The sequence below is a fragment of the Thalia democratica genome, chromosome 2 (assembly GCF_965202585.1).
Source record: "Thalia democratica chromosome 2, ktThaDemo2.hap1.1, whole genome shotgun sequence".
Taxonomy (NCBI): domain Eukaryota; kingdom Metazoa; phylum Chordata; class Thaliacea; order Salpida; family Salpidae; genus Thalia; species Thalia democratica.
Genome location: NC_139166.1, coordinates 18,264,739 through 18,408,917, shown reverse-complemented (window position 1 = coordinate 18,408,917; position 144,179 = coordinate 18,264,739). Strand labels below are relative to the sequence as shown.

The following is a 144,179-nucleotide window of genomic DNA, read 5'->3' as shown; positions in this document are numbered from 1 at the left end:
CAAATATTATGACTACTTTTTAACTTAATTTGTTTTAAAGCACAAAAACTATTATCTTAGTTTACTAAAAATATTTACATACATATATATGATAAAGTGCTTTAAATACATTTAACTTTGTTGTAGCGTTTAAGTATGTAATATTTGCTTTTAGCTTTATCTTCGATAAAATCTTATGGTCAATTGAATGGTCATTTGTTGTCATTAACTTATTTTTATTTATGTCAGATTACTTACAAGAATCTAAATATGTCTAAAAACTTAACAGCACCAAATAATTTGAAATATATAGATATAGCACTAAAGTTTCAAGTTTTAAAGTTACACAAAATTAAGTTACATAAACGTGTTATAATTATTACGTAATAATGCTCACTTAAACCTTTATTAATGCAAAATAACTTCTGTTATTACAGTCCTAAATGGTTGATTGGTTGAGTATCTGGCCTTCATCTAAACGGCTCGGGTTCGTTCCCCGATATTGAAAATTTTATTTATATAAAACATTAGAAATTGGTTTTTTAACTGCATAAAACATTTCATTTATAAACTACAAATATTTATTCACACTTTATATAATTTTGTGTACTTAAAATTTATGAAATTAGATAAATTAGCATACCAAAATACTTAATTAAACGTTAAATTTATTCAAATTTCATTTATAAAAAGTTACTAAAAAATTTTTAACAAATACTACACGTATACAATATAAAATAAACTTAATTATATAAGTCAAAAAAACAAGGATTAACAAAAATAAAATAAAGTGTTTTAAGTACTGTTTGATAGTTAAATTGTTAAAAGTTGTTAGAAAATAGATTATAAATTTATAAACCTATAACATATACAAAAGACGGATTGTTTTTATTTTAGTAGTAAAATCTGCATTAAAACTAATTTAATTGATTTTTAAAATGATATCTATACAGTGTTGTAAAATCAAATAGTTCAAATAAAAATTTAATATTGAATTCTAATTGAACTCTAACTTAAATAATAGAATTATTTTTGAGTACGATCTACAATTTTAAAAAATCGCTTTGCGGTGAAACATTGTAATTGCTCATCTTTAAAACAGTTGAGTAATAATTATGAAAATTTCATATTATACAATTTTTAAATAAAAATTTAACGATATTTTTACTAATATTTTGTCGATTTTTGCAGAGTTTGTCATTTTAATACTTTTTATTGCAGCATCACAGTTTGAAAATCTGTTTTACGGTTAAACTGAGTAATTTAAAATTTTGTAATAAAATATATTTAAAAACCTGAAAACTTAAATTTGTCTTGAGTTTTTTACCGTCTTAAATCTATTTTGACCAAATATTTATTAATTGGAACTATATACTTACTGTATATTATCTTTTTATGAATTTCCTTAAATTGTTTTTGTTTTTTATTAAGTTCTAAAGTTAAGCTTATAAGTATTCAAGTAAATGAAAAATACGTATAGGTTGTTTGAAATATATAATATAACACTAATTACAACTTCCACAATCGTACGTTTTTGTATTTAGGTTGCAAAAATTTTTTTTTTACTTGTGATGAAAGTAACAAAATAATTTAATCTACCTAAATATAATAAAAAGTATTAAACATAAAAGGATGTTTTCAAACTATTATTAAGAGTTTGTACTGAAAAATAACTTTAATAAAGACCAAAAATGTGTAGTTTGGGCTATCTTCAGTATATCTTAAGTTTCAAACAAGTTTTAAAACATGTGCTACTTACAAGTATAAGCAAGTTTGAAATTGATAAATTATTTACTTAAACTTGAGAACATTACTAAAAACGTGAACACAAGTAAGTTTAAAATTTTAATTGTTATAAGTTTAAGTTGGTTATATAAGACACTTAAAATGTAAAAAAGTTACTTTTTAAGTTAAAGAGTATTACAAAGTTTCCACTTTAAGCGTATAGTAATCAAACGTTAATTTTAACTAGGAAAGCGTATTATTTGAAATTGAATTTATACGTAAATCCTATTTTGAAAATAAAGTCACTCATGAAGATAAAGTATATTTTGATAAAATAGACTTGTGTTAGGTTAGCACCAAACATATATAAACTAAAACTTACTTGCAACTTGATTTTGTTATACAAATTACTATAATCCTATATAAATTAAATTTATTTAAACATCGTATATATGTTAAAAAGGTTTTATTAAATTGTTATATAAAACTTTTTATTGGCTCTCCAATTTTTTTTTGAAATTTAAACAACTTTTGTTTTATTTTTAAATGCAAAGCAAATCATTTAATTTTTCGAATATTAAAAAACTAAGCATTAATGTTTTAATTAAAGTTTTGAAAAAAAAACAAATTAACCAGTGATTAGTATTTATTTATCAAAAAATATTTTTTTATGCTTGTATAGTTCGCCAAAAAATAAAACAGTTTTATCAATTTAAATCAGCTTGTTATAATTAATAAAAGCTACATATAATGTAGTATAGTAATTGAATATTCAGCCTCATAACAACAACTCGGTTATGGGAGTGGTTAAGGCGTTAGTTTCCACGTGGGTTCGAACCTAACATCCAGTATTTATAATTAGTAATTTTTAAAATTGTGTTTTTTCCATGACTATAAGTTTTGTACTAAAAAAAGATTTGGCTTAAAAGCCTTATACATATTACTTATCTAATTAACTGTTTCAGAATTACTTTATAAGTTCATAGTTTAAAAATCTAATAGTTTTTATGTTTAGTTTAGAAAGTTTTTAAGTTTTTTCCTATTTTACGCATCATAACGTGTTTTGTATTTTTAACTTGCTATAAGGACGTTTCTAAAACTAAACTATAAAATTTAAGCTCGTTTTCTTATGACTGTCACTTATAGTTATAGTAGTGATTTTAATTAACATAAAAATAATTGAAAACACCATATACGTATGGATATTTAAATATGGTTGAATACGTATGAAAATAAAAAAAAAATGTTATAATCATAGATAAATAAATAATTTCAGTTATTTTACAAATAGTTAAGCGTAGTTATACATTATTAAATTTAATGTAGTTTAAATAACAGAAAAAGTTTAAAAATAAATAGAGTATAAATAAATTACTTTTGCTAATTAAATTTACGGTTGTCTACATTTGGTAAGAAATAGTTTTTTTACATTTTGCCCTAACTATTTGTTATTTAACCTACAACGGGCCGACAGGCTACAAAGTTTTGCCTATATAAACGCGATAATTAGATACAGTGCTTATTCACTTATCTGGACACGTTGAGAGAAGATTTTTCTGTAAACATGTCCGGATAACCGAAATTCCGGGTACGTACAAAAAACCAAAACCAAAATTAAAATAATAATATAACTGTTGCATACAATGCAATGCATATTAAAAGTGTTATGGTAAAAGCAAATACATAGTAATTGTGAATAATATATAATAAAATTTTAAATAATAAAAGCTAAACTTTAGGTTATTTAATTTTTCCAAAGGTAGAAAAACATCAGACTTACTAACCCTCTGCAGCTATATACGCTTTTTGAGGGTCAAACAAGTAAAATTCATCATTTTTAATTCCACCTACCCTAACTATTAATTTTAAAAAAGGTTAATTTTTGTTTAAGAGAAAATATAAATTAAGTTTATCTTTAAAAAAAAAAAAAAGTAAATCTATCTCTTTAATTGAAAAAAAATAAATTAACAAAGAAAAAAACAGACAGAAAGAAAGGGAGAAACTTTGACTTTAACGGAAACATATCACTCCTAACAAACTAGTTTTTATTGGAAGTTTTACTAAAATAAGAAATAATAGACATTTGTTTCATAGTTTTTCCACGTTTTTCAGCAGAAAACTCATGGAATATAAAATATTGTGAAACTTTATAAACGATTTTTGTGTTTACTACTTAAATTTTTTTTTACTTTTTTCTGACCGTAACTGTCCGGATAAGTGAGCGTCCGTATAAGTGAATAAGCACTGTACTAAGCAAGCTAAATAACTTCAATTCAACATTTTTAATTTTAGTAATGTTTCACTTGTTTGAACTAAATCAAACGAGATCATCTGTCGAATAAAATCTGTATTTTTTTTTATATCAACATGTAAGAAGTAGAAGACATTAGGCTAAACTTTGATTAAAACTTTCCTTTATGTGTAAAAATAAAAGAAACAAAATAAAACTTACAGCATCGAGTTATAAACTTCGGAAAATCACAATATTTCCTGGATAGTTTATGTTAAGTTGAGAAGAATGTAAACTACTTGATAGTATAACAGTTCAAAAACTTAAACAAAAAAATGTAATTATAGATAGCATGCTTATAAAATTTATGAACAACACAAAAAAAACAATTCTTGTAACTAAAAAACTAGACTTAATTATTGCTTCAACTGTTTACAATTCAACTATTGTATTGTGACGTAGTTATAACTTAGGCATATAAAATCTTATAGCTCTGTTAATTTGAAATGTTGAATTTAAATACCTTCTTTGTTTAATATTTGCTTGTACAAGTTAAAATAGTGCCGAACGGGTCAAAATTGCCCCCAGTACTTCCTACGTATTGATTTATTTCTGATTTTGTGGTAACCAAAGCTTCATAAACTACGTTTTATGGGACGCATTTGTTTTTGAGTGGGCATAGGTTTTTATTTTCTGCAATTTCAAAATGATTTTTCTGTACTAGTACTTTCAGTTTTTTCTACATTATTTAAAGTCTTTTTAATAAGTCGTTGAAATAAAATCTTTATAAAACTCATGCAACAATACGACAACTTGCAATTATAAATTAAAATTAACTTTAAAGGTATTTGAATTTAAAAGTTTAACGAGTGCTTACTTGCAGTATGTCTGAGATGTTCCTATTAAGAATAATTGTTTGAAGCATAGTTTAGCAGAACTTAGTTTTAAAACATTTTTTTTTTGTTTTAGATTTGTTTGAACTCAAAATAAGCCAAATTTGTGAACATTGAAAACTTAATTGTATATTTCAAAGTTAAAACACTTTATCAACTGAAAAATTTAAATAAAAAAATGTTCAAAAATAATTTTAAAATCCTTTAGAAAAAAAACATAAAGTTAAGAAAGAAATAAAAAGTTTGTTTTTACGTAATGAAAACAAATAAGATAAATTATAACAACAAAATTGAGATAAATATATTAAAAACATTAATACCTGGCTAAAATATGCTAGTTGTAATGAATTAATTTAATATTTACTTTATTTATGATCAATGAAGTATTATACTCGACTACGGTTTATGCTAAAATTTTTTTGAATAAAATTTATTTACAGCCGGTGGTAAGCCGAAACTTAAAGAACAATAATTTAAATAAATATCAGTTAATTGTATTAAATTTTAGTAGATGTTATTCTGATGTTATTGTAAAAACGTAGTACTGTAAGTATATAAAATGTTACTGATTTTAATTGTTTTAAATAACCACAAAACGCACGTATATTAAGAAAAAATTGAAGAAATTACGTTTTGTTATCGCAAACTTTGAAAAGTGTTTATTACGTTTTTTTCTTTAAGTATTTCTTTATATTAAAAATATTGTTAGTGAAATACATACCGATATAAAGCATAAAATTAACTTTATATGCTCGAGTTGTAACTTCCTTTCACAAGCGTCGATGGTGTAACGGTTAGCATCAGTGCTTTCTAGTCACTCCATGACAAATTCCGGTTAATTTACCATTAACCAATAAAACTTTGGAAAAATATTTTTTTTTATTCTCTAAAATCTTACAACATTTAGACTACAACAACTGTAAATATTAATAGTTTTTTATTTTAGTTTAATGATTTTTTGAATTGTTTAGTTTTTTGTTAGAAATAAAGTTAAAGATATTAGAATACTCAAAAACTTAAAGTTTAGTTTTAAATAGAATACATTCAGAATTTATTAAACCTTTGAATAAACAACACTTTGGTTACGTACTTTACGTACAACTTTAAAACATTAAATTACCTTAAAGCCGATTGTTTTAATAAACACTAAGCAGTTTATTTGTTTAAACCGGTAGTTTTTATAAATTATATTATATATTTAAAAGAAAAAACCAAAAGTTGTAGAAAAAAATTTTTGTAGGTCGTCGTGACTTTAAAAACTGTATCTAAAAAATTTTTGAAATGTTTTTTAGACGCAAGTTTGTATATAAGTTAAGTGAAAAATCATCTTACTTTAAAATAATAAAAGTAATAATGTAAAATTCTGTACATGTTTTATCAATTAAAAACGTGACTTTTATAATTAAATAATTTACATATACTACAGCTATTCCAGAATAAAATAAAACGCTGCGAGCAGGATTTGAACCTGCGCGGGCATGCCCATTGGATTTCGAGTCCAACGCCTTAACCACTCGGCCATCGCAGCTCACATTTGTAGTATACTTTTATAGTTTATATACTTAAATAGTTATCAATACAAAACAAATCATATTAAGAAGCCAAGTAAATAGTTTTTTAAATATATATAGTTTATGGTTACAAAAAACTAAGCTTTTCAAAAATTTGTTATTTAAATGTTATTTAGTTATGTTTTAGTTTTGTTATCTAGTTCTTATATCCTACAACAAATAAAATTGTTACAATATTAATTTACTCGTAAATATATTCAACAAAATATATTCTTCGTAAGTAGAAGAAAAATGATTAATTTTTAAAATAAACAATGCATAGGCAAATATAACTATTTTATTAAAATAAAGATGTTAAATTAAACAATTTCCTAAAAATTTGTACAAATAGGAGCCTGACAGGGGACATAATCATATTTTAAAATATTAGACAGTTTCGCAGTTTTATAATATAATTACTAAGCTACTCGTTATATAAAATATAGTTTAATTTTATGAATGCTTACAAAAAATTATTATTGACACTACTGCGTAAATGTCCATTAAAGCCTTAGTGAAATGATATTTAATTTATGCTTTAAAAAATTCTATCATATTAGATAAAATAATTTTGTTGGTTGGAAAAGTACAATGTTATTTTTCTGTGATAAAGATAGTAATTGAAAATATCCTACTTAAAGTTTATACTTTCAATTTTTTTTTTTTTTTCATGAGCTCAATTTACCTAAGTAATCAGTAATTGCTGAAGTTTTTTAAATTAGATTCCTTGTTGAGTTTATATTTTATAGAATATTTATTTATTTGAGCAGCACTTTTTTAAAACTCTTCTAAATACTTCTGAAGTTTTTCATGGATATGACTTATGAGCAGGCTTGAGCTGTTTATATTTTATCAAGTTTAAAGTTGACTGTTTAAATTAAACAACTTTATCATAATCTAAATTTTTTTTTTCTTAAGTAACCTGTTTTTACTTTTCAGTTTAATTTAATGTTTAAATTTATCTATTCAGCAAAATATTTGCAGCTTTGAGTATATGTAACATATTATATTTGTTAGATATAGAAATACAACAAATACTTATAAATGTTTATATATATTTTTTATCCTTAATACTGTTTAAATGCACTTTAAAAACTCTAAATAAAACATTACGTCGATGCTTAACAGAAATAACATTTTGATCAACTTCTGCATATTTGCAAATTTTAAGTAAACTTAAGATTTTATTATTAACTTCAATAAAAGTGAAAGTAAAACTTAATAACTTGTGAAAATAAGTATAACAATTGTTTATAAAACATTCTTATTTAAACTTCATACAACTAGAAAAACTTATTTTATTAAAAGTAATAGAGAAACATAGTAATTAAAACATTAAAACACAACAAAAAATGATAAGGATTTAATGTGTTTTCCTCAAAGACGTAGTCGCGCAGTGTTGATGATGACGTAACGATCAAAACTTTCAGCTTTAAAAACTGAAAATTTGCTAGTGTTGATGTGTGGCCGGTTAGCTCAGTTGGTTAGAGCGTCGTGCTAATAACGCGAATGTCGCGGGTTCGATCCCCGTACTGGCCACATTACATCCTCGTTAGTATAGTGGTGAGTATTCCCGCCTGTCACGCGGGCGACCGGGGTTCGATTCCCCGACGGGGAGCATTTTTATTTTGCTAAGTTTAGTTAACATTAATCATGACGTAACTGTCATAGATTTTGTGTAAGTAAATAAATTAACACTAATATAAGCTAAATAGACGTTTATAAAACGAACAAATTTAATAAAAACTGTTTTGAACTTCAACCAATGTAATTTTTCTTATTAACTATTCTAGAATAAAATTGTTATAGTTTACTCAGCAGTGGTTAAAAAGTTTGTTTATAACTTGACAAAGGTTTTTATGATAATTAGTTTGAATTGTTGTAACAAATAAACCCATTTGTTTTTATAAATACGTAAATAAACTTAACTTTTATAAACTCAGAAAGCTAAATATTATTTCTATAAAATAAATCAAGTTTATTTTCTTATTAAATTAATAGTTACGTGTTAAAAGCATATAGTAAACTTTGTTATTTTTTAAAACTGTAGCAAAGATATACATGTATAAAAATAAGATGTATGAAATAACTTAACTATAAGTAATTTTATTATTTACAGCTTTAGAAAATATAAATATCATTCCTATGTAATTAAATTTATCTCAATTAGTCTATGTTTGCTTTGCATATATATTAAATGCTTCAATTATTAGGTCACGAATAGTCAATTTGAAATTATAAACCGTGCCGTGCCAATATCCACAAGCGTCTCCGTAGCGCAATGGATAGCGCGCTGGACTTCTAATCCAGAGGTTCCGGGTTCGGGTCCCGGCGGAGATGTGTTACGGTAGCATGGCCGAGCGGTCTAAGGCGCTGGATTAAGGCTCCAGTCTCTTCGGAGGCGTGGGTTCGAATCCCACTGCTGCCATCTCTTTTGTTAACTTTTATCCAATGTTTTACAGCAAATCTGGTTTAATCGTCATGATGTTATATGCTTAGACATAAATAAACTTTAAAGAAATGTATATCTAATATTTTCGTTGTTTAATACTTAGTTAAACCGAAAATTATGATTATTTAAAACACAACTACTAGGACGATAAGCTGATTTTAGCTTGTTAAAGAAAGACCTTACCTAGTAAAATTAGAAAACAGATTAAAAAACGAATCGGGGAACACATTCTTATATAGAAATAAAATTTTCTTAAACATAAAACGAGCATAACAAATTTACTATTTTGTTCATTAATCAAAAACTAAGTATATTACTAATTAAAAAAAGTTAAGTAAAATATAACTAAATATTATTCTACGAAAATATTAAATAAACATTTCTTAAAAATTTATTTTTGATGTATTTTTTATGCTATGTAGGAACTTTATGTTTGAATAGAAAATTAGAAAATGGTTTTTGAACGGTGTAACTTATTTCGTTTATAAACTACACAATTCTCTGAACACTTTTAAATAACTGATCGTACTTAAAATACATGAAATTAAATACAATAACAATTTAGAAAGCTGGATTAAACATTAGCTTTAAACACGTTTAAATCTAAAAATGTTCTTGAAAAAGTCTATTTACGTTTAATATATATACAACATAAAACAAACTTTATTAATTAGTAAGTAAGCATTAACAGAAAAAAAAGAAACAGTGTTTAAAGTAGTGTTCGATAGTTTAGTTGTTTAAGTCATTAGAAAAATAAGTTATAAATAAATAAACCTGAAACCTATACAAAAGAGTGAGTAATGTTTTTTTTAGTTTTATAAACTACTTTAAATTTAATAATTTTAAAAATAATATTTATTAGTTGTTGTAAAATCAAAAAATTCAAAAAAGTATTTTGATATAGTGTTTAAAAAACCGAAACATAAGAAAGAACCTTTTTTTTTGTTAAATATTAATTTTTAGTGTAAGGTAAAATGTTTAAAGTGTTTTAGTAAGAACTTATCTTAATGGTTTAGAAGTGTTGTAAAAAGATTATACAATTACAAAAGTCGCGTTCAATCATTTGTTAATATTTTTGCTTTAGGCAACGCTGATAAACTGTTTATAATATGCTTTGTTTCATTACATATGTACGGAAATATAGCTCAGTGGTAGAGCAATTGACTGCAGATCGATAGGCGCTTTGGTTCATATCCGAGTTTCCCCTTTTTTGTTAACATAGTTAAATAATATAAAAATTAAACAGTTTTCTTGATTTCGACCAATAATGCTTGATGTTTAGTAATTTTGTTTGATATTTATAAAGTTTCTTAAACCATAACAATTTTGCTTGGTGTTTATTAATTATGATTGATGATGATCAATTTTGCTTAATGCTGAATAGTTTTGCTTGGTGCTCAATGCTTTTGCTTGATTCTTTATAATTTTGGTTGATAATTAACTATTTATGACGTAAGAAATTTTTGCTAGACGTTAAAAAATAGGGTTGGTGTGTCAAAAAAGCGTCACTTTTTAAAGGTTTTTTTTTTTGCACAATGTGTCACTTTAGCACGAATGAAAACTTTTGCAAGGCGTAACTTTTGCATGACGTTTCACTTTTGCTCGTCGTCACTTTGCACGTATACCTTACAGTGACCTTAACCTCTTGCAAGAGTGATGCATTGTGCGAAAATGACGCTTTGTGCAAAATGACTCTCGTGCAAAAGTGACACTATGTCTAATATATATATTAAAACAAACGTTTATATACTGCTTCGATTAACTACCAGGTTTCGGTGAGCATGAGTTGACCTTTTCAAATAACAACAAGACAGTAAATAATATTTAGACAATAGCTGTAAATTTGATCCGAACATATTGATGCGTAAAAACATAAACAAAAGAATTTTGATACTAAGTGTTCAAATTTAATGAAAAATGCACAGTTGGGTAAGTTTAATATAAGTATTAATTACTGAAAATGAAAGTTTTTTTAATTTAATGTAATAAAAAATTTTAAATAGAAAAAGTTTAAGGGAAAAGAAAAAAAAAAAACTTTATTACTGAAGATGGATACAACTTAACACTTATAGCTGTAGTATTACTTGTCGAATGTAATTGAATTTGTTCTAATTATGACCTTATAACAAGTAGTAGCTTCTACTTGTTTCAAAAGCTAGAACGAGAAAATAACTTCAAATATTTTAGCACTCAGAAGATAAAAACAAATCAATTAAGTAAGGTAGGAAGGGTAGTATAACAAGTAGTAGTTTACTACTTGTTTCGAGAAGTACAATGAAGGAGTCAAAGATAAGTTAAGTGGAAATTACATCAAAAGAGTCAAAGTTTTAAGTGGAAAATTACAGAAAGACTTGTGCGTGACGTAGTAAATAGAGAAGAGAGTAAAAAAATAAATAAGTTTTTCTTAGTGTGTTAAAAGGATGTTTGGGTTGTTGTGCGGGTGTTGTTGACGGATCGGGTAAAGGGAATAGAAGCACTGCAAAGGATAGTAGAATTGCTTGAGTTTTGTAAATCGTAACCAGCGTACAGCCACTAAGCTTAAGAAAACCTCGAGTCAGTTGTGGTAGAACTTCATCACGTTACTTTATCACATTGTCGTGTTTTGTTTTTAAATGTATATAAAATCACCATTCACTTAAAGTTGTTTTCTAGAAACTAGATTATAAGTAAGCTCAATACATTAAAGTTATTGATCGTTCCATTAGAACGTTTTTATAATATTATATATATATATAATTCAACTAAGATTTCATGTCGTCCAAACGCTTATCGATGGACGACATAAAACGCATGACGCGGTCACAAACTAAGGCGAAAAGCCAAAATAAGCAATTACCTAACCTAACTACGACCGAGCCATCGGTCAGTGGTTATAACCTGTTGTAGTTTTATATACTGAAAACGCGTTACAGCACTGAAAAAAGTGAAGTTATTATCTCACGCGCTCATTATAAAATTATATACGCTATTATGAGAACATCACCGACCGGCCGCGTGGCCCAATGGATAAGTTCGAGTCCCATCGTGGTCAATTTATTTTAGTTTGTAAACACATAAATACTTTGAGAGTTTGTCTTAATAGTTAAATTTTAAAACGCAAACATTTTGTAATAAATAATAAAGCAAATTTTTACATGAACATTTGTAGTTTACAGCATGTAACTAAAAGACAAAATTTATTGTCTGATAAAGCAAATAAAGCGAATTAGTAACACTTTAAAGCTCACCTTGCAGGGATAAATAGCATGTAAATCTACAAAACCTAAAAACAGAAATTTTTCTTTTATTTTTAAGACGTTTTATGTTTATCACTACTTGTTAAGAAGACTTGAGAATGTTTTTTTTTGAACAATAATGTTCAACTTGAAAATATAAAAAAATTACAGTAGTTTGTATTAAGTTTAATTTGTAAAAGAAACCCTTTTAAAACTGCAGAAATTAATTCGTCGTAATTATGCAGTATTAGACAATTAAAGGTAAGCACATATTGAAATATAGTTATCTTCAACAATAAGGCATAACTTAAATTATAATTTAAAAAGTAGATGTTTTTGTAAACCAATGGACTACTTAAGTATCAAAAACGTTCATATATTGAAGTAACTTTTATGAGTTTTATGTCGAAAATGTATTTACAAGTTTTGGACTTTGAGCTGTTTGTAAGACCATTATGACATCAAATCATCGTTACAAACTACAAGACCTAATTATTTCAACTTTGTACTGTTAACTTTGTTGTAAACAAATTTGAAAGATCAAGAGTCTTAAAAGTACTCGATCCCCATCATAATTAATCATATTAGCGTATATAAAGTTATAATGAGCGCGTGAGATAATAACTTCACTTTTTTCAGTGCTGTAACGCGTTTTCAGTATATAAAACTACAACAGGTCATAATTAGAACAAATTTAATTACATTCGACAAGTAATACTACAGCTATAAGTGTTAAGTTGTATCCACCTTCAGTAATAAAGTTTTTTTTTTCCTTTCCCTTAAACTTTTTCTATTTTAAATTTTTTTATTACATTAAATTAAAAAAACTTTCATTTTCAGTAATTAATACTTATATTAAATTTACCCAACTATGCATTTTTCATTAAATTTGAACACTTAGTATCAAAATTCTTTTGTTTATGTTTTTACGCATCAATATGTTCGGATCAAATTTACAGCCATTGTCTAAATATTGTTTACTGTCTTGTTGTTATTCGAGAAGGTCAACTCATGCTCACCGAAACCTGGTAGTTAAACGAAGCAGTATATAAAAGTTTGTTTTATTATATGTATATATAAGACATAGTGTCGCTTTTGCACGAGAGTCATTTTGCACAAAGCGTCATTTCGCACATTGCATCACTCTTGCAAGAGGTTAAGGTCAGTGTAATTAGTAATATACTTAGTTTTTGATTAATGAACAAAATAGTAAATTTGTTATGCTCGTTTTATGTTTAAGAAAATTTTATTTCTATATAAGAATGTGTTCCCCGATTCGTTTTTTAATCTGTTTTCTAATTTTACTAGGTAAGGTCTTTCTTTAACAAGCTAAAATCAGCTTATCGTCCTAGTAGTTGTGTTTTAAATAATCATAATTTTCGGTTTAACTAAGTATTAAACAACGAAAATATTAGATATACATTTCTTTAAAGTTTATTTATGTCTAAGCATATAACATCATGACGATTAAACCAAATTTACTGTAAAACATTGGATAAAAGTTAACAAAAGAGATGGCAGCAGTGGGATTCGAACCCACGCCTCCGAAGAGACTGGAGCCTTAATCCAGCGCCTTAGACCGCTCGGCCATGCTACCTTAACACATCTCCGCCGGGACCCGAACCCGGAACCTCTGGATTAGAAGTCCAGCGCGCTATCCATTGCGCTACGGAGACGCTTGTGGATATTGGCACGGCACGGTTTATAATTTCAAATTGACTATTCGTGACCTAATAATTGAAGCATTTAATATATATGCAAAGCAAATATAGACTAATTGAGATAAATTTAATTACATAGGAATGATATTTATATTTTCTAAAGCTGTAAATAATAAAATTACTTATAGTTAAGTTATTTCATACATCTTATTTTTATACATGTATATCTTTGCTACAGTTTTAAAAAATAACAAAGTTTACTATATGCTTTTAACACGTAACTATTAATTTAATAAGAAAATAAACTTGATTTATTTTATAGAAATAATATTTAGCTTTCTGAGTTTATAAAAGTTAAGTTTATTTACGTATTTATAAAAACAAATGGGTTTATTTGTTACAACAATTCAAACTAATTATCATAAAAACCTTTGTCAAGTTATAAACAAACTTTTTAACCACTGCTGAGTAAACTATAACAATTTTATTCTAGAATAGTTAATAAGAAAAATTACATTGGTTGAAGTTCAAAACAGTTTTTATTAAATTTGTTCGTTTTATAAACGTCTATTTAGCTTATATTAGTGTTAATTTATTTACTTACACAAAATCTATGACAGTTACGTCATGATTAATGTTAACTAAACTTAGCAAAATAAAAATGCTCCCCGTCGGGGAATCGAACCCCGGTCGCCCGCGTGACAGGCGGGAATACTCACCACTATACTAACGAGGATGTAATGTGGCCAGTACGGGGATCGAACCCGCGACATTCGCGTTATTAGCACGACGCACTAACCAACTGACCAACTACTTGCAAATTTTTAGTTTATAAAGCTGGAAGTTTCGATTGTTACGTCGTGATCAACACTGCGCGACTACGTCTCTGAGGAAAACACATTAATTCCTTAACATTTTTTGTTTTGTTGTTTTAATTACTTGTTTCTCTATTACTTCGAACAAATAAAGTTTTTATAGTTGCATGAAGTTTAAATAACAATGTTTTATGAACAATTGGTATGCTTATTTTTACAAGTTATTAAGCTTTACATTTACTTTTATTGAATTAACAGAAATAAAATCTCAAGTTTACTTAAAATTTGCAAATATGCGGAAGTTGATTGAAATGTTATGTCTATTAAGCATAAACGTCATGTTTTTTTAGAGTTTTTGAAGTGCATTTAAGCAGCATTAAGAATAAAAAAACATATAAACATTTATAAATATTAGTTGTATTTATATATCTAGCAAATATAATAAGTTATAAATATTTAAAGCTGCAAATATTTCATATTAGCTACCCTATTTGCTGAATAGATAAATTTAAACCTTAAATTATACTGAAAAGTAAAAACAGGTTACTTGAGGAAAAAAAAAATTAAGGTTATCAAAACAGTCAACTTTAATCTTGACAAATATAAACAGCATAAGTCTGCTCATCAGTCATATCCATGAGAAACTTCAGAAGTATTTTGAGGAGTTTTAAATAAGTGGTGCTTAAAAAAATATTTTATATAATATAAACTCAACAAGAAATATAATTTTAAAAACTACAGCAATTTACTAATTACTGAGTTTGAATTTAATTCAAGAAAAAAAAAGTTTTTGAAAGTATAAACTTTAAATAAGTTAGTTTTAATTACTATCTTTATCACAGAAAAATAACATTGTACTTTTCAAACCCACACAATTATTTAATATAATACGATAGAGTTTCTTAAAGCATAAATTTAAAAGCATTTCACTTAGGCTTTGATAGGCATTTAAGCAGTAACGTCAAAAATAAATTTTTGTAAGCATTCTTAAATTCCAAATATATTTCTAATATTACAACGGTAGTACAAAAAAATTAAATTTGTTCATTTTCTGCATCAGTTATCTGATTTTGGTGACAGATATAACAATTCATAAGTTTGAGTTTTTCAACAGGTTTTACTAACACAAAAAATTGTCTATGATTATCTTTTTTTGATAGCTAAATATTATCTTAATATAAAACCCTAACTCTGTGCATTAGTGTGCAAGTTTTAGAATAAGCCTTTACTCCAATTTAAACATGCTAAAATCTTTGCATGCAATGTAAAAAATAAGTGATTCAAAAAATGCTTTTCTATACCAACTGTTTAACAAAGTAATCAAAGTACAAAAAACTACTTTTAAAGTAAGTATAAAGTCACACTACTGTGCAACTCAGTGTAACACAATATAAAATGGTTAATAGTATGTTCTGAAATGAGAAAATAAAAGTTCTCTACTATAACTGACCTTTAATTGAACTGAATTTTTTTAATTTATTTAGATTAACTTTAAAACTTTACAAGTTTAAAAACAGCTAACATCTAAATTAAAAAAATCTCTCTAAGAAGGAAACCAATATAAATTATAAGTTATGTTTTGTTTTGAAAAAATTTATAGATGCATTTACTTTACCTTTTACTTATACTTAAAGTAAGTTTTATATACAACTTAAAAAACTGCATAAAATATTAATCAACAGATCTATAACCCAATTTTGTAATCAGTGTATAAAATCAGTTTAAGAAAAACTATGTGAAAAGAAAACTAACTTAGAAATAAAATAGTTAAGCTAGTAAATTGGTTTCCAAAAAATTTCCAAAACAACTGAATTAATATTAGATTTTTAAATCAGTTATAAAGATTTTTTACTCATACACCAAATTGAACTTTTTTTTTAATGTTTTGTTATTTTTCTATATTTAAGAATAAAAACATTAGATGAACTTTTAGGCCTTTTGGTAGTATAATACAATTTAAGGTTGTATAATATTTTAATATTTTTGTAAGTGTTTTGTCAGTTATGTACTAGCCATAAAAGAGCAGTTTTATCGCTATATAACATATTTTCACGCAGATTCTTTTTATTTTAAACAAAAACAGTGTTAAGTCAGATAACCTAATACAATGGTAGTATAAAGAAATTAATAATTGTAACTGTAACACTTCTGCTTTGTCACGGTGCGTCACTTCGACACGGAGGGTCACTTTGGCACGGCGACAAAATGACACGGTGCGTCACTTTGGCACAGCGACAAAATGACACGGTGCGTACTCTAGCACGGTGCGTCACTTTGGCACAGAGGGTCACTTTTGCACTGCGACAAAACGACACGGTGCGTCACTTTGGCACGGAGGGTCACTTTGGCACAGCGACAAAATGACACGGTGCGTCACTTAGGCACGGTGCGTCACTTTGGCATAGCGACAAAATGACACAATACGTCACTTCGACATAGCGACAAAATGACTCCGTGCGTGACTATAGCATGGATTAACAAACTTATAAGCAAAACTAAACTTCTTCAGTAATATAACTTTTAAATGTAAAATTTTGATAAAAATTAGTTAACCAAAAAATTTATTATATTTTTTCCAAACTATAGTAGCTTGATACATTTGAAACTATATATGATACATTACTTTAAATTTAAGTCATAGTATAAAAACAAAAACATTCTTAAGTTTTAATTTTTACGTTTCACGACTTTTCACATTTATGTAATGAATAAAATTTAGTATTTTTTTTAAACGTTTAACTAATTATTATTAGGAATTGTTATGAAAAATAACTAAGATTTAATTTAATACAGAGTTATTTCGTAGTAAGAATGTGTCATGCGTGTTTTAATCCATTTTTTTAAAATACAGATGCGTTTGTAGTAACTAGCCATTTATATTAAATATGTATATACATTTATATTCAACAAAAGTTAATAAGTTAGGATGTATACTTAAAACTCTGTATTGAAAATTTATAATAAACTTGTCTAAAAGCAAATAATTAAAATAAACGGTCCTGGAGCCTAAATTTATGAAAAAAGTTAAAAACAGTATTATGAACAGTTGAGAAAAAATTAAGAGTCTGATGCAACCATTCATGCGCATTTATATATTTATCACTTTAAAAAATAATCACTAGAGGTTATACATACAACATTGCTACTGCAGCCTTCTTATTAAAGCTGCAGCCATTCTATTAAAGTTAATAATATAAGTCTTTTTTATTTTTACAAAACTTTTTAGTCTAAAATATAAAAAGTTAAACTTAGAGTATGACAGATAAAATAGTATTTTATTGCATATTAGGAATTAAATAGCATTTATATTTAATACAAAATCAGTAAGTAAATTTCATAATAATACAGTAAAAGCAGATTTTAATTTGCTAGTTAACCTTTTCTGCTACTTTATATTCTTGAGTTTTATTACAAAGTTTTAAAAAACTCGGTTTTGTCTTAACTCGGTTATGAAAACAATATTTAATTTTCTATTTTTAATCTTGCGAATAAAAAACGGAGTATTTTGTAAAAATGAATACATTTTCTAGGATTTCTAAAAAAAATTTTCTAAAATCTTAAAACAATATTGTTTATTAATTAGGAGTTAATTTCTTTCTGATGGAAAAAAAAAAATTTTTGATATAAAATAGACAACATTTTGAAAGTATGGGGCAATTGGAAGTAATTGGTGAAAGCGATGCTCTATTTACCTAATTATCATGGGCAACCCGTGGTGTCCAATATCTGTATTGAGACATTAGAGACCACGAGTTGCCTGAGCTTTAGGAATATTCTAATAGGAATCAGACGCCTAATCCGTTAAAATACGGAGCGAGAAAATAATTTAAATAATTACTAATCAACTTTTTAACGAGTTTAAAATCTTGACAATGTCAATTGCAATAATGTTTTATTTTGCGAAGTTTTACTTATATAAAAGTGAGAAACATTGTATTTTGTTAAAGCAAGTCTACAATTGTATTACAAGTGTGTATTAGTGGTTTATTGAGTTTTATTTAAAGAGATGCTTGATGTAGGGAATATTTTGCTAAAAAACTAATTTATTTGCGGTTATTTGTACTTATACTTTTATCTATGCATTTTTGGTGCTTAGGTGCACAATTTTATTTGCGAAAGAGCATTATGTTTATACTTGTAAGTGCACAATATATGTTGCAACTAACATAAGTCGCATAGAGGCGCAAAATTTCGATATTTTAAGTCAAGTGCATAATGATTTTTTGAAGATGTTGCTACTAACGTAGGTCGTCAGGGAATGCAGTATTTTAGTTCAAAATTGCAACCTATTAAGTCGCCAAAAGAGCGCAAGTATTATTTTTTTTAAGCATAAAAACGTAAAATAAAAACCGCATTAGAATTTAGAATTACAACAGCAGAAAAGTTGTTTTCGCTAACGTCTGAGTTTTAGTTTATAAAACAAACTTTCCTCTGTATTTACATCTACTGGTTTATTGAATTGATGTGCTGAATTATTGATCCAAAATGTAGATTGTATTTTTTAAATCAGAATATTGCTGAAGTTTAAAAAACATGTTTATATGAGTTTTTATCTTTCTAGTCGTAAAATGGCAAGTCATTTTCTAATTTTTATTACTCGTTTCAAGTTCTAGTACTAAACTGTATTTAAGTTTTTCCATTCGAAAGAAATCAAAAATAAATTCCCTTTAATTTTGGCAGTCGTATTTTGTTAAAAAAGTTGCTGCTTTTGCATTTTTGTGAACGTTGTTTGATACAAACAACTATTTTTCGTTTATTAAGCACATCTAACACCTTGCTACTGCTTAAAAATGAGCATGTTGTTTATAAGTACGACGATGGACAATAGAAGGTATAAACATTACGTGTTTCACTTTATTTTATGAAGTCACAATCAAAAAATCCTACGGTCTTTGTTTTTAAAGTTAATCAATGTGATTGTTGCTATTTCTACAAAACCGGTTAGAAGACAGAAAACCGAAAAATTTCCTAGAAAAATAAGATCGTTGTCCATACCAATGAAGATTGAAGTTTCACAACAAATCGTTCTCTCCCTTATTAACCACCGTGTTATTTTGTCGCTGTGTCGAAGTGAGCCTCCGAAGATGTTTTTTTTTTTTACAAAAACTAAACTTTTTAAACTAACCTGTAAGTATAATTAAAAAAGTAATCCCAAATCCTTAAATCAATAGTTTTACATGCCTTATTTTATAAATTCGTGTATAATTGTAGTTAAAGCTATATTTTTTATTCCCTTTAATTAAGTGTAAAACAAACTTAAACAAGTCGTGTTTTATCTAAAAATTTAATAGTATTTGTAGCTATAGATTCACAAAAAATATAATATTAACGTGCGATCCTATGGTGTAATGGTTAGTTATCAGAACTCTGAATTCTGTGATCCGAGTTTAAGTCTCGGTAGAACATAATTTCGCAATGAAACTTTATTTTGTTTTGGTACTTAAAATAATGTTTTTTTTTTCACTATATTATTGATTTCCGTGTGAAATATTTTTATTTGAACTTACTTAATGATTTCTTTGAATTAAACATTTAAATAAAACTGGAAAGTATTTTCTGCTAAAAGTGTTATTTTTCTTTTTTGAACAGCAGAAATAGTTTCACACTTGAACAGATAAATAACCTATTGTACAATTTTTAAATAATTTATAATAAGTAAATTCTACCAGAACTAAACTTAACTTATATAAATTAAAATATAAAGATAATTAGTAATAGTACTATTAATAAAAAGTAATAGCAGTAGTATTACTACAATTCCTAATTCAAAGATTACTAACAATTTTGTATTACCATTGATTTGTTACAGCCTAAATACTAAATAAAAAATTTGAAATGTATTTTGTATTTTGCAACATTAGTTTCAATAACTACGTCACAGAGTTTGAATTACTACGTCACAATGTATAACGATTTTAAGTATAAACGCTATAATTTCCATGTCGACGTGAGCCTGGCTAGCTCTGTCGGTAGAGCTTGGACTTTTAATCCAACGGTCTGGGGTTCAAGTCCCCTGTCAGGCTCCTTTATGAACTATTTTTTAGAAAATGATTTAATTTTATCATCTCAATTTAAAAAAAATAGTATGTTTGCCTATGCATTGTTTATTTTTTTAATTAATCATTTTTCATCTACTTACGAAGAATATATTTTGTTGAATATAATTACGAGTAAATTAGTATTGATATAAATTTATTAGTAGTTATTGTTGGATATAAGAACTAAATAACAAAACTATAACATAACTAAATAACATTTAAATAGCAAATTTTTGAAAAGTTTAGTCTTTTGTAACTATAAACTATATATACTTAATAAAACTTATTTACTTAGTTTCTTAATATGATTTGTTTTGTATTGGCAACTACTTAACTATATAAACTAGAAAAGTATAATTCCAACGGGAGCTGCGATGGCCGAATGTTTAAGGTGTTGGACTCGAAATCTAATGAGCATTGCCCGCGCAGATTTAAATCCTGCTCGCAGCGAATTATTTTGTTCTGGAATTGCTGTAGTATATAATTTATATAAATACAGAAGTCACCTTTTTAATTAATAGAAGATGTAGAGATTTTTTTCATTTTTCATTTTAGTATTTTAAAGTGGGATGACTTTTCACTTAACTTATGTACAAACTTCAGTCTAAAAAAAATTCAGAAATCTTTTAAATAAAGTTTTAAAAGTCTAAACGACCTACAAAAAATTATTTCTACAAAATTTGACTTTTTCTCTTAAATATCTTCTTTGTAAAAACTACTTAGTGTTTATTAAAAAAATCGGCTTTAAAATTATTTAATGTGTTAAAGGTATACAAAAACTGCGTAACCAAAGTGTTGTTTATTCAAGATTAAGAAATACTTAATTTTTTCTTGTTTTCGTGGTTATTATCATTTACCTCAGGGTTTCCCAAACTTATTTACTAAATCGCCCCCTTTTCAGAAATTTGAAAAAAAAAACGCCCCCACGATTTTACAAAGTAGTTTTTCTCTTGAGCACAAAATTTTAAGCCAAAAAAGTTGTGTTTGAAATCTAATTCAGTCCGGTACTTCTTATGCACGCACTTTTGGGCTATGTTTAGAGTAGTTTACACGGCTTTAGAAAATCGTCTACAGTTATTTTCTTATAAGCCCAGTAAAGTATATAAAAATACTTAATTATTAAAAATCCTTTAGTAACTTGTAACCAACCCTTTTTAAATATGAATTGTTTCAAAACTAATAAAACTTTTAGGTTAGTAGTGGACAACTTTTGTAGTCAGCAATTCATATTTACTAAAAAGTCTTTTCTAGTTTCAACTCGTTAAAAAATAAGATTGCGGGCTGCATAATTAAAAAAAATAACTTATAAGAAAATAAAAAAACTGGAGGGAAATTGTAATAAAATGTTTAGTATTATTGTGATCTAAGAAATACTATTGTGAACTGATACCCAAGTTGAAAGCGTATTTCAAAATATTAAGTATCAAAAAACTAATTTTATTTATTTTTCAGAAAGTAGTTTTCAAGTTAATTAGCGGGTCGAAATTTGACTGAATCCGAACCGTACGTTACCCATCTAAAATCTTTACTTAAACCTGGCATTGTAATAATCTCTCATATAACGAATTTTGGACATTTAGTAGTTAATACTAAGTAACTTATTTAAGCCGCACAAAATACTTAATTTTCTTTTATAAATAGGCATATTCTAAAATTACTATACCAGAGATTAAAAAACTATAAAAGAATGAACAGTTTATTTTACACATAATGAAATAAATATTAAAACATAATTTCTGATCTAGTTTGAGGAAGTTTGACCGACTGATTGATTATCTCACATGAAAAGTAGTTTCATCAACAGCTTCAGTTAATGCAGTAAAATTATAAATTTCAATACGAAGATATATTATAATATAAGTAAGTTAGCTGTAAAGTTAAAATTTTAATTTTAAACATTTTAAAATATATGTTGCGTAGTAGAATACCATGAAATAGTATTTGACTTGGAATAACCTTAAGGAAACTAAACCTTAATTCTAACAAAATTTTTTATCTTAATTTAAACTCAAAAAAAATCAAATGTTTTACAGTTAATTCTGTGAACAGATAGTAATCAATTTAAAAAAAAACTGTTAATTAGGTTAAAATTTTATTTTGTAACTGTAGCAGTCTTTTTGATGGCTTATTTAATTGTGTTTATTTTTTTTCTAGCTATTAGCCTATAATAACTTATCAGAGAAAAATAGTAAAAACTAAAAGCTAGTGTTAAAATCTTAAAATAAACAACACATTCTAATTGCTAAGATACTTTGAATTAAGATGAAATAAAAAACAGTTGTATTAATAGTTTGAAAATCCTCAATATATAAATTTCTTAACAATAATAAATCAAGTTAGAAAATAAAAATGAGTTTAAAAATCTTTTTGATGAAATATTTTAAGTCATCTCAAATAAAGACCTTAAATCTATACTCTTTTGAAACCAAAAAAATCTTTTTTGACATAAAAATTTTAATGGTTATCAAGATTTTTTTATTTATTGAATAAACAGATTAAACAAGATTAAATAAATATTTTTCAAACAAATATTTTAATCACTATGCTTTAAAAACTTTTAGTATAATGTAAAACGACAAATATAAACTACAAAATTAACCAGGTCAAAAAAAAACTATTAACATTTTTAAAACATAAACCATCTAATAGTTTCAGTAGACTTCCGCTTAAGTTCGCACTTTGAAAAAAATCAAAAAGTTTAAACTCAAAAATGCATTATCATTTATTTTTACAAAATGACAAATTTCAATATGTTATATGCAATAATGTTATGAATAAACATGAAGTCCACTAAAACATAAAACAAACATTCCTTTAAAAAATAGATCTATTTGAGCTATAAAATATTTTTTTTTGTTTTATTGATACTTAGTTAGTAATAGACTTTTTTTATTTTAAACTTAAGAAAATATAAATTTGCACTTTTTTTAGGTAAAAAGTGCGAACTCAAGAGAAAGTCTACCGTAATTAATATTTATTAGGCATTATGCAAACCTGTTATAGAATAAATAACTTAAAAGAATTTTTAATATAAAATGACTACTTAAATACAATACAAACCAGGTTAAACAAGAAGTATTTTAAAAGATCAAATAAATAAAAAAACTTTCATAAAATAATGTCTGCTACTGAATTCAAATATAATGCGAAGGATGAAGTTCATGAATTCTTGCAAGTTTTTCTAATCTGATTCTAAATCAGTAAAATAAAGCTTTAAGTCACCTCCTTTACAAATATCTAGATTAGATCTTTTGCTCAAAATGTTAATAACTGAACTGAAAGTTTTTTTAATACCATAGCTAGAAGGAAAAGCTATAAAGAAAAATCTAAATTTCTCTTAAATTATTGGAAGCTTTTGTCTTAGTTTTTGTTGAGTCTAAAAGCTTTCAGATCGTTCTTTGGAAAAATTTACTTTAAGTTCAAGGTCAGTTTGTAAGTCTGAGAACGTTTCCTGTAAGTCGTTTACTTCAAAAAGATCTGCCTCAAAGGGATTCATATTTTTATCTATTTGATAGCTTTATTGTGACAAATCGAAATTTTACTTTTTAATAATTCAAAATTGTTAAACATTCCAGATTTTTCCAGGTTTTTTTGCCTAAATTGTCAAACTCCAGGTTTTTCCAGGTTTCTAGGTAAATTGGCAACCCTGTATAGTTTTATTTATTAGTCTAACTTAGTAAATTTTCAAAAAACAATTGGAAATATCATGAGGTGATACTTAATAATAGACACCATAGATTTTTATAGACCATTTATGATCACAAATAACATATATGTCAGGTTATAAAATGTCGAGATGGATTCTGATCGTCTATGATTTATGTAATTTTTAAGTAAAAAAATATATGAATGAAAATATGTAATTTACTTGAAAGTAGGAATCATAAGCAATTGGTTTTTTTTCTATATTTTGCATAAAAAAAATAAACTTTTTTGTTTAAGTTTTACCTCAATCAAATATTTGTAAGCTAGCTAAAACTAGTAAAAAAGCAAGATAAAAAGTAAAAATTTTTTAATTGCCCAAAATTTTAAAATTGCCCCCTTTTCGCCCCCTTACTAGTTATCGCCCACCCTTTCGCCCCCTTACTAATTATCGCCCCCCGACTTACTAAAATCGCCCCCAGGGGGGCGATATCGCCCACTTTGGGAAACCCTGATTTACCTTCTTTATATTTTTTTCAAGTGCCAAAGTGCACAATTTTAAACAAAAAATGCAGTCTATCTAAGACGCCAACACACGAAAAAGTCGTCAACCGAGCGCAATAAATGCACATTGCAATTGTTTTTTTATAAAAGTATAGGGAGGAACTTTTTAAACCACGAAAACATTTAGCAGCAAAAAATGAGCCCGATGAATAGGATTCTTGTTGACTTTTATTCTCAACATCTACAAAAAGCTTTTAACTAATGTTTCGCATTTTGCTCAAAGTAAGCTACAAATGTTTATATCGTGGATATACTGAATCTGTAGCCATTGTTATATTTGCCTTTGTGTAACAAAATGAAAATCTATCTTATGAAAAAGATTATTTTAAACAACTGCAGACAGCAAAAAACTTTCTTATAAGTTATGAGCAAGTAATTCTTTAAATTTATGTTGCGAATAAGTTGCTATGTGTAATGATACCGCAAACTTTCGATTTAAAAAACTAAGTTTAGTCGAAAAGAAAGTGATATTTCTTAAAATTTTTAGCAAATACTCTATACTAGAGGTTAAGAATAAATGAATAGTCTAAGGAAGCAGCTAATGTACTAGCAAATCATTTAAGGACTTTTTATTGCTTCGAAAAAAAAAGCATTTTAATTAGGAAAGTAGAAAAATATTTGTTGAAAAACTGTTCAATTTGTTTTCACATTAAAATAACTCGTAACTGTTAAAGTTTTTAAAACTAGCTACTAAACGTCAGTGTGTTATTGTGAAGATTGAAATAAAAAGTTTATTTTGTTAAAAAAAAGCTACTTAAGTAGTCTTTAAACAAATGTATGTTTTAGCAAATAAACATTTACAGCTGATTTTTCACTGAAACTTAATGTACTTGTGTAAAGGTAGTTAAGTTTTGCACATTTCTTATGACGTTATTTTCATTCACTTAAAAGTAACACTTAATTTCGTTTTGGCTATTTTAAGATGATTTTAAAATATTATCTTAGAAATTAAAATAATTTTTATCGATGCAGATATTTGATAAATACTTTTAAAATGTTTATAGGAGTAACTCTCATAGTTAATTCTAACAATTGTTTTAAAAACTAAATTGTTATTTATTTACGAAATGTGATTGTTATTTCCTTAAAGCTTTTTCAAGCCATTTGTTTTGAAATTGTGTAGCGAAAAGGAGTAATTGATTATTTTAAACATATTTCAAAACATCTCCTTCCTCTATTTGTTTACGAATTTAAATTATTTCTTTCATTTGGGGTTTATTTAAAAATTTGATAGTTTTGTGATAATATTATTACAATTTAATTGTTTCCAAAACATTACACTTATTAAAAGTTACTTTACGAAACAAAGTTTCTTTCTTAATATTATTAGTAAAACACTTGTTTTGATTATTGAAAACTTTTAAAAGTTAAAGCATTTAAAATGTCTTTTAATCTTGAGTGACTAAATATAACATTTATTTTAAAAATACAAAATTAAATCGTCTTAAAATATCAATGGACAACTACAACGAACAATCTAGTTCATGTCAGCCTATTATGACGTCACAGCCGTAAGTTTGATGAAGATCATCAAGTTCGATGTAATTAGATGAATCGATTCGTCACCAACTTAAACTTTTACTAAAGGTCATCGTCTGACTTAGCGGATGTTCGGACTCATTCAGTCGGCGACAACTACCTTCCTATTTGTAACAAACACAAAAGTTGTATGGACATTAGACGTTAGTTTTTCGACAAGATGATGGGAAAAGAAGTGGACTTCAGTAGACTGACTTTATAAAAATTTGAACTAACACAAACATATTAAGTGTTTTAGTTGTTGTAAAAAGTTTTAAAATATAATTCACTTATAACTTTGCATGTGCACTTATGTTATGTATATAAGTATTTTTTCAAGTCTTTTGATACTTTCTATAAAGTTTTTATTGTTTTAAATAGCAATATAAAAATAACTTAACTGGTGAAATGATTTTTTTAGTTTTTTTAGGAGGGGGAAAGAACCTAATATGAACTAAATTTCATAAATTATGTTTTAATTTTAAAATCTAAGAAACAAATTTTAACTTAAAAAAAAAACAGGTTAAGGGAGTGTAGCAGTAATGCTTGCTTTACTGCTTTCTTAATTGTATAAGAGAAGAGATTGCAAAAAAAAAGAATAATTTCTCAATGCTTAAATATGATAAATTTGAATAAACGTTGCTTTTGGTAGAATGGTGAGCCAGCCAAAGCCACCTGTTAACTCTTATTTAAGCTGAGTATTATTTAATCGACTGTTATGTTATGTATTCTTTATAGTGTGTGTTTACTTTGTTTATATTGTAATGTGTAATAAATTGTAAAACTTATTGAACAGTACTTAGGTAAATATCACAAAGAAGTCCTATTTAGAATGTATTAGCAAGGTTAGCTTTTTATGGTAATACTTAGTTTATATGATGAGCCTTCAGGTCCTCTATCACTATACAGTTGTTGTAGTTTAAATGTTCTAAGATTTTAGAGAATAGAAAATAGTTTTTGTATTTTTCCAAAGTTTTATTGGTAAATGGTGAATCAACCGGAAGTTGTTATGGAGTGACTAGAAAGCACTGATACTAACCGTTACACCATCGACGCTTGTGAAAGTAAGTTACAACTCGAGCATATGAAATTAATTTCATGGATTTTATCGGTATGTATTTTATTAACAATGATTTAATATAAACAAATACTTAAAGAAAGAAACGTAATAAACACTTTTTAAACTTTGCAACTATAAAACGTAATTTCTTCAACTTTTTCTTAATATACGTGTGTTTTGTGGTTATTTAAAACAATTAAAATCAGTAACATTTTATATACTTACTGACTACAGTACTACGTTTTTACAAAAACAACAGAATAAAATTTATTAAAATTTTATAGAAATAATTGATATTCATTTGAAAAATTGTACTTTAAGTTTTTGTTTACCACTGGCTGTCAATATATTTTATTCAAAAAACTTTAAACATAAACCTTAGTCGAGTATAATACTTTAATGATCAAAAATAAAGTACAAAATTCAAAGTATTTCATTACAACTAGCATTTATTAGTCAGGTATTAATGTTTTTTACTATATTTCGCTCAATTTCGTTGTAATAATTTATCGTATTTGTTTTCATTACGTGAGAAAAAGCTTTTTTTTTCTTAATTTTATGTTCTGTTTTGTTAAAAGGATTTAAAAATGTTTTTTCATGTTTTTTTTTTAAATAATTTCTCAGTTGATAAAGTGTTTAAACTTTGAAATATTTAATTAAGCTTTCAGTGCTGATAAACTTGGCTTATACTGAGTTCAAACAAATCAAAAATTCAAAAATATGTTTCAAGACTAAGTTCTGATAAACTATGCTTCAAACAATTATTTTTAATAGGAACATCACAGACATACTGCGAGTAAGAACGCGTTAATATTTTTAATTCAATCACCTTTAAAGTTAGTTTTTATTTATTATTGCAAGTTGTCGTATTGTTGCATGAGTAATGATGAGAAGATGAATATAGCGAATGCTGACGGGAGAACTTCTTTAAATAAAGGAAACGAGTTAATACGTTCATGTTTTCATTTTAAAATGCTTTATTTCTAACCTTAAGAAAATTTGATAAATACATCACTATTTTCTATTTAGTGTAGCGTTAAAGTTTGCACGAGCGTACAAAATTGCACGAGGGCACAAAATTGCACGAAGATATTTTTGCACGAAGACACTTTTGCACGAGAGGATAAAATTGCACGTAATAAACTTGCAAAAAGACACTTTTGAACGAAGGGTCACTTTTGCAAGAAGAAATTTTTGCACGGGTTGAATTTTTTTTTTTTTGTATTAAAATGATTTTTTTTTTATTATTATTTTATTTTACTTAATTTATTTTGTTTTATTATTTTTTTATTTTTATAACAACTTTTATTAGTAGTTTTTTTATTTTAATTTTTGCTATTACTTATACATTTATGTATAAGTACTTATATACTTACAAATATATAATTTATAGTATATTATATTTATAATTTATAATATAATATATATTTTAAATTATATACTTATACATATAAAATAAGTATTACTTTATGCATTAAATTTTTTTTTTTGGTATTATGTTAATTTATCTTATAGTTTTCTTTTGCTTTATTTAACTCTCGTGCAAAAATGACCCTACGTCCAAAACTGACCCTTGGTGCGAAAGTATCTTCGTGCAGTTTTGTGCCCTCGTGCAATTTTGTCTTCGTGTAATTTTGACCTGTTCCCCACTATTTCAACTTGTACAAGCAAATATTAAAACCAAAAAAAGTAACTAATTTCAAAATTTCTAATTAATAGAGCTTTAAGATTTTATATGCCTAAGTTATAATTACGTCACAATACAATAATTGAATTTTAAACACTAAAAGCAGTAATTAACCTAGTGTTTTAGTTACAAGAGTTGTTTTTTCTTGTTGTTCACGAATCTTATAAGCATGCTAATTGTAAGTATATTTTTTGTTTATGTTATAAAATTATATTATTATTAAGTAGCTTACATTTTTCTAACCTTAACATAAACTAACCTGGCGATATAATAATTTTCCGAAGTTGATAGCTTTAAGCTATAAGATTTATTTTGTTTTTGTTTTCTTACACATAAACGCAAGTTTTAAATAAAGTATAGCCTAATGTCTTCTTACATGTTGATATAAAAAAAATTACAGTTTTTTTCGAGTGATGATCTCGTTTGATTTAGTTCAAACAGGTGAAACATTACTAAATTTAAATTTTGAGTTGAAGTTATTTTTCAAAAAAAAATATAAGGAAACAATTTATTCGGTTGAATTTTACAATTAGATTATTTCCAAGCCAACGAATTACCTCTAATGCAGTTGTGATAAGAAGTCCACGCCGGGACACGAACCCGTAATCTTCTGATTAGGAGTCAGACGCCTTATCCATTAGGCCACGCAGTCGGTTACGTGGTATCCAACTATCGCGTTCATATAAGTAAAACTTTGTAGCCTGTCGGCCCAATGTAGGTTAAATAACAAATAATTAGAGCAAGATGTAATAAAACTATTTATCAACAAATGTAGAAAACCGTAGATTCAATTAGCAAAAAATATTTTATTTATACTCTATTTATTTTTGAAACTTATCTATTGTTTAAACTACATTTAGTTTAATTATGTATTACTACGCTTAGTTTTTTGTAAAATCACTCAAGTTATTCCATGCATTATAAACTAAATATACTATAAAAGTTATCTATGATTAATAAAGTTTTTTTTCTTTAAACTTTCATACGTATTCAACCCTCTAAATATGGTGTTTAAGTTTTTAAAATGTTAATTAAAATCACTACTATAACTTAAGGTAACAGTCAAAAGAAAACGAGCTTAAACTTTTTTAGTTTACTTTTAGAAACGACTTTATAGTAAGTTAATAGCATAAAACACGTTATGATGCGTAAAATAGGATAAAAACTTAAAAACTTTCTCAACTAAACATAAAAACTACAAGCTTCTAAAACTATGAACTTATAAAGTAAATTGTAAACACTTAAGGTAAATAAATAAAATTTATAAGGCTTTTAAGCCAAATCTTTTTTTAGTTCAAAACTTACAGTTATAAAAAGAAAAATAATAATACTACACGTAAAAAGTACTGGATGTGGGGTTCGAACCCACGCGGACAATCGTCCATTGGAACTTAAGTCCAACGCCTTAACCACTCGGCCAACCCAGTAGTCGAAGGTAAACTGAGTATTTAAATTATATACTACATTAAACGTAGCTTTTTTGAATTATAACAAGTAGATTTAAATTCAATTAGAATTCAAATAGAGTTCTGTAGATTATCTTGAAGTTTTTGATTTTACAAAACTGAATAAATACACTTTTTAAATATAGTAATTTTAATTCAGTTTATAATACTTAAATAAAAACAATCACTCTTTTGTGTATGTTTTAGGTTTATTGATTTATAACTTATTTTTTAATGAATTTAACAACTAAACTATCGAACACTACTTAAAACACTTTTTTTTTTTTCGTTGATCCTTACTTACTGTTTTATCTAATTAAGATTATATTATGTTGAATACATGTCCACCGGAAGTCGAAACCGAAACTAGTGCTTGGAAGGCACCAAAGCTAACCGTTACACCATCGATGCTTGTATTGAAATGGAGAAATTACTGTATACAATCTCAAATGAAAATGCAGCTAGCTCTGTACTGCAATCAAATGCTAGCATATGTGCGTTCAAGCGTTAATTTTTTTGCCGTTAGCTCGACAAAATGATCTATAATAATGCGTTGCAAATTTTCAACGCGTTTTCGCTCGCTAGCAGAATTATACACAGTTTATCTGCTAGTTTAAGCGGTAAACTCTCACGTGGTTTAACGCTTATGGCTATAAACTTGATGTTTATTTGTAAAAAATGTTTATTTCAAGTCGTGCATTTTATTTTGTAATTGCTTTTAATTTTATTTGTATGTATCCATACGTGTGACCAAAGAATATTAAGTTTATGATTTTATTAAAATTAATATTTTTAAATCTAAGTATGTTTTGATTAAATGATGACTGAGAAAATAAATTGAGGTGTTTATAAATGATAAAACTAACTGTAGAAATAAACTGCTAAAGATATTATAAAATTTTCTAGCTAATGAAAATTTGTTATTTAAATTTATAAACTGATTTAAGTCGTGGATAAGTAATAAATTAACATATCACTATACTACAACTAAACAAAGTATGACAATAAATAAATAACTAAAACTCAATAGTCACTTTAAGCTTGTAAGCTTGTCCTAAAAGTTAAACTAAAAAGTTTTACTGATTGTAATATAAATAAAGTTTTAAGTTTTATAAACTAAGTCTTCTTTTGATTAAAATTAATACTAGTTTGAGTACTACTTAATGTTTACAACAACTTTCAATTAATTAAATACTTCTGTTTTGTCACATAGTTGTACATTTATGTTTTGCTAGCTAGTAAAAAGTTGAAATATTTTGTCAAAGCTCATAAGTATATATTTTACACTAATACCAAAATTCTAAGTTAATTAAACAGAGAACGTTTATTCTAACAAAGTTTGCACTCTTAAAAATACTACATGATTGAAAATTTAAAACCTTTCAAATTATTTAAACATTTTTTTCATTTCCTAGTTGTCAGCATAATAGTAAAACTTCTATATTTTTTGAAACAATATTGTTAAAAACGAAAAAATGTATATTTATAGCTAAGTGAGATTCAAATGTTAAAACATATAAATCTAGTTTTAACTATTTCTAAGGGTAGACCTTCAGCTAATTTAATTTAAATTAAAACCAATCTTGTAGCAATTACTTCTATATATCAATATAAGTTTCATTTAGGCTAATAATTTGCTAAGTATATTTAAAGTCAAATTTTTAACTTAAACAACACAATTGTATTGTACAGCATTTTTTACTTTGTACTATTGAATATGTTCATAAGCTTTCAAAGATCATCAGACCATATGCTTTCGGTAAACTGAAAACGGATTCGTCCTTATTAGGACTCATCAGTCAGTCACAACCGAAAAACCTATAGCCTTCTATCTACAAACGGTTTATCATGTTTTCACATGAAGCAACCATTTGATGGCATTGATCAGTAACTTCAGCATTGTTTTTTGCTGTACAACGTTCAATACATTGTCCACTAGGCAAGACATCTGGTACGCTCGTATCAATCAACAAAAACTGATGATCAGATGGAATGACTGAAGTCTGATGATCAACTCTTTTGTTAAACTTGAGCTTTTCTCACGGCACACGATAGTCCAGGCTTCTGCACTGCAGACTTTCGCCGATATTTTCGTCGTTTGAAGCTTTCAAAGAGAGTCAATTCAAGGTATAACAAGTTTACATACGCAATATTACACCTATTGCCAAGTGTTTCAGTAGTGTAGTGGTCATCACGTTCGCCTCACACGCGAAATGTCCCCGGTTCGAGCCCGGGCTGAATTATTTTTACTTTCATTGTACAAAAAGATTTCATTTTTGTCAAACTTTTTTATTAAGTGTTTCGCTTATATTGCATGCAATTAATAAGTATATTTTTGTTTGTAAGCTGGAAGTTTAGTAAAATTTTCTATCTTTTTAGTTCTGGTTTTATTTGTTTTGAACTTTTTAAGTGATTTATTTATTGATTATTGTGAATTTAATTTTATCTAATTTTAGATCTTCTAGTTTTATTTAATAAGTGAACAGCTAATATTTTTGATACAAAAGGTATGTCAACTTTTATAGTTGAAAAACATAGTTAAAATAAAACATTGCATTTCTTTACATCGATGACAAAACAAATATTAATATCGAACAAGCAAGTTTTTGTTTTATTACTTATACTTATTTTTTGTTTATAGCTTCAGATAAACTATTTGCAGAGAAAAAGAAAAAAATCTACTAATATCAAAGATACCTTATGTTTTAAAATAAGTAGTCTAAAAATTGTGAAAAAAACTTTTATTGTTAGGTTCGTAGAAGTCAATGTTTATAAACGAGAATATTAATTTGAAAAGTACAACTTTACTTAAGAAAACAATTTAGTAGATATACATAAGTTTTTTTTTATAAACTTTGTGTTGTACTTAATTTTACACTACTTTTCGTTATTAAACTGACGGACGTTTCTCTGTTTAAAAAAAATTAAGACAGTTCTGCGGGTTTATCAAAGTTTTCCAAGTAACTTTGAAAACTGTTACTTGGAAGCTTTAGATAAATCCGTAAAAACTTTTTAACTTCATTAACACGGAGAAACGTGCGTCAGTTGAATAAAAAAAGTAGTGAGCAAATTGTTGTTTTTCTGCGAAATTATTTCGTTAGCAAGTGTATTTGAGTTGTTTTAATAAATAGTTAAGTTTAATAAACTTGTCATAACAGCAATTCTAAAGCATTTTACGTAATCACTAAGTGTTTCATGTAGCTTTAGGTATTTAATTTTATATTTATCTTGGTTCTCTCACTATACATATTTTTATTTAAATAAAATTGGTTTTATAAATAAGTTACGACTCATGAAAGTCTAATAAAAAACTGTTACAAAAGATATTCGGTATTTAAAAATTTCAACATGAAAAAATGTACAGATAATTTTAAAAGCAATCTATATTTATTAAAGATAGATTATAGCATTCTTATATGTAATTTATAAATTATAATTAACTAATTTAAGAAATAAATGATATTATGACTTTTATATAAAACACTGAGTCGTAATACTGTTTGGAATTTTTGTTTTTAAAACATTTATTAAGCTTTATTTATCTAATTAGTACGACACTGTCAAATTTTTACTAGTTTGTTGTTTAAATTAGACCATAAAAACTTAAAATTTTTGCTATTTTCTTGTATTGTAATACAAAAACCTATAACTTGCTTGATTAAACCATAAAGCGTTGTCTTTTATTTACTTATATTTTTACTACGTTAATTTAGTAGCGTACCATTAATTTATATTTAGTGCCTTACTTAAACTAAAGTTTAAATAATTAATAAAACAATGAAAAAATAAAAACCTTTCATTACATAAGTTACAAAGCAACTTTTAGTTTTAAATATTACTACATGAGCTTGTTTTATATTTATAACTGTTGCTTAATTTGTACATATTCTAAACTAACAATAAAAATTTTTTGCTTAAAAACATTTTACTTTATACATTTTGTAAACGCTGTAATCACTTTAGAACTTCAAATATCTTAATATTTACTACATATAAATTAAAAAAAAAATAGTTACTGAAGTTTAATGTTAACGTGAAGTTAAGTTTATTTTTATGTAATCAACGATGTATATTCAACTTTAAGTTTCCATTTTCTTTACTACTAAACAATTTTAGCTGTACTAGTTTAGTAAGGTTTAATTACAGTTTTAACCTAAATATTTATAGTTATTTTTTGCTTCTACATTCTTGCATTTCGTAATTTGTATAAAACTTAAAACAAAACTGTTCAAATTGTTATGATTTTACAAAAGGGTTTCACTCTAATCAAATAATACTTGAAATATAAATAACTAAGAGCTTATCATTATTGTTTAATATTGTTTTTATTTTCGAAAACTGTTTTGAGAAATTGAATTGATTTACAACATTCACAGATGATAAAAGACTTTAGTTGCACTGTTATTTAAATTTAGTTGAGAAATTTCTGTTATAAGACTTTTATTAATAACGTGTTATAAAATTAGTTTAAAAAATATAGATAAGTAAAACAAGACTTAAGCTGATAACTATTTAATGTTCTTACTAAAGTAAGAAGTAATACGCAATAGTAAAAATAAGTAGAAGTTTACACTACTAACCAATACAATTTATACTATCAAAAATTTATACTATACTGGGATTTGAATCCAGGACTTCCCTCACTCTGAAAAATTACAACTACAGATTAACGGGCCACTTGGTAAATGAGACTGTATTGCATTTATAATCTTGCCAACCAGTGGCGTAGCGAAGTATTTTGGTCAGGGAGTTCGCAATTGTTTTCTCAAAAAAAAACCTAAATTAAAACTTTTGTAATAAGCTATAAATAGATCTTTTTATAAGTAAAAAAGTTGAAAAAAAAGTCAATAAGTAAAATAATTTCGAAGTAACTGTTGTAAAAATTACTTATACATTACAAAATTATACAATTAAAAAAAAGTATAAATTTCATTACAATTACTTATACTTGCACAAATGTAAACTTATTAAATAAAAATTGTTTTTACTACTAACAGTAAACTTTATATCTTTAAAAATGATTATATTCAATAAAACGAAAGTATCTGTTTTATTTACGAAAAACATATCAATCTCTTTAATATACAATAAAACAGTGATAAGAACACCTCATTGCACATAATTTAAATAAAAGTACACAGAAGTTAAAATAGATCAACTTTATAACTGTTATTACAGTTTATTACAACTTTGTAAAATAGTTAAAGATATGTTTTTTAAATTTAATTCATCTGATTGTGTTGTTTAAAATAATTATCACAAACAAAGTTTATTTCTCATAGGCCGACACGCTTTTTCTTGTATGTTAACAAAAATAAAGATCAGAAAACTAGCAGTAGTCTTAAACTTTATTGTAGCATAAAAAAAAACTGGTAAAACTGTTTAATTTTCCTTTAAGCGTGTCCTATTTTTGTAAATTTTTTGTAGAAAAATAAGCTGCCATAAGGTTATACTACAGCGGTGCACTAACTAGTTGCGTACTTTTTGAGTCTAAAATCTTATGAAGTTAATGAGGTTATAGAATTTTTCCTTATGGAGTTTTTCATCAACATCGATGCGCATTTTCGTTTGCGCACCGAATCAGTATATTTGGTAATTTCTTTAACTTGTTTTTATGGGTATTCAAAATTTCGCTTAACTTTTCGAATACTGGATAAACATAGTTGAAAAAGGCAAATTAAGCAGAAATAAAAAACAATGAAGGATAAAGATATTACATTCTTTTTTTTTACTTCTTTTCGTTTTTTGGGTGGCATGCATGCGCCAGTGTCCCTCCCCACGCTACGCCCCTGTTACCAACTATAAGTTAGAACACTGCACTTCAAGATACCTTAAACTATTCTTATTATATTTTTTACAAGTAAGATAATCGCTTCACAGTCTTTAAAATACTTAAGAAGTATTAAAAATAAATGTAATTTTGCACTTATCTGAAAATATTAATTTAAGCAGTTTTTAAAAGCTTACTAAAAAGCTTTAAAATAGATAATTTATTTAAAATAACTATAAACACTATTACATTTTATACCACTTTAGTTTTGTAACTTAGGTAAGAAAATAATACATATATCAAATATAAGCATAACCTAATTAAAAAGGTTTTATTATTTATCAACATTTAAAAAACAACAAAATTTTCAAAAATACTACACGTTGACTTCTTTAACCTACAGGTGATTTTAGTAAACAAGTTTACATGATTGTGTATTAACAACTTACATACTTAACTTAACTTTCATGTGTTTAAAGTGTTACAGCTTGAAAGCTTTACTTGAAGTCTGAAAAACATTTGTTATTTATATTAAATAAAAATTATTTTATACTTAAAATAGCATTTATTTATCAATTTAGTATACTAGTTTCATCATGAATTTAAATAATATACCATTTTATGAAACGTAAATTGTTTTAGTATTAATTTATTTTTATAAGATTACTCGAAAATCATTAAACTTTTGTGTTACTACTAGACTAGAAAATGTGTGTAATAAGCTTTAATAAAATTTTAACTGAACAATTTATAACAGAACAAAAATATGTGGAGGTATAAAAAAATTTGTAAATATTTTTGTTTTTGTAACTGACAACAAAAACAAAGTAATTCAAACAAGTAACTTATTTACTAGTTTAAATTAGACTGTTATTGTTGCTAGACTACACAGAAACTACTTTAAAACATAATTTAGAGATAATAAAAAAATTGCAGTACGTGTTGTTGCTTATTTAAGTAAAGCTAAGTACTTTTATAAAATAATTAATTAAGGTTAACTATTAAGTTTCTTAATTTTAATCACAACTAGTTTTCGATACTTATACTATGTTTGAATAAGTAACCATATAGCATCTGAAAAATTTAACTGTTAACATAATGTTAATATTACAACCATTAATTTAAACAAATTTAAATTCAAACAAACAGATTAAAACAAATAAGCTTAAGATTTGAAAAGAAAGTTTTTTTTCTGTTTTAGTTAAAAATATTTGGCTTACGCTGAGTTATATTTTGAGCGAACGTTCAAATTTTATAATTACATCAAAAGAGCCTTAAGTTCTAAGGTATAAATATAAATTGAATTTTAAAGTATTATTTTACTTTTCTTAAAAAAGTAAGAAACTCAAAAATCGTATGTTGTACATAGAATATATCAGTATTATATAAAACATGAACCGAACCGTAAAATTGTTAACCGGTAATACACAATAAAAGAAATCAATGAGAGTTTGAATTTGAATTTATCAAATATCTAGCTGTAACAAGACTTTACTACAAGTTCCCGGCTAGCTCAGTCGGTAGAGCGTTGGACTCCCAAACCAACGGTCGTGGGTTCAAGCCCCACGATGGGCGTGGTTTCTTTTTATTTTTTGGTGTATGAACTATCTTTTGACAATAACATTGTTTTATTACAGCTGATTTGTGTTTTTTATCTATTTTTTTTAATATCAAACAGAATCTAAAACAACATATTGTTTAAGCAGGGTCAACAGAACAATATTTATGAATGTATAGTAAAAAGAAAATAGGTACAATTTATGACCCGTTTTTTAACGATATTTTCTAGTAAATATAACTACTAGTTAACTTTAAATAGTAGTACATAATTAAGTAGGTGAGCTTGACTTTTGATTTTTGACTTGACTACTAAACCATGAAAAAAATATAGTTATGTAAAAATTAAAAACAAGAGTATTAGTACATTCCAACAAATAACTAGCTACTCGAATTTTTTTTTCAATATCTTGTATCTAGTCATGAAAATAATTACTGAATTACTTGCTTACTACTTGATTCAAAATTTATAATTTCAAAATAAGGTACAGTTAAAAATTGTATATTTACATCAGTAGTCATTCTACAATTTTTATTAAAGTTTTATAAAGCTTGCTAAAATTGGTTTGAAATTATTCATTTCTACTTAAAACATTTACATCATTCCATTCTTACATGCAAAATATTTCACTACTGTACCAAAAATACAAAAGTGCGTCGAACCCGGAACTAGTGCTTGGAAGGCACCAATGCTAACCGTTACACCATCGAAGCTTGTCTTAAGTCGAAAAATTACTGTATATAAACCCAAATGTCAAGGCAAGTAAATCTGTAGCGCACTCGAATGCTAGCATATGTTCGTTCAAGCGTTAATTTTTTTGCCCTTAGCTCGACAGAATGTGCTATAATATTTCGCTGCAAATTTTAAACGTGTTTTTGTTCGATAGCTTTGACGCTCGTTGAAAATAATCACGTGGTTTAGTAAACTGCAAACTTATAGAGAAATTTTGCTTGTCGGTCGTTGAATTTTAATTTACGTTGTTCGTTTGCTGTTGTTTAAAACTAATTAGTGAATTTCTTGACGTCATATTTAAGTTTTAGCTACTATGGTTTTTAAAAAAATTGTTTATAATATAGAACTAACGATGAATGGTGTTAATAGTCTAATCAAAAATTAAGTATTTTCCTACAGCTTTCTTTAGGTGAAAAAGAATACCTTAATAGCTTACGCTATCAAGAATAATTATTATATACTACATTTCAGATGAATCATAAACAAATACTTGTTGAACTTTTTTTTTCAAATATAAATACCAAATTCTCATTAGCTACAAAAATTACTAATTTCATTAAGTTATGTTAATTTTAAAGCTATGGCTAAAAATTTTCTTAATTTAGTAAAGTATAAATAAAATTCTCATTCTCATAGCCACTATTTAATTTATAATCTAATAAAATAGCTTTGTATGAATTAAATGTTAATTAAAGATTAATCGTACTTATGAAAGGATTCTATCAACTATTTTTTATTATACAATTTCAACTACCATAACCTTACGATTTTTAATGGGATCAGAAGATTAAACTAGGCTAAATATTTTTATCCAAGTATAGTCTTGAGCAATTTGTAGAATAGTTTACTGAACGACAAAAATAAAATACCAAAAGTGTTTGGTCCTAGGACCTGGTGCACGAAAAAACGTTTCTGTTATCGAGTCGTACACTACAAATAGAATACAATTAAGGACCTTTCCAAATAAATACATTTAATAAGAAAGAAATAGTTCCCTGGTTTTATTGGTCATCATCGTGCTTACACAAACGTAAAAAAAGGATATACCTATTAATGTTTCATTCACAAATGTTACCTACTGCTTATGGTATGTTTGTATGCAAACATTTTAATTGTCTAAATTGACACGTCTAAAAACATTATTAATTTTTAGTTTTGTTTTTTTAACAACCGGCTTCTAAAATGTTTGACAAAGTTAGATATCAAAGTGACAACTTGGTTTTAACAAAATTTAAGTAAATTTTGATATTTTTACAAAATTTCTCAACTTTTTTCTACTAAGCTTAAGTAGTTGCAACTGTAAACTTGTTTCAGTTTTCAACCAAATAATGTCTGTTATTATTTAAATAAACGAAAATAAAGTGGTAAATTAGTTTTATAAATAAATAAGCTAGTTTTAAAAATTTAACTAATTTAACTAATTTAAAATTTTCTAGTTTGTACATGAATTGTTTTACTGCAATAAAGATAAAATAACATTTTTAAAATAAATATTCTATTTAAAAATGGTTATAATTTAAAAATGAACAAAAACTAAATATTTAGCCGCTAATAAAATAGTTAAAAAAATGTAAATACTAAAATACACTAATATTCAAGTCGCATAAGATCAAAGCTAAATGAACACTTGATTGTTTATATCATCACAACAGTTGCTACTTTTGATAAGCAAATGCAGATACGCTGCATTTGATAACCACTTGGTTTATATACTATAAATTTTGAAGTCCAACAAGCATTGTTGGTTCAGTGGTAGAATTCTCGCCTGCCACGCGGGAGGCCCGGGTTCGATTCCCGGACAATGCATTTTTGCTTATTTGAATGAATATTGTCTCAATTAGTTTGTTTTATTTTTTCTTATCACATCCGAGAGACTGAATTATTTAAAAAAGATTTTTTTTAAATTTCTTTTCAACAAAAAAAAGGAAAATTTTATAATTTACTTTTTTAAATTTTTTAACGAGTTTCCCCTAAAAACTTAAATTTTTTTATTTTGGTTCTTTATTTAAGATAACGAGTTGTTTTATACAACAATAATAACCAGCTTAACAGTTTTGTTTATTTTTCATTACTTACTGCTTAACTTTTCAAACTATAAACCAGAGAACAAGTTATAATTGTATGCTTTTTGAGCTCGTACTTTAAACACAGCCAAAAAAGTGCAAATTTGTCTAAATTATTGTCCTTCGTACTAAAGCTAAATCTAAATTACTAGTTATTTATTATATAAACCAGAGTCTCTGTAGTCTATTAAGTTTTTAAATGACTTTTTATTTGGTTTAGAAATTGTTGAAAGTCATGATTTTAGTTTTTCTTCCTGATCTTATTATATCACCTCTAATTGTAAACTATGCCATAAATACTTTTCTATGATAACTTTATATAAACTAAAATGTGATCCAAGTTTAAGTGTTTTTGAATCTAAATAAATCACAGTTTCACTGTTTTTTATTTTCTTTCAACAACTAAAACTTAGTCCGGCTTTTTTGAAATAATTTTTATTAATGTTTCAACTATGTTGCACATGATTAATAAAATCATGTTTTGTTTAATGCATTTGAATAACTTGCTTGGTGTGTTTATTAACTTTGTACTAATTCGTATTAGTTTTTATATATTTTAACTAAAAATGTTTAAAACTAAACTTCTTGACACTTATTTAAAGGAACAAGTTTTTCTTAAGAATAAGTTACACTTTCTACACAAACTTTTTACTTAATCAAAAAGTTCGAACTTAAGCGGCAGAATTTTTACATTTAAAATTAAGTATCAAGGTTATTTGTTATTCTTAGCATTGCCTTTTTGTTTTTGTAATCATAAAACAATGATAGATCAATCGGCTTTTGTTGGTTACCATTAATATATAAATGGTGCAAGTTTCAATATTAACGACAGAACTAACTTAAAAGTATAACAATTATTTCAATAAAGTCTTCAAGATATTTGTTTTTTGAAAATAAAAGATGACAACAATTAAATGAATTATTTTTATAATACTGCCTTTAAATACTTCATTAATAATTTTTAACAGTAATGTAAGTTTTATCACTAAAAATTTATTTCGTTAAAGAAAAAACTAATATAAAATAAGGAGTTTGCCTGTTTTGAAAAAAAAAAAAAAACTACTATTTATTATTGTGTTTAAATATTTGATGTTTTGTATATTTATCTAGAAATTTAGTTGTTAACAAACTATTTAAATTATAACATGTTTTTTTAGTAAAATACTTCTTTATAAAATGATATTTCAAGAAATAGTTAAATTTGTTGATTTTAAAAATAAAAATGTCAAATAAAACATTATTTATATTAATCACGAAATACATAAAGTCCTTCGAGCCGGAGTCGAACCAGCGACCTATGGATTTCTAACAGCTGGCTACAGTCCACCACTCTACCAACTGAGTTATCGAAGGCGCTGAAGTAATGCACAAATTTGTGTTTATAAACGTTAGTGTTTGAAGCACTTGTGTGCTTAACAATTGATTTTGTTTATTTAGTACATCAACACGGCATATTTTAACATAAGTATGCTTTTAAAGTTGAAAATTTTTTGATTGCTTTTATCAACTCACTAGTATGGCCTTATGCGCTTCTACTGTTAAGTTAATATATGCGTACCAATTGAAGTCTTTAAAGCTTAAAAATTTCTAAATACCAATTTACAAACAATATTTTGGAAGTAGACTTTTATAATAGTTTTCAATGCGTACCAACTGAGCTACCGAAGGTTGTTATAGTAACCATGATTGTTTTTTCTACATACTTAAGTAATAAATGCATACCTTTACAATTTTTTTTAAAGAAGCTTGTAAACACCGAGAATAATATTAGATTAAATTAGCTTGTTTACATGTGGTTTAAATTGTAATTGTAACCTATCATAGTTCTTAAATCTAAGTTTTCGCACAATTTTATTTGTAAACAGATATATATGTTTTATATGCTTTTATATCTAAACAAAAATTAAATAAAAATTTTAAAATTGTAAAATAAATATTTTAGATACATTCTAAACTTATGTAAAACAAGTATTACTTTTAATTTAGATTAAAAATATCAAATTTAATAAAAGCTACCATAAAATGTAGGAAAAAGTGTTTACAATAAAATTGAAATTGTTTACACTTTTGAAATTTTTTTATAAAAAATGAACTAATAAATGTTTATAAGTTAATAAATAAATGTTGCAGTGTTAAAATTTACATAAATTACAATCAACAAGTCATATTTTTAAACGGTTTAAAAAAAAGTTAAATTTAAATAAAACAGTAACTGATTTTATAAACGAAAAGTAAAGTAAGACTTATTTTCGTAATAAACAAATACAAACAAAACTATATAAATGTATTAAAGTATTAGTAAATAAATTTACACTAAACCTTCAAAGTATAATACGACTTTTTGGAATTAATTTCGAAGAAAAATACGGAGATGGGTTTGAACCCACGCGTGCAGATCACAAACTGTTATGACGTAAATATAGAGTAGTTTTTTTTTTAAGAATTCCACACAATGAAAACTAGAAATTTTAAAATACAATTTAAATTATAAACATACCCTAAAGAGTTAGTATGTCACAAACTGCATATGTCACAACAGTTTTGTGACGTAATAATGGAAACGTTAATTAATGCATTATAAACGCTACGAATCGCTTGTAATCACATGGGGGTCTGGCTCAGATTGTAGAGCGCTCGCTTAGCATGCGAGAGGTACCAGAACTATGCCCGGCTCCTACACATTTTAATAATAGTTACAATATATACTTTTATCTTATTTGATTTTTTTTAACAATTTAGCTAAAATAAATGAGAGCACAACACTCTTTATTATTTTACTTGTTTATTTTTTTTGTTTAATATGTAAAAAATACTAATCATTAGTAATAAAACAAGACCTTACTTTTAATACACAGCTTATTGCAGATCTTATTAGAAAAAAATCAGCTCATTGTTTTAATTATACATAATTTTTAAGAACTTATATTTGTCTGAACAAGTTTAATAAAGTTTTTAATAACTTATGATTACTTAATTCATTTTTAATTTTGCAAAGTCAAACATGATTTAGTTAATAAAAAATGATTTAGTAAAATTAAATATGATTTAAGATATTCAAAGTGTAATAAAAACCGAAAGGTTTTTTCGTACACTAGGTCCTTTGATTAAATATTTTTGAGTGCTTTTTTTGCCGTTCCATAAAATATATAGTAAAATCAAACATGACTTAATTTATTCCAGCATGATTTAGTAAAACTAAACGGATTTAATTGAGTCATACATGATTCAGTAAATTTATACATGACTTAGTTTAAAAAAATTCTGATTTAGTTGATTAAAAAATATTTTAGTTAGGTCAAGCATGATTTAGTAAATCAAACAAGATTAAGTAAAGTATAAGTCATACAAAGGTTAGTGAAATCAAACATGATTTCGTAAAATAAAACTTGATTTAGTAAAATTTAACCTGATTTAGTTAAGTCAAATTTGATTTGATAAATTCAAACATGATTTAATAAAATTTAACCTGATTTAGTAAAGTCAAAAACTTTAGTAAAGTGAAAAATTATTTTTTAAAGTCTGACACGATTAAGTAAAGTCATACATTATTTAGTTTAAAACATTTGTTAGATTCTGATTTAGATAATTGAAATATTTTCTAGTATAGTTAAACACAGTTTAGTAAAGTCGAACAAAATTTGTTCCTTTTCTACTTATGTTTTTATAATAAACAAGTTGTCTGAAAATAATTTAGTTTATGTAAAGCAAATACTTTTCATGGGTGAATTGAAATAGCGAAAATGTTGATGTAATTCAGTATTTGAATTTGTATGATGTATATAAACGTTACAAAATGTTTGTCCACAAGCCTCGATAGCTCAGTCGGGAGAGCGTCAGACTGAAGATCTGAAGGTCCCTGGTTCAATCCCGGGTCGAGGCATGCCTTTTACCTACTTTAAATGTACTTATCTTTTGTTCATGTTAAAATCACTTTACTTTATATAGCAGGGTTTCCCAAAGTGGGCGATATCGCCCCCCTGGGGGCGATTTTGGTAAGTCGTGGGGCGATAAATAGTAAAGGGGCGAAAAGGTGGGCGAAAACTAGTAAGGGGGCGAAAAGAGGGCAATTTTAAATTTTTTTTTGGCAGATATTTAGTTTTTACTCTTTAGCTTGTTTTTTTACTTATTTTAGCCTGCTATCAAATATTTGACCCTGAGGTAAAACTTAAACAAAATAAGTTCACTTCGTTTACGTGAAATTTAGAGAAAAATCAAAAAGTTTAGGACTCCTCCTTTCAAGTAATTCACATATTTTTATTCATATCTTTTCTCATTTAACAATTACATAGGTCATAGACGAATGGAAATCTTCTCACCATTTCATAACCTGACATATATGTCATTTGTGATCATAACTGCTTTGTAAAAATCTATGTTATCGATTATAAACTATCACCCTGTGATATTTCCAATTGTTTCTTGAAAAGTAACTTAGTTAGACAAAAAAAAAACTATATTAAAGTCAATTTTTACCAAAAAAAAAAGTACTTTCTTAAATTTGACTTAAATAAAGTCTATTACTAACTTATTATTAATAAAACAACAATATTTATAATATTTTATAGCTTATACAGATCTATTGTTTTAAATGAATAAATATTTTATGTTTTAGTTGTTTTTATGTTTATTCATAACATTATTGCATTATAATATATTGAAATCTTCCACTTCTATAAAAAATTATCATGTTTTCTTGAGTTCGCACTTTTTGGTTTTGTTCAAAGTGTGAACTCAAGCGGAAGTCTACTGTATAAATTAAGTGGTTTATGATTTTAAAGTTAGTACTAGTTTTGTTTTGACCTGGTTAAATTTGTAGTTTATATTTGTCGTTTTACATCACACAAAAAAATTAAATAAAATAGTGATTTAAACATTTATTTGAAAGATTTTTATTTGATAGATTTTTGTTATTACTTGTTGAATCTGCATAAATAAATAAAAAATGATAACCATTAAAGTTTTTATTTCAAAAAAGATTATTTTGGCTTTAAAAGAGTATAGATGTAAGGTCTCTATTTGAAATGACTTCAAGTTTTAACTTAAAAGATTTTAGAGTTAGTTTTACTTTCTAAGCTGAGTTATTATTCTAAAAAAATGTATATTTTAATGAAATTGAAACAATTATTACAACTATTTTTGTTTTATCTTAGTTAATAATATTTTGAAAGTTAAAATGTGTTGTTCATTTTAACAGTTTAATCCTAGCTTTGAATTAGACTTTAAATTTTTTACTATTTTCCTCTGTTAAATTATTAGAGGCTGATAGCTAGATTAAAAATTCATTTCTGAACTGAATTAAATAAGCCATCAAAAACTGCTACAGTTACAAAACAAATTTTTACCTAAAAAAAAGTTTTTTAATTGATTATTTTCTATTCACAGAAATAACTGTAAAACCTTTAGTTCGTTTATTAGTCAGTTTTCTTTAGTAAGAAAATAAAATTGTTAGAGTTAAGGTTTAATTTTGTAAAGGTTATTTCAAATAAAACACTAATAATGGTATTCTACTATAAAACATATACAGGGTTGCCACTTTACCTGGAAACCTGGAAAAACCTGGAATTTGATAATTTAGGCAAAAATAACCTGGAAAAACCTGAAATTTTTAATAATTTTAACGTTTTCAGTACTAAAATTTCAATCTGACACAAAAAATCTATCATATAAATAAGCTTTTTTTGTCATCATCAAAAAAATTTTTTATCAAAAAACACATCTAAAGTAACTTTAAAGCATATTTTAAATATTTTTGTACTATTTAACACAGTTTTTTTTATATAAATTAACATAAACCTAAAAATAGACCCAAAAATGTTTACTTTTAAAAACCTGGAAGAAATTTGGAAAACCTGGAAAAGATTTGGAAAAAACGAGTGGCAACCCTGCATATAGTTAAAAAAGATTAAAATTAAATTTAAACTTTACAACGAACTTGTTTATAATATTTCTTAGTATTAAAAAAAATAATTTTACTGTATTAACAGAAGCTATTAATGAAACCAGTTTTCATGTGAGACAATCGACCAGTCGGTCAATCTTCCTCAAACTAGATCAGCAATGATGTTTTGATATTTATTCCATAATGTGTCAGATAAACTATTTATTCTTTTGTAGTTTTTTCAATCTCTGGTATAGAAATTTTTAAATATGGTTATTTATAAAATAGTTTAAGTATATTGTGCGGCTTAAAAAAGTAAATGACTTCTAATTTTCCGAAATTTGTTATATGAGAGATTATTATAATGTCAGGTTTCAGTTAAGATTTTAGATGGGTAACTTACGGTCCAGATACAATCAAATTTCGGCCCGCTTAATAACTTGAAAACTACTTGTTCAACACAAATAAATTTAGTTTTTTGATATCTAATATTTTGAAAAACGCTTTCATATTGGTTTTTAGTTTACAGTAGTACTTCCTAGATCACAATAGTACTAATCATTTTATTACTATTTTGCTAGAGTTTTTTTAATTTTCTTGTATGTTAATTTTTAAATTACGCAGCCCGCAAGTACATTTTTAGCAATTCAAAACTAGAAAGGACTTTTTAGGAAATATGACTTGCTGACTACAAAAGTTGTCTACAATTAACCTAAGGATTCATTAGTTTCAAAACAATACATATTTAAAGAGAATTGATTACAAAATACATAGGCTTTTTATTAGTTAAGTATTTTAATACACTTTACTGGGCTAATTTAAAAAAAGATGTAAATTATTTTCTCAACCCCTGAAACTACTTTTACCACAGCCAAAAAGTGCATGCATAAGAAGTACCAGACTAAATTACATTTCGAACACAACTTTTTTGGCTAAAAAGTGCGTAGTCGAGAAAATAATTACTTTATTTTATAAAATACTGGGGGGGCGATTTTTTTTCAATTTCTCAAAAGGGGGCAATTTCGTTATTTAGTTTGGGAAACCCTGTTATATAGTGATTTATTTAACATAGTTGTTTTGTTTCTTAACGTATATATTTTTTCAATTACTTTTACTAATTAAAGATAAATTAAATGCTAAATATAAGGAGTTGTAAACTTTTTAATACTATATATCTTATTTAAGTTAGAGTCCAGAACACCTTAGTAACAACTATCTTAAAAACTAAGTATGTATAAGTATCAGAGTGATTAGTTATTATGTACTGCTAAATATATATAATACAAGTAAAAACTGTGCTAACAAAGTTTATTCTAAGAAAAGCAATCAAATAAACTCACTAAAGAAGCAACTGAACAACATAAGAGTAACAAGAAAACAATAATACTCTCTGGCGCTAATGTGTGTGGCAAGAATATAGGCAAAAAATAACAAAAATAACTTTTTATAGCATAAGTTACTTAAGTAAGTTTTAGTTATTTGTAAATTACATTTGTTTATTTTATCAAGTTAAGTTTTACTAAGTTCGAAATATGTTCACCATTAACTGTAAGTTTTAAGAGACTGAAATAAAATTTAAAAGTTGTTGAGTTAGAATTTAAAATGTTTAAGCGACTTTAAAAGTAGAAAAAGCTTAAATGTTATAAAAAAAATTCTAAATGTAGTTTGAACAGATAAAAAAAAAGCTTTATGATAATCTTTTCGAATAATCACTCAGTTTATAAACAGAAAGGTTGTAATTATTTTACTAAAAGTAAGAGGGACTTAACATTTATTTTCTTGAAAAGTATAAAGTAAAGTGTATAAGTGTTTATACAAATAAACTGCAATGCGCTTTAGTAAGACTTTAAAACATATATGTATACATATATTGTTAGGAATGATTTTTTTAATTTTTTTAAACGAAAAATTTTGTCAAAACTTTTTATAAGTTTATGTTTTAATAATTTACAAAACTAAACTAAGTTAAGTTAACAACATATAATAAATAACTTACTGTTTATAAAAAAGAACATTTTGATTGTTATGAGTACTTAAAAATTTTTAAAACTTAACATACAAATAGTTTGAAATATAAAGATATAGCACAAAAGTTTCAAGTAATAAAGCTCACAGAAGTTTAAGTTACATAAACGTGCTTTAATTGACATGTCATAACGCTTACGTATACATATATAAATGCAAAATATTTTTGTTCCCCGTAGTCCTACATGGTCTAGTGGTTAGGATTCCTGGCTTTCACCCAGGCGGCCCGGGTTCGATTCCCGGTGTAGGAACCTTTTATTTGAATAGAAAATTAGAAGTTAGTTTTTAAGCTGTGTAACAAATTTCGTTTATAAACTACACAAATCTATGAACACCTTTATGTAACTTTTTGTACTTAAAATACATGAAATTAAATAAATTAAGAAATTAATAAGTTGGATTAAACGTTAGCTTTAATCACATTTTAAATAAAAAAGGTTCTTTAAAAAAAATCTATTTAAGTTTTACATATATACATCATAAAATAAACTTAATTAAACTAATTAGTAAGTAAGCATTCTTGAAAAAAATATATAGTGCTAAAGAAGTGTTATGTTCGATACTTTAGATGTTTAAGTTCTTATAAAGTTAAATTATAATTCAATAAACCTAAAACGTATACAAAAGAGTGATTGTTTTTATTTAGTATTGTAAACTACATTAACGTTACTACCTTTAAAATGTTATTCATTCATTGTTGTAAAATAAAAAAATTCGAAATATTATTTCAAATATAGTGTTTAAATAACTGAAACTAAATAAAAGTTAACTTTTTTTTGTTAAATATTGATTTTTTAGTGAAAGGAAAAAGTTTTAAAGTGTTTTAGTAAGAGTTTGTCGTAAAGGTTTAAAAACTATTGCAAAAGGATTATTCAGCTACAAAAAAATAAGTCGAATTCAATCAGTTGTTAACAGTTTTGCTTTAGGCAACGCTGACAAACTGTTTATAATTTGTTCTGTATTTATATGGATGCGAGGGGATATAGCTCAGTGGTAGAGCAATCGACTGCAGATCGATAGGCCCTTGGTTCAAATCGGAGTGTCCCCTCCCCCTCAAATAAAACAAAATAGATTTTTTGATGTCGAATAATTAAGCTTGATGACTAATAGTTTTGCTTCATTCTTAATATTTTTTATGATGTTGAATAATTTTGCTTGATGCTTAATAGTTTTGGTTGATAATTCACAATTTATGCTTTACGCAAGAAAACTTTGCTTGATGTTGAACAGTTAGGCGGTGTGTTATACGACTATAAATTAGTAATATATTAATCAACAGCCGTACAACATTTGCACTAGGCTTACAGAATAGCCTCTAGACTGTAATATTAAGATCTTTTAAAGTGTTTGTATTTTAACATATTAAATATTTTTTTTTCGATTAACTATTCATTTCTTCTAGTGTTTAAACTTTTATGTTATGCTTTTAATACTCCGAGTATGTTATAGTATGCACTCCGAAGTTATCTAAAACTTTTAAAGATAATTAAGTTATTACAAAAATAAAATAAAATACCTTTCTGATTGCTTAACTAGTCAAAAAAAAAAATACGTAAACAAGGTTTTGATTTATTTTCAAAAAATAAGTGTTAAAAAATAAAACTGAAACCAATTGCTTTAGTGTATGCAACTTTAGTAATATTGTAATAGTAGTGCTACAATGGTTAACTCAAAGGTTACAAAAAGTGTTGTAATATCAGTAATTTATATTAACTTACAAGAATAATTTAAAAAGTATTTTCTACTGTTGCAACTTTAGGTTCAATAACTACGTCAGAAAGTTTGAATAGTTACGTCACAAAGAAGAAAAAGGAGGTACAGGGACAGAAAAACGTACTTTTACACACTGGATCGCGACGAAATTTAAAGAAATCATTACCTCACGTCAGAAAAAGTGTTATGACTTACAAAAACCCGCAGATATCAAAAATGTGGCGTGACGTTTGGAATAAAAAGGAAGAATCTCTCAGTATTTGTTTTGTTAAGTCTATTGAAAATATAAGTGAGAACACAAAACCGTTGCCACCACTGAATTGCGGTGATCATGTCGTGATACTTAATCAAACAGGTAACTTTCCTAGCAAGTAGGGGAATAGTGGAGTGGTGGTGGAAGTGAAGGACTGCCATCAGTGTGTTGTCAAGGTTGATGGATCAGGTCGCTTAACTGTTCAAAATCGTAAGTTTCTAAGAAGATTTACCCCTCCTGTTTGCAAATCTCTAAGTAATATCCCTTATCTGCGAAAAGCAAACATACCAATGTAAAAGTTTGTCTTTTCTGTTAGGTTGAGAAAAAGATTTCAATAAAAGTTTTAATATTCTGTGTTTTTATAGAAAAAAGATTCTTTTTGAATAAGCATTGTGTAATTTCCCTCTGTACTAATGGTTTTCTTCAAAATTGATGTTGAACTGGAATTGCTCGGATTTGCTTTAATCTATAATTTCTTGACTTATATTTTCTACAGAAAAGCAAACAGACCGCCAAAGTTTACTGCGAACAACAATGTGTCCGGGATGAGTGTGTGAAATTATCGGATCATTTGCAGCGTTTCCTTGTAAGACTTTACGATGCTTTTCAAGAGTTTCGTGACACCGATGATGCTAATATTCATTTATTGTAAAGTTGGAATGTTCACTGTAAATTAATGTTTTATGGTCTAATGAATGAGTTTCAGTCCAATGGTGACTACCTAAAGTTTGTAGTTGACTTTGCAGCAGACTAGTCTAACAGCCATCTATTCAAAGTGATCTTGGATGAGGACGTAGAGATTGACTTTCAAAAATTCGAGCTGTTAATTGGTATCGAGTATTTGGAAATTAAGTGTAGCAGTATCTCGTCAGTGTTTAATGCTATCAGTAATGCACCTTCTACTTTGTTTAAAGTCGAAAATATGATAAACATGTTTATCAGCAAATTAAGTGAAGTTTCAAGATGGTTAGATGAATGACGTGTGGTTTCGTTCTTAAAAGATAAAAAGTTCAAATCGGTGAAGCAATTAAGTTTTTGAATGCTTGTATTCAGCAACTGAGTTAAGAAAAGTAAAGATTAAGCTTCAAATTTTTTGTTAAAGTTTGTTTGTTTAAGTTGTAGTTTGTTTTAACAAATCATTTACTAGTGAACTAAGTTAATCGTAAATTTTGAAATGATTTTTGTCTTTCTGAGCTTGATTTTGTTGAATTTTAGACCTGAAAAATGTTTTTAAGTTGTAACAAATTGTTTTAAAATTTTTTTTGTTTCACTAGGTAAATTTATCGTTTTATCTCCTTAGTAGATAAAATCTGGGGGGAGATGTAGAAGTATTTACCTAGTTTTAGTTATGTTTTATATTACAGACTTTATCATTCGTTTAACTAGTTTGTGAATAAACTCAACAAAGAAAGATATATTTATTTAGTAAGTAGAAGAAAATGATCAATTTCTATAACAAACAATGCATAGGAAAACATAAATAGCTTATAAAAATTGCAATTGTAAACTTAATTTATTTTCTAAAAAAATATTTATCAACTAGTCTGACAGAAATTTGAACCCTTGACCGTTGGATAAAATGTCCTAAGCTTTACCGACTGAGTCGATATTGAAATTGTAGTGTTTATAAATAAAACCGTCATACATTGTGACGTAACTATTCAAACTTTCTGACGTAGTTATTGAACCTAAAGTTGCAACAGTAGAAAATACTTTTTAAATTATTCTTGTAAGTTAATATAAATTACTGATATTACAACACTTTTTGTAACCTTTGAGTTAACCATTGTAGCACTACTATTACAATATTACTAAAGTTGCATACACTAAAGCAATTGGTTTCAGTTTTATTTTTTAACACTTATTTTTTGAAAATAAATCAAAACCTTGTTTACGTATTTTTTTTTTTGACTAGTTAAGCAATCAGAAAGGTATTTTATTTTATTTTTGTAATAACTTAATTATCTTTAAAAGTTTTAGATAACTTCGGGGTACATACTATAACATACTCGGAGTATTAAAAGCATAACATAAAAGTTTAAACACTAGAAGAAATGAATAGTTAATCGAAAAAAAAATATTTAATATGTTAAAATACAAACACTTTAAAACAGAGTATAGCGAAAGGTGTTTACATGACTTTATGTACCAATTAATTGCTAATAACAAAACTTTTTTCATTTAAACGGTTTATTGAGCAATGCTTTCAAAATTTAACTAATTTCCTTGTCAAAACAAAATAAATACTCACAAAAACTAATTAATCAAACACAATACGAGTAAACTAAAGAAGCAATCAATATAAAACTAATCAAATTAATCATAAAAACTAAAATAGATAATTAGAACAAAAATGGACTATTTAAAAATGTTAATTGTAATTCTAGATCCTTTATCAGGACCTAGATGTTGATTAAGTTTAGGTTTAAGTTTTTTAATCATAATAGCCTCTACTGCAAGTAAAATATTTCTATTTTTACAAAATTTAATTACCTCAAAACAATTAAAAATATCATTATGATTCTGACAGATTCTACATTGTTCTATATGTGAAAAAACTGCGCTATTTGTAGGTTTTGTATGTTCTTTAATTCTGACGAACAGTTGTCGCTCCGTTTCTCCAATATATTTCTTTAATTCTGACGAACAGTTGTCGCTCCGTTTCTCCAATATATATTGGAGAAACGGAGCGACAACTGTTCGTCAGAATTAAAGAACATACAAAACCTACAAATAGCGCAGTTTTTTCACATATAGAACAATGTAGAATCTGTCAGAATCATAATGATATTTTTAATTGTTTTGAGGTAATTAAATTTTGTAAAAATAGAAATATTTTACTTGCAGTAGAGGCTATTATGATTAAAAAACTTAAACCTAAACTTAATCAACATCTAGGTCCTGATAAAGGATCTAGAATTACAATTAACATTTTTAAATAGTCCATTTTTGTTCTAATTATCTATTTTAGTTTTTATGATTAATTTGATTAGTTTTATATTGATTGCTTCTTTAGTTTACTCGTATTGTGTTTGATTAATTAGTTTTTGTGAGTATTTATTTTGTTTTGACAAGGAAATTAGTTAAATTTTGAAAGCATTGCTCAATAAACCGTTTAAATGAAAAAAGTTTTGTTATTAGCAATTAATTGGTACATAAACACTTTAAAAGATCTTAATATTACAGTCTAGAGCAGGATTTCCCAAAGTGGGCGATATCGCCCCCCTGGGGGCGATTTTAGTAATTTGGGGGGCGATAATTAGTAAGGGGGCGAAAGGGTGGGCGATAACTAGTAAGGGGGCGAAAAGGGGGCGATTTTAAAATTTTGGGCTGTCATGAGATTTTTACTTTTTTTCTTGCTATTTTACTAATATTAGCTTGCTATTAATTATTTGACCCTGAGGTAAAACTTAAACGAAAAAGTTTATTTTATTAATGTAAAAAATAGAAAAAAATCAAGTGCTTATGACTTCTACTTTCAAGTAAATACTATATTTTCATTCATATATTTCCTTGTTTAACAATTACATATATCATAGATGATTGAAGTCCCTCTCACTATTTTATAACCTGATATATATGTTATTTGGGATCTTAAATGGTTTGTAAAACCTATGTTATTTTTTATTAACTATCACTTCATGATATTTCCAGTTGTTTTTTGAAAAGTCATCAAGTTAGACTAAGAAGTAAAACTATACAGGGTTGTTAATTTACCCAGAAACCTGGAAAAACCGCAACTTTTATAATTAAGTTCACAAGTTTTCATTATAAGGTAGAAAATATTAAAGAAATTAATTTCAAACTTAGGCTATTTCAACATAATAAAAAATGTTCCCAGACCGGGAATCGAATCCGGGACGCGTGGGTGAAAGCCAAGAATCCTAACCACTAGACCACCTGGGAGGACGTCTACAAACAACTTTTCACGTTTATAATCCTATGTTTTTTGCATGCAGAGTTTTTTAAGTGAATTGTTTTATACGATACTTTGAACTGAAAAAAGTAAGCTTTAATTAAAACATTTTAGCAAAGATTATTTTTATTTAAATGGCTTCTAAAGAACTTTTGTTTAATATAATTAAACTTTTCTCAAATACATCAAGATAAAGTTTTTGAAGTTCTAACCACTTTCACTGTCTAATACATATTTAATGTGTAAAAGTTTTTATTTCATTATTACTCTATTATGCTCAATAACTGAAATACTGTATTTGTGTTTTGAATTGTCTTAAACTATGTGTATTACTTAATTTTTCTGAAACATTTAAACTTGCTTTTCAAATAATGTTTGTTTGCATAGTAACGTTTTATTTTATTTAGCTAGAGTAAAACATATATTACTAATCTACTTTAAAAAATCACTCTCTTCAACTAGAAAACTATTTAAATTAAAACATGATCTACCTTTATACAATTCGAAAAAATATAACATATTACTGTTGATTACATTTAAACTTTAGTGCATATATTAGTAATCAAAACTACTAAATCATGTATGTGGTAAACCTTTATGCTCTTTGTTATTATTTTAAGCTAACTTATGTATGTTATTTATGAACAAGCGTTTTAAAGATACAAAATTTTTTTCTATAACAAAATATGTTAAAGCAAATTTTATATAAGGAGTTAAAGTGAAGCAGAGTTTTAATCTAAAACTATTTTTTAAGACAAGAGCTTTTTATTACTTGTAAAACTATAATAAATTGAAATCTTTTGAATAAGTCTCATAACTATGTAAATAGATATTATTATTATAATTTTTTCTTATGTTGACCAAATTTATTATATATATATTCGTATAAACTAATAATAATAAAATTTTATATTGAAGTAACAAAAAATGGTGTAACCAGGATTCGAACCTGGGTTGTCACGGCCACAACGTGAAGTACTAACCACTATACGATTACAGCGAGAAGGTAGCAGAGGATGGTTTCGATCCATCGACCTCTGGGTTATGGGCCCAGCACGCTTCCGTTGCGCCACTCTGCTGTTTGTAACTGCTGCATATAGCGTATGTATACTTGAAGATTTGCTCTAAGTTTAATGCTTACTTATATACTTTTGTTGATGCAATTAAACTTACTTAAAAATTACTCATTTGCCTTGCTATTTAAACTTTAATTTAAACTTATGTTGTAAAACTGTTTGAGCTTAAATTTTTTGTTTGTTATAAAGCTTTTCAAGCTTTATATTTATTATTTTTATGGTAAAATTTAAAATAACTTAAATTGCAACATATTATGACCAAAAGCTATTTTAGTTTTATATATTTATCAGTTTCCTAAACTAAAGTTGATTTTTAACTATCTAATATCATACATCTATATTTTATTTTATATTTATTCTTGTTTTTTACTCTTTGAAAGCAGCCAAAATATATTTCAGCTTACGTTATACAAAAAAAATTTAATCTTAAATAAAACTTTAACTTTTTTTAATGAAACTGAGAGGTTTTTCTAATTTTAAACAGCAGTAAACATCATAAAAATTAATGTTGTTACTAAATGATAAATAAGCTTTTAACTTTGCTAATCAACTGAACTAATTCAAGTGTTGTAAACTTTTTGTTAGTTTTAATTCATACAAATAAATGTTTTCATGTATATGTTATAATAAGTACTGATTGCAAAGTACTATTAAGGGTTAAAAAACTTATAATTATGTGCTTAAAAAAGGATAATTACAACTTTTATACCATAATTGAGTTTAAACTTTTAGCTTAATCTTACTGTATTAGCCTAATACACATTTAAACTTGTAATTTCAGTAAACTAAATTAACTTTTTTCTAAGTTTTGAAAACAACATTAGCGTTTTGTCAGTTAATTTACTTGATTACTAAAATAAATTGCAAATATCTATAACTGTAGTAACTAAGTTACAACTTTAAACATTAAACACTAAAGCTTATTTCTAGTTTGTATATTTTAAAACATCTTTTCAATGTTAGAAATTTTTTGATTAATAAGTTAAAACTATCTAAATCTAAACCATAAGAAACTATATTGAAAAAGTTTTAGGCCTAAAACAAGATCTTTATAAAATGGAGTAAAATAATAATACTAAAGTTTTATGTTTGAAATTTTAAGAAGTTGTATACACTAATTAAAAAAGATAAAGTAGTTATCATTTGAAATAGTCCATTAAAAACAACGGCAAAAGTGCGTCGACCGGGAGTCGAACCCGGAACTAGTGCTTGGAAGGCACCAATGCTAACCGTTACACCATCGACGCTTGTAGAAATTGTTGAATAAAAAAATTATAAACGCAAGCGTAACTATTAGTAAACTGAACATGCAAAAGTATTGTTTTGTATTTATCTTTTGAATTGGTCTATTTAAACAGTGTTTTAAAACTTAGCTAATTTGTTGCCTTTTTATTTACCTAATTTTCATAACAACTATAAGATTTTTTTTTAAGCAGTTAAGGTTACTACATACTGAAATGTAAACCAGCTACATAAGATAAAAACTTAAACAGCTGAAATGTTTTTTATATAGAAATTTTTATAAATTAAACTTTAACACAATAAGCGTACATTTAACTTAGTTTAATAAATTTCAAAACTAACTTTTTTTAATTTTAAAATACAATTTACAAATTTAAGCTTTAGCATTTATATTTAATACAAAATCAGTAAATAAATTTCATAATAATACAGTAAAAGCAGATTTTAATTTGCTAGTTAACCTTTTCTGTTACTTTATATTCTTGAGTTTTATTACAAAGTTTTAAAAAAATTGGTTTTGTCTTAATTCTGTTATGAAAATAATATTTAATTTTCTATTTTTAATCTTGCGAATAAAAACGGAGTTTTTTGTAAAAATAAATACATTTTCTAGGATTTCTAAAATATTTTTTCTAAAATCTTAAAATAATATTGTTTATTAATTAGGAGTTAATTTCTTTCTGATGAAAAAATAAATATTTTGATATAAAATAGACAACATTTTGAAAGTATGGGGCAATTGGAAGTAATTGGTGAAAGCGACGCTCTAAATACCTAATTATCATGGGCAACCCGTAGTCTCCAATATCTGTATTGAGACATTAGAGACCACGAGTTGCCTGAGCTTTAGGAATATTCTAATAGGAATCAGACGCCTAATCCGGTAAAAAACGGAGCGAGAAAATAATTTAAATAATTACTAATCAACTTTTTAACGAGTTTAAAGTCTTGACAATGCTAATTGCAATAATGTTTTATTTTGCGAAGTTTTACTTATATAAAAGTGAGAAACATTGTATTTTGTTAAAGCAAGTCTACAATTGTATTACAAGTGTGTATTAGTGGTTTATTGAGTTTTATTTAAAGAGATGCTTGATGTAGGGAATGTTTTGCTAAAAAACTAATTTATTTGCGGTTATTTGTACTTATACTTTTATCTATGCATTTTTAGTGCTTAGGTGCACAATTTTATTTGCGAAAGAGCATTATGTTTATACTTGTAAGTGCACAATATATGTTGCAACTAACATAAGTCGCATAGAGGCGCAAAATTTCGATCTTTTAAGTCAAGTGCATAATGATTTTTTGAAGATGTTGCTTCTAACGTAGGTCGTCAGGGAATGCAGTATTTTAGTTCAAAATTGCAACCTATTAAGTCGCCAAAAGAGCGCAAGTATTTTTTTTTTAAGCATAAAAATGTAAAATAAAAACCGCATTAGAATTCAGAATTACAACAGCAGAAAAGTTGTTTTCGCTAACGTCTGAGTTTTAGTTTATAAAACAAACTTTCCTCTGTATTTACATCTACTAGTTTATTGAATTGATGTGCTGAATTATTGATCTAAAATGTAGATTGTGTTTTTTAAATCAGAATATTGCTGAAGTTTAAAACACATGTTTATATGAGTTTTTATATTTCTAGTCGTAAAATAGCAAGTCATTTTCTAATTTTTATTACTCGTTTCAAGTTCTAGTACTAAACTGTATTTAAGTTTTTCCATTCCAAAGAAATCAAAAATAAATATCCTTTAATTTTGGCAGTCGTATTTTGTTAAAAAAGTTGCTGTTTTTGCATCGTTGTGAACGTTGTTTGATATAAACAACTATTTTTTGTTTATTAAGCACATCTAACACCTTGCTACTGCTTAAAAATGAGTATGTTGTTTATAAGTACGACGATGGACAATAGAAGGTATAAACATTACGTGTGTCACTTTATTTTATGAAGTCACAATCAAAAAATCCTACGGTCTTTGTTTTTAAAGTTAATCAATGTAATTGTTGCTATTTCTACAAAACCGGTTAGAAGACAGGAAACCGAAAAATTTCCTAGAAAAATAAGATCGTTGGCCATACCAATGAAGGTTCACAACAAATCGTTCTCTCCCTTATTAACCACCGTGTTATTTTGTCGCTGTGCTAAAGTGGCCCTCCGTGTCAAAGTGACGCACCGTGTCATTTTGTCGCTGTGCCAAAGTGACGCACCGTGTCGTTTTGTCGCCGTGCCAAAGTGACGCACCGTGCCAAGGTGACGCACTGTGTCATTTTGTCGCTGTGCCAAAGTGACGCACCGTGTCATTTTGTCGCTGTGTCATTCTGACCCGCTCCCTAACTATACTAGCCTTAAACAAGTTTATAAGTAACCAAAACTAACTAGTAAAATTTAGTTTAGTTTTTATGTCAACAAAAAAAATATCATTTTCATATTTAAATTGATTTTTTTTTATTACTATTTTGTAATTTTTTTTATTTTAAACGGTTCAAACTAAATAGAAAAAACAGAATTAATTTTTTTAATATAAACTTATCTATACTTGGTTTTTTATTTTATTCTAAAAATTTCAAAAAGTAATAAAGCTTCATATTATATATATTTTACAATTATGTTTTTTTTTTCTTTACAAAAACTAAACTTTTTAAACTAACGTGTAAGTATAATTAAAAAAGTAATCCCAAATCGTTAAATCAATTGTTTTACATGCCTTATTTTATAAATTACATGTATAATTGTAGTTAAAGCTATACTTTTTATTCCCTTTAATTAAGTGTAAAACAAACTTAAACAAGTCGTGTCTTATCTAAAAGTTTGATAGTGTTTGTAGCTATAAATTCACAAAAAATATATAATATTAACGTGCGATCCTATGGTGTAATGGTTAGTTATCAGATCTCTGAATTCTGTGATCCGAGTTCAAGTCTCGGTAGAACATAATTTTGCAATGAAACTTTATTTTGTTTTGGTACTTAAAATAATGTTTTTTTTTCACTATATTATTGATTTCCGTGTTAAATATTTTTATTTGAACTTATTTAATGATTTCTTTAATTTAAACATTTAAATAAAACTGGAAAGTATTTTCTGCTAAAAGTGTTATTTTTCTTTTTTGAACAGCAGAAATAGTTTCACACTTGAACAGATAAATAACCTATTATACAATTTTTAAAAAAATTATAATAAGTGAATTCTACTAGAACTAAACTTAACTTATATAAATTAAAATATAAAGATAATTAGTAATAGTATTATTAATAAAAAGTAATAGCAGTAGTATTACTACAATTCCTAATTCAAAGATTACTAACAATTTTGTATTACCATTAATTTGTTACAGCCTAAATACTAAATAAAAAATTTGAAATGTATTTTCTATTTTGCAACATTAGTTTCAATAACTACGTCACAGAGTTTGAATTACTACGTCACAATTTATAACGATTTTAATTATAAACGCTATAATTTCCATGTCGACGTGAGCCTGGCTAGCTCAGTCGGTAGAGCGTTGGACTTTTAATCCAACGGTCAGGGGTTCAAGTCCCCTGTCAGGCTCCTTTATGAATTATTTTTTAGAAAATGATTTGATTTTATCATCTCAATTTAAAAAAAATAGTTATGTTTGCCTATGCATTGTTTATTTTTTAAATTAATCATTTTTCATCTACTTACAAAGAATATATTTTGTTGAATATAATTACGAGTAAATTAGTATTGATATAAATTTATTAGTAGTTATTGTTGGATATAAGAACTAAATAACAAAACTATAACATAACTAAATAACATTTAAATAGCAAATTTTTGAAAAGTTTAGTCTTTTGTAACTATAAACTATATATACTTAAAAAAACTTATTTACTTAGTTTCTTAATATGATTTGTTTTGTATTGACAACTACTAAACTATATAAACAAGAAAAGTATATTTCCAACGGGAGCTGCGATGGCCGAGTGGTTAAGGCGTTGGACTCGAAATCTAATGGGCATTGCCCGCTCAGATTTAAACCCTGCTCGCAGCGAATTATTTTGTTCTTGAATTGCTGTAGTATATAATTTATACAAATACAGAAGTCACCTTTTTAATTAATAGAAGATGTACAGATTTTTTTCATTAATCATTTTAGTATTTTAAAGTGGGATGACTTTTCACTTAACTTATATACAAACTTGAGTCTAAAAAGATTTCAGAAATTTTTTAAATAAAGTTTTAAAAGTCACGACGACCTCCAAAAAATTATTTCTACAAAATTTGACTTTTTCTCTTAAATATCTTCTTTGTAAAAACTACTTAGTGTTTATTAAAAAAATCGGCTTTAAAATTATTTAATATGTTAAACGTATACAAAAACTGCGTAACCAAAGTGTTGTTTATTCAAGATTAAGAAATACTTGATTTTTTCTTGTTTTCGTGGTTATTATCATTTACCTTCTTTATATTTTTTCAAGTGCCAAAGTGCACAATTTTAAACAAAAAATGCAGTTTATCTAAGACCCCAACACACGAAAAAGTCGTCAACCGAGCGCAATAAATGCACATTGCAATTGTTTTTTATAAAAGTATAGGGAGGAACTTTTTAAACCACGAAAACATTTAGCAGCAAAAAATGAGCCCGATGAATAGGATTCTTGTAGACTTTTATTCTCAACATATACAAAAAGCTTCTAACTAATGTTTCGCATTTTGCTCAAAGTAAGCTACAAATGTTTATATCGTGGATATACTGAATCTGTAGCCATTCTAATATTTACCTTTGTGTAACAAAATGAAAATCTATCATATGAAAAAGATTATTTTAAACAACTACAGACAGCAAAAACCTTTCTTATAAGTTATGAGCAAGTAATTCTTTAAATTTATGTTGCGAATAAGTTGCTATGTGTAATGATACCGCAAACTTTCGATTTAAAAAACTAAGTTTAGTCGAAAAGAAAGTGATATTTCTTAAAATTTTTAGCAAATACTCTATACTAGAGGTTAAGAATAAATGAATAATCTAAGGAAGCAGCTAATGTACTAGCAAATCATTTAAGGACTTTTTATTGCTTCGAAAAAAAAGCATTTTAATCAGGAAAGTAGAAAAATATTTGTTGAAAAACTGTTCAATTTGTTTTCACATTAAAATAACTCGTAGTTGATAAAGTTTTTAAAACTAGCTACTAAACGTCAGTGTGTTATTGTGAAGATTGAAATAAAAAGTTTATTTTGTTAAAAAAAAGCTTCTTAAGTAGTCTTTAAACAAATGTATGTTTTAGCAAATAAACATTTACAGCTGATTTTTCACTGAAACTTAATGTACTTGTGAAAAGGGAGTTAAGTTTTGCACATTTCTATGACGTTATTTTCATTCACTTAAAAGTAACACTTAATTTCGTTTTGGCTGTCTTAAGATGATTTTAAAATATTATCTTAGAAATTAAAATAATTTTTATCTATGCAGATATTTGATAAATACTTTTAAAATGTTTATAGGAGTAACTCTCATAGTTAATTTTAACAACTGTTTTAAAAACAAAATTGTTATTTATTTACGAAATCTGATTGTTATTTCCTTAAAGCTATTTCAAGCCATTTGTTTTGTAATTGTGTAGCGAAAAGGAGTAATTGATTATTTTAAACATATTTCAAAACATCTCCTTCCTCTATTTGTTTACGAATTTAAATTATTTCTTTCATTTGGGGTTTATTTAAAAACTTAATAGTTTTGTGATAATATTACTACAGTTTAATTGTTTCCAAAACATTACACTTATTAAAAGTTACTTTACGAAAACAAAGTTTCTTTCTTAATATTATTAGTAAAACACTTGTTTTAATTATTGAAAACTTTTAAAAGTTAAAGCATTTAAATAGTCTTTTAATCTTGAGTGACTAAATATAACATTTATTTTAAAAAATATAAAACTAAATACATCTTAAAATATCAATGGACAACTACAACGAACAATCTAGTTCATGTCAGCCTATTATGACGTCACAGCCGTAAGTTTGATGAAGATCATCAAGTTCGATGTAATTAGATGAATTGATTCATCACCAACTTCAACTTTTACTAAAGGTCTTCGTCTGACTTAGCGGATGTTCGGACTCATTCAGTCGGCGACAACTACCTTCCTACTTGTACCAAACACAAAAGTTGTATGGACATTAGACGTTAGTTTTTCGACAAGATGATAGGAAAAGAAGTGGACTTCAGTAGACTGACTTTATAAAAATTTGAACTAACACAAACATATTAAGTGTTTTAGTTGTTGTAAAAAGTTTTAATATATAATTCACTTATAACTTTGCATGTGCACTTATGTTATGTATATAAGTATTTTTTCAAGTCTTTTGATACTTTCTATAAAGTTTTTATTGTTTTTAATAGCAATATAAAAATAACTTAACCAGTGAAATGATTTTTTTAGTTTTTTTAAGAGGGGGAAGAACCTAATATGAACTAAATTTCATAAATTATGTTTTAATTTTAAAATCTAAGAAACATATTTTAACTTAAAAAAAAAACAGGTTAAGGGATTGTAGCAGTAATGCATGCTTCACTGCTTTCTTAATTGTATAAGAGAAGAGATTGCAAAAAAAAAGATTAATTTCTCGGTATACTAACATTTCCAACCCGCGCTCAATTCCCACCCACACGACTCCAACCCGATCAAATCTCGCCCGAATCAAATCACACTCGAATCAATTCCAACCCGATCAATTCCAACCCGAATCAAATCCCACCCGATCAATTCCCACCCGAATCAAATCCCACCCGATCAATTCCCACCCGATCAATTTCCACCCGGATCAATTACCACCCAAATCAAATCCCACCCGACCATTTCCCACCCGAATCAAATCCCACCCGACCATTTCCCACCCGATCAAATCCCACCCGAATCAAATCCAACCCGATTAATTCCCACCCGATCAAATCTAACCCAAAAAATTTTCGTTTTTTTTAATGTTGAATTTCAGTTGTATTAAAAATGTAAAACTTTGTAAAAAAAATATTTGATTATTAATGCCATGATCAAGTATCGATTTTTTATAAGAGGCATTTAAGCCCACAACTTCAACTTATTAGTATCTGTATAAGTTTTTGTTCGTTCAGAAATTCTTTTGTTTACAAAGTTTATTGATAATTTGTCTGGTAATTATTATATATTTAATTTTTCATCCCTCCATTTTCAATAATGTTGATATTTTAGTTATTTTAAAAATGTAGAACTCAACGTTAAAAAAAAGTTCTAAGTTCTTTAGTGGGATTGATTTAGTTGAATCAATTTATATATAAGGCATTTAAGCCAATAACTTAAATATTGTAGTATCTGTGTCAGCTTTCGTTTTTGTTCGTAATTAAACTCTTTTATTTCTGAAATTGGTTAATAAAATTTGTAGTTATAAATCTTTGGTTAATTATCATACTACATTCTTAATGAAGATAAATTTACAAAAGATAGGCCAATTTTCCTTGCCGGCCGTAATTACTTAAAAAAATCTAGTCATAAACGAACAAAAGTAGTTTAGGTCTAGAGTTTAATATAATAAGCATTAAAATAATTTTAAAATTTCAAAGTTCTTATTAAAAAAAACTATGTTGTACAGTACTATATTATTTTGTTGTTTTAAGTAGTTACAAAAACTAAAATATAATTAAGTGTCAATGTCAATTGTTTCAACTCGTACAAAAAAAAACTAATTGGACATAAATTAGTTAGCATGACAGAAAATGGTACCGATACTAAAAACTTAATTATTATTCAAACCTGATCTAGATTAAACTTTAGTAACAATGATAGCATTTTACAAGTAACAGACCAACTTTTTGTTGCTTGCAAGTCGTAATTATTTAATTATCGTAGTTATCAACAAACAAAAATGACATTAAACTAAAAACATGATAAAATAAGCAACAGTAAAAATTTTAGCTTAAATAAAAAAATCGTTTTTACCTTACTAATTTCATATTTCAAACGATATTAAAAATACAAAAAATAAAATTTTAATGTGAGTTCCAAACGTATTAAAATTTTTAATTCATACAAGAATAAATATAATCGGGTTTGATAATATAGTGGGAATTGACCGGGTAGGACTTATGTGGATGGGAATTGATTCGGGTGGGAATTGATTCGTTTGGGAAATGATCGGTTGGGAATTGATTTGGGTAGGAATTGATCGGGTGGGATTTGATTTGGGTGGGATTTGATTGGGTGGGATTTGATACGAGTGGGATTTGATTCGGGTGGGAATTGTGTGGGTGGGAAATGATCGGGTGGGATTTGTTTCGGATGGGATTTGATTTGGGTTCGATTTGATCGGGTGGGATTTGATTCGGGTGGGAAATGATCGGGTTGGATTTGACTCGGGTGGGATTTGATTCAAGTTGGATTTGATCGGGTGGGATTTGATTCAGATTGGAGTTGTGCGGGTGGGAAATGACCGGGTGGGATTTGATTTAGGTTGGAATTATGCGCGGGTTTGGAACTGAACGGTTCCCAATTTCTCAATGCTTAAATATGATAACTTTGAATAAACGTTGCTTTTGGTAGAATGGTGAGCCAAAGCCACCTGTTAACTCTTATTTAAGCTGAGTATTATTTAATCGACTATTATGTTATGTATTCTTTGTAGTGTGTGTTTAATTTGTTTATATTGTAATGTGTAATAAATTGTAAAACTTATTGAACAGTACTTAGGTAAATATCACAAAGAGGTCCTATTTAGAATGTATTAGCAAGGTTGGCTTTTTATGGTAATACTTAGTTTATATAATGAGCCTTCAGGTCCTCTATTACTATACAGTTGTTGTAGTCTAAATGTTCTAAGATTTTAGAGAATAGAAAACAGTTTTTGTATTTATCCAAAGTTTTATTGGTAAATGGTGAATCAACCGGAAGTTGTTATGGAGTGACTAGAAAGCACTGATACTAACCGTTACACCATCGACGCTTGTGAAGGTAATTTACAACTCGAGCATATAAAATTAATTTCATGGATTATATCGGTATGTATTTTATTAACAATGATTTAATATCAACAAATACTTAAAGAAAGAAACGTAATAAACACTTTTCAAACTTTGCAACTATAAAACGTAATTTCTTCAAGTTTTTCTTAATATACGTGTGCTTTGTGGTTATTTAAAACAATTAAAATCAGTAACATTTTATATACTTACAGTACTACGTTTTTACAAAAACAACAGAATAAAGTTTATTAAAATTTTATAGAAGTAATTGATATTCATTTGAAAAATTGTTCATTAAGTTTTAGTTTACCACTGGCTGTTAATAAATTTTAATCAAAAAACTTTAAACATAAACCTTAGTCGAGTATAATACTTTACTGATCATAAATAAAGTACAAAATTTAAAGTATTTCATTACAACTAGCATTTATTAGTCAGGTATTAATGTTTTATACTATATTTCGCTCAATTTTGTTGTAATAATTTATCTTATTTGTTTTCATTACGTGAGAACAAACTTTTTTTTTTTCTTAATTTTATGTTTTGTTTTGTTAAAAGGATTTAAAAATGTTTTTTCATGTTTTTTTTTTAATAATTTTTCAGTTGATAAAGTGTTTAAACTTTGAAATATTTAATTAAGCTTTCAGTGCTGATAAACTTGGCTTATACTGAGTTCAAACAAATCAAAAATTTAAAAATATGTTTCAAGACTAAGTTCTGATAAACTATGCTTCAAACAATTATTTTTAATAGGAACATCACAGACATACTGCGAGTAAGAACGCGTTAATATTTTTTAATTCAATCACCTTTAAAGTTAGTTTTTATTTATAATTGCAAGTTGTCGTATTGTTGCATGAGTAATGATGAGAAGATGAATATAGCGAATGCTGACGGGAGAACTTCTATAAATAAAGGGAACGAGTTAATACGTTCATGTTTTCATTTTAAAATGCTTTATTTCTAACCTTAAGAAAATTTGATAAATACATCACTATTTTCTATTTAGTGTAGCGTTAAAGTTTGCACGAGCGTACAAAATTGCACGAGGGCACAAAATTGCACGAAGATACTTTTGCACGAAGAAACTTTTGCACGAGAGGATAAAATTGCACGTAATAACCTTGCAAAAAGACACTTTTGAACGAAAGGTCACTTTTGCAAGAAGAAATTTTTGCATGGGTTGAATTTTTTTTTTTGTATTAAAATGACTTTTTTTAATTTTTATTATTTTATTTTACTTAATTTATTTAGTTTAATTAATTTTTTATTTTTATAACAACTTTTATTAGTTGTTTTTTTTTTTTTTTTTTGCTATTACTTACACATTTATGTATAAGTACTTATATACTTACAAGTATATAATTTATAGTATATTATATTTATAATTTATAATATAATATATTTTTTAAATTATATACTTATATATATAAAATAAGTATTACTTTATGCATAATTTTTTTTTTGTATTATGTTAATTTATCTTATAGTTTTCTTTTGCTTTATTTTACTCTCGTGCAAAAGTGACCCTACGTCCAAAACTGACCTTTGGTGCAAAAGTATCTTCGTGCAGTTTTGTGCCCTCGTGCAATTTTGTCTTCGTGTAATTTTGACCTGTTCCCCAATATTTCAACTTGTACAAGCAAATATTAAAACCAACAAAAGTAACTAATTTAAAAATTTCTAATTAATAGAGCTATAAGATTTTATATGCCTAAGTTATAATTACGTCACAATACAATAATTGAATTTTAAACACTAAAAGCAGTAATTAACCTAGTTTTTTAGTTACAAGAGTTGTTTTTTCTTGTTGTTCACGAATCTTATAAGCATGCTAATTATAAGTATATTTTTTGTTTATGTTTTAAAATTATATTATTATTAAGTAGCTTACATTTTTCTAACCTTAACATAAACTAACCTGGCGATATAATAATTTTCCGAAGTTGATAGCTTTAAGCTATAAGTTTTATTTTGTTTTTGTTTTCTTACACATAAACGCAAGTTTTAAATAAAGTTTAGCCTAATGTCTTCTTACTTGTTTATATTGAAAAAAAATTACAGTTTTTTTCGAGTGATGATCTCGTTTGATTTAGTTCAAACAGGTGAAACATTACTAAATTTAAATTTTGAGTTGAAGTTATTTTTCAAAAAAAAATATAAGGAAACAATTTATTCGGTTGAATTTTACAATTAGGTTATTTCCAAGCCAACGAATTACCTCTAATGCAGTTGTGATAAGAAGTCCACACCGGGACACGAACCCGTAATCTTCTGATTAGGAGTCAGACGCCTTATCCATTAGGCCACGCAATCGGTTACGTGGTATCCAACTATCGCGTTCATATAAGTAAAACTTTGTAGCCTGTCGGCCCAATGTAGGTTAAATAACAAATAATTAGAGCAAGATGTAATAAAACTATTTATCAACAAATATAGAAAACCGTAGATTCAATTAGCAAAAAATATTTTATTTATACTCTATTTATTTTTAAAACTTATCTATTGTTTAAACTACATTTAGTTTAATTATGTATTACTACGCTTAGTTTTTTGTAAAATCACTCAAGTTATTCCATGCATTATAAACTAAATATACTATAAAAATTATCTATGATTAAAAAAGTTTTTTTTTTAAACTTTCATACGTATTCAACCCTCTAAATATGGTGTTTTAGTTTTTAAAATGTTAATTAAAATCACTACTATAACTTAAGGTAACAGTCAAAAGAAAACGAGCTTAAACTTTTTTAGTTTACTTTTAGAAACGTCTTTATAGTAAGTTAATAGCATAAAACACGTTATGATGCGTAAAATAGGATAAAAACTTAAAAACTTTCTCAACTAAACATAAAAACCACAAGCTTCTAAAACTATGAACATATAAAGTAAATTGTAAACACTTAAGTTAAATAAATAATATTTTTAAGGCTTTTAAGCCAAATCTTTTTTTAGTTCAAAACTTACAGTTATAAAAAGAAAAATAATAATACTACACGTAAAAAATACTGGGTGTGGCGTTCGAACCCACGCGGACAATCGTCCATTGGAACTTAAGTCCAACGCCTTAACCACTCGGCCAACCCAGTAGTCGAACATAAACTGAGTATTTAAATTATATACTACATTATACGTAGCTTTTTTGAATTATAACAAGTAGATTTAAATTGATGAAACTAGCAATTTTTTTGGTAAACTGTACTAGCATTATAATGAATTTTTAATAAGTAAATATTAATCACTGACTAATTTGTTTACTTTTTCAAAACTTTAATTAAAACATGAATGCTTAGTTTTTCAATATTCGAAAAACTAAATTATTTTCTTTGCAATTAAAAATAAAACAAAAGTCACATCTTTTAAACGCATGTACAATGTTAAAAATAAATTTTAATTTATATGTGATTATAGCAATTTGTATAACAAAATAAAGTTGCAAGTAAGTTTTAGTTTATATATGATTGGTGATAAAATAACACAAAACTAGTTTACTGTTCAAAGTATACTTTACATTCAAAATAGAGTTTACGTTTAAACGTGATTTTAAACGCATGACGTCCAAAGTTAAAATTAACGTTTGATTACTATACGCTAAAATTGGAAACTTAGCAATACTCTTTAACTTAAAAAGTAACCTTTTTACATTTTAAGTGTCTTATGTAACCAACTTAAACTTAAAAAACTTAAAATATTTATCTTACTTATAATCATGTTTATAGAAGTGTTCTCAAGTTTAAGTAAATAACTTATCAATCTTTAATTTGCTTATACTTATAAGTAGCACATTTTAAAAAATTAGTTAGAACTTTAAGATATATTGAAGATAGCCCAAACTAGACACCTTTTTGTTTTTATTAAAGTAAATTTTTAGTACAAACTATTACTAATAGTTTGATAACATCTTTTGCTGTCCAATAATTTATTTTCTAGTAAGTAGATTAAATTATTTTGTTATTTTCAGCAGGAGTAAAAAAAAATTGCAACCTAAATACAAAAACGTACGATTGTGTAAGTTATAATAAGCATTATATTATATATACAAACGTCGACAAACTGTATAAAAAAAACTATACATTTTTCATTTTATTTACCTAAATATTTGTTAGCTTAACTTTAGAACTCAATTATAAACAAAAACAATTAAAGTTAATTGATAGAAACATAACATCAAGTGAGTAAATTTTTTTAATTATTGAATACTTGGTTAAAATTGATTTATGACAAGAAACGATTCAAAAAATATTTAAATTTTAAAGTTTTAGAATTTATTTAAAAAATTAAAGCTATTCAGTTTTATCGTAAAACAGATTTTCAAACTGTTTTGCTGCAAAAAACGTATTGAAGTTACAAACTATGCAACAATCGACAAAAAATTGATAGTATATAATTAAATTAAAAAAAAAATGTATATATTTAAAATCTTTATAATTAATAATTTATTATTTTAAAGAAAAACAATTACAATATTTCACCGCAAAGCGGATTTTCAAACTCTAGATCTTACTCAAAAATTTTTTTTTTTATCTCAAATAGAATTCAAATAGAGTTCTGTAGATTATCTTGAAGTTTTTGATTTTACAAAACTGAATAAATACACTTTTTAAATATAGTAATTTTAATTCAGTTTATAATACTTAAATAAAAATAATTACTCTTTTGTGTATGTTTTAGGTTTATTGATTTATAACTTATTTTTCAATGAGTTTAACAACTAAACTATCGAACACTACTTAAAACACTTTTTTTTCGTTGATCCTTACTTACTGTTTTATCTAATTAAGATTATATTATGTTGAATACATGTCCACCTGAAGTCGAAACCGTAACTAGTGCTTGGAAGGCACCAAAGCTAACCGTTACACCATCGATGCTTGTATTGAAATGGAGAAATTACTGTATATAATCTCAAATGAAAATGCAGCTAGCTCTGTACTGCAGTCAAATGCTAGCATATGTGCGTTCAAGCGTTAATTTTTTGCCGTTAGCTCGACAAAATGATCTATAATAATGCTTTGCAAATTTTCAACGCGTTTTCGCTCGCTAGCAGAATTATACACAGTTTATCTGCTAGTTTAAGCGGTAAACTCTCACGTGGTTTAACGCTTATGGCTATAAACTTGATGTTTATTTGTAAAAAAATTTCATTTCAAGTCGTGCATTTTATTTTGTAATTGCTTTTGTTTTTATTTGTATGTATCCATACGTGTGACCAAAGAATATTAAGTTTATGATTTTATTAAAATTAATATTTTTGAATCTAAGTATGTTTTGATTAAATGATGACTGAGAAAATAAATTGAGGTGTTTATAAATGATAAAACTAACTGTAGAAATAAACTGCTAAATATATTATAAAATTTTCTAGCTAATGAAAATTTGTTATTTAAATTTATAAACTGATTTAAGTTGTGGATAAGTAATAAATTAACATATCACTATACTACAACTAAACAAAGTATGACAATAAAAAAATAACTAATACTCAATAGTCACTTTAAGCTTGTAAGCTTGTCCTAAAAGTTAAACTAAAAAGTTTTACTGATTGTAATATAAATAAAGTTTCAAGTTTTATAAACTAAGTCTTCTTTTGATTAAAATTAATACTAGTTTGAGTACTATTTGATGTTTACAACAACTTTCAATTAATTAAATATTTCTGTTTTGTCACATAGTTGTACATTTATGTTTTGCTAGCTAGTAAAAAGTTGAGATATTTTTTCAAAGCTCATAAGTATATATTTTACACTAACACCAAAATTCTAAATTAATTAAACAGAGAACGTTTATTCTAACAAAGTTTGCACTCTTAAAAATACTACATGATTAAAAAATTTAAAAACCTTTCAAATTATTTAAACATTTTTTTCATTTACTAGTTGTCAGCATAATAGTAAAACTTCTATATTTTTTGAAACAATATTGTTAAAAACGAAAAAATGTATATTTATAGCTAAGTGAGATTCAAATGTTAAAACATATAAGTCTAGTTTTAACTATTTCTAAGGGTAGACCTTCAGCTAATTTAATTTAAATTAAAACCAATCTTGTAGCAATTACTTCTATATATCAATTTAAGTTTCTTTTAGGCTAATAATTTGCTAAGTATATTTAAAGTCAAATTTTTAACTTAAACAACACAATTGTATTGTACAGCATTTTTTACTTTGTACTATTGAATATGTTCATAAGCTTTCAAAGATCATCAGACCATATGCTTTCGGTAAACTGAAAACGGATTCGTCCTTATTAGGACTCATCAGTCAGTCACAACCGAAAAACCTATAGCCTTCTATCTACAAACGGTTTATCATGTTTTCACATGAAGCAACCATTTGATGGCATTGATCAGTAACTTCAGCATTGTCTTTTGCTGTACAACGTTCAATACATTGTCCACTAGGCAAGACATCTGGTACGCTCGTATCAATCAACAAAAACTGATGATCAGATGGAATGACTGAAGTCTGATGATCAACTCTTTTGTTAAACTTGAGCTTTTCTCACGGCACACGATAGTCCAGGCTTCTGCACTGCAGACTTTCGCCGATTTTTCGTCGTTTGAAGCTTTCAAAGAGAGTCAATTAAAGGTACAACAAGTTTATATACGCAATATTACGCTAACTGGCAAGTGTTTCAGTAGTGTAGTGGTCATCACGTTCGCCTCACACGCGAAAAGTTCCCGGTTCGAGCCCGGGCTGAAACATTTTTACTTTCATTGTACAAAAAGGTTTCATTTTTGTCAAACTTTTTTATTAAGTGTTTCGCTTATATTGCATGTAATTAATAAGTATATTTTTGTTTGTAAGCTTGAAGTTTAGTAAAATTTTCTATCTTTTTAGTTCTGGTTTTATTTGTTTTGAACTTTTTAAGTGATTTATTTATTGATTATTGTGAATTCAATTTTATCTAATTTTAGATCTTCTAATTTTATTTAATAACTGAACAGCTAATATTTTTGATACAAAAGGTATGTCAACTTTTATAGTTGAAAAACATAGTTAAAATAAAACATGATTTATAAAAAAAATTAATACATCGATGACAAAACAAATATTAATATCGAACAAGCAAGTTTTTTTTTATTACACATACTTATTTTTTTGTTTATAGCTTCAGATAAACTATTTGCAGAAAAAAGAAAAAAATCTACTAATATCAAAGATACCTTATGTTTAAAAATAAGTAGTCTAAAAATTGTGAAAAAATCTTTTATTGTTAGGTTCGTAGAAGTCAATGTTTATAAACGAGAATATTAATTTGAAAAGTACAACTTTACTTAAGAAAACAGTTTAGTAGATTAATATAAGTTTTATTTATAAACTTTGTGTTGTACTTAATTTTACACTACTTTTCGTTATTAAACTGACGGACGTTTCTCTGTTTAAAAAAAATTAAGACAGTTCTGCGGGTTCATCAAAGTTTTCCAAGTAACTTTGAAAACTGTTACTTGGAAGCTTTAGATAAATCCGTAAAAACTTTTTAACTTCATTAACACGGAGAAACGTGAGTCAGTTGAATAAAAAAAGTAGTGAGCAAATTGTTGTTTTTCTGCGAAATTATTTCGTTAGCAAGTGTATTTGAGTGGTTTTAATAAATATTTAAGTTTAATAAACTTGTCATAACAGCAATTCTAAAGCATTTTACGTAATCACTAAGTGTTTCATGTAGCTTTAGGTATTTAATTTTATATTTATCTTGGTTCTCTCACTATACATATTTTTATTTAAATAAAATTGGTTTTATAAATAAGTTACGACTCATGAAAGTCTAATAAAAAACTGTTACAAAAGATATTCGGTATTTAAAAATTTCAACATGAAAAAATGTACAGATAATTTTAAAAGCAATCTATTTTTATTAAAGATAGATTATAGCATTCTTATATGTCATTTATAAATTATAATTAACTAATTTAAGAAATAAATGATATTATGACTTTTATATAAAAACACTGAGTCGTAATACTGTTTGGAATTTTCGTTTTTAAAACGTTTATTAAGCTTTATTTATCTAATTAGTACGACACTGTCAAATAGTTTGTTGTTTAAATTAGACCATAAAAACTTAAATTTTTGCTATTTTCTTGTATTGTAATACAAAAGCCTATAACTTGCTTGATTGAACCATAAAGCGTTGTCTTTTATTTACTTATATTTTTACTACGTTAATTTAGTAGCGTACCATTAAATTATATTTAGTGACTTGCTTAAACTAAAGTTTAAATAATTGTTAAAACAATGAAAAAATAAAAACCTTTCATTACATAAGTTACACAGCAACTTTTAGTTTTAAATATTACTACATGAGCTTGTTTTATATTTATAACTGTGGCTTAATTTGTACATATTCTAAAAAAACAAAAAAAAAATTTTGCTTGAAAACATTTTACTTTATACATTTTGTAAACGTTGTAATCACTTTAGAATTTCAAATATGTTAATATTTACTAAATATAAATTTAAAAAAAATAGTTACTGAAGTTTAATGTTAACGTGAAGTTAAGTTTATTTTTATGTAATCAACGATGTATATTCAACTTTAAGTTTCCATTTTCTTTACTACTAAACAATTTTAGCTGTACTAGTTTAGTAAGGTTTAATTACAGTTTTAACCTAAAAATTTATAGTTATTTTTTGCTTCTACATTCTTGCATTTCGTAATTTGTATAAAACTTAAAACAAAACTGTTCAAATTGTTATGGTTTTACAAAAGGGTTTCACTCTAATCAAATAATACTTAAAATATAAATAACTAAGAGCTTATCATTATTGTTTAATATTGTTTTTATTTTCGAAAACTGTTTTGAGAAATTGAATTGATTTACAACATTCACAGATGATAAAAGACTTTAGTTGCACTTTTATTTAAATTTAGTTGAGAAATTTCTGTTATAAGACTTTTATTAATAACGTGTTATAAAATTAGTTTTAAAAATATAGATAAGTAAAATAAGACTTAAGCTGATAACTATTTAATGTTCTTACTAAAGTAAGAAGTAATACGCAGTAGTAAAAATAAGTAGAAGTTTACACTACTAACCAATACAATTTATACTATCAAAAAGTATAACCAGCCTGGGATTTGAATCCAGGACTTCCCTCACTCTGAAAAATCACAACTACGGATTAACGGGCCACTTGGTAAATGAGACTGTATTGCATTTATAATCTTGCCAACCAGTGGCGTAGCGAAGTATTTTGGTCAGGGGGTTCGCAATTGTTTTCTCAAAAAAAAAACCTAAATTAAAACTTTTGTAATAAGCTATAAATAGATCTTTTTATAAGTAAAAAAGTTGAAAAAAAAGTCAATAAGTGAAATAAGTTCAAAGTAACTGTTGTAAAAATTACTTATACATTACAAAATTAAACAATTTAAAAAAAGTATAAAATTCATTACAATTACTTATACTTGCACAAATGTAAACTTATTAAATAAAAATTGTTTTTACTACTAACAGTAAACTTTATATCTTTAAAAATGATTATATTCAATAAAACGAAAGTATCTGTTTTATTTACGAAAAACATATCAATCTCTTTAATATACAATAAAACAGTGATAAGAACACCTCATTGCACATAATTTAAATAAAAGTACACAGAAGTTAAAATAGATCAACTTTATAACTGTTATTACAGTTTATTACAACTTTGTAAAATAGTTAAAGATATGTTTTTTAAATTTAATTCATCTGATTGGACTTGTTTAAAATAATTATCACAAACAAAGTTTATTTCTCATAGGCCGACACGCTTTTTCTTGTATGTTTACAAAAATAAAGATCAGAAAACTAGCAGTAGTCTTAAACATTTATTGTAGCATAAAAAAAACTTGTAAAATTGTTTAATTTTCCTTTAAGCGTGTCGTATTTTTGTAATTTTTTTGTAGAAAAATAAGCTGCCATAAGGTTATACTACAGCGGTGCACTAACTAGTTGCGTACTTTTTGAGTCTAAAATCTTATGAAGTTAATGAGGTAATAGAATTTTTCCTTATGGAGTTTTTCATCAACACCGAATCAGTATATTGGGTAATTTCTCTAACTTGTCACTAATGGGTATTCAAAATTTCGTTTAACTTTTCGAATACTGGATAAACATAGTTGAAAAAGGCAAATTAAGCAGGAATAAAAAACAATGAAGGATAAAGATATTACATTCTTTTTTTACTTCTTTTCGTTTTTTTGGGTGGCACGCATGCTCCAGTGTCCCTCCCCACGCTACGCCCCTGTTACCAACTATAAGTTAGAAAACTGCACTTCAAGATACCTTAAACTATTTCAATTATATTTTTTACAAGTAAGATAATCGCTTCACAGTCTTTAAAATACTTAAGAAGTATGAAAAATAAATGTAATTTCGCACTTATCTGAAAATATTAATTTAAGCATTTTTTAAAAGCTTACTAAAAAGCTTTAAAATAGATAATTTATTTAAAATAACTATAAACACTATTACATTTTATACCACTTTAGTTTTGTCTCTTAGGTAAGAAAATAATACATATATCAAATATAAGCATAACCTAATTAAAAAGGTTTTGTTATTTATCAACATTTAAAAAACAACAAAATTTTCAAAAATACTACACGTTGACTTCTTTAACCTACAGGTGATTTTAGTAAACAAGTTTACATGATTGTGTATTAACAACTTATATACTTAACTTAACTTTCATGTGTTTAAAGTGTTACAGCTTGAAAGCTTTACTTGAAGTCTGAAAAACATTTGTTATTTATATTAAATAAAAATTATTTTATACTTAAAATAGCATTTATTTATCAATTTAGTATACTAGTTTCATCATGCATTTAAATAATATACCATTTTATGAAACGTAAATTGTTTTAGTATTAATTTATTTTTATAAGATTACTCGAAAATCATTAAACTTTTGTGCTACTACTAGACTAAAAAATGTGTGTAACAAGCTTTAATAAAATTTTAACTGAACAATTTATAACAGAACAAAAATATGTGGAGGTATAAAAAAATTTGTAAATATTTTTGTTTTTGTAACTGACAACAAAAACAAAGTAATTCAAACAAGTAACTTATTTACTAGTTTAAATTAGACTGTTATTGTTGCTAGACTACACAGAAACTACTTTTAAACATAATTTAGATATAATAAAAAATTGCAGTATGTGTTGTTGCTTATTTAAGTAAAGCTAAGTACTTTTATAAAATAATTAATTAAGGTTAACTATTAAGTTTCTTAATTTTAATCACAACTAGTTTTCGATACTTATACTATGTTTGAATAAGTAACCATATAGCATCTGAAAAATTTAACTGTTAACATAATGTTAATATTACAATCATTAATTTAAACAAATTTAAATTTAAACAAACAGATTAAAACAAATAAGCTTAAGATTTGAAAAGAAAGTTTTTTTTTCTGTTTTAGTTAAAAATATTTGGCTTACGCTGAGTTATATTTTGAGCGAACGTTCAAATTTCATAATTACATCAAAAGAGCCTTAAGTTCTAAGGTATAAATATAAATTGAATTTTAAAGTATTATTTTACTTTTCTTAAAAACTCAAAAATCGTATGTTGTACATAGAATATATCAGTATTATATAAAACATGAACCAAACCGTTAAATTGTTAACCGGTAATACACAATAAAAGAAATCAATGAGAGTTTGAATTAAAATTTATCAAATATGTAGCTGTAACAAGACTTTACTGCAAGTGCCCGGCTAGCTCAGTCGGTAGAGCATTAAACTCTTAATCCAACGGTCGTGGTTTCGAGCCCAACGTTGGGCTTGGTTTCTTTTTGTTTTTTGGTGAATGAACTATCTTTTGATAATAACATTGTTTTATTACAGCTGATTTTGTGTTTTTTATTTATTTTTTTTAATATCAAACAGAATCTAAAACAACATATTGTTTAAGCAGGGTCAACAGAACAATATTTATGAATGTATATTAAAAAGAAAATAGGTACAATTTATGACCTGTTTTTTAACGATATTTTCTAGTAAATATAACTACTAGTTAACTTGGTAGTACATAATTAAGTAGGTGAGCTTTACTTTTGATTTTTGACTTGACTACTAAACCATGAAAAAAATACAGTTATGTAAAAATTAAAAACAAGAGTATTAGTACATTCCAACAAATAACTAGCTACTCGATTTTTTTTTTCAATATCTTGTATCTAGTCATGAAAATAATTACTGAATTACTTGCTTACTACTTGATTCAAACTTTATAATTTCAAAATAAAGTACAGTTAAAAATTGTATATTTACATCAGTAGTCATTCTACAATTTTTATTAAAGTTTCATAAAGCTTGCTAAAATTAGTTTGAAATTATTCATTTCTACTTAAAACATTTCATTATTCCATTCTTACATGCAAAATATTTCACTACTGTACCAAAAATACAAAAGTGCGTCGACCGGGAGTCGAACCCGGAACTAGTGCTTGGAAGGCACCAATGCTAACCGTTACACCATCGACGCTTGTCTCAAGGCGAAAAATTACTGTTTATAAACCCAAATGTCAAGGCAAGTAAATCTGTAGCGCACTCGAATGCTAGCATATGTTCGTTCAAGCGTTAATTTTTTTGCCCTTAGCTCGACAAAATGTGCTATAATATTTCGCTGCAAATTTTAAACGTGTTTTTGCTCGATAGCTTTGACGCTCGTTGAAAATAATCACGTGGTTTAGTAAACTGCAAACTTATAGAGAAATTTTGCTTGCGTTGAATTTTAATTTACGTTGTTCGTTAGCTGTTGTTTAAAACTAATTAGTGAATTTCTTGACGTCATATTTAAGTTTTAGCTACTATGGTTTTTAAAAAAATTGTTTATAATATAGAACTAACGATGAATGGTGTTAATAGTCTAATCAAAAATTAAGTATTTTCCTACAGCTTTCTTTAGGTGAAAAAGAATACCTTAATAGCTTACGCTATCAAGAATAATTATTATATACTACATTTCAGATGAATCATAAACAAATACTTGTTGAATTTTTTTTTCAAATATAAATACCAAATTCTCATTAGCTACAAAATTTACTAATTTCATTAAGTTATGTTAATTTTAAAGCTATGGCTTAAATTTTCTTAATTTAGTAAAGTGTAAATAAAATTCTCATTCTCATAGCCACTATTTAATTTATAATCTAATAAAATAGCTTTGTATGAATTAAATGTTAATTAAAGATTAATCGTACTTATGAAAGGATTCTATCAACTATTTTTTATTATACAGATTCAACTACCATAACCTTACGATTTTTAATGGGATCAGAAGATTAAACTAGGCTAAATATTTTTATCCCAGTATAGTCTTGAGCATTTTGTAGAATAGTTTACTGAACGACAAAAATAAAATACCAAAAGTGTTTGGTCCTAGGACCTGGTGCACGAAAAAACGTTTCTGTTATCGAGTCGTACACTACAAATAGAATACAATTAAGGACCTTTCCAAATAAATACATTTAATAAGAAAGAAATAGTTCCCTGGTTTTATTGGTCATCATCGTGCTTACACAAACGTAAAAAAAGGATATACCTATTAATGTTTCATTCACAAATTTTACTTACTGCTTATGTTATGTTTGAATGCAAACATTTTAATTGTCTAAATTGACACGTCTAAAAGCATTATTAATTTTTAGTTTTGTTTTTTTTAACAACCGGCTTCTAAAATGTTTGACAAAGTTAGATATCAAAGTGACAACTTGGTTTTAACAAAATTTAAGTAAATTTTGATACTTTTACAAAATTTCTCAACTTTTTTCTACTAAGCTTAAGTAGTTGCAACTGTAAATTTGTTTCAGTTTTCAACCAAATAATGTCTGTTATTATTTAAATAAACGAAAATAAAATGGTAAATTAGTTTTGTAAATAAATAAGCTAGTTTTAAATTGCGATATACAAATTTTGGTTAGTGTTACTATCAAAATTTTCTAGTTTGTACATGAATTGTTTTACTGTAATAAAGATAAAATAAGATTTTTAAAATAAATATTCTATTTAAAAATGGTTATAATTTAAAAATGAACAAAAACTAAATATTTAGCCGCTAATAAAATAGTTAAAAAAAAGTAAATACTAAAATGCACTAATATTCAAGTCGCATAAAATCAAAGCTAAATGAACACTTGATTGTTTATATCATCACAACAGTTGCTACTTTTGATAAGCAAATGCAGATACGCTGCATTTGATAATCACTTGGTTTATATATTATAAATTTTGAAGTTGCAACAAGCATTGTTGGTTCAGTGGTAGAATTCTCGCCTGCCACGCGGGAGGCCCGGGTTTGATTCCCGGACAATGCACTTTTACTTATTTGATTGAATATTGTCTTAATTTAGTTTGTTTTATTTTTTCTTATCACATCCGAGAGACTGAATTATTTAAAAAAGATTTTTTTTAATTTCTTTTCAACAAAAAAAAAAGGAAAACTTAAAAATTTACTTTTTTAAATTTTTTAACGAGTTTCCCCTAAAAACTTAAAATTTATTATTTTGGTTTTTTATTAAAGATAACGAGTTGTTTTATACAACAATAATAACCAGCTTAACAGTTTTGTTTATTTTTCATTACTTACTGCTTAATTTTTCAAACTATAAACCAGAGAACAAATTATAATTGTATGCTTTTTGAGCTCGTACTTTAAACACAGCCAAAAAAGTGCAAATTTATCTAAATTATTGTCCTTCATACTATAGCTAAATCTAAATTACTAGTTATTTAATATATAAACCAGAGTCTCTGTAGTCTATTAAGTTTTTAAATGACTTTTGATTTGGTTTAGAAATTATTGAAAGTCATGATTTTAGTTTTTCTTCCTGGTCTTATTATATCACCTCTAATTGTAAACTATGCCATAAATACTTTTCTATGATAACTTTATATAAACTAAAATGTGATCCAAGTTTAAGTGTTTTTGAATCTAAATAAAAAACAGTTTCACTGTTTTTTATTTTCTTTTAACAACTAAAACTTAGTCCGGCTTTTTTGAAATAATTTTTATTAATGTTTCAACTGTGTTGTACATGATTAAGAAAATCATGTTTTGTTTAATGCATTTGAATAACTTGCTTGGTGTGTTTATTAACTTTGTACTAATTCGTATTAGTTTTTATTTATTTTAACTAAAAATGTTTAAAACTAAACTTCTTGACACTTATTTAAAGGAACAAGTTTTTCTTAAGAATAAGTTACACTTTCTACACAAACTTTTTACTTAATCAAAAAGTTCGAACTTAAGCGGCAGAATTTTTACATTTAAAATTAAGTATCAAGGTTATTTGTTATTCTTAGCATTGCTTTTTTGTTTTTGTAATCATAAAACAATGGTAGATCAATCGGCTTTTGTTGGTTACCATTAATATATAAATGGTGCAAGTTTCAATATTAACGACAGAACTAACTTAAAAGTATAACAATTATTTCAATAAAGTCTTCTAGATATTTGTTTTTTGAAAATAAAAGATGACAACAATTAAATGAATTATTTTTATAATACTGCCTTTAAATACTTCATTAATAATTTTTAACAGTAATGTAAGTTTTATCACTAAAAATTTATTTCGTTAAAGAAAAAACTAATATAAAACAAGGAGTTTGCCTGTTTTGGAAAAAAAAAATTAAACCACTAATTATTATTGTGTTTAAATATTTGATGTTTTGTATATTTATCTAGAAATTTAGTTGTTAACAAACTATTTAAATTATAACATGTCTTTTTAGTAAAATACTTCTTTATAAAATGATATTTCATGAAATAGTTAAATTTGTTGATTTTAAAAATAAAAAATGTCAAACAAAACATTATTTATATTAATCACGAAAAACATAAAGTTTGATGAAACTAAAATAATCCTTCGAGCCGGAGTCGAACCAGCGACCTATGGATTTCTAACAACTTGCTACAGTCCACCGCTCTACCAACTGAGCTATCGAAGGCGCTGCAATAATGCACAAATTTGTGTTTATAAACGTTAGTGTTTGAAGCACTTGTGCACTTAACAATTGATTTTGTTTATTAAGTACATCAACACGGCATATTTTAACATAAGTATGCTTTTAAAGTTGAAAATTTTTTGATTGCTTTTATCAACTCACTAGTATGGCCTTATGCGCTTCTACTGTTAAGTTAATATATGCGTACCAATTGAAGTCTTTGAAGCTTAAAAATTTCTTAATACCAATTTACAAACAATATTTTGAGAGTAGACTTTTATAATAGTTTTTAATGCGTACCAACTGAGCTACCGAAAGTTGTTATAGTAAACATGATTGTTTTTTCTATATACTTAAATAATAACTGCATACCTTTACAATTTTTTTTAAAGAAGCTTGTAAACACCGAGAATAATATAAAATTAAATTAGCTTGTTTACATGTGGTTTAAATTGTAATTGTAACCTATCATAGTTCTTAAATCTAAGTTTTTGCACAATTTTATTTGTAAACAGATAAATATGTTTTATATGCTTTTATAACTATACAAAAATTAAATAAAAATTTTAAAATTGTAAAATAAATATTTTATAAATACATTCTAAACTTATGTAAAACAAGTATTACTTTTAATTTAGATTAAAAATATCAAATTTAATAAAAGCTACCATAAAATGTAGGAAATAGTGTTTACAATAAAATTGAAATTGTTTACACTTTTGAAATTTTTTTATAAAAAATGAACTAATAAATGTTTATTAGTTAATAAATAAATGTTGCAGTGTTAAAATTTACATAAATTACAATTAACAAGTCTTATTTTTAAACGGTTTAAAAAAAATTAAATTTAAATAAAACAGTAACTGATTTTATAAACGAAAAGTAAAGTAAGACTTATTTTCGTAATAAACAAATACAAATAAAACTATATAAATGTATTAAAGTATTAGTAAATAAATTTACACTAAACCTTCAAAGTATAATACGACTTTTTGGAATTAATTTTAAAGAAAAATACGGAGGTGGGTTTGAACCCACGCGTGCAGATCACAAACTGTTATGACGTAATTATAGAGTAGTTTTTTTTTTAAAGAATTCCACACAATGAAAACTAGAAATTTTAAAATACAATTTAAATTATAAACATACCCTAAAGAGTTAGTATGTCACAAACTGCATATGTCACAACAGTTTTGTGACGTAATAATGGAAACGTTAATTAATGCATTATAAACGCTACGAATCGCTTGTAATCACATGGGGGTCTGGCTCAGATTGTAGAGCACTCGCTTAGCATGCGAGAGGTACCAGAACTATGCCCGGCTCCTACTCATTTAAATAATGGCTACAATATATACTTTTATCTTATTTGATTTTTTTTAACAATTTAGCTAAAATAAATGAGAGCACAACACTCTTTATTATTTTACTTGTTTTTTTTTTTTGTTTAATATGTAAAAAATACTAATCATTAGTAATAAAACAAGACCTTACTTTTAATACACAGCTTATTGCAGATCTTATTAGAAAAAAATCAGCTCATTGTTTTAATTATACATAATTTTTAAGAACTTATATTTGTTTGAACAAGTTTAATAAAGTTTTTAATAACTTATGATTACTTAATTCATTTTTAATTTTGCAAAGTCAAACATGATTTAGTTAATAAAAAATGATTTAGTAAAATTAAAAATGATTTAAGATATTCAAAGTGTAATAAAAACCGAAAGGTTTTTTCGTACACTAGGTCCTTTGATTAAATATTTTTGAGTGCTTTTTTTGCCGTTCCATAAACTATATAGTAAAATCAAACATGATTTAATTTAGTCCAGCATGATTTAGTAAAACTAAACGGATTTAATTGAGTCATACATGATTCAGTAAATTTATACATGACTTACAGTCATACAAAGGTTAGTGAAATCAAACATGATTTCGTAAAATAAAACTTGATTTAGTAAAATTTAACCTGATTTAGTTAAGTCAAATTTGATTTGATAAATTCAAACATGATTTAATAAAATTTAACCTGATTTAGTAAAGTCAAAAACTTTAATAAAAAGAAAAAATATTTTTTAAAGTCTGACACGATCAAGTAAAGTCATACATTATTTAGTTTAAAACATTTGTTAGATTCTGATTTAGATAATTGAAATATTTTCTAGTATAGTTAAACACAGTTTAGTAAAGTCGAACAAAATTTGTTCCTTTTCTACTTATGTTTTTATAATAAACAAATTGTCTGAAAATAATTTAGTTTATGTAAAGCAAATACTTTTCATGGGTGAAAAGGAAATAGCGAAAATGTTGATGTAATTCAGTATTTGAATTTGTATGATGTATATAAACGTTACAAAATGTTATTTTCCACAAGCCTCGATAGCTCAGTCGGGAAAGCGTCAGACTGAAGATCTGAAGGTCCCTGGTTCAATCCCGGGTCGAGGCATGCCTTTTACCCACTTAAAATGTACTTATCTTTTGTTCATGTTAAAATCACTTTACTTTATATAGTGATTTATTCAACATAGTTGTTTTGTTTCTTAACCTATATATTTTTTCAACGTTATGTAGTTGTGCTTTTTTATGGTTTATGTTACAATGGTTGTGCTTTATGCATTACAATCCCCAAGGTCTGAGTTAGGAGATTACTTTTACTAATTAAATATAAATTAAATGCTAAATATAAGGAGTTGTAAACTTTTTAATACTATATATCTTATTTAAGTTAGAGTCCAGAACACCTTAGTAACAACTATCTTAAAAACTAAGTATGTATAAGTATCAGAGTGATTAGTTATTATGTACTGCTAAATATATATAATACAAGTAAAAACTGTTCTAACAAAGTTTATTCTAAGAAAAGCAATCAAATAAACTCACTAAAGAAGCAACTGAACAACATAAGAGTAACAAGAAAACAATAATACTCTCTGGCGCTAATGTGTGTGGCAAGAATATAGGCAAAAAATAACAAAAATAATTTTTTGTAGCATAAGTTACTTAAGTAAGTTTTAGTTATTTGTAAATTACATTTGTTTATTTTATCAAGTTAAGTTTTACTAAGTTTGAAATATGTTCACCATTAACTGTAAGTTTTAAGAGACTGAAATAAAATTTAAAAGTTGTTGAGTTAGAATTTAAAGTGTTTAAGCGACTTTAAAAGTAGAAAAAGCTTAAACATTATAAAACTTTTTCTAAATGTAGTTTGAACAGATAAAAAAAAAGCTTTATGATAATCTTTTCGAATAATCACTCAGTTTATAAACAGAAAGGTTGTAATTATTTTATTAAAAGTAAGAGGGACTTAACATTTATTTTCTTAAAAAGTATAAAGTAAAGTGTGTAAGTATTTATACAAATAAACTGCAATGCGCTTTAGTAAGACTTTAAAACATATATGTATACATATATTGTTAGGAATGATGTTCTTTAATTTTTTAAACGAAAAATTTTGTCAAAACTTTTTATAAGTTTATGTTTCAATAATTTACAAAACTAAACTAAGTTAAGATAACAACATATAATAAATAACTTACTGTTTATAAAAAAGAACATTTTGATTGTTATGAGTACTTAAAAATTTTTAAAACTTAACATACAAATAGTTTGAAATATAAAGATATAGCACAAAAGTTTCAAGTAATAAAGCTCACAGAAGTTTAAGTTACATAAACGTGCTTTAATTGACACGTCATAACGCTTACGTATACATATATAAATGCAAAAAATTTCTGTTCACAGTAGTCCTACATGGTCTAGTGGTTAGGATTCCTGGCTTTCACCCAGGCGGCCCGGGTTCGATTCCCGGTGTAGAAACTTTTTATTTGAATAGAAAATAAGAAGTTAGTTTTTAAGCTGTGTAACAAATTTCGTTTATAAACTACACAAATCTATGAACACCTTTATGTAACTTTTTGTACTTAAAATACATGAAATTAAATAAATTAAGAAATTAATAAGTTGGATTAAACGTTAGCTTTAATCACATTTTAAATAAAATAGGTTCTTTAAAAAAATCTATTTAAGTTTTACATATATACATCATAAAATAAACTTAATTGAACTAATTAGTAAGTAAGCATTCTTGAAAAAAATATATAGTGCTAAAGAAGTGTTATGTTCGATACTTTAGATGTTTAAGTTCTTATAAAGTTAAATTATAATTCAATATACCTAAAACGTATACAAAAGAGTGATTGTTTTTATTTAGTATTTTAAACTACATTAACGTTACTACCTTTTAAAATGTTATTCATTCATTGTTGTAAAATAAAAAAATTCGAAAAATTATTTCAAATATAGTGTTTAAATAACTGAAACTAAATAAAAGTTAACTTTTTTTTTGTTAAATATTGATTTTTTAGTGAAAGGAAAAAGTTTTAAAGTGTTTTAGTAAGAGTTTGTCGTAAAGGTTTAAAAACTATTGCAAAAGGATTATTCAGCTACAAAAAAATAAGTCGAATTCAATCAGTTGTTAACAGTTTTGCTTTAGGCAACGCTGACAAACTGTTTATACTTTTTTCTGTATTTATCTCAGTGGTAGAGCAATCGACTGCAGATCGATAGGCCCTTGGTTCAAATCCGAGTGTCCCCTCCTCCTCAAATAAAATAAAATAGTATTTTTGATGTCGAATAATTAAGTTTGATGACTTATAGTTTTGCTTCATTCTTAATATTTTTTATGATGTTGAATAATTTTGCTTGATGCTTAATAGTTTTGGTTGATAATTAACAATTTTTGCTTTACGCAAGAAAACTTTGCTTGATGTTGAACAGTTAGGCGGTGTGTCTATACGACTATAAATTAGTAATATATTAATCAACAGCCGTACAACATTTGCACTAGGCTTACAGAATAGCCTTTAGACTGTAATATTAATATCTTTTAAAGTGTTTGTATTTTAACATATTAAATAATTTTTTTCGATTAACTATTCATTTCTTCTAGTATTTAAACTTTTATGTTATGCTTTTAATACTCCGAGTATGTTATAGTATGTACTCCGAAGTTATCTAAAACTTTTAAAGATAATTAAGTTATTACAAAAATAAAATAAAAGACCTTTCTGATTGCTTAACTAGTCAAAAAAAAAATACGTAAACAAGGTTTTGATTTATTTTCAAAAAATAAGTGTTAAAAAATAAAACTGAAACCAATTGCTTTAGTGTATGCAACTTTAGTAATATTGTAATAGTAGTGCTACAATGGTTAACTCAAAGGTTACAAAAAGTGTTCTAATATCAGTAATTTATATTAGCTTACAAGAATAATTTAAAAAGTATTTTCTACTGTTGCAACTTTAGGTTCAGTAACTACGTCAGAAAGTTTGAATAGTTACGTCACAAAGAAGAAAAAGGAGGTACAGGGACAGAAAAACGTACTTTTACACACTGGATCGCGACGAAATTTAAAGAATTCATTACCTCACGTCAGAAAAAGTGTTATGACTTACAAAAACCCGCAGATATCAAAAATGTGGCGTGACGTTTGGAATAAAAAGGAAGAATCTCTCAGTATTTGTTTTGTTAAGTCTATTGAAAATATAAGTGAGAACACAAAACCGTTGCGACCACTGAATTGCGGTGATCATGTCGTGATACTAAATCAAACAGGTAACTTTCCTAGCAAGTGGGGGAATAGTGGAGTGGTGGTGGAAGTGAAGGACTGCCATCAGTGTGTTGTCAAGGTTGATGGATCAGGTCGCTTAACTGTTTAAAATCGTAAGTTTCTAAAAAGATTTACCCCTCCTGTTTGCAAATCTCTAAGTTTTATCCCTTATCTGCGAAAAGCAAACATACCACTGTAAAAGTTTGTCTTTTCTGTTAGGTTGAGAAAAAGATTTCAATAAAAGTTTTAATGTTCTGTGTTTTTATAGAAAAAAGATTCTTTTTGAATAAGCATTGTGTAATTTCCCTCTGTACTAATGGTTTTCTTCAAAATTGATGTTGAACTGGAATTGCTCGGATTTGCTTTAATCTATAATTTCTTGACTTATATTTTCTACAGAAAAGCAAACAGACCGCCAAAGTTTACTGCGAACAACAATGTGTCCGGGATGAGTGTGTGAAATTATCGGATCATTTGCAGCGTTTCCTTGTAAGACTTTACGATGCTTTTCAAGAGTTTCGTGACACCGATGATGCTAACATTCATTTATTGTAAAGTTGGAATGTTCACTGTAAATTAATGTTTTATGGTCTAATGAATGAGTTTCAGTCCAATGGTAACTACCTAAAGTTTGTAGTTGACTTTGCAGCAGACTAGTCTAACAGCCATCTATTCAAATAATGACTACATGAGGACGTAGAGATTGACTTTCAAAAATTCGAACTGTTGATTGGTATCGAGTATTTGGAAATTAAGTGTAGCAGTATCTCGTCAGTGTTTAATGCTATCAGTAATGCACCTTCTACTTTGTTTAAAGTCGAAAATATGATAAACATGTTTATCAGCAAATTAAGTGAAGTTTCAAGATGGTTAGATGAATGACGTGTGGTTTCGTTCTTAAAAGCTGAAAAGTTCAAATCGGTGAAGCAATTAAGTTTTTGAATGCTTGTATTCAGCAACTGAGTTAAGAAAAGTAAAGATTAAGCTTCAAATTTTTTGTTAAAGTTTGTTTGTTTAAGTTGTAGTTTGTTTTAACAAATCATTTACTAGTGAACTAAGTTAATCGTAAATTTTGAAATGATTTTTGTCTTTCTGAGTTTGATTTCGTTGAATTTTAGACCTGAAAAATGTTTTTAAGTTGTAACAAATTGTTTAAAAAATTTTTTTGTTTCACTAGGTAAATTTATCGTTTTATCTCCTTAGTAGATAAAATCTGGGGGGAGATGTAGAAGTATTTACCTAGTTTTAGTTATGTTTTATATTACAGACTTTATCATTCTTTTAACTAGTTTGTGAATAAACTCAACAAAGAAAGATATATTTATTTAGTAAGTAGAAGAAAATGATCAATTTCTATAACAAACAATGCATAGGCAAACATAAATAGTTTATAAAAATTGCAATTGTAAACTTAATTTATTTTCTTAAAAAATATTTATCAACTAGTCTGACAGAAATTTGAACCCTTGACCGTTGGATAAAATGTCCTAAGCTTTACCGACTGAGCTAGCCAGGCTCATGTCAATATTGAAATTGTAGCGTTTATAAATAAAACCGTCATACATTGTGACGTAACTATTCAAACTTTCTGACGTAGTTATTGAACCTAAAGTTGCAACAGTAGAAAATACTTTTTAAATTATTCTTGTAAGCTAATATAAATTACTGATATTAGAACACTTTTTGTAACCTTTGAGTTAACCATTGTAGCACTACTATTACAATATTACTAAAGTTGCATACACTAAAGCAATTGGTTTCAGTTTTATTTTTTAACACTTATTTTTTGAAAATAAATCAAAACCTTGTTTACGTATTTTTTTTTTTGACTAGTTAAGCAATCAGAAAGGTCTTTTATTTTATTTTTGTAATAACTTAATTATCTTTAAAAGTTTTAGATAACTTCGGAGTACATACTATAACATACTCGGAGTATTAAAAGCATAACATAAAAGTTTAAACACTAGAAGAAATGAATAGTTAATCGAAAAAAAAATATTTAATATGTTAAAATACAAACACTTTAAAAGATCTTAATATTACAGTCTAGAGGCTATTCTGTAAGCCTAGTGCAAATGTTGTACGGCTGTTGATTAATATATTACTAATTTATAGTCGTATAACACACCGCCTAACTGTTCAACATCAAGCAAAGTTTTCTTGCGTAAAGCATAAATTGTGAATTATCAACCAAAACTATTAAGCATCAAGCAAAATTATTCAACATCATAAAAAATATTAAGAATGAAGCAAAACTATTAGTCATCAAGCTTAATTATTCGACATCAAAAAATCTATTTTGTTTTATTTGAGGGGGAGGGGACACTCCGATTTGAACCAAGGGCCTATCGATCTGCAGTCGATTGCTCTACCACTGAGCTATATCCCCTCGCATCCATATAAATACAGAACAAATTATAAACAGTTTGTCAGCGTTGCCTAAAGCAAAACTGTTAACAACTGATTGAATTCGACTTATTTTTTTGTAGCTGAATAATCCTTTTGCAATAGTTTTTAAACCTTTACGACAAACTCTTACTAAAACACTTTAAAACTTTTTCCTTTCACTAAAAAATCAATATTTAACAAAAAAAAGTTAACTTTTATTTAGTTTCAGTTATTTAAACACTATATTTGAAATAATATTTCGAATTTTTTTATTTTACAACAATGAATGAATAACATTTTAAAGGTAGTAACGTTAATGTAGTTTACAATACTAAATAAAAACAATCACTCTTTTGTATACGTTTTAGGTTTATTGAATTATAATTTAACTTTATAAGAACTTAAACATCTAAAGTATCGAACATAACACTTCTTTAGCACTATATATTTTTTTCAAGAATGCTTACTTACTAATTAGTTTAATTAAGTTTATTTTATGATGTATATATGTAAAACTTAAATAGATTTTTTTTAAAGAACCTTTTTTATTTAAAATGTGATTAAAGCTAACGTAGGAATCCTAACCACTAGACCATGTAGGACTACTGTGAACAGAAATTTTTTGCATTTATATATGTATACGTAAGCGTTATGACGTGTCAATTAAAGCACGTTTATGTAACTTAAACTTCTGTGAGCTTTATTACTTGAAACTTTTGTGCTATATCTTTATATTTCAAACTATTTGTATGTTAAGTTTTAAAAATTTTTAAGTACTCATAACAATCAAAATGTTCTTTTTTATAAACAGTAAGTTATTTATTATATGTTGTTATCTTAACTTAGTTTAGTTTTGTAAATTATTGAAACATAAACTTATAAAAAGTTTTGACAAAATTTTTCGTTTAAAAAATTAAAGAACATCATTCCTAACAATATATGTATACATATATGTTTTAAAGTCTTACTAAAGCGCATTGCAGTTTATTTGTATAAATACTTACACACTTTACTTTATACTTTTCAAGAAAATAAATGTTAAGTCCCTCTTACTTTTAATAAAATAATTACAACCTTTCTGTTTATAAACTGAGTGATTATTCGAAAAGATTATCATAAAGCTTTTTTTTTATCTGTTCAAACTACATTTAGAAAAAGTTTTATAATGTTTAAGCTTTTTCTACTTTTAAAGTCGCTTAAACACTTTAAATTCTAACTCAACAACTTTTAAATTTTATTTCAGTCTCTTAAAACTTACAGTTAATGGTGAACATATTTCAAACTTAGTAAAACTTAACTTGATAAAATAAACAAATGTAATTTACAAATAACTAAAACTTACTTAAGTAACTTATGCTACAAAAAATTATTTTTGTTATTTTTTGCCTATATTCTTGCCACACACATTAGCGCCAGAGAGTATTATTGTTTTCTTGTTACTCTTATGTTGTTCAGTTGCTTCTTTAGTGAGTTTATTTGATTGCTTTTCTTAGAATAAACTTTGTTAGCACAGTTTTTACTTGTATTATATATATTTAGCAGTACATAATAACTAATCACTCTGATACTTATACATACTTAGTTTTTAAGATAGTTGTTACTAAGGTGTTCTGGACTCTAACTTAAATAAGATATATAGTATTAAAAAGTTTACAACTCCTTATATTTAGCATTTAATTTATATTTAATTAGTAAAAGTAATCTCCTAACTCAGACCTTGGGGATTGTAATGCATAAAGCACAACCATTGTAACATAAACCATAAAAAAGCACAACTACATAACGTTGAAAAAATATATAGGTTAAGAAACAAAACAACTATGTTGAATAAATCACTATATAAAGTAAAGTGATTTTAACATGAACAAAAGATAAGTACATTTTAAATGGGTAAAAGGCATGCCTCGACCCGGGATTGAACCAGGGACCTTCAGATCTTCAGTCTGACGCTCTCCCGACTGAGCTATCGAGGCTTGTGGAAAATAACATTTTGTAACGTTTATATACATCATACAAATTCAAATACTGAATTACATCAACATTTTCGCTATTTCCTTTTCACCCATGAAAAGTATTTGCTTTACATAAACTAAATTATTTTCAGACAATTTGTTTATTATAAAAACATAAGTAGAAAAGGAACAAATTTTGTTCGACTTTACTAAACTGTGTTTAACTATACTAGAAAATATTTCAATTATCTAAATCAGAATCTAAGAAATGTTTTAAACTAAATAATGTATGACTTTACTTGATCGTGTCAGACTTTAAAAAATATTTTTTCTTTTTATTAAAGTTTTTGACTTTACTAAATCAGGTTAAATTTTATTAAATCATGTTTGAATTTATCAAATCAAATTTGACTTAACTAAATCAGGTTAAATTTTACTAAATCAAGTTTTATTTTACGAAATCATGTTTGATTTCACTAAACTTTGTATGACTGTAAGTCATGTATAAATTTACTGAATCATGTATGACTCAATTAAATCCGTTTAGTTTTACTAAATCATGCTGGACTAAATTAAATCATGTTTGATTATACTATATAGTTTATGGAACGGCAAAAAAAGCACTCAAAAATATTTAATCAAAGGACCTAGTGTACGAAAAAACCTTTCGGTTTTTATTACACTTTGAATATCTTAAATCATTTTTAATTTTACGAAATCATTTTTTATTAACTAAATCATGTTTGACTTTGCAAAATTAAAAATGAATTAAGTAATCATAAGTTATTAAAAACTTTATTAAACTTGTTCAAACAAATATAAGTTCTTAAAAATTATGTATAATTAAAACAATGAGCTGATTTTTTTCTAATAAGATCTGCAATAAGCTGTGTATTAAAAGTAAGGTCTTGTTTTATTACTAATGATTAGTATTTTTTACATATTAAACAAAAAAAAAACAAGTAAAATAATAAAGAGTGTTGTGCTCTCATTTATTTTAGCTAAATTGTTTAAAAAAATCAAATAAGATAAAAGTATATATTGTAACCATTATTTAAATGTGTAGGAGCCGGGCATGGTTCTGGCACATCTCGCATGCTAAGCAAGCGCTCTACAATCTGAGCCAGACCCCCATGTGATTACAAGCGATTCGTAGCGTTTATAATGCATTAATTAACGTTTCCATTATTACGTCACAAAACTGTTGTGACATATGCAGTTTGTGACATACTAACTCTTTAGATTATGTTTATAATTTAAATTGTATTTGAAAATTTCTAGTTTTCATTGTGTGGAATTCTTTAAAAAAAACTACTCTATAATTACGTCATAACAGTTTGTGATCTGCACGCGTGGGTTCAAACCATAGAAGCCAAATGTAGCTGAAACGCGGAAATTTTGTTAAAAAATGAGCTATTTTCCACAATAGCTGTTAGCTTAGCATAAACCTCTTTTAACCTAAATTTTGACTTTTATAGCAGAACGGCCTCAAGGGGCGTCACATAAACGTAAAGGGGAGTCCCGTTGTAAAAAAAACATTTTGAAAAATAATTTATCAAAGTTTATAAACTGTAGTAACAATGCTTGTAACTACAAGTTGTATTGTAAGGTTTAAAATAATAAATTTAAACTGTGACAAGTTAAAACATTATAAAAGTTTCTAAAGGAACACTGCTCTTCAAATAAATTAAATTCGGAAATATTTAAAAAATGCTCATGCTCATAACTTTTATAAAAAAAATCATCAGTATTAAAAAGCCAATTTTTAGTATGTTTTAAAATTTCAATTAGTTATATATATTTTTAATTTTTTCAGGTAGAAAATTAAATAATGTATTTAAATGTTAATTTATACTTATTTAAACCTTTTTACATTGTTTAACGAAAATAAGACGAAATATATTCAGCAAAATATTAAGCTTAGTAAGTTATTTATGAAACATTGCCAAATCCTTAATTACACTGAAAATACAATTTTTTTTAATTTACAAAGTGTTCAATTTAATGTTAAGAATCAAAATAGAGGGTGAAGTAAATCTGATGGTTTTCTACCATAAAAAATTAAAATATCTTAGAAATAAAATAATAAATTGTGATTAAAGTCTTAAAATACTTAAAGATTTTTATCAAAAAGTTTTCTTTTTGTTTAATTTTTGTATTCAATTTTATATATTTGAATGTTATAATGAATTTCTAAATGACTTGATTAAATTTCAAGTTACTATTTATTCAAACATAAGTTTATCATTTTTTCAAAAACAAAAATATTGTTTAAATTTTTTTTTAATTTTTGGAAATGTCTCTTTGACTTAATTTTTGCACATTTTTGCTGGTCACTATTTACCTAAAAAAAAAAACAATAGATTGAGTCTTAATGAAATGGGTAAATAAGATTTCTTGAAACATCCTATCTGCAAAATTTAATTTAATTATGCCACACATTTTTAAAGTTTAGGACTGTTTGTATAGTAGCCATATACAAAGTAGCCTACAAATGTGCATAACTGTGTAAACCATTAAAATAATAAAGTTGGTTAACATGTGTTATTAAGTTAGTCCAGTTTTATAAGCTAAATCTTATTAAAAATATCTTTAAAGACTCTCCTTTTGTAACAACTAAATATTTTAACTGTATACTTATTAATTATTCAAGAATTAGCTAAATGACTTTAGACTAGTAAAAAACATTTTACGTATTATTTTAAAACTTAACAGTTATATAATGATTTCTTTTTAATATTTAACACTTTATTTACTCTATTTAGCTCTTCTTTGATTTCTTAAATAAGTTCTTCTGTTATTTGATAAATATTTTTGTTTCAATTTTGGTTTTGATAAATCATGTTTTTCAAGAATTCTAGAAGTTATGATTTTATAGCTTAAGTTTAGAAGTGTACAAATTTTTCTAAAAACAGCTGTGTTTAAATCAAAATCTAAACAATGTCTTTTATTCACTAAAAAAAATTAACAAAGTATTATGTAAAACAATCCTAAAAAAATTAAAAATAAGTTTTGTGTATTTAGTATATTAAAATGGTAGTTAAATAATTGATCTTAATCATCTTATTGTTACAAAAAGGAATCATTAAGAACAGTTTTAATCAATATTCATTAAAAAAACTTGATGGATTTGCTTCATTAAAAAAGTTTTCAGCTCACATTTCCCATATCCTACAATATATGAGCAAAAAATAAAATTTTGTCTTTTAAAGCATTCAAATAGTCAATGAAAATGTACATTAATTTTTGTGGTGGACTTTAGATAAAATGATTGTGCTAAAAATTAATGTTTCTGTTTTAAAATTTGTTTGTATAATGTAGAAATTTAACCTCAGTAGATTAGTTTTTTTATAGTATCATCCATAAAGTCTATAGTAAGACTTTTTATACAACCAAAAACAGTTTCAATTAACTTTTAAGATATATTCAGTTAAAAAAAGTTTCAGATACATACTGTGTGTGGCACTCTTAGGCTAGTATGAACTTTTTTTGAAATCTCATGCTAGTGTTGATTTTTAAGTATCTCATACTAGTTTTTATGCCTTTATTATTTCTTATTTCTTACAAATATTGATTTTTAAAGTTCTTCTGTAATTATTTAGGTATCTTTTTGTGTTTAAACTTAATTAGTATTATTTTTATTCAAAAATTTGCTAACAAAAACGTTTTGTTTCTATTTCATTATAAACTCTAACTAGTCTCAGGTAACACAGGCTGACTATTTTGCCTCAAAGAGTGGCAATTCTGATTATTATTAACTCAGCTAAATTATAATTATTTCAACTTAGTAGTTAGAATAGTTAAAAGCAAAGTATACATTTGTAAGTTGTTTAAAAAGTAGGAAAAACATCTATCTAACTAACTAATGAATTTTTATTAAGTATTAAGTAAAAAAAACAATTTAATATTTATTTTAATACCTTATTACTAACAAAACAATGTTTTACTCCTATATTTGCATATAGGAGATGCTCAGTTGTTGTTAACAAATCTGGAAAAAAATTTGAACAAATAAATGGAAGTAAAATGAAACTAAAAACAAAATATTGAAATATGCATTTAATTCAAGAACTTTAAATTGATTAATTTAAAAAAAGTAACAATATTAGTAAAAAATATGTACAATTATGATTCCCAAGATTTATTTAATCCAAAATACTAAGAAAATATTATTTGTTATTTTATGATAGTTAACTTTATAACAGCATATTTAATATAAAGCACTAAAACATTTATTTGTCACAGCTGGTTAAAAATGATAACAGTCGAAGTTGAAGCATCTACTAGGAAGAATAAACAAAAATACACTTCTAAATGGAAATCTGTTCCTGGGTTTAAAGGTAAAGTAGTTGGTTATTGCTTTACATAAATAAGACTTATCTATTAAATACAGAATATGATTTTACTAATAGACTGGATTATGCCTGATGTATCTAGTTCATACCACGTAAGATGTAGACATTGTAAGAAGAGATTACAAGCAAAATGCTCAAGTCTTAAATACCATGCTAATACTAGCCAACATTTGAAAAAAGTTACTTTTAACTAATCATTCTACCAAAAAGTTTGAATAACAATTAAAAACTTACTTTTAACTAATCATCCTACCAAAAAGTTTGAATAACAATTAAAAACATGTTAAGGGCATAGGGATGTAGATCACCATTTTTACAATTTAGTCTTATAATATCGAATTTTAAGTAAGCTACAAGTTGCTTTTTACAAATTAAAAAAAAATCAAATTACTTTTTGAGATATAGCAGGTCAAATTGGACGACAACAATAGGTTCCTTTGGGGAGGGGCAAACTAAAACAGCAAAAAAAGACTACTTCACTAAAAATCTATCTTCTTCTACGTTTTTCGAGATAAATGCCACAAACTTTCAGAATATGCTCCTTGCGATTTTTAAAAAATTGTGTTGGAAGAGAATTTAAACAAATAAAAGTAAATAATTTGTGACAAAAAAACAAAAAAAAATCTGTTTGTTTTTTGTTTATTTTTTATAATTTTATTTTTTTAATTTTAAAAACATTATTCTTTCTGACAAAGTTTTAAAGTACTTTAGACAACATATCCTGAAAGTTTGAGGTATTTATCTCAAAAAACGTAAAAGAATATAGATTTTTAGTGAAGTAGTCTTTTTTTGCTGTTTTAGTTTGCCCCTTCCAAAAGGAACCTATTGTTGCCTCCCACTTTGACCTGATATATCTCAAAAATTGTTTTTTATTATTATAATCAGTAAAAACCATCTTGTAGCTTAAAAACTCAATAAAATAAGATGAAAATGTGAAAAAAGTGTTTAACCCCCCATGCTTTTGATACTTTTATTAAAATTTGTTAGGATTTCTTGGTTTTAAAGATAACTAAGTTAATTTTCATACTGCTCTATTTGCATGTAGTTTTTATAGATATTCATGATTAAAACTTTAGTAACAGGTTAACTCATTATTTTTTTTTATAAATGGGACTAATTAAGCATGCTTGTTTTCTAAAATATTATCATTTTGTATAAACTTTACCTGAACACAGTCGTCCATTAAGTATGATAAAATAATCTCGCTGAAAAAAATTTGTACAAAGAGTTAAACATAGTTTAACAAAGTTTGATTTCTTTGTTTTAAAATTAGTTTTGTTGTTTTTCTGCTCTAAGTATCTAAGGAATTATGTAAGTTTAAATCCAACTAGTTTTTGCCTATACAGTTTGAAAACTACTCCAAATTCTTCATAGTTTTGACAAAATTTTCTTGCAGAATGTTAGAGAAAAGTTTCTGTAAGACTAATTTAGAGAAACTTTTTTAGCATTTTTCTTAAACTTTGTTGAAATGGTATTGGTAAATACAATAAGTTATTTAAAAACTTAAAATTTTTAATTTAATTTTTTTATTTGATATTTAAAAAGAAAAAGTGCAAATAGGCATCAGGATGTTGCTTGTATAAACCTAAAATTAGTTAATTTCCTATTGATTGTTTTATTTTGTAAAATTGTATATAGAATTCTTATCATATATGCTAAAACATAAAAAAAATGAAGATATTTCAGCACCAAGCAGTCAAAATATTCTCTTTTAGAAACACTTTGTAGTTTATTACCATAAATACATCAATGAAATTTTCAAAAGAGTATCAATTTTCTAATGAGAAAATATACCTTTTTTTTCAAATTTTCAAAGAATTCAGGCATTTTTTAACACTAAACCGAAGAAAACAAAATGTAGTTGCTGTTGGCCTTAATTTTGACATAAATTTGAGGTTTTTTCAACTTATTTTCTATTTCAAAAAAGTAAAAATTTGCTACATTTAAGCTTACAAAACTTTTATTAAACTTCAAGCAGAATAGAATTAAAGCCAATTTAAAAAAAGGAAGCCTAGCTATAAATAACTAACTAAATCTCTGGGTTTAATTTTAAAGTTACTAAAATGTTCAATAGCCATTTGCCAGCCCATGGGCTGAATTTCTTTATAATTCTAAAAATAGTATTAAAATTGTAATGATTTTACAACATAAAATAAACATAAATATGAAGAGTTGATGTTTTCTAACAAGATTGGCATTACCAGAAAAATTTAAGTTAAAGAAATATATATATTAAAGAAAAATTATATGTAAAAATTTATTAAAATCAATTAACTAAGTTTAAATAAATTAACCTGTAAGTAAACAGTGAAACAGAAAAGATTGATTTTTTTAAATCCCTAAAAAGTTGTCAATTATTTTCACTTTTAAAATCATTTTGACCACAAATGTTTTTTCATAAAATTTATTTGTTCTATTTCAACTTAATCTATTTTAAAAACCTTTTTGAATTAACAGGAGTTCATATCACTTAAAGCGCTGATTTCAGTTAAGCCAACCGCAAAAATTAGTTAAGATTTCGAGATAATGTTCCAATTTGATAGTGCCTGTCAAAGTTGCAAAACAAATAGGATTTTATTGTCCCAGGTGCACTCATCTCTTCTAGTTAGTTTTTGTTTTAATATTTCAGTTATTCTAAGTAATTCAGCAATGTTTGTAAGTTATCTATTTATTTATTTTTAGACCATCTTTCCTAAATAAATAGATACTTTGGTTTTTAAGTTAGTTAAAAAAAAGTTTTTTACCTTTCAAAACGTTTTTTTTATTTTACAACTTAAATAAAAGTACGATTCCAATTTTTCCACTTCATGATTGTTTAACAAATTTTGAAATATAGTTGTTTAAAGTTGAGAGCACATTTAATTTTTAAAATATTTAACAAATTTTAAATTTTACAATTATAGACAATAAGATGATTTAGATAATTTTTTGAACTATAAGAAAAAAATTTAAATTGGTTTTATTATGTTTTGTAATTATAAATAAATGAATATTTGTTATTTACCAAGTATTTCATTTCCTAATTGTTTGCAATTTTAATTATATTACACTAAAAATAACATACTTCACTGCTAGGGTTACTTGAAGTAATTTGTTCTAAATGTTTTTTCAGATAAACTTAAAAAAAAAAATTTTTAACCTTTTTAATTTTTAATTAGTTCAGTACATATTTGTTATTTTATTACTAACAGTTTTATGTAACAAATTTTGCACTTAAGTAAATTTAGTTGTTTTCAAAATGTTGTTCTTGTGTTTTTTGAAGTTATAGAACTAATAGTTTTATCACTAAGTGTTTTGTAAAACAACTTAAGTAGTTATATAAACTACTTCTTTTTTAATTAAAGTTTATTCAAAAAAATCCTTTTTTGTTTTGTTAGATCTTTTAGATTTATTTAGTTTTGAACAAAAAAATAAATTTCTGGTTATAATTTATAGTCATGTTTATTAAAAGATCAAACATTATAAAAATTATATACTGTAGCAGTTAACTTTTTAAAGTGATGTATGTTCAAAGATTAATAGTTTCAATAAAAAATTCCTCCTTGTATGTTTTTTTTTTAATTTTGGTGTTATTTTTTAAACAGAAAAATTAATTAAGTGGCTTAAAAATAAAAAACAGTTACTGTTTAAAGCAATTTGTTTTAATTGCTTTGGAGTTTCTTTATGTTTTAAGCCAACTTTAAAATCTACAATGTTATTACTGATGTTTTTTCTACTTATTTTTATTAGTTAAGAGTTTATTTAGTTTTAGTCTATTTTAACTATTGTTTACATTAAATGTAAAATTTTACTAACTTAGTATACAAACTTTTTTTTAAATTTTAGAAATAGTAAAAAGTTTTTTATTCAGTGTTTCAACTTATGAATTGTTGGTTTTGTTAAAACTTATTTGTCTTGTTGATTTCTGATTTACTAGTTTTTTAGAAATGCTTAAACAAATCAGTTGTATAAACCAAACTTATGTAACATTTTAAAATATTTTAAAATTCATATTGTATTTTTATTAAACCTCTATTTTCGTTCAGATGTTTAAAAATAATTGTATGCTTAAAACTAAGTTAAATTTTTACCTCGTACCTTGGAAGTTTTGTTTTTAATAGAACATTTTGATATTTAGTAGTTTTGATCTTAAAATGCACTTTAAGCTGTATCTTTCTATCAATTTTCTTGATACTTAATTTAAAGTTATTCATAATTTTTTTACCACAAAAGCTTTTAAAGAAATGAAATTTTGAAACTACAAATGTAAGCTCTACTTTTTATGTGAAAACTACCTTTTAGAAAAAAATAGTGTAGAAATTTTTTTAAATCTATTTGATTAGTCTTTTTAATTTCACAGTAGATTATTTGATGTTTTTTGACCTTTTTCTTATTAATTTTTCAAATTAATACCTAAAATAATGACATAAAACATTTAGTTATGAAGCTTAAATAGTATTACCTATTATTTTTATGGTTTAGTTTTAAGGAGTACCAATAGAAGCAATTTAATTCTAATAGCTTTAACCCATTTGTTTTTCATTATTATGATGAACAAAAAAGATTAAAAGACCAGCTTAAAATTTAAAATAAATTCTTCTAGGTGTTTTATATTGTAAAATAAGTTTTACTGTTTATAAGATGTGTTTTTTAGTTATGTAAATAGTTTTGCAGGCTTTTAGACAGTGAATTATTACAATTTATGCAATTAATATTTCTGCAATTACTTTGAGTTGTTTTTATTATTTGTATTTTTTATATGTTGACTATGATAAAGCTTTAGTTTTTAATATATTCTTTTTAGTTAATTTATCGCAAATCTTTTCAACAAGTTACTTAATATATTTTAAGTATTGGAAAAAATACTTAAATTAGCTACAAAAATTAAACTTTGAGCGAATGAATTTTTTACATTTAAAAGTTTTCTGTATCCTAAAGGTAAATGTACTGAATTTGTATACGTCCAATTATTAGAAAAGATATCTTTTTTTTTTAAGTTTATCCAAAAATTATATTCACTGTAGGAATATGTACAAACTAAATAAACTAAAGAGTTTTTTGTTTAAAAAATTTATTAAAAAATGATAAATAACCTATTCATTAAATACACTTACTAAACTTCACTTTGTATTCAAAATAAAAGTCTAAAACTATATAAATATTACAGTTCAATACTAAATTAATGTATTTTATAAATTACTCTATTAATAAAAAAAAAAAGCTGTTATCCAATATTATCATTAAAATTCAAACCAACTTTTATTACAAAAAGGTTACATACTTTGAAGCATAGATGGGATCCGACCTTAGGCTCAAGGCCAAAAATAAGATCAATGAAAAGGGGATTTACCGAAGGAATTTAAAATCTGTCTTCAAAATACACATGACTTCAGATATTGAAATACTTAAATTTCTATGTAAAGGTTTCTTGAGTACAGCCAAAGTATAAAAACATGTAAGTTATTCAATGATTAGTTTTTTTTAGCTTATATTGACATATCTTGTTCTAACTATAAAATTTTATTAAAACATGAGTTTAAATTAACATCTTGTTTTTTTAGTTTAATTATAATAATAAAAAATATGCCTTAAACTTTTGTATATTAATGTTTTTTCTTTAGTTACTTTAAAATTGATTTCATCTGACTAAAGTTGTGTGTAAGAGTTTTTTTTTATAGTTTATATTGTTTAAATAACAAAATCTCATTTTAATAAATATAACTGCTTAATTACTAGAAACATTACAAATTTCAATAAACTTTTATAAAAAAATTTATTCAATAAACAACTTATAATTAAATATAACAGCTTTATATTAAAATGTTAGTAGTTATGTTGCCTAAAGTTTATAAAAATTTAAAATACATTGTTCTAAATAAATACCTTTACTAAAATTATTTTAAATTTAGGTATTTTAAACTTAACTTACATTTTATATTTGAGACAAGTAATCATAACTATAAAGCAGATTTAATTTTACAAAGAAAAAGTTAAATTTTTAGCAAGTTTCATAAAAAATAATTTATAAAGGTAATAAGAACCTTTTTTTCACAATAGTTATGGCCCAAGAGGGGTAAGATAGTTTTTAAAAAATAGTTTGAATTTTAAGTTTTCAGTTTGGCTAGAAGTTAGTTTTTACATTTACTTAATAAGTTATTTGCTTAAACTAGTTTTTAACATTTAAGGAAACAAAGTCAGAGAGTTTATTCAGTTCTTTTTAAAATCAGTGGCACAAATCAAAAAGAAAAATAAAGTAGACTATTTCATTAAAATCATTAATCCTCACAAAGTTTATAAGCAATCATTCTTAAACATTCTCAGTCTAACATTGATTTATCAATAAACAGCCCTGTTCTAGGCTTAAAAAAGTTGATTAAATTTACTTACAAAAAACCATATAACTGTTTTTTACTTGTTGGTTATTAAGTATTTACTTTTTTAATGTTTTGTAATTTTTACTATTTATTTTTTTATATAATGGAAGAAACTTTTCCTAAAAGTTTGAATTTATTTTCTTGAAAAGTAAGCAGAGAATTAATTTTTATTACTTTTGTTTGATCTTAATTAAATTTGATTGAAATATTTGAAAATTGGAAATAAAAAACTTCTTCATAATGAGTTTGTACCAGAAACCTTTTACTAAACTAAACCTTAAAGTTATACTTAATTACAATTCAAGTATTCAATGAAAAACATTTTATATTGTTTAATTTGAGTCTTCATTCAAGAGCTTATGTTAACTTTTGTTTTAAAAGAGTATTGAACTCCTTTTCTTGTCACCTTAACATAAGTTCTTATATAAATTTAAGAAAAAATGGTAAGAAAGTTTTCATAAACCAACAAATATTTAATTAATTATTGATATATTATAAGAGCATATACAAGTACATGAAACAAACTTTTATTTTTTTTACAGATTCTCATATTTATGTTTTCTTAAAATTATCTACCTCAAGGTTTAAGAAACTTTACTTATAAAGTTTAACATTTTCTTGAAACTAGAATTCTAAAAGTACTAAAAACAAGACATTAAGGTAAAAAAAAATGATAATTAGAAAAGATCAATAGTACATTTGTTTTTACTTTTCTACAAAGGTTTCAATACTATAAATGAAATAATATTATTTAATATGACAAAAAGTTTCCCACAAATCATTTTTTTTGTAAATCTGACTTTGTTTTCTTTTTTATTTTAGCTTATATGAATTAACAGTTAGATGGTTAGATAAAAAAAAATAGTGTAATACATTTAAACAGGCTCCAAAACTCTAAAGAATACTACTTTTTTAAGCTAATTAGTTTAAAATGAAGACTATTTAGTTAAGTTTAGAGTAAGTAAAAACTTATTATAGGTTAAAAATAAGTGTTTTATTTAGGTTTGACAAGAGTATTTTTTGGATATAATTATTTTTAGTTACGGTCTTGTAGTTTTAAATAAGTCTTATAAAACACTCTTTTAAAAACCAAGTATAGCAGTAATGAAATGTATTATTTTTAATTTTGATATATTTCTTTTTCAGCCATTAACTGTAGAAATTTTTGTTGAAGAAAAGATTTTGTAGAAGAATATGTAGAAAACTGAGCTTCAAAAAGAAATACAAGAGGAAACATCGTAAAGAATGGGAAACAGATCCACAACTTAAAAGTAATTTATGACATAGTTATTTTCTAAATTGTAATGTTGTTCATACATGTTTATTGGATCTTTAAAATTAAATATTGTAAAAAAATGATTTGCCTGGCCAATAACCACTAAATGTTTAGACATAGTTGGTCAAAAATTTATTAATTCAATAATAGAGTACTGTTTTATCAATTAAATCAGGCCCATATTGTTAAGCTTGAAATATATCCTAAAAGAAAAGCTTCATGAACTAAAAATTTGAACTAATTAATGAAATATAAACAGTTTTGTTACTAATTTCAAGTATAAACCTATTTACAACCAATTTTCTCAAAAGTTTGATCAATCTTTTTCTTCTTCTCTTAAGATAATTTTAGGCAATTTACATCAAATTTTCTAGAAATTTTTTCTAAATTAATTAATTTTACAAAAAACTATCATACATGTTTTTAGTAAATAAAAAAAACTGGTGATTTAAATTCAAGTAAAAGATTTTGTTTTTTTTTCAAAATTAAAATACTCCTGCATTCAATCTTTTTAGAATTTAATAATTGACTTTTTGTGAAAATTTGAAGAAGATTGCTTAAAAGTGAAAGTGGACCCCTTATTCCCTTAATAATCAGTTGCAAGGTCTATTTTTGTAAAGGTAATAAACAAACACTGTTTAAAAACATTCTTAATTTTGTGTTTTAACATATAAACATGGCATCTTTTATACTGGATTCAGCCATGGCATGGTGGGAATATGGTTCACTGTAAAAAGTGTAAAATTCTGTTACTCCCAAAGAAATATACACTAAAAATGCACGCAAAAACCAATAAGCACCTGTTGCGTCAATTATTACCACAATCTTTTGAAAAAGATGCTGGTTTTATTACAGATGAAAAAATACAGAAACACAAAATAGAAGTAAAACTTGCCTTGTACCAAGCATTGCACAATAAAATGAATGCTTCTATCCACTTGCTTGATGTTTTTAAAGCAACTGTTAACACTTCAAACAGTTGTACACTTCGACGTACAAAATGTACCTCTATAAGAGTCAATGTACTTGCTCCTATACTTAGAAAGTTTATTATAAGTGACATGATTTTACAGCAGTGCTCTTTCTACTCAGACGAAAGCACTGATATTTTAGGAAGTAGTTTTTTTGGTGAATAAAAAATTATAAATATAAATTGTCTAGTATTCAATGTGTAGAAAATGCCCAAGTAATTCTATACTATCATAATTATAATCATAATTGAAATTTAGATTTTTTTGTATATGTTTTATCATATGTTAAGTTATTTTGATTTTTTTAAATGTGCACACTTATCAAGTATTGTTTTTAAGTGTTTAAAAATTTGTTTACTATTAACTGATGCTAATTTTACTCCAATTACATTATTAATCACAATGATTTACCAATTTGTACTGCAATAAAAATTAGAATTCAAAATGAACTTGAAAAATTTAGACAAACTGTTTTTTGTCAAAGTTTACCTAGAGTTTTGTTAAATCATTTTAATTCTATGTTTTACAAATAAAAAAAAGTTTTTTATGTATTAAAATTTCTTTGATAAACTCAAAAAGTCTCTAGTTTAACATTACTTTGTTTATTAGAATTGGTTGATTTTGTTATTTAAGCTGAGTTTCTTAGCAAAGTATCAGTTTTCAGTAGTTATAAAAATTTTGAATGTCAAAAATAAAACAGTTTCAGCTATTTTTTTTTCAGTGCAAAATATAAATTTTACTAAACTAATCTAATTATTTTAAAAGTTCTGCTTTTTTTAGTGAGATAAAAAAAAAGAATAAATATTTTATGTTTTAAGTTTTACACTGTTGATTGATAACAGGTGTTAGTATTTGCTACATAAGCAACACTACCCAAGAAGCTAATTCAACTTTTCTACATTTAGAAAAGGTTGAAAACAAAACCGGTGCTGCAATAGCTCAGGGTTTTAAAAACGTTTCAAAAATTTACAACATTAAAATGCAAAATGTAGTTGCGATTTGTAAGTTTTTGTAACATACTTCTTTTGTAGTTAAATATTTTTTAACTTAAGTTTTTCAAGTTAAATTATTTATAAACAATATATTTTATATTTCCTATTTAAAACAATGGAGTTGAAGTAGTAGTTATTTAAGTAAGAAAAATATTAAATTTATAACTTTTTAAAAGTATTTTAGTTCAGTTTATTTGTCATAAAGGTATTTACTAACCAAATTGATAAAATTTAAAAGATTTTGCATAACTTTTACTGTACTATACATTTTTTCAAAGTTTGGCAACCATTCTTTCCATTAAAAAAACCAGTTGAAGTGTGTTGATTTCGTTAACATACAGAAACAAATGTTGGTACATTAAAGGAAAATTACTGTATAGTTTGTTTTTAAAATCAATTTTGATCATAAATTTTTAAAGTTTTACCTATAACTTTTATTTCAATATGATTACTTAAAAAAACTACTTAAAACAGTAGAGATTGATAGTACTGTAATTTTTTTTTAATTAGCTCTAGTTTTTTGTTACTTAATATAGTTTTCTAATCAATAAAACTATGTTTTTATTTTTATAGAACTTTTGTACTACTCCATGAATACTGGATGGGTTAATTAAAGAATAAACTGATATTAAGAAATTTATAACATAAACTTTTAAAGTTTAACCTTTTTTTGTCGACTTTTAAATGAACTACAAAATTTTTCAAACTGTTCTATAACTAAATTTTAACAGATAGACGGTTAAAGTTGGAGAACACAATAATATTCTTATGGGAAAGGAAATGTAAATGACCAACTAAAAGAAACTCACCATCTTCATTTTTCAAGTAAACACAGTCAAGTTTTCTGAAAAACTTATTTACAAACTATTAAAAAGTTCAAATTAAAAACACTTAAATCACAATAGATTTTACCATTACACAAAGGTGTAAAGCAAGAGGTTTGCAGTTTCTTAATTGAAAAATATTTTAAATGCTTAAGATTTAGACGAAAAATGTCATGGTTTTATACATGTCTTGTTGCTTATAAAAAATAGTTGTTGCATCAAAGTTATTATATATTCTAAAGTCAATGTAATTTTATTTATAATGTTAATTGTAAAATAACATTCTTCAAAGCCAGAGTATTTTTCAAGTACTATAGTAATTTTTTCTTAATGTTTTTTGAGATGAGCTTTCAAAAATATAACTTTATAAAATCTTTTTTATACTAACATAGTTTAGTAAATATTTATATTTTTATCACATAGTTGTTTTTGTAACAACTTTGTCATTTAAATAAAATAATTTTTAAAGATAAATTGTTGTGTTTAAACCGTTAAGAGAATGTTGTTCATATCTGGTTTTAAGAGTTATAGTTTCATCAAAAACTTTAGTAAATATAAAAGCTATTTAAGTTTAATTGTATTCAGAAGAACTTTATTTTTTGTTTTGTTAGATCGTTTAGATTTATTTTATTTTTGAACAAAGAAGTAGGTTTTTGGTGTTTTTTCTTTTATGGTCATGTTTATAAAAAGATCAAACATATAAAAAAAATTCTTCTGTAGTAGTTAACTTTAAAAAAGTTTTATGTTGAAGGTTTGAAAGTCTCAATCATAAATTCCTTCTTGTGTTATTTTTTTCAATTTTGAATGCTACTTTTAACTTCTGGAAATAAATTAAGTGTCTTAAAATAAAAGTTACTGTTCAAAGCAGTTTTTTTTAACTGCTTTAAAAGTTTCTTTACATTTTAAGTCAATTTTATATCTACAAAAAATTATTACTGATGTTTATTTTTCTCCTTATTTTTACCAAACTATAGCTACTTAAATTTTGTTTGTTTAAACATTCATTGATTTTTAAATGTTCAACTTTGAATGATTTTCATAATTAAGTAAAATAAACCAATTTCTAACAAGCTTATAGTTAATAAAATGCTTTTAAAACCTTAGTTTTTTTATTTATTTTGAAACTGGATGGTAGTAAACTATTTATGACATGTAATTTGATTTTTTTATCTGCGAAAAAAAAGTATTTTTATCAAAAAAGAATTTATACATACTATATGAACAAAAATGTTGTGTACTAAATTAAAGATTTATAGGCATTAGAAACATATATTTGTTTCAATTTGTTTGTAAAAAGTATTTTAGTGTTAACTTTGCACAATCATACATATTTTGTTCTTGAATTTAAGTTAAACTTATTCCAAAGATTGTTTCCTCAATCTATGATACATTTTTTTTATAAGCTGTATGATTATAACAATGTTTAGTACCCTAATAATTTATTTGCTTCATTTGAATTTATTTTTCATTCTTACGCGTATTAAAATACTTTTAAATAAATTTAGCGTATTATTAAACATTCATATATAAAGTCATGAAAAATATTTTTTATTGTTTTTATTTGGTTATGTTTCAATTAAGATGTATTCAATTTAGTATGTTTAAGAAAGTTTTGCTTAAAAGCTAAAAGCTTTATTTCTTAATTTGCTTTTTTTATTATAAAACCATTATGAGTTTCATCTTAATGTATTTAACTAGGATATTTTTTACTTGACCATGCTAATTCCTAACATAAAGACACGAGTCGCCACTGTTTTTAACAGAACAAACAACTGTTTTAAACTAGGAGAAATAGGAATAAACAGTTTATTTTTTACATAACTATCCAGTTTTGTGTTAATTTTTTTTCCGTTTCAAAATCAAGCTATATTTTAATTTTGCTCATGAATGGTTTATACACAACAAATTTTTTCACCAATTACAATTCTATTTATTTTTTCTTACTTCGATAAAGTTTAATAATAAAATTACAGCTTATTAGTTTTTGATTTTTTTAACTATTTTGTTTTATGAAACCTTTTAAATTATTTACTTTAAAAAATTGTTTTATAGATTGATTTTTATTAATAAGTATGATTAAAAGCACAAAATTTTAAAAGCTGTAATGTACATGTTTTTCATTTATATGATAAACAAAAACACATTACAAAAGTTGGCAAAACAATTAAAATAATGCTTTTATTAAGTAATTAAAATAGTTATTAATTTATAGTAATGTAATCTATTATAATAATAATAGTCTTTGTTGGTTATTCTAAATACTTAAGTTTCTAAAAGTTGAAACGTTTATAAGTTTTGCAGTTGATACAATTTTTTTTTTCCTATTTCTGTGTCCTAAAGCTTCATTATTTTTAAAGTATAGTTTATTAAACTATTGAACGTAATTTTATATTTAAAAAATATCTTGCAGTTCAAAAAAAAAATTAATTGTTTTTTATCGTATGCTTTTTAAATTTATACTTTTTAACTAAGCTTACCAACTGGTTTAAATTAATTTGTTTAGACTGTTAAATAAATTTAAATTTTTGATTTGAAGTTATACAATAAAACTGTTTGCTTTAAATAGAAATTTCTACATGTCAATTTGTGTTGCGGTCCATAAAATTTATTAAAAAATAGCGTATTTAAAAAACAGTTTGCATTCATGTTTCACAAATCATTTAATCAAGATTTAAAAAAGTAAACATACAATGAAATTTATATATTTTACTTTATTTTAAAGTTATATTTGTAAAATAAATCTAGATAAATAAGTTAATAGACCTCTGCTTAACAAGTCAGTATTTGTTTATAAACTTTTTTGTATTCCAAAACTTGCAGTTTACAAGTAGCGAAAACTTTTATTGTATCAAGTTTTTTTGAAGCTTTATGTAACTACTTTCTCATAACTCATTTTACTCTAGTTACCGGTTTCTTCGAGCATGACGAGCTTATAGTACTTAAATTATGGCATCTCTGCTTTGAAATTACTGTAAATTATAAAAAAATCATAGTCTAAACATTAGGTAGAATTTCATTTACAGATTTTTAAAAAAATCGTTTTTTAATAAAAATAGGAAAAAATTCTTATAATTTACTTTTTTTTCAAAAAAAAGGTGGTTATTACTGCTATTTTGAGACTGAATTTACAGAAATATAAAATTAAAGTTCTCAATTAAGAAATGATTTCTTCGATTAGAACATTTAGTACATTTAAAAGTTTTAAGTTTCGTTTTTCTTTAATTTTCTAATGTTTTTATATATTTATTTAAATAAATTATAAAAAAATACTCATTTAATAATAATATTTTGAAGCAAATATTAAACTTAAATTCACTTAACTTAAAATTGAAAAGTTAAATACTAAGCAATTTTTTTTATTTTAAATCCAAACTTAAACAGCAGTGCGAACTCAATATTTGCAAATTTAACCGACTGTGCGAACTCAAAAAACGCAATCCTAACTGATAGACTTCTGCATTTGAAAATTTTAAGTATGAACAAAAAACTGCAAGCAACTTTTAAATCAGGTAAAAAATGATACCGGAACTTGTACTTTTAGTTGGCAAGAATTATTCTTTTAGTATTTTAGTATAAAGAAGTTAATATAGTAAACTGAAAGTTAATAAGAATAGCACTATAGTATAGTGTTTTATTTGTAGACTAATTCATTTACTAAAATTCAAAGAAAACCAAACTTAGCTCTTGGGCGATACTTAACGGTTTAAAATTTATATATGTCAATTTTCCTATAGAAGTTGAATGAGGGCAAAAATAGCAGAAAAATTCTGGCAACTATGGTTCAAACCCATCTCCGTATTTTTCTTTGAAATTAATTCCAAAAAGTCGTATTATACTTTGAAGGTTTAGTGTAAATTTATTTACTAATACTTTAATACATTTATATAGTTTTATTTGTATTTGTTTATTACGAAAATAAGTCTTACTTTACTTTTTGTTTATAAAATCAGTTACTGTTTTATTTAAATTTAAATTTTTTTTAAACCGTTTAAAAATATGACTTGTTAATTGTAATTTATGTAAATTTTAACACTGCAACATTTATTTATTAACTTATAAACATTTATTAGTTCATTTTTTATAAAAAAATTTCAAAAGTGTAAACAATTTCAATTTTATTGTAAACACTATTTCCTACATTTTATGGTAGCTTTTATTAAATTTGATATTTTTAATCTAAATTAAAAGTAATACTTGTTTTACATAAGTTTAGAATGTATCTATAAAATATTTATTTTACAATTTTAAAATTTTTATTTAATTTTTGTTTAGTTATAAAAGCATATAAAACATATTTATCTGTTTACAAATAAAATTGTGCAAAAATTTAGATTTAAGAACTATGATAGGTTACAATTACAATTTAAACCACATGTAAACAAGCTAATTTAGTTTTATATTATTCTCGGTGTTTACAAGCTTCTTTAAAAAAAATTGTAAAGGTATGCATTTATTATTTAAGTATATAGAAAAAACAATCATGGTTACTATAACAACCTTCGGTAGCTCAGTTGGTACGCATTAAAAACTATTATAAAAGTCTACTTACAAAATATTGTTTGTAAATTGGTATTTAGAAATTTTTAAGCTTTAAAGCAGGGTTTCCCAAAGTGGGCGATATCGCCCCCCTGGGGGCGATTTTAGTAAGTCGGGGGGCGATAATTAGTAAGGGGGCGAAAGGGTGGGCGATAACTAGTAAGGGGGCGAAAAGGGGGCGATTTTTAAATTTTGGGCTGTCCTAAAATTTTTACTTTTTATATTGCTATTTTACTAATTTTAGCTTGCTATTAAATATTTGACCCTGAGGTAAAACTTAAACAAAAAAAGAAAATATAAATGTATTGTGTTTATAGAAAAAATAAAGAAAAAAATCATGTGTTTATGACTTCTACTTTCAAGTAAATTACATATTTTCTAACATACATTTTCTTATTTAACAATTACATAGATCATAGACGATCGAAATCCCTCTCACCATTTTATAACCTGATATATATGTTATTTAGGATCATAAATGGTTTGTAAAAATATATGTTATACATTACTAAATTTCTAGGTAAACTGGCAACCCTGTATACTTTTATTTTCATTGGAAATATCATGAGGTTATAGTTATATCACCTCATGATATTTCCAACTGTCTTTTGAAAAGTCACTAAGTTAGACTAAAAAATAAAACTATTCAGGGTTGCCAATTTACCTAGAAACCTGGAAAAACCTGGAATTTGACAATTTAGGCCAAAATTAAAACCTAAAAAATCTAGAATTTTTAACATCAACATATTAAGTAGTCATGTTTCGATTTGACACAAAAAAGTTATCATATAGATAAAAATATGGATCCCTAAAAAGCAGATCTTTTTGAAGTAAACGACTTACAGGAAACCTACTCAGACTTACAAACTGACCTTGAACTTAAAGTAAATTTTTCCAAAGAACGATATGAAAGCTTTTGGACTCAACAAAAACTAAGGCAAAAGTATCCAATCATTTGAGAGGAATTTAGATTGTTGTTTATAGTTTTTTCTTATAGCTATGTTGTTGAGAAAGCTTTCAGTTCAGTTATCAACATCTTGAGCAAAAGATCTAATCTATATATTTGTAAAGGAGGCTTTATTTTACTGATTAAGAATCAGATTAGAAAAACTTGCAAACAGTCATGAACCTCATCCTTCAGATTATATTAGACTTCAGTAGCAGACATTATTTTTTAAAATTTATTTTATTTGATCTTTTAAAATACTTCTTATTTAACCTGGTTTGTATTGTATTTAAGTAGTCTTTTTATAATAAAAAAATTATTAAGTTATTTATTCTACAACATATTGCCTAAAAAATATTAATTACGGTAGACTTCCTTTTGAGTTCGCACTTTTTACCCAAAATAAAGTGCAAATTTATATTTTCTAAAATTTAACTTAAACAAAGTCTATTACTATTTAAGTATTAATAAAACAAAAAATACATAACATTTAATAGCTTATATAGATCTATTTCTTTAATGAATGTTCGTTTTATATTTTAGTTGATTTCATGTTTATGCATAACGTTATTGCATCTAACATATTTAAATTTATCATTTTGTAAAAAAAATGGTAATATTTTTTGAGTTTGCACTGTTTGATTTTGTTCAAAGATTGTATAGATTTGATGTCTCTGTTTGAAATGACTTCAAATTTTTCATTTAAAGTATTCTTAAACTCATTTTTTTTTTCTACCTTTATTTATTATTGTTAAAAAATCTATATATCAAGGAATTTAAACTATTAATACAACTGTTTTTTGTTTTATCTTAATTTTTAATATATTAGTTATTAGAATGTGTTGTTTTTTTTAATAGTTCAACACTAGCTTTTAGTTTTTCACTATTTTCTTCTGGTAAATTAATATAGGCTAATAACTAGAGGAAAAAAAAAATTAAACAGTATTAAATAAGCCATCAAAAAGACTGCTACAGTTACAAAACAAAATTTTTAGCTAATAAAGAGAATTTATAATCGATTACTTTCTGTTAACAGAATCAACTGTAAAACTTTTGATTTTTTTTTTAATTTAAATTAAGAAAAAAGAAAATGTTTAAATTAAGGTTTAGTTTCCTAAAGGTTATTCCAAGTCAAATACTATTTAATGGTATTCTACTGCAAAACTATAGTTTAAAAAGTTTAAAATTAGGTTTTTAACTTTACATCTAACTTGCTTATAATATATCTTAGCATTAAAATTAATAATTTTACTGCATTAACTGAAGCTGTTGATAAAACCACTTTTCATGTGGGTAAATCAACCAGTCGGTCAAACTTCCTCAAACTAGATCAGAAATTATATTTTAATATTCATTTTAATATGTGTAAAATAAACTGTTCATTCTTTTGTAGTTTTTAAATCTCTGGTATAGTAATTTTCGAATATGCCTATTTATAGAATAATTTAAGTATTTTGTGCGGCTTTAATAAGTTATTTAGTATTAACTTCTAAATGTCCGAAAATCGTTATATGAGAGATTATTATAATGTCAGGTTTAAGTTAAAATTTCAGATGGGTAACGTACGGTTAAGATCCAGTCAAATTTCGACCAGCTAAGTAACTTGAAAACTACTTGTGCAAAATAAACAAAATTTAGTTTTTTGATACTTAAAATTTTGAAATACGCTATCAATTTGGTTTTCCGTTCACAATAGTATTTCATAGATCACAATAATACTATATAATTTTATTACAATTTTGCTCAAGTTTTTTAATTTTCATATATGTTATTTTTTTTAATTATGCAGCCCGCAATTACATTTTTTGAACGAGTTGAAACTAGAAAAGATTTTTTAGTAAATATGAATTGCTGACTACAAAAATTGTCCACCACTACCCTAAAAGTTTCATTAGTTTCAAAACTATTCATATCTAAACAGGATTGATTACAGATTACACAAGGCTTTTTAATAACTAAGTATTTTAATACACTTTACTGGGCTTATAAGAAAACAAATGTAACTTAATTTCTCAAGCCCTGTAAACTACTTTAAACACAGCCCAAAAGTGCGTGCATAAGAAATTCCAGACAAAATTACATTTCTAATACAATTTTTTTGGCTCAAAAGTGCGTACTCCTGAAGAGAAAAATACTTTATAAGTCATGGGGGGCGATTTTTTTTCAAATTTCTGAAAAGGGGGCGATTTAGAAAATGAGTTTGGGAAACCCTGCTTTAAAGACTTCAATTGGTACGCATATATTAACTTAACAGTAGAAGCGCATAAGGCCATACTAGTGAGTTGTTAAAAGCAATCAAAAAATTTTCAACTTTAGAAGCATACTTATGTTAAAATATGCCGTGTTGATGTACTTAATAAACAAAATCAATTGTTAAGTGCACAAGTGCTTCAAACACTAACGTTAATAAACACAAATTTGTGCCTTATTCCAGCGCCTTCGATAGCTCAGTTGGTAGAGCGGTGGACTGTAGCCAGTTGTTAGAAATCCATAGGTCGCTGGTTCGACTCCGGCTCGAAGGACTATTTTAGTTTCATCAAACTTTAAGTTTTTCGTGATTAATATAAATAATGTTTTATTTGACATTTTTTATTTTTAAAATGAACAAATTTAACTATTTCTTGAAATATCATTTTATAAAGAAGTATTTTACTAAAAAAACATGTTATAATTTAAATAGTTTGTTAACAACTAAATTTCTAGATAAATATACAAAACATCAAATATTTAAACACAATAATAATTAGTAGTTTAATTTTTTTTTTTTCAAAACAGGCAAACTCCTTGTTTTATACTAGTTTTTTCTTTAACGAAATAAATTTTTAGTGATAAAACTTACATGACTGTTGTAACGCCTCTGGCTATAAATTAAATTCAGCAAAAGAGTTTTCTCTAATTAGGGTTTTTTTTAATTTGTTAACTTTCTAAATTGCCGCCTTATATTGAGATTATTAGATGTGTGGCAGCTCAAGCTTAACTTTTCTATGTGCTAAATTGTGAGTATTGTTATTAATCTCTTATTTTTAGTTCTGTCTCTTAAATTGATATTTCTAATAAAGTTAAATTGAAGTTAATTTTACTTTGGTTTGCATAAATTTGAATAAATAAACTTTGCTGTTGATAAAGTTAAATTGAAGTTAATTGTACTTTGGGTTTTGCATAAATTTGAATAAATAAACTTTGCTGTTAATAAAATTAAATTGAAGTTATTTGTACTTTGGTTTTACATAAATTTGAATAAATAAACTTTGGTGTTAATACTTAATTATATTGAAATTATCTGTAATTTGGTTTTACATAAATTTGAATAAATAAGCTTTGTTGTTGATAATTAATTAAAGTAGCAAGCAGCTTTTGGTACTCTTATAAATCTCTGAAATTTACAAACCAAATTTAATTAATTTTAAAATAAACTAGTGGGCCACACCTAACTCTTGGTATAGCACAATGAGTAACAGATCCAAGCCCACCAAAAAGGATAGTATGTTCTCTAAAGAGAACATACATCATACTTTAGACAAGGTCAACAACCCCGAAACTCGCTGTAGCCAACGTAATATAAACAGAGGGATTAACAAAAGGGGTGTTGACTCACACTCTTCGCGCTGTAGCCAACCTGGTCCATCAGACCAACCACAAGCAGCGTGCGAAAGATATGGTGACCCAACTAAGAGTGAACACGCTTTAATTGAGACACAGGGTATAGAAATCAGTGCCGAGATTGACATGAACGCAGGGGGGGATCAGTCAGGAGGTAGCCAGGAGAAGGAACAACCCCAGGCAGCAATGGGCAGTTATCAACAACCTAGAGACCAGCCTAATCCAAGTGGTCTGCCAAGACAAAGCTACCCACCCCAACAAAATTCTACACCTAGCAACAGCTCCATTCCTCCAGCAAGAACCTCACCTTTGCCATTCCAACAACAACTCCAACCTAACAACTTAAACATGGACTATTCCCTCCAAAACAACAGGAGACCCCCTATTCAAGTGCCACCTCAAGAACTGAGTGCCGAGGAGATAGTACAGGGGATCAAAGATTTGAAGGAACAAATTCGACAGGCTAAACTTCAAGAGGAATTTCGAAAATTACAAGAAGAATTACATGAATTGAGAAGTCCAAATCCATCCACAAGGACAAATCACGACATCTCAACTCAGGGTAGACAGAATACATACATGGATCCTCAAATCTAGGTTCCCCACCAGGTTTCACACACCTCAAAGGCTCAAGACCTACCAAGGAGCCAGGTGACCAGTCGCTCTCCTCCGAACTATAGAGGACCTTCAGTAGAGCAAGGAGGGTCAGGTGTGAAAGAAAACTTCCAACCATGTGTTCGTAGTCCGTCTTACAACTGCCAACCCCAGCCAGAAGATAGTAGGTATGACGTCACAGTAGACATAGGTGGCAGTACGCCCCGCACAACAACAAGCCAGCTGTATAAACTAATGCAGAAAAAGGGCGATCTTGTCAGTCAAATCGGATACTTAAAGCGCGATACAGAGCAGTTAAAAATAAAGCTAAAACACTTTGAGAAGATCGCCAACGATTATGACATTCGATCGGATCAAGATCTTTACAGGCTGCTTGAAACATTAGTGACCTGGAAAGAGAGAGAGAGCTACTACCACAGATATAAACCAGAAGATAGGAACTACGACACGTTGAAAGAGTTCCTAATGAGTGGGCAAGCGCGAGTAAGCAACGTGCTACTGGCAGGCACTCCATGTCAAGTAGGGAACTAGGTGATGAGATTAATCATTGGTTAGCTGAGTTCAGAAATGAAGGTGTATTAACAAAATTTCTCACAATACACTTAGCACCTCCTCGTTTAAAAAATCGTTTACGGGAGAAGCTTCCCCTGAATTACAAAGACTTTCAAATTGCTTGGAAAGTAATGCTCGACACAAATGAGCAAGAGGCAAAGGGACGAGCTAGAAATATAAACTATAGCAATGCCCCGCGCTCAAATCAAAACAGACCAGCCCAAGCACAACAGCAATGGACAGCCATTAACAACAATGAAATTATATGCAGAAACCATCAGAGATTTGGTGTAAATACCCATACCTGTTTTGACAGGAGATGTAGTATGCGCCATCAAACCATATCTCAGCCTCATGCAAAATACGAGATCCCAAACTATCCGCAGTGAGAGGGAGAGTGATTGGGGCTACACTATCTCACACCAAAGCTGTCCAATTTGTAAATAAAACCGCCCCTCGACAGCAACCCCCATCTCAACCGAGACCAACCAGAAATGCCTCAAACTGCACTATAAGTCATCCAGGAAATGAAGTGTCCACACCTTCAAACAAACCGAAGATGACTTTTCATATAAAGCAAACAGCCTCACGTAGTGCAGCAGAAACACCTGATGAAAACCAAAGTTCTGAGCAACCGCAGCCAGCATCAACAGGGCCAGCGTCAACGGTCAGCGCCGCCAAAGCCAGCACCTCCACGACCAGCGCCAACGATCTGAGCCACTTTAGCCAGCACCACAATGGGCAGTCCCAACGGTCTGCGCAAACACAGCCAGCATCACCAGGGCCAGCGTCAACGGTCAGCGCCAACGATCTGAGCCACCTTAGCCAGCACCACAATGGGCAGTCCCAACGGTCTGCGCAAACACAGCCAGCATCACCAGGGCCGGCGTCAATGGTCAGCGCCACCGAAGCCAGCACCTCCACGATCAGCGCCAACGATCTGAGCCACCTTAGCCAGCACCACAATGGGCAGTCCCAACGGTCTGCGCAAACACAGCCAGCATCACCAGGGCCAGCGTCAACGGTCAGCGCCACCGAAGCCAGCACCTCCACGACCAGCGCCAACGATCTGAGCCACCTTAGCCAGCACCACAATGGGCAGTCCCAACGGTCTGCGCAAACACAGCCAGCATCACCAGGGCCAGCGTCAACGGTCAGCGCCACTGAAGCCAGCACCTCCACGACCAGCGCCAACGATCCGAGCTACCTTAGCCAGCACCACAACGGGCAGTCCACACGGTCAGCGCAACCGCAGCCAGAACCACAACAAAAATCTCTCGACACTACCAATCACAACAAAGATAAAAGTGTAAAAAAATGGACATTTCAACTAAATAAATTCCCTGCACCCAAACCGAAGAACCTCCCTCAGGGCCTACTATTTGTAGCGGATTCAAACACAAATGTCATCTTTTTGGTTGACAGCGGATCCGAAATTTCAATCCTGCTGAAGGAATTGACTAACGGTATAGACAAATATTTTCCTAAACAAAGTAGAACCATCCAAGGGTTTGGTAACAAAACAACCCACCCTATTGGTAGCGCGGATGTCTAACTTCAATTGGGGAATTTAGAACCCATCAACCACTCGTTCTGGGTTACTCAAGAATCACGCCACTTTGGAATTATTGGCATGGACCTGTTAAGAAAGAACGAACTAGCGATCCTGCCATCTACCTCTCAACTATGCAAGATGGGGTCAAACGAATCAGCTAGACTGTTCGCACCTGCTGAGTTGCCAACCCCTATAGTCGCTTCAGTCAACCACATCAATCTGGGTGGTAAGAATACGACTCCGTTAGAAGAAAAATGCAAAAGACTATTAATGGACTTCCCTGAAATTACCAGGAAGCCAACCTACCACGCGAAGCCAAAGCACAACTACGAGCTCGAGATAATATTGGATAATTACAAGCCTGCCATGGTCAAAGCCAGGAGACCTGGTGGCCGACGAGCAGCCATACAAGACCACTTCAACGACCTCTTATATCGGGGAGTGGTGACTAGAGGAGAGGCAACCGAAGGGGCATCTCCAGTTACTTGCGTACAAAAGAAAGACGGTAGTATGCGCGTGTGTATCGACTATACCACGCTGAACAAAGCAACACGGCCGTTAAGCTACCCATTACCTAGAATTGACGAACTTGCCCAGATCATCCCTGGCGGTACGAGATATTTCACAAACTTGGATTTGAAAGAGGCATACTACAGCCTGCCTCTCGCAGCCAGCTCCCAAAAATGTGCTGCAATTATCGTTCATAGTGGTGTTTTCATTCCCAATCGGTGCGTTTTTGGTTTGAAAAACGCACCGATGAAATTCCAGCAGGTAATGGAGGCCTTGCTGAGGGAATGCGAAGACTTCACTTATGTCTATCTTGACGACATATTGATATATTCTTACACGGAAGAGGAGCATATCTATCATGTGAGGAAAGTATTTGAAACCCTGTCAAAATACGGACTCTTCTTGAATGTAAAAAAGACTACCTTTGCTAAGTCGAAATTAGAATTTCTCGGGCACGTGATCGGCGTAGAGGGGATCAATGTACAAGCCTCAAAAGTAGCGGCCATTAAAGAGTACCCCGTACCCATTACGCGCAAAGATCTCAAGAGGTTTCTGGGGATGGCGAATTACTACCATTCCTTTATTGTTGGTTTAGCAGAGATCTTGGCCCCCTTAAGCGCAATATCAGGGGGACCAAAAAAGACCAACCGAACCATCTTGAAGTTAGACGATTCTCATATCAAAGCGTTTGAGGACACAAAGACAGCATTAGCTAACGCAGCCACCCTGTCGTTTGAAGACCAGGGTAAACCTCTCATTTTGTTCTCTGATGCCTCGGACACCCACACAGGTGCCTCACTAGAACAACTAAACGATAAAAATGTGATGGTACCTCTTGCTTTCTTTTCAAGAAGCATTCCGGAAAACAAACGAGCACGTTGTACATACTACAAAGAGCTAACAGGTTTAGTTATGGCAATTAAGCATTTCCACAGTCGAATCTATGGGCGACAACTAATAATAAGATCTGACAACATGGCCCTTTGTAACGCATTAAAGAAGGAGTTGACAGATCAATCCCCCTACGTGCAACGTCATCTCCAAAGAATACAAGAATACAACCCGACCGTCATCCATGTTAAAGGCACAGATAATGTGGTGGCAGACGCTCTTAGCAGACCACCACAAGCGGCAACGATGTACATGGGTAGGTACGAAACGGATCCAGACTATGAGGAAATGTGGTACTCCGACTCTGAAGACGAAGTCTCCGAAGACGAGTCCATGGAGATAGAGGAGGAGATAATCACACCAGAAAGGATCGACAGGAACTCTCTGGCTCTCTTGCAACAAAGTGAACCTGACTTGATTGAAACAGCCCAAACACTGAAAAAAATAGTTGAGTTTAGCAAGCCCGAGAACATTGCTGAAATTGTAGAGGTCGGAAACAAAAGAGCAATTTTGCCTGAAAGTCTGAGATTACAGGCATTTAATGCGGCCCATCAGGTCCTACATCTAGGAGTGGAAAAATCAATTGATGCGGTAGCCAAAGACTTCTGGTGGCCAACCCTGAGGGCAGATGTGACCCGTTGGGTCAAAACCTGTCTTCAGTGTCAGGCGGTTAAAGTAATCCGCCATAACAGGCCAAAGATCGGATTCTTTCCCGAAACTACAACTAGGCTCAGTTTTGTTCATATGGATCTCATAGGACCCATGAACGTAGTCTCAAATAATTGTCGTCATGTTCTTACAATAAAGGACCGCGGAACGGGATTCCTTGTGGCGACTCCTATTCCTGATAAGAGAGCCATGACAGTGAGGAACGCATTTATGCAAAGTTGGTGTAGCTAATTCGGGACACCTCAGGTGGTTGTGAGTGATAATGGAAAAGAATTTGCAAATCAGTTGTTGTCTGATGCCTTCATCCAACTGGGAGTGGACCACCGGTTTGTACCACCGTACAGCCCTCAAAGCAACGGCTTCATCGAACGCCAGCACAGAACAATCAACCAAGCTTTGCGAGCAGAAAAAACAAAGACCAATTGGGCACTAAGGTTGCCTATGATTACGGCCACTATCAACAACACCTCCATTGAAGGCTCACCATACACTCCCTCTCAATACGCTCTAGGAATGTGTGTGAACCTATCTGGCCAGATTTTTGTTGACAAAAAGGTTGAAGATGGGAAGTTTGAGTACAATCATTCGGATACAAGGTTATTCCTCAACATTATGTCTGGTATCACTCGTAAACACCAACGACACAAAGAGAGAAAGGAATACTACGAACCCTCCCTATTCCAATGTGAGAAAGTTTGGGTGAAGCGTGCCAACAAAAAGAAATTGTCTACAGTATACCATGGGCCATACAGGGTGCTTCATGCCTCTGAACACTCAATGTTCATTCAGAAAAACGGTGGGGTAGTAAAAGTGTCAATTAGAAATGTTAAGGCATATTACCCAAGAGAGGAATTGGAAGAGAGTAAATGTGATGAAATTCCCGAAAACAGATATAATTTAAGGGAAAGGAAAAAAGTGATTAACTGGGATAAAGTAATTAACTGCCAGGAAGAAAGCAGTAGCGACGAAAACTAGGAAATTACAAAACTGGTTGACAACTGCTACAATGGAGAACCGTTGGTTCTGATTGGTAAACTCCAAGATTTCTTCCTTTTTTTGTACAAGCATAAAAAGATATTTGGTACTTTTTAGATGAATACTACTTAAGGGCTTATTCAAATAAGCAACAGTTGATTTTCACTGATTATTTTGTACAACACCTAGAAGCTGCTTGCATTATTTATATTACTGTTAAATGACTTAACTTTAAGATTTTTTTTAATTTTAAAATTAATGGGGTTTTTGATTTTATATTTATTTGTACAACCATTAAAAATTAGTATCTTATAGACATGTATTTTTTTTTTTTGTAATTATCTTAGCTAAAATAGGTACTGTGTGATAATTTATATAAAAATCTAAAATTTTCTATATTGCATGGAGTTTTGGTTGTCTCTTGTTTAATGAAACTATTATTATTATTTTTTTTTTTTTTTAAAACACAAAAAAACTTTTTAAGAAAACCTGCTATCTACAGTTTGGTGGTTTCTAATGTTTTAAAAAACTTTATAGTTTTAAATTTAAAAAGCATGTTTATGTTAATTTTTAAATCTAAGCTTTTCTAATATTCACTTTTTTGTGTGTATGACAACATGTAATGGTGAACTTTGTGGACCATATTAAATGCTCATTATTCGTTCGAAAATGCACTAGGAAAGCTTGCCAAGCAAATTGTAAAAATCATGGCTCAGTAACTTTCACTCATCTAGTTTGGTGGGGTAAGTCGAACTGTCACACCCCAGAGACCTCAGAATGAACCATTCTAATAAGAACAGGCTGCCACTAAGTACAGCAGAATTGTAGTGACGATGTCGATTCGTCTGGAAATGCATACATGGCAGCACACCTTCGGATGCCATGGGGGCAATGCCAACCCGTCTGCTGATGATGTCAAGCAGACCCTCGAATCCGTTGGCGTTGATGACGATGGTGAACAACGCCAGGTCGCCAGCGATTAATTCGCGGAGAAGGACGTCAGTGGAGCCAAACTTCCCGCCAGAGTTCCGGGAGAACCACTACAAGAAGAGCGGCCGCAGCTGGAGCAACCAGAGAAGAGGAGGAGATGGCGAGTAAGAAGAGGCCGAGCCTCAACCTCCAGTGTAAGAGTAAGGAACCATCATCATGAACGGTAAACATTGACTTTTAAAAAAAAATTTGACTCATGATTGTAATTAGGAATTTGTAAATTTATATCTAAAAAAGTCTTTTCTTTACAATTTCTTTAGAATTTCTTTTTTATTTTGTTAAAAAAAAGCATTTTTACCACACTTAAAAAGTGTCTTAAGCATTTACTACATTTAAATACTTATAGTTTTAATTTTACTTTAAAAATAGCTAGTAGAGTGTTTAAATCCAGATTTTGAATTAGCTCATAAAGATTGTTATATGCAAGTACCTTCTAGCACATAAAGTTGATGATCATAAGTATCTCTTAAAATATTATTTCTGATTATTACATGTAAATTACAAATTATGTTGCATGCTTATATATCTCTAAGTTGAGTGCTCTAGTGTATAATGGTTTTCACCTTGACTATATTTAAAGTTTTTTTCAGTTTAACAAACGTTTAACACCTTAAAACTAATGTTTATCTAAAAAACCCAAGTTAAAATTCTAAAAATATTTAATAAGAGGGGAAAATGTAACGCCTCTGGCTATAAATTAAATTCAGCAAAAGAGTTTTCTCTAATTAGGGGTTTTTTTAATTTGTTAACTTTCTAAATTACGCCTTATATTGAGATTATTAGATGTGTGGCAGCTCAAGCTTAACTTTTCTATGTGCTAAATTGTGAGTATTGTTACTAATCTCTTATTTTTAGTTCTGTCTCTTAAATTGATATTTCTAATAAAGTTAAATTGAAGTTAATTTTACTTTGGTTTGCATAAATTTGAATAAATAAACTCTGCTGTTGATAAAATTAAATTGAAGTTAATTTTACTTTGGTTTTGCATAAATTTGAATAAATAAACTCTGCTGTTGATAAAGTTAAATTGAAGTTAATTTTACTTTGGTTTTGCATAAATTTGAATAAATAAACTTTGCTGTTAATAAAATTAAATTGAAGTTATTTGTACTTTGGTTTTACATAAATTTGAATAAATAAACTTTGGTGTTAATACTTAATTATATTGAAATTATCTGTAATTTTGTTTTACATAAATTTGAATAAATAAGCTTTGTTGTTGATAATTAATTAAAGTAGCAAGCAGCTTTTGGTACTCTTATAAATCTCTGAAATTTACAAACCAACTTTAATTAATTTTAAAATAAACTAGTGGGCCACACCTAACTCTTGGTATAGCACAATGAGTAACAGATCCAAGCCCACCAAAAAGGATAGTATGTTCTCTAAAGAGAACATACATCATACTTTAGACAAGGTCAACAACCCCGAAACTCGCTGTAGCCAACGTAATATAAACAGAGGGATTAACAAAAGGGGTGTTGACTCACACTCTTCGCGCCGTAGCCAACCTGGTCCATCAGACCAACCACAAGCAACGTGCGAAAGATACTGTTAAAAATTATTAATGAAGTATTTAAAGGCAGTATTATAAAAATAATTCATTTAATTGTTGTCATCTTTTATTTTCAAAAAACAAATATCTAGAAGACTTTATTGAAATAATTGTTATACTTTTAAGTTAGTTCTGTCGTTAATATTGAAACTTGCACCATTTATATATTAATGGTAACCAACAAAAGCCGATTGATCTATCATTGTTTTATGATTACAAAAACAAAAAGGCAATGCTAAGAATAACAAATAACCTTGATACTTAATTTTAAATGTAAAAATTCTGCCGCTTAAGTTCGAACTTTTTGATTAAGTAATAAGTTTGTGTAGAAAGTGTAACTTATTCTTAAGAAAAACTTGTTCCTTTAAATAAGTGTTAAGAAGTTTAGTTTTAAAAATGTTTGGTTAAAATATATAAAAACTAATACGAATTAGTACAAAGTTAATAAACACACCAAGCAAGTTATTCAAATGCATTAAACAAAACATGATTTTCTTAATCATGTACAACACAGTTGAAACATTAATAAAAATTATTTCAAAAAAGCCGGACTAAGTTTTAGTTGTTAAAAGAAAATAAAAAACAGTGAAACTGTGATTTATTTAGATTCAAAAACACTTAAACTAGGATCACATTTTAGTTTATATAAAGTTATCATAGAAAAGTATTTATGGTATAGTTTACAATTAGAGGTGATATAATAAGACCAGGAAGAAAAACTAAAATCATGACTTTCAATAATTTCTAAACCAAATAAAAAGTCATTTAAAAACTTAATAGACTACAGAGACTCTGGTTTATATATTAAATAACTAGTAATTTAGATTTAGCTTTAGTATGAAGGACAATAATTTAGATAAATTTGCACTTTTTTGGCTGTGTTTAAAGTACGAGCTCAAAAAGCATACAATTATAATTTGTTCTCTGGTTTATAGTTTGAAAAATTAAGCAGTAAGTAATGAAAAATAAACAAAACTGTTATACTGGTTATTATTGTTGTATAAAACAACTCGTTATCTTCAATAAAAAACCAAAATAATAAATTTTAAGTTTTTAGGGGAAACTCGTTAAAAAATTTAAAAAAGTAAATTATAAAATTTTCCTTTTTTTTGTTGAAAAGAAATTAAAAAAAAATCTTTTTTAAATAATTCATTCTCTCGGATAAGAAAAAATAAAACAAACTAAATTAAGACAACAATCAATCAAATAAGCAAAAGTGCATTGTCCGAGACCGAACCCGGGCCTCCCGCGTGGCAGGCGAGAATTCTACAACTGAACCAACAATGCTTGTTTCAACTTAAAATTTATAGTATATAAACCAAGTGGTTATCAAATGCAGCTTATCTGCATTTGCTTATCAAAAGTAGCAACTGTTGTGATGATATAAACAATCAAGTGTTCATTTAGCTTTGATTTTATGCGACTTGAATATTAGTGCATTTTAGTATTTACTTTTTTTTAACTATTTTATTAGCGGCTAAATATTTAGTTTTTGTTCATTTTTAAATTATAACCATTTTTAAATAGAATATTTATTTTAAAAATGTTATTTCATCTTTATTACAGTAAAACAATTCATGTACAAACTAGAAAATTTTGATAGTAACACTAACCAAAATTTGTATATCACAATTTAAAACTAGCTTATTTATTTATAAAACTAATTTACCATTTTATTTTCGTTTATTTAAATAATAACAGACATTATTTGGTTGAAAACTGAAACAAATTTACAGTTGCAACTACTTAAGCTTAGTAGAAAAAAGTTGAGAAATTTTGTAAAAATATCAAAATTTACTTAAATTTTGTTAAAACCAAGTTGTCACTTTGATATCTAACTTTGTCAAACATTTTAGAAGCCGGTTGTTAAAAAAACAAAACTAAAAATTATTAATGTTTTTAGACGTGTCAATTTAGACAATTAAAATGTTTGCATTCAAACATACCATAAGCAGTAAGTAAAATTTGTGAATAAAACATTAATAGGTATATCCTTTTTTTACGTTTGTGTAAGCACGATGATGACCAATAAAACCAGGGAACTATTTCTTTCTTATTAAATGTATTTATTTGGAAAGGTCCTTAATTGTATTCTATTTGTAGTGTACGACTCGATAACAGAAACGTTTTTTTGTGCACCAGGTCCTAGGACCAAACACTTTTGGTATTTTATTTTTGTCGTTCAGTAAACTATTCTACAAATTGCTCAAGACTATACTTGGATAAAAATATTTAGCCTAGTTTAATCTTCTGATCCCATTAAAAATCGTAAGGTTGTGGTAGTTGAAATTGCATAATAAAAAATAGTTGATAGAGTCCTTTCATAAGTACGATTAATCTTTAGTTAACATTTAATTCATACAAAGCTATTTTATTAGATTATAAATTAAATAGTGGCTATGAGAATGATAATTTTATTTATACTTTACTAAATTAAGAAAATTTAAGCCATAGCTTTAAAATTAACATAACTTAATGAATTTAGTATTTTTTGTAGCTAATGAGAATTTGGTATTTATATTTGAAAAAAAAAATTCAACAAGTATTTGTTTATGATTCATCTGAAATGTAGTATATAATAATTATTCTTGATAGCGTAAGCTATTAAGGTATTCTTTTTCACCTATGAAAGCTGTAGGAAAATACTTAAATTTTGATTGGACTATTAACACCATTCATCGTTAGTTCTATATTATAAACAATTTTTTTTAAAACCATAGTAGCTAAAACTTAAATATGACGTCAAGAAATTCACTAATTAGTTTTAAACAATAGCTAACGAACAACGTAAATTAAAATTCAACGACCGACAAGCAAAACGTCTCTGTAAGTTTGCAGTTTACTAAACCACGTGATTATTTTCAACGAGCGTCAAAGCTATCGAACAAAAACACGTTTAAAATTTGCAGCGAAATATTATAGCACATTCTGTCGAGCTAAGGGCAAAAAAAAATAACGCTTGAACGAACATATGCTAGCATTCGAGTGAGCTACAGATTTACTTGCCTTGATATTTGGGTTTATATACAGTAATTTTTCGATGGTGTAACGGTTAGCATTGGTGCCTTCTAAGGACTAGTTCCGGGTTCGACTCCTGGTCCACGCACTTTTGTATTTTTGGTACAGTAGTGAAATACTTTGCATGTAAGAATGGAATGATGTAAATGTTTTAAGTAGAAATGAATAATTTCAAACTAATTTTAGCAAGCTTTATGAAACTTTAATAAAAATAGTAGAAGGACTACTGATGTAAATATACAATTTTTAACTGTACTTTATTTTGAAATTATAAAGTTTGAATCAAGTAGTAAGCAAGTAATTCAGTAATTACTTTCATGACTAGATACAAGATATTGAAAAAAAAATTCAAGTAGCTAGTTATTTGTTGGAATGTACTAATACTCTTGTTTTTAATTTTTACATAACTGTATTTTTTCATGGTTTAGTAGTCAAGTCAAAAATCAAAAGTCAAGCTCACCTACTTAATTATGTACTATCATTTAAAGTTAACTAGTATTTATATTTACTAGAAAATATCGTTAAAAAAAAAGGTCATAAATTGTACCTATTTTCTTTTTAATATACATTCATAAATATTGTTCTGTTGACCCTGCTTAAACAATATGTTGTTTTAGATTCTGTTTGATATTAAAAAAAATAAATAAAAAACACAAAATCAGCTGTAATAAAACAATGTTATTATCAAAAGATAGTTCATTCACCAAAAAACAATAAGAAACCACGCCCAACGTGGGGCTCGAACCCACGACCGTTGGATTAAGAGTCCAACGCTCTACCGACTGAGCTAGCCGGGCGCTTGCAGTAAAGTCTTGTTACAGCTACTTGTTTGATAAATTTTAATTCAAACTCTCATTGGTTTCTTTTATTGTGTATTACCGGTTAACAATTGTTATCAATTTATTTATAAATAATGCTTTTAAAGTTACGTTAAAGTAATATATTTTTTTAATTTATGTAAGTTGTTTTTAGATAGTTTCCTAAAAATAAAATTCATTTTTATTCACACATACTGGTCTACTAATTAAAATATGTTTTATAGATACATTATTATGCATAAATAACGGTATTAAATTTTAGTCATGAAGTTTAGTATATGAATTGTTTTTCTATGTTATATACTTTTATATTGATAAGTTTTATTGGTAGTGTCATATTCTTCATAATTTTTTTTTCCTAATATATTTGTTAACATAACCAACTTATTTCTTGAAGCTTTGTATATAGCTAACAAGTATGTGAACGGGTCAAATATGCACGAAGACACTTTTGCAAGATTTTAATTAATTTTAATACTAAGATTTTAATTTTACTCCAATAAAACTTTTATAGTCAAAAAGAAGTTGCTTGTTTATTTAGAACTTCACATTTTTTTAACAATTTTTATTTTTATAATTTTCTTTTAACGTTCAATTCATATGATATATAGTGAAATTATAAAAACTGTAATATTTTATAGCTAGAGTGAATAACACAAAAATTAAATTAATAATTTATGATTAAGAAAAATTAAAGCAGCTAAAATTGTTTACTAAATAAATAGTTTAATGACGATTAAAAATAACAATTAATCATAATAATTAATTCATTTTGATAAAAAAATATATGGCCAGTACGGGGATCGAAACGCGTTATTAGCACGACGCTCTAACCAACTGAGTTAACCGGCCACTCATGAAGTCTATATTTTGTACGTATATAAAACATTGTGGTTTATAGTGATGTTGTTTTTAGTGACTTCCAAGAATGTATAATTCAAATTGTTTACTACACCAACTTATCTTTGGTTCATGTTTTATATAATACTGATATATTCTATGTATAACATACGATTTTTGAGTTTCTTACTTTTTTAAGAAAATTAAAATAATACTTTAAAATTCAATTTATATTTATACCTTAGAACTTAAGGCTCTTTTGATGTAATTATAAAATTTGAACGTTCGCTCAAAATATAACTCAGCGTAAGCCAAATATTTTTAACTAAAATAGAAAAAAAAAACTTTCTTTTCAAATCTTAAGCTTATTAGTTTTAATCTGTTTGTTTAAATTTAAATTTGTTTAAATTAATGATTGTAATATTAACATTATGTTAACAGTTAAATTTTTCAGATGCTATATGGTTACTTATTCAAACATAGTATAAGTATCGAAAACTAGTTGTGATTAAAATTAAGAAACTTAATAGTTAACCTTAAATAATTATTTTATAAAAGTACTTAGCTTTACTTAAATAAGCATCAACACATACTTGATACACAGTCTAGCAATAATAACAGTCTAGCATCAGATACTACAGTTTCTGTGTAGTCTAGCAACAATAACAGCCTAATTTAAACTAGTAAATAAGTTACTTGTTTGAATTACTTTGTTTTTGTTGTCAGTTACAAAAACAAAAATATTTACAATTTTTTTTTTACCTCCACATTTTTTGTTCTGTTATAAATTGTTCAGTTAAAATTTTATTAAAGCTTATTACACACATTTTTTAGTCTAGTTGTAGCACAAAAGTTTAATGATTTTCGAGTAATCTTATAAAAATAAATTAATACTAAAACAATTTACGTTTCATAAAATGGTATATTATTTAAATGCATGATGAAACTAGTATACTAAATTGATAAATAAATTCTATTTTAAGTATAAAATAACTTCTATTTAATATAGATAACAAATGTTTTTCAGACTTCAAGTTAAGCTTTTAAGCTGTAACACTTTAAACACATGAAAGTTAAGTTAAGTATGTAAGTTCTTAATACACTATCATGTAAACTTGTTTACTAAAATCACCTGTAGGTTAAAGAAGTCAAAGTGTAGTATTTTTGAAAGTTTTGTTGTTTTTTAAATGTTGATAAATAATAAAACACTTTTAATTAGGTTATGCTTATATTTGATATATGTATTATTTTCTTACCTAAGTTACAAAACTAAAGTGGTATATAATGTAATAGTGTTTATAGTTATTTTAAATAAATTATCTATTTTAAAGCTTTTTAGTAAGCTTTTAAAAAGTGCTTAAATTAATATTTTCAGATAAGTGCAAAATTACATTTATTTTTCATACTTCTTAAGTATTTTAAAGACTGTGAAGCGATTATTTTACTTGTAAAAAATATAATTAAAATAGTTTAAGGTCTCTTGAAGTGCAGTGTTCTAACTTATAGTTGGTAACAGGGGCGTAGCGTGGGGAGGGACACTGGCACATGCGTGCCACCCAAAAAAAGAAAAGAAGTAAAAAAAAAATGTAAAATATTTATTCTTTATTGTTTATTTTTTCTGCTTAATTTGCCTTTTTTCAACTAAGTTTATCAAGTATTCGAAAAGCTAAATGAAATTTCGAATACTAATTAGTGACAAGTTAGAGAAATTACCCAATATACTGATTCGGTGCGCAAACGAAAATGCGCACCGATGTTGATGAAAAACTCCATAAGGAAAAGTTCTATAACCTCATTAACTTCATAAGATTTTAGACTCAAAAAGTACGCAACTAGTTAGTGCACCGCTGTAGTATAACCTTATGGCAGATTTTTCTACAAAAAGTTTACAAAAATACGTCACGCTTAAAGAAAAATTAAACAATTTTACAAGTTTTTTTTTTATGCTACAATAAATGTTTAAGACTACTGCTAGTTTTCTGATCTTTATTTTTGTAAACATACGAGAAAAAGCGTGTCGGCCTATGAGAAATAAACTTTGTTTGTGATATTTATTTTAAACAAATACAATCAGATGAATTAAATTTAAAAAACATATCTTTAACTATTTTACAAAGTTGTAATAAACTGTAATAACAGTTATAAAGTTGATCTATTTTAACTTATGTGTAACTTTATTTAAATTATGTGCAATGAGGTGTTCTTATCACTGTTTTATTGTATATTAAAGAGATTGGTATGTTTTTCGTAAATAAAAAAGATACTTTCGTTTTATTGAATATAATCATTTTTAAAGATATAAAGTTTACTGTTAGTAGTAAAAACAATTTTTATTTAATAAGTTTACATTTGTGCAAGTATAAGTAATAGTAATGAAATTTATACTTTTTTTTAAATTGTTTAATTTTGTAATGTATAAGTAATTTTTATAACAGTTACTTCGAACTTATTTTACTTAATGATTTTTTTTTCAACTTTTTTACTTATAAAAATATCTATATAAGATCTATTACAAAAGTTATAATTTAGGTTTTTTTTTTATAAAATAATTGCGCACCCCCTGACCAAAATACTTCGCTACGCCACTGGTTGGCAAGATTATAAATGCAATACATCTCATTTACCAAGTGGCCCGTTAATCTGTAGTTGTGATTTTTCAGAGTGAGGGAAGTCTTGGATTCAAATTTTAGGCTGGTTATACTTTTTGATAGTATAAATTGTATTGGTTAGTAGTGTAAACTTCTACTTATTTTTACTACTGCGTAATGCTTCTTACTTTAGTAACAACATTAAATAGTTATCAGCTTAAGTCTTATTTCACTTATCTATATTTTTAAAACTAATTTTATAACAAGTTATTAATAAAAGTCTTATAACAGAAATTTCTCAACTAAATTTAAATAACAGTGCAACTAAAGTCTTTTATCATCTGTGAATGTTGTAAATTAATTCAATTTCTCAAAACAGTTTTCGAAAATAAAAACAATATTAAACAATAATGATAAGCTCTTAGTTATTTATATTTCAAGCATTATTTGATTAGAGTGAAACCCTTTGTAAAACCATAACAATTTGAACAGTTTTGTTTTAAGTTTTATACAAATTACGAAATGCAAGAATGTAGAAGCAAAAAATAACTATAAATTTTTAGGTTAAAACTGTAATTAAACCTTACTAAACTAGTACAGCTAAAATTGTTTAGTAGTAAAGAAAATGGAAACTTAAAGTTGAATATACATCGTTGATTACATGAAAATAAACTTAACTTCACGTTAACTTTAAACTTCAGTAACTTTTTTTTTTAATATATATTTAGTAAATATTAAGATATTTGAAATTCTAAAGTGATTACAACGTTTACAAAATGTATAAAGTAAAATGTTTTTAAGCAAAAAATTTTTTTTGTTAGTTTAGAATATGTACAAATTAAGCAACAGCTATAAATATAAAACAAGCTCATGTAGTAATATTTAAAACTAAAAGTTGCTTTGTAACTTATGTAATGAAAGGTTTTTATTTTTTCATTGTTTTAACAATTATTTAAACTTTAGTTTAAGCAAGTCACTAAATATAATTTAATGGTACGCTACTAAATTAACGTAGTAAAAATATAAGTAAATAAATGACAACGCTTTATGGTTTAATCAAGCAAGTTATAGGTTTTTGTATTACAATACAAGAAAATAGCAAAAATTTTAAGTTTTTATGGTCTAATTTAAACAACAAACTAGTAAAAATTTGACAGTGTCGTACTAATTAGATAAATAAAGCTTAATAAATGTTTTAAAAACAAAAATTCCAAACAGTATTACGACTCAGTGTTTTTATATAAAAGTCATAATATCATTTATTTCTTGAATTAGTTAATTATAATTTATAAATGACATATAAGAATGCCATAATCTATCTTTAATAAAAACAGATTGCTTTTAAAATTATCTGTACATTTTTTCATGTTGAAATTTTTAAATACCGAATATCTTTTGTAACAATTTTTTATTAGACTTTCATGAGTCGTAACTTATTTATAAAACCAATTTTATTTAAATAAAAATATGTATATTGAGAGAACCAAGATAAATATAAAATTAAATACCTAAAGCTACATGAAACACTTAGTAATTACGTAAAATGCTTTAGAATTGCTGTTATGACAAGTTTATTACACTTAAATATTTATTAAAACAACTCAAATACACTTGCTAACGAAATAATTTCGCAGAAAAACAACAATTTGCTCACTACTTTTTTTATTCAACTGACGCACGTTTCTCCGTGTTAATGAAGTTAAAACATTTTTACGGATTTATTTAAAGCTTCCAAGTAACAGTTTTCAAAGTTACTTGGAAAACTTTGATAAACCCGCAGAACTGTCTTAATTTTTTTTAAACAGAGAAACGTCCGTCAGTTTAATAACGAAAAGTAGTGTAAAATTAAGTACAACACAAAGTTTATAAAAAAAAACTTATGTTAATCTACTAAATTGTTTTCTTAAGTAAAGTTGTACTTTTCAAATTAGTATTCTCGTTTATAAACATTGACTTCTACGAACCTAAAAATAAAAGATTTTTTCACAATTTTTAGACTACTTATTTTTAAACATAAGGTATCTTTGATATTAGTAGATTTTTTTCTTTTTCTCTGCTAATAGTTTATCTGAAGCTATAAACAAGAAAATAAGTATGTGTAATAAAAAAAAACTTGCTTGTTCGATATTAATATTTGTTTTGTCATCGATGTAAAGAAATGCAATGTTTTATTTTAACTATGTTTTTCAGCTATAAAAGTTGACATACCTTTTGTATCAAAAATATTAGCTGTTCACTTATTAAATAAAACTAGAAGATCTAAAATTAGATAAAATTAAATTCACAATAATCAATAAATAAATCACTTAAAAAGTTCAAAACAAATAAAACCAGAACTAAAAAGATAGAAAATTTTACTAAACTTCCAGCTTACAAACAAAAATATACTTATTAATTACATGCAATATAAGCGAAACACTTAATAAAAAAGTTTGACAAAAATGAAACCTTTTTGTACAATGAAAGTAAAAATGTTTCAGCCCGGGCTCGAACCGGGGACCTTTCGCGTGTGAGGCGAACGTGATGACCACTACACTACTGAAACACTTGCCATTAGGTGTAATATTGCGTATATAAACTTGTTGTACCTTGAATTGACTCTCTTTGAAAGCTTCAAACGACGAAAAAATCGGCGAAAGTCTGCAGTGCAGAAGCCTGGACTATCGTGTGCCGTGAGACAAGCTCAAGTTTAACAAAAGAGTTGATCATCAGACTTCAGTCATTCCATCTGATCATCAGTTTTTGTTGATTGATACGAGCAATCCATATGTCTTGCCTAGTGGACAATGTATTGAACGTTGTACAGCAAAAGACAATGCTGAAGTTACTGATCAATGCCATCAAATGGTTGCTTCATGTGAAAGCATGATAAACCGTTTGTAGATAGAAGGCTATAGGTTTTTCGGTTGTGACTGACTGATGAGTCCTAATAAGGACGAATCCATTTTCAGTTTACCGAAAGCATATGGTCTGATGATTTTTGAAAGCTTATGAACATATTCAATAGTACAAAGTAAAAAATGCTGTACAATACAATTGTGTTGTTTAAGTTAAAAATTTGACTTTAAATATACTTAGCAAATTATTAGCCTAAATGAAACTTATATTGATATATAGAAGTAATTACTACAAGATTAGTTTTAATTTAAATTAAATTAGCTGAAGGTCTACCCTTAGAAATAGTTAAAACTAGACTTATATGTTTTAACATTTGAATCTCACTTAGCTATAAATATACATTTTTTCGTTTTTAACAATATTGTTTCAAAAAATATAGAAGTTTTACTATTATGCTGACAACTAGGAAATAAAAAAAATGTTTAAATAATTTGAAAGGTTTTTAAATTTTCAATCATGTAGTATTTTTAAGAGTGCAAACTTTGTTAGAATAAACGTTCTCTGTTTAATTAATTTAGAATTTTGGTATTAGTGTAAAATATATACTTATGAGCTTTGACAAAATATTTCAACTTTTTACTAGCTAGCAAAACATAAATGTACAACTATGTGACAAAACAGAAATATTTAATTAATTGAAAGTTGTTGTAAACATCAAATAGTACTCAAACTAGTATTAATTTTAATCAAAAGAAGACTTAGTTTATAAAACTTGAAACTTTATTTATATTACAATCAGTAAAACTTTTTAGTTTAACTTTTAGGACAAGCTTACAAGCTTATAGTGACTATTGAGTTTTAGTTATTTATTTATTGTCATACTTTGTTTAGTTGTAGTATAGTGATATGTTAATTTATTACTTATCCACGACTTAAATCAGTTTATAAATTTAAATAACAAATTTTCATTAGCTAGAAAATTTTATAATATATTTAGCAGTTTATTTCTACAGTTAGTTTTATCATTTATAAACACCTCAATTTATTTTCTCAGTCATCATTTAATCAAAACATACTTAGATTTAAAAATATTAATTTTAATAAAATCATAAACTTAATATTCTTTGGTCACACGTATGGATACATACAAATAAAAACAAAAGCAATTACAAAGTAAAATGCACGACTTGAACTAAACATTTTTTACAAATAAACATCAAGTTTATAGCCATAAGCGTTAAACCACGTGAGAGTTTACCGCTTAAACTAGCAGATAAACTGTGTATAATTCTGCTAGCGAGCGAAAACGCGTTGAAAATTTGCAACGCATTATTATAGATCATTTTGTCGAGCTAACGGCAAAAAAATTAACGCTTGAACGCACATATGCTAGCATTTGACTGCAGTACAGAGCTAGCTGCATTTTCATTTGAGATTATATACAGTAATTTCTCCATTTCAATACAAGCATCGATGGTGTAACGGTTAGCTTTGGTGCCTTCCAAGCACTAGTTTCGGTTTCGACTTCCGGTGGACATGTATTCAACATAATATAATCTTAATTAGATAAAACAGTAAGTAAGGATCAACGAAAAAAAAAAGTGTTTTAAGTAGTGTTCGATAGTTTAGTTGTTAAACTCATTAAAAAATAGGTATACTATCAAAATCCACCCGCGTTCAAAATCCACCCGATCAAAATCCACCCGCGTTCAAAATCCACCCGATCAAAATCCACCCGGTTCAAAATCCACCCGATCAAAATCCACCCGGGTCAAAATCCACCCGATCAAAATCCACCCAAGTCAAAATCTACCCGATCAAAATCAACCCGAGTCAAAATCCACCCGATCAAAATCAACCCGAGTCAAAATCCATCCGATCAAAATCCACCCGATCAAAATCCACCCGAGTTAAAATCCACCCGATCAAAATCAACCCGACTTTAAATCCACCCGTTTCAAAATCCATCCGATCAAAATCCAGCCGATCAAAATCCACCCGATTCAAAATCCACCCGATCAAAATCCACCCGGTTCAAAATCCACCCGGTCAAAATCAACCCGGTTCAAAATCCACCCGTTTCAAAATCCACCCGATCAAAATCCACCCGGTTCAAAATCCACCCGGTCAAAATCAACCCGAGTCAAAATCCACCCGATCAAAATCCACCCGAGTCAAAATCCACCCGATCAAAATTCATCCGAGTTAAAATCAACCCGAGTCAAAATCCTACCGACACAAAATCAACCAAAGTCAAAATCCAACCGAATCGAAACAAGCACCTTGTTTATTTATTTCTGTTTAAATCAAATATCATTTAAACAAATCTACACCTGTTTTAATGATCTACACCTGTTTTTTAAGCTTAGTTTTTTTCAGATGTCACTGAGAGTTGCTTGTAAATGACAACCTGAAATGGCTATCAACAAAATGCAAAAGACTGAAAGAAAGATAAAAAACAACACTTTATGAAACCGAACCAGAAGAGGAAATGGATATCAAATTTTATTAATTGTATTATTGCATCACTGTGTTGTTGTTTACCGTGTTGTTTTCTGAAACACAAAACGTTTCATAGATTGCTTTCTTAATTATTAAACAGATAAGTGATCATGAAAATTAAAAATTTGTTATTTAATTTAAATAACCTTGTAAATAATGATAGAAATAATAATATGACACAAGTTTTTAAAAAAAATAGTTTTCGACTTTAGAAAAAAATATACATTTTAAATATGCCAGGCCTGATCCCTATAAGTAGATAAACGTGACTAAAACAGATTAAAAACAAAAATTGAATAAAACAACGGCTCGCGGAAAAAATTGAAACATGAAATTTGGCCCGAGATTAACAATTGTCTGCCGACTCTGATTAAATCCAACTGCATCTTCGTTACTTTTAATTACAAAAAAGTAAAAGGCAAACGTTTAAAATTCATTTAGTTTGTGTTTTTTTTTAATATAATTTTTTAATGTGAAAGGTCTTAACAAGATATTTATCTATAAAAGTTGTCTTTGTTAAGAAAAGGTCACTAATTTACTTTAGATAGTTACCTTTACTGTATTGCCATTTAAAGATTTTCCAATATTAACTTTAAATTAAATGTTTATTAATTTTCGGTTTTATTTATTAGACAAAATTTTCACGCTTTTAAAGTTAATTTGTCTACTAAACAATTTGTTATAACAATAGTTGTCTTTACCGTTTAAATTCGTTATAACCAATATAAAATTTTGTTTAATTTTAATATTGTTTCATTTTTAATTAAATTACTTAAAATTTCTTAAGTTTTAACAAATGGACTTTTTTTATATGAAGATTATATTAAAAAAAAATAGTGGTAAATAATAACATTTCCATTTCTATGAATTAAAAAATATCAATTAACAATATAATATTGAACAGTAAATAATAATTTATGTTACTTAATTACAATTTCTATGCAACTTTATATTTATAAAAAAACATAAAACGTTTACAACTAATTAATTAAAAACATGCAGTTATAGCTTTTAACTTAAATTGTCGGAAATTAATTCAAGAAAATTTATCGCATGTAAATTAAAAGTTTTAGATTAGAAAATTTAAAATTAAAACGTTAACCAAAAGAGATTAAATTTTATAAAACCACTCAATTAATCAGTTTCAAAACTGACCTTACCTATTAATAAAATTAATAATACGATTGTTTAAGTTGATACAGTCTGGTACAAAAATTCATAAAATAACTTATACTTGAATTTAAACTCTCTTGTCTGAAATACATACTTTTTTTAATGAACATATGTAAAAATAGAACATTTCAATAATAAATTAAAAATGTTATAAGTTTTTTTTTCGTAATATTTGTTATAAATATAGTGTCATTTCTAAAAAACTCAACTTATTTGTTTACTACTACAATTCTAAAGTATATCATTTCCCTAGCTCAAGTCTAACTACTAACTTTTTTAGTTGCAATTTACAAGCTATTTGAGCAAACTCAATGAATTGTAGAGTCGATATTTGTTTTATGTAAAGGACTTTAGAATTCACAGAAAAATGTTTAGCTTTTTAATCTGTACTATTAGTTAAAAACTAGCAAATTAAGTTGTTATCTAATTAAAAATAACTTATAACTTTAGTTACTTTAGACGAAACAATTTTTAGTTTTTTTCAAAAATAGATGGTTTATAAAAAAACATTTAATAAAATAAAATTCAAATAACTTAAACACTTTGAAAAAAAGATAATAGCAGCTAAAATTATTGTATAAATTAAAAAAATAACTAAAAAATATTTTATAACAAAAATTAGATAGAAAACAATAAAATTGTTTTAAAACAGTTATTGATTTCTTACATATTCCTTATTTATATTTTTAGTAAATTAGTTTTCGTATTTTTATATTAAAATTTATGTTCTGTTTTTAAAAATTACTAATAAAAGAAACGTCAATAAATTGTTTACTAAACGACAAATAAAAGCGCTCAAAATATTTGGTCCTAAGTCCTCTTGCACGAACATACCTTAAAGTTATCGAGTCGCACACCAAAAATATCTTTTAACGTCTTTTCCACGTCGAAAACAATAATGTTTAAAATATAATTAATAGGTGATAGTTTTTCCAAATTTAACAAAGAATTTTTATTTTATTATCACGTAGTAATTTTAAATAGTTCTTTATCTATATTTTATTTTTTATAAACACTGTTAGTTGAATTTTTTTATATAATAAAATATTGTATGTAATACTATTTTGAAATTTAAGTAAAGCACAAAACACAAAATTTTTACATCAAAAAAAAAAGCTCAAAAATTTTAGATTAATATTTTAATTTTCTTTTTGTAACATTTTATTAACATTTTCATAAATTCACATTATTTGGTATTTGATTTTTGTAATTTTCTTAAGTTTAATAAATGTTATTAAAGATTCTTCTAATTTATAAACTTCTATAGTTTTGATATTTTAATTTACTATGAGTTATCCTTAGTAAATATTTTTATTTAATTATGATTGACTTTGGGAAATTAAATTAGAAGGAAGTTTAAATGGATTAAAACTGTGCGTAATTCTTTTTTTTTTTTTTAACTTCTTTTTTTAAAAGTAACACCAATACTACTAACATTAATAAATTATAAACATTTTAAATACTTGTAAAGCTACTATGAATATTTTTTTTAGTGCTGTTTAATTATATTGTTTAACTTATTTTTTTAATTATTTTATTAAATAAACTAAAATTTCCTTCTTTATAAATACTTACTCTTTTTTCTACCAATAGTTGTTTAAACATATAACTTTATTCAATATTACTAAATTCTATTAGAAATTAATTCTTATTTCGAAAAAAAATTAACTCGCGTTGATTTTGATCGGGTGGATTTTGAACCGGGTGGATTTTTGATCGGGTGGATTTTAAACCGGGTTGATTTTGATCGGGTGGATTTTGACTCGGGTGGATTTTGATCGGGTGGATTTTGATTGGGTGGATTTTTAACCGGGTTGATTTTGATCGGGTGGATTTTGAACCGGGTTGATTTTGAACGGGTGGATTTTGACTCGGGTTGATTTTGATCGGGTGGATTTTGACCCGGGTGGATTTTGATCGGGTGGATTTTGAACCGGGTAGATTTTGATCGGGTGGATTTTGACTCGGGTGGATTTTGATCGGGTGGATTTTGACTCGGGTGGATTTTGATCGGGTGGATTTTGATTGGGTGGATTTTGATCGGGTGGATTTTGATCGCGGATGGATTTTGATTGCGGGTGGATTTTAAACCGGGTTGATTTTGATCGGGTGGATTTTGACTCGGGTGGATTTTGATCGGGTGGATTTTGAACCGAGTTGATTTTGATCGGGTGGAATTTGAACCGGGTTGATTTTGAACGGGTGGATTTTGACTCGGGTGGATTTTGACTCGGGTTGATTTTGATCGGGTGGATTTTGACCCGGGTGGATTTTGATCGGGTGGATTTTGAACCGGGTAGATTTTGATTGGGTGGATTTTGACCCGGGTGGATTTTGATCGGGTGGATTTTGACTCGGGTGGGTTTTGATCGGGTGGATTTTGATTGGGTGGATTTTGATCGGGTGGATTTTGATCGCGGGTGGATTTTGATTGCGGGTGGATTTTGAACGTGTCCCAAAAAATAAGTTATAAATCAATAAACCTAAAACATACACAAAAGAGTGATTGTTTTTATTTAAGTATTATAAACTGAATTAAAATTACTATATTTAAAAAGTGTATTTATTCAGTTTTGTAAAATCAAAAACTTCAAGATAATCTACAGAACTCTATTTGAATTCTAATTGAATTTAAATCTACCTGTTATAATTCAAAAAAGCTACGTATAGTGTAGTATAGTGTAGTATATAATTTAAATACTCAGTTTATCTTCGACTACTGGGTTGGCCGAGTGGTTAAGGCGTTGGACTTAAGTTCCAATGGACGATTGTCCGCGTGGGTTAGAACCCTACATCCAGTATTTATTACGTGTAGTATTATTATTTTTCTTTTTATAACTGTAAGTTTTGAACTAAAAAAAGATTTGGCTTAAAAGCCTTATAAATATTATTTATTTAACTTAAGTGTTTACAATTTACTTTATAAGTTCATAGTTTTAGAAGCTTGTAGTTTTTATGTTTAGTTGAGAAAGTTTTTAAGTTTTTATCCTATTTTACGCATCATAACGTGTTTTATGCTATTAACTTACTATAAAGACGTTTCTAAAAGTAAACTAAAAAAGTTTAAGCTCGTTTTCTTTTGACTGTTACCTTAAGTTATAGTAGTGATTTTAATTAACATTTTAAAAACTAAAACACCATATTTAGAGGGTTGAATACGTATGAAAGTTTAAAAAAAAAAACTTTATTAATCATAGATAATTTTTATAGTATATTTAGTTTATAATGCATGGAATAACTTGAGTGATTTTACAAAAAACTAAGCGTAGTAATACATAATTAAACTAAATGCAGTTTAAACAATAGATAAGTTTCAAAAATAAATAGAGTATAAATAAAATATTTTTTGCTAATTGAATCTACGGTTTTCTACATTTGTTGATAAATAGTTTTATTACATCTTGCTCTAATTATTTGTTATTTAACCTACATTGGGCCGACAGGCTACAAAGTTTTACTTATATGAACGCGATAGTTGGATACCACGTAACCGACTGCGTGGCCTAATGGATAAGGCGTCTGAGTCCTAATCAGAAGATTACGGGTTCGTGTGTCGGCGTGGACTTCTTATTACAACTGCATTAGAGGTAATTGGTTGGCTTGGAAATAATCTATTTGTAAAATTCGACCAAATAAATTGTTTCCTAATATTTCTTTTTGATAAATATCTTCAACTCAAAATTTAAATTTAGTAATGTTTCACCTGTTTGAACTAAATCAAACGAGATCATCACTTGAAAAAAAAACTGTTATTTTTTTTCAATATAAACATGTAAGAAGACATTAGGCTATACTTTATTCAAAACTTGCGTTTATGTGTAAGAAAACAAAAACAAAATAAAACTTATAACTTAAAGTTATAAACTTCGGAAAATCAGTATATCGCCAGGTTAGTTTATGTCAAGGTTAGAAAAATGTAAGCTACTTAATAATAATATAATTTTAAAACATAAATAAAAAATATACTTACAACTAGCATGCTTATAAGATTCGTGAACAACAAGAAAAAACAACTCTTGTAACTAAAACACTAGGTTAATTACTGCTTTTAGTGTTTAAAATTCAATTATTGTATTGTGACGTAATTATAACTTAGGCATATAAAATCTTAAAGCTCTATTTATTAGAAATTTTGAAATTAGTTACTTTTGTTGGTTTTAATATTTCCTTGTACAAGTTGAAATAGTGGGGAACAGGTCAAAATTACACGAAGACAAAATTGCACGAGGGCACAAAACTGCACGAAGATACTTTTGCACCAAGGGTCAGTTTTGGACGTAGGGTCATTTTTGCACGAGAGTTAAATAAAGCTAAAGAAAACTATAAGATAAATTAACATAAATTTAATGCATAAAGTAATACTTATTTTATATGTATAAGTATATAATTTAAAATATATATTATATTATAAATTATAAATATAATATATTATAAATTATATATTTGTAAGTATATAAGTACTTATACATAAATGTATAAGTAATAGCAAAAATTAAAATAAAAAAACAACTAATAAAAGTTGTTATAAAAATAAAAAAATAATAAAACAAAATAAATTAAGTAAAATAAAATAATAATAAAAAAAATCATTTTAATACAAAAAAAAAACTCAATCCGTGCAAAAATTTCTTCTTGCAAAAGTGACCCTTCGTCCAAAAGTGTTTTTTTGCAAGTTTATTACGTGCAATTTTATCCTCTCGTGCAAAAGTGTCTTCGTGCAAAAATATCTTCGTGCAATTTTGTGCCCTCGTGCAATTTTGTACGCTCGTGCAAACTTTAACGCTACACTAAATAGAAAATAGTGATGTATTTATCAAATTTTCTTAAGGTTAGAAATAAAGCATTTTAAAATGAAAACATGAACGTATTAACTCGTTCCCTTTATTTAAAGAAGTTCTCCCGTCAGCATTCGCTATATTCATCTTCTCATCATTACTCATGCAACAATACGACAACTTGCAATTATAAATAAAAACTAACTTTAAAGGTGATTGAATTAAAAATATTAACGCGTTCTTACTCGCAGTATGTCTGTGATGTTCCTATTAAAAATAATTGTTTGAAGCATAGTTTATCAGAACTTAGTCTTGAAAAATATTTTTGAATTTTTGATTTGTTTGAACTCAGTATAAGCCAAGTTTATCAGCACTGAAAGCTTAATTGAATATTTCAAAGTTTAAACACTTTATCAACTGAGAAATTATTTAAAAAAAAACATGAAAAAACATTTTTAAATCCTTTTAACAAAACAGAACATAAAATTAAGAAAAAAAAGTTTGTTCTCACGTAATGAAAACAAATAAGATAAATTATTACAACGAAATTGAGCGAAATATAGTAAAAAACATTAATACCTGACTAATAAATGCTAGTTGTAATGAAATACTTTGAATTTTGTACTTTATTTATGATCATTAAAGTATTATACTCGACTAAGGTTTATGTTTAAAGTTTTTTGAATAAAATTTATTGACAGCCAGTGGTAAACCAAAACTTAAAGAACAATTTTCAAATGAATATCAATTGTTTCTATAAAACTTTAATAAATTTTATTCTGTTGTTTTTGTAAAAACGTAGTACTGTAGTCTGTAAGTATATAAAATGTTACTGATTTTAATTGTTTTAAATAACCACAAAACACACGTATATTAAGAAAAAGTTGAAGAGATTACGTTCTATAGTTGCAAAGTTTGAAAAGTGTTTATTACGTTTCTTTCTTTAAGTATTTGTTGATATTAAATCATTGTTAATAAAATACATACCGATATAATCCATGAAATTAATTTCATATGCTCGAGTTGTAACTTACTTTCACAAGCGTCGATGGTGTAACGGTTAGCATCAGTGCTTTCTAGTCACTCCATAACAACTTCCGGTTGATTCACCATTTACCAATAAAACTTTGGAAAAATCCAAAAACTATTTTCTATTCTCTAAAATCTTAGAACATTTAGACTACAACAACTGTATAGTGATAGAGGACCTGAAGGCTCATCATATAAACTAAGTATTACCATAAAAAGCTAACCTTGCTAATACATTCTAAATAGGACCTCTATGTGATATCTACCTAAGTACTGTTCTATAAGTTTTACAATTTATTACACATTACCATATAAACAAAGTAAACACACACTATAAAGAATACATAACATAATAGTCGATTAAATAATAATCAGCTTAAATAAGAGTTAACAGGTGGCTTTGGCTGGCTCACCATTCTACCAAAAGCAACGTTTATTCAAAGTTATCATATTTAAGCATTGAGAAATTATTCTTTTTTTTTGCAATCTCTTCTCTTATACAATTAAGAAAGCAGTGAAGCATGCATTACTGCTACACTCCCTTAACCTGTTTTTTTTTTAAGTTAAAATTTGTTTCTCAGATTTTAAAATTAAAACATAATTTATGAAATTTAGTTTATATTAAGTTCTTTCCCCTCCTAAAAAACTAAAAAAATCATTTCACCAGTTAAGTTATTTTTATATTGCTATTTAAAACAATAAAAACTTTATAGAAAGTATCAAAAGACTTGAAAAAATACTTATATACATAACATAAGTGCACATGCAAAGTTATAAGTGAATTATATTTTAAAACTTTTTACAACAACTAAAACACTTAATATGTTTGTGTTAGTTCAAATTTTTATAAAGTCAGTCTCCTGAAGTCCACTTCTTTTCCCATCATCTTGTCGAAAAA

The 144,179-nt window shown here is 26.6% G+C and overlaps 33 non-coding genes across 33 annotated transcripts; 18 read left to right on the top strand and 15 right to left on the bottom strand.

Annotated features, from left to right (window-relative positions):
- Positions 1–6,274: 6,274 nt before the first annotated feature.
- Positions 6,275–6,355, bottom strand: Trnas-cga (transfer RNA serine (anticodon CGA)). The gene has a single exon. It is a non-coding gene; the product is annotated as a tRNA-Ser (tRNA).
- Positions 6,356–7,842: 1,487 nt separating this feature from the next.
- Trnai-aau (transfer RNA isoleucine (anticodon AAU)) lies at positions 7,843–7,916 on the top strand. The gene has a single exon. It is a non-coding gene; the product is annotated as a tRNA-Ile (tRNA).
- Positions 7,917–7,923: 7 nt separating this feature from the next.
- On the top strand, positions 7,924–7,995 carry Trnad-guc (transfer RNA aspartic acid (anticodon GUC)). Its single transcript has one exon. It is a non-coding gene; the product is annotated as a tRNA-Asp (tRNA).
- A 649-nt stretch (positions 7,996–8,644) lies between these two features.
- Trnar-ucu (transfer RNA arginine (anticodon UCU)) lies at positions 8,645–8,717 on the top strand. Its single transcript has one exon. It is a non-coding gene; the product is annotated as a tRNA-Arg (tRNA).
- Positions 8,718–8,723: 6 nt separating this feature from the next.
- On the top strand, positions 8,724–8,805 carry Trnal-aag (transfer RNA leucine (anticodon AAG)). Its single transcript has one exon. It is a non-coding gene; the product is annotated as a tRNA-Leu (tRNA).
- Positions 8,806–13,559: 4,754 nt separating this feature from the next.
- Positions 13,560–13,641, bottom strand: Trnal-aag (transfer RNA leucine (anticodon AAG)). Its single transcript has one exon. It is a non-coding gene; the product is annotated as a tRNA-Leu (tRNA).
- Positions 13,642–13,647: 6 nt separating this feature from the next.
- On the bottom strand, positions 13,648–13,720 carry Trnar-ucu (transfer RNA arginine (anticodon UCU)). The gene has a single exon. It is a non-coding gene; the product is annotated as a tRNA-Arg (tRNA).
- Positions 13,721–14,369: 649 nt separating this feature from the next.
- Trnad-guc (transfer RNA aspartic acid (anticodon GUC)) lies at positions 14,370–14,441 on the bottom strand. The gene has a single exon. It is a non-coding gene; the product is annotated as a tRNA-Asp (tRNA).
- Positions 14,442–30,373: 15,932 nt separating this feature from the next.
- On the bottom strand, positions 30,374–30,456 carry Trnal-uaa (transfer RNA leucine (anticodon UAA)). The gene has a single exon. It is a non-coding gene; the product is annotated as a tRNA-Leu (tRNA).
- Positions 30,457–32,644: 2,188 nt separating this feature from the next.
- Positions 32,645–32,717, top strand: Trnav-cac (transfer RNA valine (anticodon CAC)). The gene has a single exon. It is a non-coding gene; the product is annotated as a tRNA-Val (tRNA).
- Positions 32,718–37,746: 5,029 nt separating this feature from the next.
- On the top strand, positions 37,747–37,819 carry Trnag-ccc (transfer RNA glycine (anticodon CCC)). The gene has a single exon. It is a non-coding gene; the product is annotated as a tRNA-Gly (tRNA).
- Positions 37,820–40,269: 2,450 nt separating this feature from the next.
- Trnag-gcc (transfer RNA glycine (anticodon GCC)) lies at positions 40,270–40,340 on the top strand. Its single transcript has one exon. It is a non-coding gene; the product is annotated as a tRNA-Gly (tRNA).
- Positions 40,341–41,864: 1,524 nt separating this feature from the next.
- Positions 41,865–41,950, bottom strand: Trnay-gua (transfer RNA tyrosine (anticodon GUA)). Its single transcript is given in 2 exon segments — positions 41,865–41,900; positions 41,914–41,950. It is a non-coding gene; the product is annotated as a tRNA-Tyr (tRNA).
- A 2,454-nt stretch (positions 41,951–44,404) lies between these two features.
- Trnaf-gaa (transfer RNA phenylalanine (anticodon GAA)) lies at positions 44,405–44,477 on the top strand. The gene has a single exon. It is a non-coding gene; the product is annotated as a tRNA-Phe (tRNA).
- Positions 44,478–48,679: 4,202 nt separating this feature from the next.
- Positions 48,680–48,751, top strand: Trnae-uuc (transfer RNA glutamic acid (anticodon UUC)). The gene has a single exon. It is a non-coding gene; the product is annotated as a tRNA-Glu (tRNA).
- A 725-nt stretch (positions 48,752–49,476) lies between these two features.
- Positions 49,477–49,548, top strand: Trnac-gca (transfer RNA cysteine (anticodon GCA)). Its single transcript has one exon. It is a non-coding gene; the product is annotated as a tRNA-Cys (tRNA).
- Positions 49,549–54,300: 4,752 nt separating this feature from the next.
- On the bottom strand, positions 54,301–54,372 carry Trnae-uuc (transfer RNA glutamic acid (anticodon UUC)). Its single transcript has one exon. It is a non-coding gene; the product is annotated as a tRNA-Glu (tRNA).
- A 2,261-nt stretch (positions 54,373–56,633) lies between these two features.
- Trnag-ucc (transfer RNA glycine (anticodon UCC)) lies at positions 56,634–56,705 on the bottom strand. The gene has a single exon. It is a non-coding gene; the product is annotated as a tRNA-Gly (tRNA).
- Positions 56,706–60,174: 3,469 nt separating this feature from the next.
- Positions 60,175–60,247, top strand: Trnak-uuu (transfer RNA lysine (anticodon UUU)). The gene has a single exon. It is a non-coding gene; the product is annotated as a tRNA-Lys (tRNA).
- A 384-nt stretch (positions 60,248–60,631) lies between these two features.
- Trnas-cga (transfer RNA serine (anticodon CGA)) lies at positions 60,632–60,713 on the top strand. The gene has a single exon. It is a non-coding gene; the product is annotated as a tRNA-Ser (tRNA).
- A 7,944-nt stretch (positions 60,714–68,657) lies between these two features.
- Positions 68,658–68,740, bottom strand: Trnal-uaa (transfer RNA leucine (anticodon UAA)). Its single transcript has one exon. It is a non-coding gene; the product is annotated as a tRNA-Leu (tRNA).
- Positions 68,741–72,281: 3,541 nt separating this feature from the next.
- On the top strand, positions 72,282–72,354 carry Trnav-cac (transfer RNA valine (anticodon CAC)). The gene has a single exon. It is a non-coding gene; the product is annotated as a tRNA-Val (tRNA).
- A 5,700-nt stretch (positions 72,355–78,054) lies between these two features.
- Positions 78,055–78,126, bottom strand: Trnag-ucc (transfer RNA glycine (anticodon UCC)). The gene has a single exon. It is a non-coding gene; the product is annotated as a tRNA-Gly (tRNA).
- A 1,760-nt stretch (positions 78,127–79,886) lies between these two features.
- Trnag-gcc (transfer RNA glycine (anticodon GCC)) lies at positions 79,887–79,957 on the top strand. Its single transcript has one exon. It is a non-coding gene; the product is annotated as a tRNA-Gly (tRNA).
- A 1,547-nt stretch (positions 79,958–81,504) lies between these two features.
- On the bottom strand, positions 81,505–81,590 carry Trnay-gua (transfer RNA tyrosine (anticodon GUA)). The gene is given in 2 exon segments: positions 81,505–81,540; positions 81,554–81,590. It is a non-coding gene; the product is annotated as a tRNA-Tyr (tRNA).
- A 2,370-nt stretch (positions 81,591–83,960) lies between these two features.
- On the top strand, positions 83,961–84,033 carry Trnaf-gaa (transfer RNA phenylalanine (anticodon GAA)). Its single transcript has one exon. It is a non-coding gene; the product is annotated as a tRNA-Phe (tRNA).
- A 1,298-nt stretch (positions 84,034–85,331) lies between these two features.
- Trnae-uuc (transfer RNA glutamic acid (anticodon UUC)) lies at positions 85,332–85,403 on the top strand. The gene has a single exon. It is a non-coding gene; the product is annotated as a tRNA-Glu (tRNA).
- A 4,109-nt stretch (positions 85,404–89,512) lies between these two features.
- Positions 89,513–89,584, bottom strand: Trnac-gca (transfer RNA cysteine (anticodon GCA)). Its single transcript has one exon. It is a non-coding gene; the product is annotated as a tRNA-Cys (tRNA).
- Positions 89,585–91,483: 1,899 nt separating this feature from the next.
- Trnaf-gaa (transfer RNA phenylalanine (anticodon GAA)) lies at positions 91,484–91,556 on the bottom strand. The gene has a single exon. It is a non-coding gene; the product is annotated as a tRNA-Phe (tRNA).
- Positions 91,557–114,224: 22,668 nt separating this feature from the next.
- Trnay-gua (transfer RNA tyrosine (anticodon GUA)) lies at positions 114,225–114,310 on the top strand. The gene is given in 2 exon segments: positions 114,225–114,261; positions 114,275–114,310. It is a non-coding gene; the product is annotated as a tRNA-Tyr (tRNA).
- Positions 114,311–127,442: 13,132 nt separating this feature from the next.
- Trnak-cuu (transfer RNA lysine (anticodon CUU)) lies at positions 127,443–127,515 on the bottom strand. Its single transcript has one exon. It is a non-coding gene; the product is annotated as a tRNA-Lys (tRNA).
- Positions 127,516–133,436: 5,921 nt separating this feature from the next.
- Trnav-cac (transfer RNA valine (anticodon CAC)) lies at positions 133,437–133,509 on the bottom strand. Its single transcript has one exon. It is a non-coding gene; the product is annotated as a tRNA-Val (tRNA).
- Positions 133,510–140,195: 6,686 nt separating this feature from the next.
- Positions 140,196–140,278, top strand: Trnal-uaa (transfer RNA leucine (anticodon UAA)). The gene has a single exon. It is a non-coding gene; the product is annotated as a tRNA-Leu (tRNA).
- The last annotated feature ends 3,901 nt before the right edge of the window (positions 140,279–144,179 follow it).